We start from the raw sequence: 121,793 nt of genomic DNA, 5'->3' as shown, positions 1-121,793 counted from the left end.
TAAATGCAAGTATCCCCGTCAAAGCAACTATTTCCAAATGGATTCAGATCGACCCTACCTATGGTTTTTATGAAAATTGTGTTGAATCCATTTGGCACCTTTTCCTATCTTGCGATTGAGTCAAACATATTTGGGCGGCTGGCCCTCTGGGACTAAGGATTGAATTCCTCTCTTTCGCTTCTTTCAGTGATTTGTGCTCTAGTCTTTTCACTTCTGCTTTAAATAAAAAGTCCAGATCTTGGTTTTTTTCGGTGTTTATCATCACTTGTTATTATATTTGAGTTGCAAGAAACAATGTTATTATGAAGGCTCTGCATCCGGATGCCATGTGGGTTCTAAAACAAGTGGAACGTTGGATTGTGGAACTCCATCTTTCACCAATCCCCACTTTGCCCTCCCCCTCCCCTATTTCATCCCAATGTGTAACCCAGACTACCATTATACAACAATCTATTGTTTGTTACCCCTTTATACCTTTTCTCAAATATCCTATTTTGATCTGTACAGGTTTCCAGGACCCAGGATTAAGTCTTGTGGGCTGGTCGAATATCTTTTTGTTAAATGAACGGATTATAGCATTAGCTACAGGTTTCACTAATGTTTCTTTACCTATGGAGATTGACCTTTACAGCATCAAAGTGGGGTTTGCAAAAGCTTTTGAACTTGGGGTTGGAGATTAACGAAATATGGTGCTCTAATCACATGGTCACTGATGTTCTTCCATCTCCAACTCACTCCCCCTGGACGTGGTACCTAATTAAAGACTTACTATATATCCACTACTTGGGTCCTAACATTTCTTATAAATATATAGTGAATCAATTCTGGTTAACAGTAGAGCTAAATCTGGCCAAATATGGTCAGTCCAGGAACCATGTATCCTTCACTTCTGCTTAATATATTTTCTTTTTCTTTTTCTCATCAAAAAAAAAAAAAAAAAAAAAAAGGTCTGGCCCCTTTGATTGCTAGTAGTTTCTATGCCAGACACTAGAGCGGGCGACTTTACTGTCCCAGCCCTTGCAGAATCAAAAAACCCATCCATGTTGCTACCCCAAAGGGTTAGCTCAGTTGTCCGTAGACCAACTCCTCAAATAAGAGGTCATGAGTTCAAATCACCTTGGGGCCTGTCCCCATCCTCTATCCCCCCCCTCCCCGACCCCCTTAAGCTATCCAATTCCACACAAAAAAAATTGCCAAAAAAGTTTCATGCTTACCATACATGGTGCTGGAAGTAACTTCATCATCTATTTCGAGGCATGTAAATGGATCGAATTCAGCTCGAATAAGGATCAGATGTGATCGGATCCACATATCCCTTGACCGAATACTGATATCTCTAAACGAATTCAGATGCAGATCGAATTCGAATTTTTGACCATCCATTTACATCTCTGCCTTGTCTAACCGGGACCTTCCTCCCCATAGCGGATACAATTTACTCTCCAACCATCTCTTTGATCATGATTCTCTTAGAACCTGTTGACCTTCAAAAACCCTCAAGATCATTATTTACTAAATTTTTTATTATTAAGTATTCGATTTTATTTTCCAAACAGATTTTTATATGAGTATTCGGATTTTTTTCTGGAAATCTCTAAACGAATACAGATGCGGATCAAATTCGAATTTTCGGTTATCCATTTACATCCCTATCTATTTCCATGTTTGAATCACAAGAATGACATGCCCATATGTATGAAATCTGGATGTGTATGACACACTATCAAAGCCCGACAAGCATAGTCAACTCAGATTCCAGAAGCATGGTCCAGAGTTCTGGCCTAGCAGCTCAAAACTTCAGATTGCATTCCAAGGGTTAAACGATAATTAGGGTAATACGTTTCTCAGGCTTCACACACATACACACGAGAGAGAGAGAGAGAGGGTCTTGGAAATACACCATTTCTTACTACATCGAACTAACCACAAATATTGAAGGCCAAAATACCTTCTCTTGCAATACAGCCAAAAAAACCCAAAGCCAACATGGAAAAGAATACAATAATGTAGGTAAAAATCAAATTTCTATCGTTATTACTACTATTCATCTTCCATCTCTAACACACTGATCCGCTGGCGTCTTCTGTCAAATACTGCTCGGAAGGATTCACGTTCTGCACGAAGTTGCTCTTGGAAGACACACCGCCTTTGCTCTCCACTCGTCTCAGTTGAACTGACAATCTCCTCTTCAGGTAATGGGTTAGACTTCTGCAAAGACATTCCAGACCAAGTTTTGTTAACCAGACACCTACTGTATGATTAATCTTTTCATAAACTCTTTTTGGTTTCAACTCAAGTTGTCTGAAATCTGAGAATGAACAATAGAAGTCAGCTTACTAACCAAGTTGTAGCCCGAACCAGGCCCAATTACTAAAGACAAGGCATTCGGCCTTTTGGCTGCACCAATTGAGAAACCAGTCTTGCCAGCCTGAAACAGAAAAAGATCAGATGAAACAACTCAATGACATTTAATGCTTAGCAATCTATAATATGAAGTATATAACAAGCATAGGTTGAATAAATTAACACATCAGAGGTCCTTGTTCATTAAACAAAACAAAGACCATCCATGTGCTCAACAAATTTAGTGCAAATTATTCAAGGGAAAATGCAAATCCAGAGCCCCAATTTTATGGCAGAATAATTAAAATTAGCAGGGAAAGTAGAAATGACTATAAGGGCCACGATTACCCCCAAAAAAGAATAAAAGGGCAACGAAATGGACAGTTTCCAGGGCTTGAATAAAGTGGAGAGAGACAAGTTGAACACCTATGTGAAAACTAAGCCACCCCAAAAAGGGTTAGGTGTAGGGCACATTTGACAGGCAAGTGACTCAAGTAAATTTAGATATGATAATCAATGATGGGTTTGGTCAGAGTCAAGTTTCACGAATTAGGAAATATGAACCCATTGTTTTGTTATGACCACCATGTCTATTATCTCAAAAGATTTTTCTAGCCTTCTCAAATGGACTAGGTGGACTTCTTCAGGTACTCTGAAATTAGAGAAGAATTAAAAATCTGGGACCTTGCAATGGTAAAAGATTGGGCTGCTAGCATTGAAGACTCTGGGTCAAGTCTGAATGCAGCTATTTGGTGTAGAAAAATGCCGACGATTAGGATCGACTCTAGTCGACCCTCCCTGTGGCCCTGAAGAAGTGGGACTTGTACAGACTCAATTTTTTAAATTAAAAACCTTTTCCCCCCTTCACAATAGCATCCATGCCACCTATACCCTTTCCTTCCAAATTCCCACCTTGAAACGCAACATATACATACCTTATAAATAAGAGTTAGGTTAGTAGGGTGCTGCCAAAACCTCTACACATCAACCTCAATACAACTCATAATGAAACACAGTGGGGTGGAGAACAGTTTCGTACAATGATTTAAGCCGCATAGGGTTTCAATGTCTCAAAAGACATGAGGTTCAGGCTAGTTTGGTTATTTAGGGGTTGGGTTGGGTTAGGGTTAAAACAGGATTCCACAAAGTATGCCCTGAACTCATCCTCTAGCAATCCCTACTCTTCAGGTCAAGAAAGGATTTTGATACCTCACAGCATATAATTCCATTTTGTTTTCCTAGCTGAAGACCTATTTTCTATTGTCCTAAATCTCTGTAAATTTTTAGTTCATTTCCATCCAAAGAAACTTTGACAATTTCTATGAAACCTTGTACACAAACAGTAGCCAACACAGACAAAGCTAGTTAATTGTTTTGGCTGCCATGACGACATACGTATGCATGTATCTATGTTTTTGAATACAGATATTTTGTAAAACACTAACAAATATAGATATTTAGAACTTAGAAGCACTACTAACTGATTAGGATCCAAAAAAGCTGGCCCATCTTTATTTGTTTCCTCTTTCTAGGAACGTGTATTGTATTACTATTCAAAGATGTAGGACAAAGATACACAATTTGTATTCTATAGCCATTATGCCTATTCAAATTTCCTCCACCTACTCTCTCAATACAAAAAAGAATCCTGATCAACCAACATTTTATCGCAATGGTGCATATTTAATTGGTTTTCCCCCCCCCCCCACCAAAATATATATATTTATATGCTTAAGGTATAAGACCATTATCAGGTAAGAGCAGGGCATGGTATTTAAAAACATCCTTGCCCTGATTACCTAGTAAAATTGAACTCTACACACACTTCACAGGGTGGGGGTCATAATAATATTTTTGGTGAAACCCACACCATGACATCCCTAAACAAGCAAGCTACTAATAACTCCGGAAGTGGAAAAAGTTATCTGATTATACCACTTGAGGTTCCCCTCCCATTCTTGACAGCCTCATCTGAGGGGGAACAAAACCCTGAAATAAAGCTAAAACATCCCCAAGAAAAACCAGCCGCAAATTTGCACACCACAGGAAAATGTAACCGATTCATCCAATTCCCCATACATAATCCACGTACTTGGCAGATTCCAAGACCTACAAGCCAAGTGGTCAACTGTCAAAATTTTATCGATGGCTGTGCCATACTAGAATTCCAAATGATTCCCTGAAGAAAAGGATTACCTCAAACAAAGAACTCCAAAAAAGGATGATGCAGAGCTCAGACAGTACCAACATAGAGGAGAAAGAACTAGACCTGGTTCTGGTTCTGGTAAGCCCCACGACCAGCACTAGTGGATGTTCATTTAGAAGATTGGATGAAGATTTGAGTGGGCCCAATGTGATTTACGTGGAGAGGAGATTGTCTAGAAGATTGCATTATCAAGAAAATTGCTGGCTGGAATATTTTTAGTTAGATCCGCTACTACTTTAATTTCTACTTTTGTAATGGGTCTTAGTTGTGGAATATAGCCATTTAGTAGTTAGTATTTTGTTACTCTCTTTTATGTAGTAATCGGTAGATTTCTTTTCTAGAAGGGTTACCAATTTTTGAGTTGCTTGTTAGTCAAGTCTCTCCTACACATAGTAGTTACTAAACCATGCCTCACGACTTCGGCATTAAACATTGTGTTTCTCTCATGAGATGCATGTTGGATATTTGGCATTAGATGTGTGGCCATCAAACCCAGTTTAATGAGAATAAATTAATTGACTGCAATTTTATATTATGTGCCTGTTATAATTATTCTTTTATGCACAACTGCCCAATTATACCGTATATTTGTTCTCAACTATAGGGTTGTTGTATTGTATATTTCCCTGTTGGAACCGCTTCCTCTAAAAGGCCGACCTTGTAGGAAACAATATGTATATCATACAGGATTTCTTACACGGCGGACTATCCAAAGGGGGAGATGGGTGGATAAGTAATTCGACACCTACCTGCTCCCAAGGGGACTCGATACCGTGACCCCTGCCTGCTCTGATACCATAATGGAACCGCTTCCTCTAAAAGGCCGACCATGTAGAAAAGGGAGAAAACAATATGTATATCATACAGGAGCTCTAACACGGCGGACTATCCAAAGGGGTACACGTGTGGATAAATAATTCAACATTCCCCAATGAGGATTGGTATGTAAATATAAATACAAGCACATTAATGTGTTAAACATCAATTCAATAAAATTCCTAAATGGTTCACCGCCAATTGTATTTGGCAACATGAATTTATGTTGCTTCTTTTTCCCATACCTGAGAGGCAGTTACTGTTGCGTTCATGTCTTGTGCATCTGTGGTGTGTCAATGATTGTTGTCTACCCTATTCAGATCGCTTATGGGCCCACCTGATCGAGGAAAAGTTTAGGCAATTGAAGGGCGATACCAATTTCATAATAACTAGAATTTTCTAAAGGACTGTTAGATAGGTAAAGAAGAAGGAATGCAAAGGAGATTACTATTTATTAATTAAGGACAAACTTGGAAGCAAATATAAGGTATGGGACAAGGGGAATAAAAGGTATGGAAAGAGTATATTTTGGCAATGGAGCAATAAATACCAGGAAGAATGAATGATAAGGTTGGAAGATTGGTCTTCTTCCTTGCGTCAGTAACTAATGGCTGAAAAACCAGATTTATTACTAGAGGAAAATCGGTAGTAATAGGAAAGTAAAAACTATTACAGAAATACAAGGAAAAAGAAGAATAATAATGAAGAGGGAGAAATAAAGAGAGAGAGAAAGAGGTGGGTGAAGGGAAGGGAGCACACACTCACCGATTCTTGTCTACAACCAACGAACTAAATTCACAATTCATTATTCTTCAATCTGAGTGTTGCGTAGGTTACAATCTTGTATTTAAAGAAGAAATAAAGACTCCTAATACTAATCTAAAACTGAAATTGTCCTTAACACTAATGAGACTCATAACTGAAATAAAATCCTATACCAACTCTATCTTTAATTAACCTATTAAAACATAGAAATGACTCTACCGCTAATAGATAACTCATTCAAATTAAAAGATCACAAGAGACAATCCCAAAACTAAATTTAAATAAATAAATAAATAGCCTACTAAACCCAAAAACCCACTTGGACCCGGTTCGTCTTCATATGGATCCCCCAACGGGTTTAGCCCGGTCCAAGAAATTGCTCCTGCATCAAATGGGGGTGACACTCTATACGGTTTCACTACCTGTCTAGGAAGAACATCCAAGTGAGAGAGTTGTTAGGGTGTGGCCAGACGAAATTCGGGGCTTGGTAGTTGTTTTGCAAAGTGTTTGCAAAAGTATTGTTTATTATTTTACATTAATTAAATATTATTTGAAAAGTGTTTCAAATGAGAGAGTTGTCAGACTGTGACTGGTCGAAATCCAGGATCCAGTAGTTGTTTTACAAAGTGCTTGCAAAAGTATTTTTTATATTATATTAAATAAATATTATTTGAAAAGCGTTGCAAATATTTTTGGGTTCAGTCCTAGTCTTGTCATTCCCGTATTGATGAACAATGGATTAGGTTAGGGGTGTCAACCGGTCGGGCTCGGTCAATCACGGTCAGCCTAGCCGGGCCTCACCAATATTACTAGCTGCACCGTGTCCGACCGTTTAGGCATTCGGGCTTGCCTTGGGCGGGCATGGTACGGTTTCATTTCGGTCGGTCGGTGTTCGGTTTTTAATCGGGGCAGCCTTATTCGGGCTAAACGGGCCTAAACCGGGTTTAAAACGGGCTAATGAGTCGTTTAACTCTAAATGGTCTCTAAACGGTGTGGGCTTACTAATTGACATCTAACAAAGTAAGATCTAAAAACTAAAACTAAGTCTTATCTCACCTACGTTAAGTGTATCTAACCAATAAATGTCAAAGACCAACAAAGAAACAAACAAAAAAAAAGAAATTTGGAGGGAAGGGAAGGGGAAGTTTATAAGTTAAAGGGTCAATTGGGTCGGGCTATAACAAGGCGGTCTAGGTCGGGTCTGGAATCGGTCGGTCCGGTCGGGCGCCTGACGGGCTAGGAACCCACACCGGAACCGCCCGATTACTAAACGTGTCGGGTTTAAGCCCGACATGTTTTGTAATCGGGCCGGGGCCGGGCTTTAACCGGGCCGGGCCTAGAATTGACACCCCTAGATTAGGTATCATGACAGTGATTTTATTCTAATGCTTGCAAGGTCCATTGAGGATGTTAGTAATGTGGGGGAGAAAGTGCAATGAAAATATCTACCGCGGGGGGGTTTCAGGTTACACCTTTTGTAGTGTCGTCCTTTAGTGCAATTAAGGATAACAAGGCTACCCTTCAAAATCACACCACTTGGCATGATCTTGTCCGTTAGATTGTAATCTCCATACTTAGTTTTTCTATATAAGAGAAGTTGTGGCTGAAACCCTAATTGCACAACACACATAATTATAGAAAGAGTAGAAGAGAGAAAAAGAGAGTCTTCTTCTTCAAGCTTGGGATTCAGCTATTGGAGAGGGTGCACTCGACGGAGATCATGTTCGAGTGTTACATTCCTTTAAAGGAAAACACCATCAATGTTTTCTAAGTAACCATGATTCCCCATTATTGGTTTTAATGGATGTGTTCATCAAGATCCTTGGCTGTAAAATTTTGTGATGTATGCTACGTCAATTTGCTTCCGCCACGCCCTTCAATGCAAGCTATTGTTGTGATTCAGCATCAACCCTAAGAATAAGTGGAAGAGAAGAAAGGGGACACAAGGAGTCGTTGGTGACTACAAAGGTATTTTGAAACTCTAATTTTATGGGTTAGATTTTTACCATTATTACATTGTAGTCCCCATCTACAAAAATAAAGGTGATATCCAAAGCTGCAATAACTATAGAAGCATTAAGCTTATGAGTCACACTATGAAACTTTGGGAGAAGGTTATTGAAGCCCGTTTGAGAAGAGAGACTCATATCTCGGTGAACCAATTTGGCATTATGTCAGGTAGATCCACGAAAAAAACTACCAACTTATTGAAGAGGCTCATGCATAGATATAGAGATAGTAAGAAGGATCTCCATATGGTATTTATTGACCTGGAAAAAGCCTATGACCAAGTTCCTAGAGATTCAATCTGGCATGTCCTAGTGAGGAGAGGGGTGTCGAGTAAATATGTGGATGTAATTAAAGATATGTATGAGGGTGTGGTGACTAGTGTGAGATCTGTGGGAGGTTAGGGGAAGGAATTCCCAATTACGATTTGGTTACATCAAGGATCAGCCTTAAGCCCTATCTATTTGCGCTTATCATGGACAATCTAACCAAGAACATTCAAAACGAGGTCCCATGGTGTATGCTCTTCGCCGATGATATCGTTTTGGTGGATGAGACAAAAGAAGGGATTAACTCTAAGCTAGAGCTTTGGAGGTCAACCTTGGAAACAAGAGGCTTTAAGATTAGTAGAACGAAGACGGAGTATATGATGTGTAATTTTAGTCACACTATGATGGATACTGATATTATGCGAATTGAGGAAAGAGAGATACCACAAAGTGACTATTTTAGATACTTGGGTCAATCATAAATAAAGAAGGTGACATAGAAGATGATGTTTCACAGAGAATTAAAGTGGGATGGATGACGTGGAGAAGTGCATCCGGAGTGCTATGTGACCGACGTATTCCTTTACAGCTTAAAAGAAAGCAGTTAAGAAGTGTCATATTGATAAGTTATGTGTAGCAGAGATGAGGATGTTAAGATGGATGTGTGGAAAAAACAAAGAAGAATAAAATACGGAATGAACGTATTAGAGCAGACTTGGGAGTTGCCCCGATCACTGACAAGCTCCGAGAGAGTCGATTACAGTGGTATGGTCATATTCAACGTAGGCCTAGAGACGCCCCAGTAAGGAGGACTGGAGGAGCGATATGCATAGTTGTCATGGCATCACCATGGCACCGCCATGGTGTCCTGGCGTTGGAGGTCTGTGCATATCGACCTACGCCATGGCGACCTGTCTCTCTTTCCCTCTTCGATTTCTTCTTCTTTAATTTTTTGTTTCTTCCCCAACCTTAGACCCACTCCCTGCTTCCCAAAATCTCCTATTTTAGCCTTGGTTTAGTAACCTGCAACTAAGACATCCGCCAGATCTGATTTCAGATCTCACCATTCGGTTGCCAATAGAATTTTGGGGCTATTTCTCATAGGGATCGGCAAACCTTGGTGCTGCGATTCTGTTCCAGAAATTGCAGGGAGAATCGTCTTCATAAGGAGTTTCCTCTGCTGGAACTACTCCAGTTCACCGCCTCTCTGCCTCTCTATCATGTTATTGCAAGGTTGAAGAAGATATTAAGTCTTTAAAATTGCAAGTAAGGACAACTTATATTATTTATATATAACCCTTTATACTCTCTATTGCTATTATGTTTAACCCATTCAGTTTTCTCTTTAACTCCATTAAATTACAGTTCTGCCACTCCTTACAACTTCAGATTAATTACAATTCTGCCATTGCTCTTATAAATCTTGATTTATCTACTAGTTTGCCATTCAACTTTGGATTTAATTACAATTCTGCCATAGTCGACATGATCGCCATGGCGGGCGACGTGTCAATACATCGATCAAACACCCCTCCACCGACTTGGATCGCCATGACGCTATGACAACTATGGCGATATGATTCCGATTGAAGGAGCTAAAAGAGCTAGGGGCAGGCCTAAAATGACCATAGGAGAAGTGGTGAGAAAGGACATGCATAGTCTAGGTCTTGTAACAAGTATGACCTCGGATAGGAGCCCATTGGAGGGTAAGGATCCATGTAGCAGACCCTATTTAACTGAGATGCTCCTGATGTGCTGGGCTGTGCCTCTTTCCTCTTACTATCTTTCATCTTTCATTTGTCATTTTCCATTTCTCATCTTTTTTCCCATCCCTCTTCCCCCATCTTTTCTTTCCCTTTTTTGGCTAGAACTCAGTTTTCTCTACTTTGTTCTGTTTGGAACTTTGGATCCATGTAGCCGACCCCATTAAGTTGGGATAAGGCTGAGTTTGCTGTTGTTGTTGTTGACTTAGTTCAGTAATTACTCACTCCATAGTCCATATTCTGTAAGCTCTATCTCTCAGTCTCAGTCCCCGCGACAGTAGTTTATGTCCATTTGTGATCTCAAACTTCCATCAAAGATTCCAGCCAATCCAACCGTTGAATGAAATTCAATTTTAACAAGTTGCCCTCTTCTGTTGGGTCTACACTTTTCCAGAGTTACACGTTCATCTGATCTGGAACATGGAAGTTATTCTTGTTTTGAAAAGTTGCTATTTTCTGTTTTTCTTAAAAGTTTCTTTTTTTAGTCCACCTTCTTCACTCTCAACCTACCCATTGGTTTCCTATGATATTTTAGCCACAATTACAGAAGAAACAGGCCAGAATTTGACCAGTTTTTCAGCCCCATCGGTTGGCTGGTTCTTTAGTCATTGATCTTCTCTATTTCTGCCCTATTGTTTTCTAAATCTGGGTCATTGTGATTCTGTCCTATGGGTTAGTTTCACAAATCTATCCTAAAAGGTTAGTAGAGCACATCAATTGGTATCAGAGCTCATGGCCAACAGCAATCCACAATCCTATAGCCCACCTAATGTCCAAGACTCTTTGAATCAGCTTACTGACATGATTAGGCAACTCACCCACCAAGTGGCCGCCATAGAACAAATGAGTAATGGTCCTATGCTGAATTTTCCACACCACCAAGGGCCAATGTTGAAGTAGAAGTCTACTAAAAAAATTTTGGGGAGAGGACCTCAAAGAACCTTCACACCACCCATACTTTTGAGGACCATGTCTGTGCCTACTTCGAGGTGGGGCCTCTTAACCTTTGTACCGACGACTCGCACATAGTACACTTGAAGTTGAAGGAGTACACTAGCAAGCACGATCCATAGGTATTCTATGATTGGCTTTCTTATTTCAATAACTACTTTGATTGGTATGATTTGACAGAGCCAATGAAGCTGAACCAAGCATGGACCAAGCCAGTGGGACCGACCCGAGAATGAGGGAACAATTATGAGAGGAAACTATAGCAAAGAGGGACAGAGAGCCTCTGGCCCTCTACCAACTGGGATGAGAGGAAGGAAGAGTTAAAGAGCAAATACCTTCCATCCGCCTTCAAAGCATGACTCCACGACCAGCTCAACTCGCTACGGCAAGGAGCACTATCAGTGGCAAACTGCATGCAACAGTTTGACACCCTTGTATCACATACTGGAGTTGACAAGGAGGATGAACAGCTGATGTCCTGCTTCAAATTGGGATTGAAGGTGGAAATCCGGAAGGAGATGGGAGTGACGAACATTTATGACCTTCAAGATTGCTTCCAGAAAGCCCTATGAGCAGAGGAGTTGCTGAAGCCTCCTATAAGACAATTTGGCTTTCAACCCACGGAGGATAGCAGAAGGAAAGCCAAGGACGATAGCAGAAGGGCGACACCAATGATGTCTCGGATAGGCCCACAGATCGTGCTACTACCACTGCTACCCTTACCGGACGACCCTTTAGTACTACTGTGGCTACCAATAACAAAGGGAAGGAACCTATGGATTGCAGCTCCAACACTCAGTGTTTCAGTTGTGTGGAGTATACACATGTTGCAAAATTCTGTCCTATTTACAACAGAAGTTCAATGCGGTGGTTTCTAATACCATTGAGGAGGAGGGTGTAACGGAGGTGACCAAGCCATACCCACTTGATGAAGACGTCGATTATGTTTATGAGAGTGGTGAAGATATTCAAGGTGTCAACCTTATATGTCTTGACACTACCACTGACAACGTGGAAGAAAGCGATATTGAAAAGGTCAAGGAGCTTAGTACCACTATAGAGATTGAGGTGTAGGTTGACACAAAAGTTTCGGAGGATTCTATGAAAGCACCGGTTACCGCTGAAACTGAGCCTGATGTGGAATGCATCGAATTTGTGATTCCACACAAGTTCTTTGAGGAGAAAGAACCAAAGGAGGCATTGAGGATATTCAAGGTGTCAACCTTATATGTTTTCACACTATCACTGACAACAAGGAAAAAAACGATATTGAACAGGTCAAGGAGCTTGGAACTACTACAGAGATTGAGGTGTAGATTGACACAAAAGTTCCGGAGGACTCTATGAAAGAACCCTTAACCGCTGAAACTGAGCCTAAGGTGGAACGAATTGAATTGAAGAGGTCAAGGAGCTTGGCACTACTACGAGATTGAGGTGCAGGTTTGACACAAAAAGCTCTGGAGTCGTCTCCAAAAGCACCCTTCACCTCTGAAACTGAGCCTGAGGTGGAACACATCGAAATTAGTGATTCCATCCAAGTTCTTTGAGAAGACTGAAGAGAGAGCCACGCCTTGAGGATTTCATTCCTAGCTATCCTGAGTGGCTAGACTACTGTTTTGGGATGAAACTGAACATACACCACACCAAGCTGATCCCTAGACTTATTAAAACTCTAGGACAAATTTCTTCAAGCTAGGGAGTGTTGATGCAGAACTCAAACAGTACCAGGGTAGGAGGAGAAAGAACCATGCCCAAAACTAGACCTGGTTCTGATTCTAGTAAGCCCCACAACCAGCACTTGTGGATATTCTTCTAGATGATTGAATGAAGATTTGAGTGGGCCCCATGTGATTTGCGTGGAGAGGAGATTATCTAGAAGATTGCATGGCGGAATATTCTATTATATCTATTACTACTTTTTTAGTAGTTGCTATTTTGTTACTCTCTTTTTATGTAGTAATTAATAGATTTCTTTTCAAGAATAGTTACCAATTTTTGAGTTGCTTGTCAGTCAAGTCTCTGTTACACATGGAGGAGAGTTACTAAATACATATTTAAGCTTCAAAATTTATAAATACAAGCAGGGGGAACACTGCCCCACGATTTTGGCATTAAACATCATGTGTGCTCTCATGAGATGCAAGCTAGTGTGGTGATTAGTATTTATGCTTCAAATTTTATAAACACAAGCAGGGGGGACAATGCCCCACAATTTTGGCATTGAACATTGTGTGTGCTCTCATGAGATGCAAACTATTGTGGTGATTAGTATTTATGCTTCAAAATTTATAAATACAAGCAAGGGGAACAATGCCCCACGATTTTGGCATTAAACATTGTGCTCTCATGAGATGCAAGCTATTGTTGTGATTCAGCAGCAAACCCAAGGTGGTGAAGCCTTGGTGCTGAAACCAGATCTTATCCCCTTTCTTCCTTTCCACTTATTCTCAGTTTCAGCAGATTATACAAAGAGCGTGTGGGTGACTACAAAGGTAATCCGAAACTCTAATTTTGTGGGTTGAATTCTACCATCAATACTTCCATTCCTATTGACTTAGTTTAGTTATTACTCACTCCATATTCGGCAAGCTATATTTCTCAGTCTCAGTTTGTGTCCACTTGTGATTTCAAACTTCCATGAGTTCCATCAAAGATTTCGGCCAATCAAACCCAATTTTTGATGAGTTGCCCCCTTCTATTGGGCCAACACTTCTCCTGAATTGCTGGTTCATCAGATCTGGAACTTGGAAGTTATTTTTGTTTTGAAAAGTTGCAATTTTCTGTTTTCCTTGAGTTTTTATTTTCTGTTCATCTTCTTTACTCTCAATCTAACCGTTGATTTCCTATAATATTTTAGCTACAATTACAGCATGAATAGACCAGCCTTCAACCATTTTTTTCAGCCTCATCAGTTAGCTGGTTCTTTAGTTATTGATCTTCTCTATTCTGCCTAATTGTTTTCAAAATCTCGGTTACTGCAATTCTGTCCTATAGGTTAGTTTCCCAAATCTGGCATACCAGGTTAGTGGAACACATCAAAGGTTCTGACGGAAAACCCATATTAATGTACTCCCACACCCACATATCCAAAATACTTAGATAGCAATGTTGGTCATTAATTCAATCTCCCTGCAATTCAAAGCATGATAATCTGAGGCAACCATAATATGCCCTCTTCTCTCCATTCATAGCATTCTTGAACTGCTGCTCACCTTGTTTTGCATAATCAAATAGAAGTCCAGCAACCATCTGCCAAGAGGTGCCTCTCCACACCAAATACCATTAATGTAGTTCTAGATTGGAAGGGATCCAACTAGAAGCCAATAACCAGGATCTGCTATAACAGGGTAGTTCGGCTAGGTCAAGATAGGTGATTTTGGTCAAATTAGGGTTAGGGTTTGGTTGGGTCTAGGGTTTGATGGTAGGGTTAGGTCAAGTTGATGTAGAGGAGTTCTTCCAGTGAAGGTTATGTTAAGTTTTAATGGTTGGATGTACGCTGGAATGAATCGGCATCAAGGTTAGAGTCAGGGTTTTTTGAGAGAAGGAAAAGAGGGATTTTTAGGGTTTTGAATGGTCAAAAGGGGCTGCAACCTGGATCAAATTTCCCAATGGGTGAGGGGAGAATTCGATCCAAAATTTGGGGCTGTTTCTATGGCTGGATTGTTCTGGGCAGAATTTAGGTCTTGGAAAAATTGAAAAACATAGGGGGAATCTAGGGTTTGGGTGTATGGAAGATTAAAAGAAGAAAGGTTAGGGTTTGGGATGATTCACACTTACAATTGTTGAAGAATTACTTGGACAGCAGCTTGTTTGAATGAAGATCCTTGACGAAAAACCAGAACTTGAACAAAGAGAGCTTAAATGAACCACCCAGGCTTCACACCGCAAGGGGTCGATTGGATCAAACACCAATCCCACCAACGAACCACCCAGGCTTCCCACCACAAGGTGCCAATTGGCTCAAACACCAATCCCACCAGCCTTGATCGAACACAAATCTTCAATGGAGAAGAAGAGCTGCAAAAGCTTTTCAATAATATCAAAATTCGTGTCCAATACTTGCATCCCTTACAACCTTATATAAAATACTAAAAAATAGACTCCTACACTAAAAAGGAAAGGCCTAATCTAGCTCAACTTACAAGACAATTAAATAGTCACAATACCACTTAAGTTGTCACATGATCACTTAAGTAGTGATTACATGACCACTAAAAAAGAAATCTACTAACTAATCCCGTATGTAAGCTTATAAAAGTGGCCTATTACATAGAAAATCCATGGGATCAAAGGTTTAACATGTATAGAACCCAACCCTAGACTTATTCTAATAAAACAAGCCTATTTCGGAGATGAATCTACATCAACCATACAAGCATTATACCATCTTCCTCTCTTGGTATCTCACACCAAATCCAAACTTCAGATCCAATCATCCAGTTAGGTTATTCCTTTCCATACTCCACATCTTTTGGACTGATTAAATGATCCTCTCTCCGACCCTTCTTCAAACTATAATTCGCCTAAATTACTCTTCATCAAAAGCTGTTCACCTCCGCTTTTAGAGGTAAATAAAGCCCAAAAACCTAAACTCCACCTATGATGCATTAGATAGGTACACGACAAGCAAAACACCACATAACAAAGAGAAGAGTGTAAATGCAACACATGGCATGCTGTTAAGAAGATACCTCAACTTAAGAAAAGCATATACAAATTAGTCAATGCGTGCAGTCAACAAAAGACCAAGTACTAGTTGAAGTGCTATTACCCCTAGTTGATCAACAAGTCAAAACTACCAACTGGTACATATCTGAGTACATGAATCAACAATACATACTGAGAACTTAAATAAGTGAGCTCATCATATTTCATGGAAACTTAAAAATTTCAACCACATTCAAAATTCACAACCCCCCCCCCCCCCAAAAAAAAAAAAAAGTGATGCCAGAACCAAGATTTAAGAACTTGTGTCAAGGGGGAGCATGACAAATACAACACATACCTGGTCACCCCAATGAACAGATTTGTCTCCCTTGCCATATGCTTGAATTAAGCCCGAAAGAGCACTAAAATTTCCTTTAGCACCTTCAGTTTTTTCAATTTCCTCCTCATCCACATCATGTGACCATTTACTCCTTCGCAGTTCTTTTACTTCAGCCAAATCATCACCTTCAGTATCCCATCTCTCTTCATCCTTTGAATAACCTAAGGAAGATCATTGGTAGTATAAAAGATAAGGCAGAATGTTTTTGAAACAAATATTCAAGGATATCAGATCTAATGGAATGGCAGAAAATGGGTATACCAGTAAAATAGTATAAGGAAACATAAGAACAAAATAAAGGGAGCATAATAGCATGTGATGAATAAGTCCATGATGCTGGACTTCCTCTGTCAGTATTCTCCTCATAATTTATCTTTTACCCCTTGGGGGGGGAGGGGGTTGGGGACATTAATCAGCACAAACACAAGCTCTAAAGTTGAGTTCTACTTAAATGTCAATAAAATGTTTTTAATGAATAGTCCACGCCAGTAGGCCCAGCAGAATACAAACTTTGTTCTGTAGCATCAGCTCCAAGCAAAAAAAAGTTAATTCTCAGGGATTCCCCGAAAAAGGGAAAATCTCATGAGACTTATCTGTTTATTTCTCTTGATATTTATCAAGAAAAATGATAAAAGAAAATAAGTATATACCAAATTATTCAAAAGGGAGCGGAAATGTTTCCCTGGAAGTGCTCTTCACATTCTTGGGGTTCCTTGCAATGGATCTTTCCAAAGTCGGGAACACCAAGAACATTCCAAACAGCCACTGAAGGTTTATTATTTTTCCTAGATGTCAAAAAAGCACCATGAGACATTCAAACCAAATCTACATATTGCTACTTAGATCACAGGGAACCACGTGAAATACTAAAAAATGAATTTCACTTATTTACAATTTATTAAAGATACATGAAAACCCAGATTCTATAAAAATGTACCATCAAGAGCAGTGTCTACTCCATGTGGTTGTAGCATCTTCTCAGATTTTCCATCTTGCAACCCGGATAGACCTTCCTCGCAAGCCAATTCTTCCATATCCATGTCCACCTGACAGGTAAAGCATAGGGAATAAAATTATTGTGCTTCTATGCAAGACCATTACTGATTGTCCACTCTAGATCATTCAATATACACTGCAAACAAATGCAAATTTCACACTTCGCGAGTACCTTTCCCATTATACCTACTTTTCATTGACTCTTTTTCAGAACAACCTTTATATGCTCAAATATGAGAAACTATTCTAACCTATGACACATTAGTATCATATATAGGTTCAACTCCATTTCAGCAGATAACTATGCTTCAAATAAGCATCAATACCCAAAATAACTGGTATCTTCAAACAAGCTCCACATGCCAGTAACTATATATATATATTATGCGGTAAGTACCCATTGTCAGTAAATTTGATATGGCTAGTAGCAAGTGGACTGTAGGTCAAAGTGGCATGAAGGACTGACTGCGTATTAAAAGAATGAAGGAACTTGGAATTCTTTCAGTCATTCATGTATTGGCATGCATCATCACATAGTTGTCCTCTAGGCCAGGATTTTCAAGACTTCGTTTTGCCACTTGGCCAAGTCCAATTGGGCTGAAATGACAAGTAGGCAGTGGACCTTGGAGACTACCTATCAGCAAAATCTTTTCTTCACCCGAATGCCATGTGGTAGATTTTGGGCCAACAAGATAAGTCTCCGGTCAGGCTGACCAGGAAACAAGTTAAAAGGAAACACAAAGTAAGTGATTCCACATTTCTTGCCCATATTGGTAGGACAATAAAATGTGTGGTTCCAGCCACATCTATACCTCCACCTTGACCTCTTCCACTATACCAACTCCTAAAGGTTAATCCAATGAGAACTCTGATCCCTATTATGGTTGATGGTGGATGTATCTAAATGCTGCTTCCACATCAGTTTCAAAACCTTAAGCTGATGCAATCTGGGGTTCCAAAACCCAACTCAGATCGCTTATGGGCCCGAATAATCAAACTCAATCAACCCTACAACTACTGGCAATTTCGTAATTTTACGAAAAAGAGAGGAGAAGAGAAAGTGGAATGTAACGTATAAGAAAAAAAGTAAACTAGGAATAGACAATAAAATAAGGGTACATGGTGATATTCTTACAAAGGGTGGTTAACTAACAAGGAATAAAGAGGGTTAAAGCCAATAAATCATGGGTGTGGGTCATATCGTCTTCAACCTTGAAACTTCAACCAGGGACAGAAAACCCAGTTTCAATCTTGTGAAAATCTCTATCAAGTCACTAATCCCATTTTTTTTTGCCTTTTCATTGGGATTGGTTCTTGTTTGTATATCCTTATTTTATATTCCATCGAACTCCCATTTTGTAGCTGCTGCACAGCTCCTTATTTATGTGGGAGCCATAAATGTTTTAATCATATTTGCTGTGATGTTCATGAATGGTTCAGAATATTACAATGATTTCCATCTTTGGACTGTTGGAGTTGGTGTCACTTCACTGGTTTGTACAAGTATTTTTGTTTCACTAATTACTACTATCCTAGACACATCATGGTACAGGGTTATTTGGACTACAAGATCAAACCAGATTATAGAACAGGACTTGATAAGTAATGGTCAACAAATTGGGATTCATTTATCAACAAATTTTTTTCTTCCATTTGAACTCATTTCTATAATTCTTTTAGTTGCTTTAATAGGTGCAATTGCTATGGCGCGTCAGATTCAGTGAAAAAAAATACTTAGAATTAGAAATCCAAATAAATCAAAATTAATAAGAAATAAGCTGTCTTATTTCATCTATATTTACTTCAATTCTATTTTTAAATTTTTCACGTATAAAATAACAATGAAAATGTTTTTAGTTCGATGTATTTACTAACACCTACCTTTGTTCTTGTTATATCCTTTCTAGTCACTAGTCAATTGAATCGCTCTGAAACTCAATGGAGGAATCGCAAATCACAGTCCTCTTGAATGCACTCACTAATAATCCCAGCCGATCATCGATATGAGGATTAAACTATTCTGCAACATACCCTGGCGGTAGAACAGGGTAAGAGGATTTCCATGTTGATAACTCTCTGTAAGAACTAAGAAGGGGCTCAAGGCTTGAAGTTTTGATTGATCATGGAAATGCAACCTCCATTCATGATCTCAAGCCAAACTGATTAAGGATGGTGAGTCATGAGATCAGTCGGTTCGGTTATGTATTACCAGTAGCAGCAAAGAGGGCAAACAGTACCAGAATGGAACGGATAAACAGTATAATAAAAGAAAAAAGGATAAGGAATCAAGGAGAAGAATAAGAAAGAAAAGGCAGATCGCACCTCTGAGAGAGCACACTCACAGTTATTGTCAACAACCAACGACACTCATTCTTCATTCAATATCTCAAAACGGTTTTTTCTTTGGTTACAACCTTGATTTTAAAGGAAATAAAAGACTCCTAATTGTAATATAAACTGAAATCAAATCCTAAATCAACTCTACCACTAATTAGCCTATTAAAACTAGAACAGGAGATACAAGATAAATCCAAATAATAAAAACCTAAATAAATAAACTAAAATATCCTAATGGACCCAAAACCAATTCGACCCGGTTCCTCTCCATCTAGGCTCCCCAATGGGTTTGGGCCGGTCCAAGGAATTGCTCCTGCATCATAAGCCCCTTCAGGGCAGGTTAGGCCAGCAAGTGATAGAGTTCATATTCCAGGCCAAGGCCAGGCAGGAATAGTTGAGCTCGGGCCTAAATTTTCAGGCTTGGGGCTGGACCGACCAATCAGGCCAATTTCAAGGCCATCTGGAATTCCTTCAAATAACCTTATCAAATACACAAACAAAAAATAATTTAAGAAAACAAAAGACTGGATGGTGACCGTTGGTACAAATCCACCATGTTTCGAAACAAACTTGTCATTCCTTTAGTTGTTTTCCACTTTTAAATCTAATTAACTCTACATCATATATATCCTAATCAAGTCACTTTACTACTTAAGGCTTAGCCATAATCCAATGGATGATCTTTCTAGGTGCCCTACCCCAAAGCCATGAAGGACGATGTGACCTTCACCTTTGAAAAAAGTCATCTATTTCTCTAGCAATAATGCAAATTGACTTCCAAATTATAGTTGTTAAACGTCCTTGTCTGTTGACTCTGTTCCCAATAACTCCTTCCCAAATGTCCAATCTGGAGAACAAGATTGCAATATTAATTCCCCAGCCCCAAGAAGGAAAGCCCAGGAGGGGGACATTTTCAACTCAATCAATCCCAATCATTTGCTCACCACATAGATTCAGCTGTAAGTTATTAAATAAGAAAGAAGGAAATAGTGTTATAGTACTATGACTTATCAACGAAAACCAGGCATACTTCTATCTTTCTCATGTAGGATTATGGCAGCAAGTACTTTCCAAACCTTCTTTTTTTTGGAGGGGGTCCTTTTCTTTTTTATCGTAAACTGCTGAGCTTCAAAAGAGAGGGTGTGTGCAAGATTATGTTCTCCAAACAATTTCAGTATCAAAAAACAATTCAATGCTAGCAATCATAATATTTAAATATCTATCAAGAATCAAGACTTCCCATGATGTTTCATCTAAATCAACCCCATATAAGAAAGTAGACAACATCATTACATCTATGAAATTACCTCCTGGATCTCACACTTGTTCAGATTATCTCCATGGAACAGCGACTGCCATGTCAGGAAAATATTAAGTTATGATCTATGCATAGGACATTCCCCTATCTTACATTCTGAAAATATATAGAACATAAATTTCTTGCCAAACCTGAATGTCTACCCGCAAGTATAATGGTGGAGCTTCTTCCCACTGATCTGCCATTTTTTGTATGTCATCTGATGTGAAACCATGCACATTCCTTGCACCACAACCCTGTGCTTACAACACAAATATTAAATTACTGGAAAAAAGTACAAATAAATTCCACGACTACTTCACAAAATTATCAAGAAAATGAGATGATGAGGATAAGGTTTAAATTGCAAACAAGAAAAAGAGGCTAATGAACATTGGGGAGACCTAAAAGCTTTAAAAAAAATAAGCAAAAGCAATACAAGTTGATCATCATCATCACCACCACCACCACTATGTTGTGTATGGAAAATGATTGCCAATTAAGGAGTTAGTTAATGTGATAAAACCATTTCTTAATAAGCTCAATCATGACTTAAGACTAATGCTTCACAAGGAAGACCATGCCAATGAATCAGAGACCAATAATCATAAATTTAATGGTTTATATGTTTTGGTGCTCACAATCTATTTGTGTGTGAAAAATCTAATTGCTCTTCCAAGTGCTATAATGAGTAACCAGGTTCCAAGCATTGAAGATGTGTGTCCTTGAGCCAAGAGCATCAAACTGGAGATATCTAGCTGCTCAACAGACTTTGTCATGAAGTAGTGGAGCATAAACTTGAAGATCAAGTCAAGCCATCCACGAAGATTCAAGCAACTTGAGCCAAGATTGGAAAATCTTAATTAGTTTGCTTGAATGTGTTCCGAGAATATGTTTTTATTATGTGATTTTTTAGATGATCCTAAGATGTAATCCCAAGTGCTCAAAGCTCATTTAATCACTTTATGACCTAAATTGGAATACCTAATATATGTGGTTATTAGTGTAGACTGACTAAGTCATAATGGAAGTAATGGCTGAAACTCATCACGAATCTTGACTTAGCCCTCTGGTAATTTGATTGGACCTTATATTGGTTCACTTGGCATGGTTTATAAATCAACTAGAAGATTTGTCCAAGTGATATGTGCTTATAATGGTTAAAGGCCCAAAATGGCACTGGTGGTTGATTAAGCGGCTGACTGGATGCAAGGTTGAACGGTCGACTGGAACAGGCACAGTTGTTTAAAGAGTACACCATTATACAGACGGTCGATATGACGGCCCGATCAGACCATCGACCAGTGGAGTACGAGAGGTGTTCAAATTCAGTCTATAGATAACGGCTGACAAGCTCCGGTTAACAGTCGACCGGTGTATGAAAAATTAGTCTGTTAGAGACTAGAGAGAATAACGGCTAGAAAAGTGACTATTGGATTCCTCCTCTATAAATAGGGGAAAGCTGAGTTTGTGAAAAAGATTTTTGGAACAGATGAGGGGAAATTTTGCTAGGCAAAAACTAGAATATTCCATAGTCCAAGTGAGCTGCAACTTGCAAATCTTTTGAGTAATTGATCAAGAGCTATTGAGCCTCGTAGGGAAACTCATATGAACATTTGAACATGAGATTCTGAGCATCAGAGATCAGATTGATTGACCTACAACCTGCCTATCTACCTGTAAAAGAGGTATTTTGTTTTTTGCTGGTAAGCCATTTGCTCATCGCTTTTTAGTGATTGTGGTTGTGGTTTGATCATGGTGGTTGATTGTTGTGAGGTGTTTCTCCTACGTGGCAAGGGGAGAGTGGTCCTCCTACCTTGATCAGGAGAGTGGTTTAAGAGTACTCTCTCTCAATTTGATTAGGCATTGTTTTTGTTTACCAACATTTGATTGGAGTTTTGAGATAATTAGAATATAATTTTTAAAATTGGGATAAGATTCCACGTTACCTAATTCACCCTCACTTGGGTTGCCTATACGATCCAAAACAATGATTAATCGGTCATTCCTGGCGCAGAGTATGAGGCTGACGGTTGCCCAACCAACCTGACCGAAAATGACTTTTATAATAATATGGCCTTACACCACTACAGAGTACCTCTCTCTCTCTCTCTCTCTGAATCAACTGCAGCAGCAAGGAAGCGGCACATGCAAGGCACCAGAATCTCCAACAGGGTCCTGTGTACACTGTACAGAAAGGGGACAAACTGGATCACATCTTACTGCTGCCACATGCAAGGTACCATAATATCCAAAAGGGTCCCATGTAGCCATGTACACCGTACACTGTACAGAGAGACCCACTGTACAGTAAAGTCTCTCTCTCTCTCCCCCTCCCTCAGAAGGTAAGATGTCTACTCTTTTTTTCACTCTATCATCACCAAAAAGAGTGTTTCTGGTATATGATTTCACCCTCTCTGAATTGTTTTTCTGTTTTATAATTAATGGGGTTTGATTCAGTTTAAGTTCTCCCTTCTCTAATGATTTCTGTTTTTCTTCCACTTGGGTCAGTAATTGTGTTATGAGCATAATCGATTATGGTTTCTGTTTGTCTTTTATTTGGGTCTGCAATTGTGTTGTGATCGTAGTCAATTACAGCTAGTGTCTTGGCTTGGAGACAGTGATGACTGATGACCAAATGCAGAAGATTGCCAAGCCCGTGTTACATGCCCGTTTATGGCCCGGTAACCGACCAATCGAATGTTACCATGTCCATTCCTAGCTTAGGAAGGCCCATTCCATTTACATAATCGGTCGGCAACAGTGCGAGTCTTAAAATTGGAGGTGCCCGATTAGGCCCAGCCGAAACTGACCGGTTGACACCCCTAGTTCTTGGGATTATCAGTGCCCATAATTCTAAAAAGATTTATTTAAGCATAAAAATAACCAAATATCCATTCCTAGAATATAAAAAAATTTAAAAATTCATTCTTAAGCAGACAAAAAAAATCCTATGAACCAAAATAATTAAAAGAAAATCCCCATTACAAAGCATACCAATAAATCCAAAATTCCAAAATCAACATCACCAACATCCAATATATGATTAAATAAAGGTTTGAAACAGGTCTTGGCGGTTCCAGTTGTAGCCGGTTCCAAACTGGTTTTTCAGTCCGGGAACCACTGGGAGACCTGTCCCAGAACCAACCCATCCTGTTTACTAATTGGTTCCAAAATTTAGATCCAGAACCGGACCAATAACTTAATGGGTGGGTCAGTTTTGGTTCTTAGTGAGTCGGTTCCTGTCTGATTCCTGGTTGTTCGTAAATTGACACCCTTAGCTTTTGAGCCTAATGACAGAACTTTGCAGAGCATTACAATGCCTATTCCCATCTTGTGCAATAAGGAAAATATCAAGACCAGATAACTAGAAAAGGAGACAAGACACGCACCATAGGGTCCTTGTATGGAGCATCTAGCAGGAACACTTCATAGCCTGACCTCTGATACAGAGATAAGGAACAGTGAGTACTGAAGAAATCAACAAGATACACAAAGTATTGCGTCCCAATAACTATCATGTTGAATTAAAAATGCAACTTAAGTAGTAGCATAAAAACATGATTTTGCATAAAGTACTTGAAAAAAAATCAACTAGTTCTGTGCTTGTTAGGATTTCAAACGTGAATGTTGAAGCATAAGCATAATAAACCAATGGTAAAAGTTGAGAATAGAACGGAGCAATTAATTATACAATTGGAGACCATCTTTAATATTGCCATAGCAAGGTGGTGGTTGCATATTGAGCATTTTCTCCCACACTGGTCCAAAACATCAGCATATATTATATCTTTAGGGGATGGGTCACAGCAGTATCCAATATGCACCACCTTTCGATGAAGGCATGAAGCAACTTTGGTGAAGGTGTAGTCTCCTTAGCCAACAGATTTCATTGAATTTTAATCTTGAAATTCGTTCAAGCGAGATTGGATGATTTTGAAATACAGTTATTGAAATGTCCTAACATGCTTTCCCAAGTGCAACAGCCTGGAGACTGACTCTGTGCAGTACTGCAGTTCCATAAAAAATTTTAAAGGAACATTTTACGTTTTCAGCCTTTCCAGAGGCATGTTTTCACTCATAAAGAGGGCTCTTGTTCAGAACCCAGATTGATCTTAAGGAGATCATCAACAATCGACTGAACACCTTCTTCCAGGAACTCCACAACTGGCCATATCTTTGAAAAAGTATTCATCAGTCTACTTTAACTGTTGCCACATTGATTGACATAAGGTCAGTCATCAAGACGGACTAGGGGTGTCAAAAAAACCCGGACAGCCCAAACCCGCCCTAAGCCAGAACAGGGCTGGGTCAGGCCTGGGTTGAGGCCTCGACCCTGGCAAGGCCAGCCCGAACCTGTATTATATACTATACATTTAAAAAATACACAAAGAGTGGGCCTTAGTGCAATGGTTAAATTTCCTCTATTGTGACCAATTGGTCACGGATTCGAGTCTAGAAACAGCATGTCTCCAAAAAATTGTTTTTTTTTCCCATAGCTTGGGCTTTGTTAAGTGGGCTGTGAGCAAGGATCAAGAACTCGGGTTTTGACCAGGTTTCGACCTGGCTGAAACTGAGTTTTGGTCGAAACCAACCGAAACCAGGTACTTTCTCCCATACGTGGGGAAACCTTGGTTGGAGGGGTTTCTGTCGAAACCAAGTCGAGATATGCCTTTCTCGGTCGAGATGAGGTATTACTATTATATAGGCCAGGTTCAAGGTGTTTCAACCATGTTTTGACCGAAACAAGGTCAAAACTGTCAAAATTGGCCGAAACCCTGCACTTTTAAAAATCCACCTCCAACTCGTCTCGGAAACCTGCGAAACCGAGATATCTCGATGGTTTCGACAGGTTTCGACCTAGTTCTTGATCTATGGCTGTGAGTGGGCTTTGTTAGTTCCACAAGCTCAATGGGCAGAGATATTCAGGGCCAGGGCCGGGCCAGGCTTGGGAAAACCCTGCCAGGGTCGGGCTGAGTTGAGGGTATGCTTGACCCTGGCAGGGCCGGGCTGGGCTTGGGTTTAGGTTAAGGCTCCTAGGATTGGGCTAGGGTTTAGTGCAAGCCTGGCCCAGCCCGGCCCGTTGACACCCCTAAGATGGACATTAGATCCCATAATGAATACCACAAGAATTACCTAAACCAAAATTTTGGGGAGCATCTCAAATTCAAAGTTTCATTTCGAAGCAGTGATTAGTCCACTATAGGCCTTCTGCGGCTCAAGTCTCCTACAAGACTTTCTTTTCAACTCCCTTATCAAAAGCTCAAGGAAATTGTTTACACTTGAATATCCAATGGCTAATCCAACTCATACAAAACTCTTAAAATAGAAAAATTCATAGAGAGATCTCAATCGAAAATCTCTTCTTTAGATGCCCTGACCAGCAAATAATTTGGCTAATTTATTTTGGGAGTGGAGCCTCGGCAAGTTTCTCTCAGAGTGTTACCATCACCATATTCCCTGTTAAAGATTATACCACTAATGGTTGTGTCGCTAGGGGTATTTGTGTAATGCTAGTGCTTTTTATGTTTCAAGGGCATATGGATCCTAGCTTTTACATAGTAAGAAGTTTTAACTAACTGAGCATTGTTAAGTAATATAAGAGTATCTTATGTTGGTCGACTAGGGTAACACAACATCCTAATCAGTCAGCCCTGTTTTCTCCTCTACTATCTCTTCTTCTTCCTTCTCTCCTTCTTTCTTCTTTCCTTCATTAGTTTCCGCAAGTAAAGGTTGCTGTTACTCTGATTTTGTCGAATGGTATAAGAGCAATAACCAGTGACTGCAACACAGCTGCCCACCATTTTGAGAGTCTTTCAAGCGCTCCTCTTTGGGGTGTGTAGTAATCACTGCTTCCCTTGTTTGTGATGTTAATCCTTGTTAAATAATATATGACAAGAAGGATCTTTTCTGCTACTGAAGAATGATCATCTGATGTGTTAATTTCCTCTTTGCTTGATCTGTGTGGGGCATTGTTGCTGTGATCAGCATGGATGTTGGTGCTGTCACCTACATGACTCCAATAACTTAATTAGTAGTATGATATTAGTGAAGATTGGATTTTCTGTGAGTTATATTAAAGGTATCCTATTATTGATTTGAGTCCAAGTTGTTCTACAATCATCACCTACCTATGGTACCCCATTTTTTGGCTTTTCTGTCCAATTTTTGGACTTCTCTATAGTCTATACAGCATCTTTTGGCCATCAAATTGGGCTGCAAGTTGGGTGATTCATTCACCATACTAAGGAATTACCACGACCAAACTTTGGTAATGATCAGATCTGTTGTTTGGGATTTCTTGGAGTTCCTATATTCTATGAACCTAAGTTTCTATTTCAGAAACAGGATCCTTAGACTCATACCCAACCGTTGGATTTCCTTCGTATTTTGAGGTTAGATTCTACCGCTCAGAAAGGTCACTCGACCAGGGTTTTGTTCAAATGAGAGCTTTGGATTTTGATTTATGGAGTTTCTTTTAATCTGCTCTGATTTTTTCGGTTTTTCTTCCCTGTGATTCTGATCTGTTGATGACTCCACCTTATATTTCGCCCTGTGGTTCTTATTATGCCCTTCTCTTTGTTCTGTGATTTGGATGTTTTTTGCTCTGAGACTGCAATGTCTGGAGTTTTTATCTGTCTGCAGTCTGGATCTCTTCCTCAGATCTCGAGTTTTGTTTGATCTTTCTTCCTGCAGCTGAAGATTTCTCTCTTCCTCCATCCCTTTCTTCCTCTCTTCTTATTCTTCTTTTCCTATTCTTCTTCCCCTTCTTTTCTATTGCACTGTTGTCAGTTCCAGCAGGTAAGATCCTCCTGCGTGGGCTCCATTGATGAGTTCTGACTTTTGTTTTATGTTTATTTTACACTCCTTGTTGGCTCTTAATCTCCCCTTCATTGCTTCCTAACTCCTCAGCTGTTTCAAGTCATGCAATAGGAGTTGTTCTTCCTTTTCTTCTTCTAAACTTCAGTCTTCAATATAAGACCAATTAGCCATCAGATGTGGATGGAATTTGGAACTGTTTTTCCCTTCCCCTTCTACTCCTTTCGATCCTAGTTCGAGTCCCATCGGATTGGTAACTTTCTATTTTCTGATTTTCTCTTAGTTTCTATTTCTTTCATGCTTATTTTTCTTAATCTAACCAGTATATTTCTTTGCTATTTTAACCATATACTCAACCCCATTAAGACCTCTATTATATATTAGTTTAAGCCCCATCAAATTAATGGTTTGCTAGTTCTAATGCTTTTCAGTTTCTGTCCTATTTCTCAGTCTTAGTTCACTGCGATTCTATTTTCTCAAAGGTGTGCTAGTGTTTGTTATTTCAGCCTAGCTTACCTCAACACTGGTTGGACCAATATGATCCAGTTTGGATACCTAAGCCAAGGGAAACCATGCCTAAGAGTTGTAAGCTGGCTGTAGTGGTGGTTGAGTCCAAGTGAGTTTTAATATTTTCTTTTGCAGAGAGTCCACATATGAGTCAATCTGGGCTTGTTCATGGCTATAAATTAGTGTAATCACCCCCCCCCAATGGATATAGTTGAATGAATGGGAGATCTTTTCTGAGTTTCGCATGCTGCTACTGCTGGTCGCAATATCTTCTTCTCTCATCTATTTTGGTTAATTGTGTCTTCCAGATCCAGGTGTGTTCACTCCTATTTCTCCTCATTTATTCTACTTCCCATTTTATTCTTGCTACTGTTCTGTCTTTCCACTGCTAATGGCAATACTGCTGGACTGAATACAAGGGCCTGTCAGCTCACCATATAAAGTCTGTGTAGTCCGAGATTTTGGGTATGAGTCCCTTCACCTTACATGACCCTAATCTTTGAAATTTTATCCCCTAAAGCCATCCCAGCTATGAAATATAAATCTGAAATAACACCCCTGCAACTTCTGCCAGATCCAACTTGCAGAATTTGTCGTTATTTTAATACTTGATTTTCAGGTCTGTCTTTTTTTTTGGCTAAAAGTCAGAAAAAGAATATATTAATAATACGAAGGATGTACAGTATTAACGTCCAGGCATTCCCAGACAGATAAAATGCAGTAAAAGTCTCGTCACTCCACCTTCGGCATTGCCATCAGCAGAGCACAAGACCCAACAGCATAAACCTTGAAACAAAAGACAGACAACAAAGAGAAGTAGTATTGTTAACAGCTGTTTTCAAATTCAGGTCTGTCATTGACTACTTCTAAGAGGGATGGGAGTGTTGTCTGAAATCTCAGGTTGATCAGAGCTCATCTGAGTGAGATTTCTCACCCGCAATTGGTTTGGGTTACCATGAGTGATGTTCTGTTTTTATCGTGATGTAGAAGAACTCATCTGAGTGTGATCTCTCACCAGCGATTGGTTGGATTACCGTAAGTGTCGTTCTGTTCTTATCATGAGGTAGGAGAAGACTCTTTTTCTTATTAGCAAACATGGGTAGAACTCAAGCTAATTACCCAAAAGCCCCTGTTTTCAGAATTTGTTTCTATTTTTTACCCCCATTCTAGTTGCATTTCGAGGAATGTCCTTTTCCTTCAAAAAAAATGTATCCATTGGTCCCAGGGTCTTTCCTTTCTTCCTATAGAGCCCCATATTGTTCTGAAAATTAAAGAATTGTCATTGATCTCTTTATATGAAAATTTTCACTTGATGTGGGCCCATAGAGACCTACTTAGGGTTTTGGAACCCTAGGCCACCCCCATAAGGTTAAGGTGAAATCTATTAACTAGGGTTTGGGGTAAAAAAATTTATAGACGAAATCAAAACGTGAAAAAAAGGTGTAGTTGGAGCAGAATTAAAATATCAGGTAAGGAGAAGTTCTAAAAACTTTGAATAAAATGTCTCAGCTACAGGCCATGCTACCATGTTTTGGGGTTGCAAAAGCTTGCCTTGAGATCAGGGTAAAATGAGAAGGGTTTAAGGCTTTTAGGATTGTAATTGAAAATGAGACAGTTCCATTGACAGAATTAAGAAGGCAAACAGAGCAAGGAAGTTGGGAGAAGTTCCAGAACACAGAGAAATAACATGAAAGAAACACTATACCAAGGTCCACCATACTAGGTTACAAGAAATATAGAAATAACATGAAAAATTATGTATGACTAAGGAACTACCCATTAGATCAGGCTGGATCCCTTCAAATGTTCAAGGTTCTTGGGAGAACCACATCCACAAGCAGAAAACATGATCTTTCCCATAATAAAATATAAATAAAGATTTTTTACAGTGAATTACCAAAAATACATTTAAATCATCCACAGATTTTCTCTTTTTGGCTTCTCTTCCCTGATGGACTTCACTCATACGAGGAAGGATACTCCACTCATGCCATTTTCCTGCCTCATGTATTGATCATGCCTTCAAAAGGCATAAAAAGGAATATACAGGGACAAGCTAATAACAACAGACTCCATGCAATTACAAGCCAACCCTTAGATGCTTTTTTATGCCTTGCAAAGGCATGACCAGGAACTAGCACAAGCAGAGAGAATCCCCTCATGTACTACTTAATGTAGCCTAGGTAGGACAAAGCCCACTAGGAACCAGGGTTATGTAATAGGGCTGCCTAATGGACAGATTTAGGTAATTAGGTCAAAAAGACAAAAACTAGGGTTAAGACTAGGAGTTGGAGTTAGGGTTTATGTAGTAATGATATGCAGGTTTTTAGGAAGCTAATGGTATAGGTTTAGTTAGGTTTAAATAAGAAATTAAAATTCCAGAAATTCTAGGTTAGGGTTTTAGGTTTTAGATTCTAGGCTAAAACTAGGGTTTTAGGATGGGATTTCAGGGCTGGACTTCAGGTCGAATTTTACTGACAGTGAGAGGGTGATTTGACTGAAGTTTGATGGGATTTTGATGGCTGGTTAGGTCTAGACAGGTTTTAGGGTTTTAGGTCTTAATGGTGATGGAGGGAATTAGGGTTTTTAATGGACAGTTGAGGCTGCAACTGAAATCGAGTGGAAGGGCTGCTGTGATGAATCTGTGGTTAGATTTTGGAGGACAACTGATGGAGGATAATGGCTGGACAGACTTATGATAGCTAGGGTTTATGGGAATCGATTGGGAGGGTGTAGGTCTAGGTTAGAAGATAAAAAGAAGGAGGGTTATTTGCAGAATTCTGTAATAACTTACTTGTAATGGAAGAACTTCAATGGCAGCAACCTTGAAGAGCTTGATTGAAGAAGAAGAAGGACCTCCCGATCTACAAGATGCAAGGAGTCGCCAGAGTCCACCAGCCCTAACCCTTGATATGACTCACAAGGGGTCTTGATATGACACACAAGACAGTTCTCTGAAGAGAGAAAGCAGCAACAGCAATGGCTAACAGCAGGTAACAATTTTTTTTTAACTTTAAACTTGGTGGGGGAGCCTCTCCCACAATTCTCATTAAATAAGAGGCCAAAAGGCCAATTCCTAAATCTATTACAATTTAAATCTCCAACTTAAATCGTGGAGAGGTGGACCACTTTTAAAACAAATAAAAAACTTAAAAGAAAAGACTCTTCTACCCCTAATGACTTAAAAGCAACTTAAACTACTTAAAATAAAGAAGATTCCCTAGTAGCCAATAGGATATAAGAACCTCTTAGCCAATAGGATCACTTCACTTAAAATAAAGGAGATTCCCTAGTAGCCAATAGGATATAAGGACCTCTTAGCCAATAGGATCACTTCACTTAAATTAGACCAATTGAACCAATTGGATGCAACCAATTTAACCCGGTTCAATTAAAAACACAAAATAAAAACTAGGTATGGAAATAAACTAAACTAAACTAAGGCTCCTACTGAAACCCTAGGTTTAGGGTGGCTTCTTCAATTCAAGGAGGCTAGGATCTGCATCACTACTCTTACATTTTCAAACTTGTATAAATTAGATCTTAGGGCAAGGGTTCCCCATGCTGCCAGCCGTGGGGGAAAATCTCTCATGCCAGCATGCCACACCAATAGACATGCGGGAATTGGTTTCATCAATAGGAGGCCAACAAGGTCAGGGACGAGAAAGAAAATGTCAGGAGGAAGAGTGTTAGTTATGTAAGAGGGCATGGGAAAGAATCCCCACACTGTCAGCAAGGGATCTTATTCCCTAAATCTATTTTTAAACTTGTGTAAACTAAACTCAGGACCACCTAAACATGGTTTCAACCTATTTATGCAGCACAGACAATAAATAAAAGAGATATATATAAAGTCTAAACCAGATGAAACCTAAGACACAACAACAAATCAGAATTACAAAATACCCTTGTAACAAAAGTTTAAAAAAAAATAAAATAAACAAACCAAGTGATTAAAAGACTAAACCAAAGCTCCACTCTTCATGCCACCCCTCAAAGAAAAAGATAGCCACATCTTTCCAATGGTATAGTTGGTTGGACCCAATGAAGGCTCCACGTAAGCCAATAGGAAGTCTAGGGAGATTACTATGAATTAGGTCGTTCAATGATGAATGATCCACATCATTGGTGCTGAGGAGAGCATAGGGAAGCACAATGGCCAACAGGTTGTGCTTAGCATTCAATAGAATAGAGACAAAAATGAAGAAAGGCATTAGTAATGAAAGAATGAATAAAGAAGAGAATGAAACCACCATGGAGGGACTTAACAAGCCTCGAAAAGGTTTTGACGTTGAATACTATCCAAGATGTTTTAAATGGGTACAAAGGTAGAATTGTCTTATTGTCTTATAGGGGTAATTTGGTCTTGTGTTCATTCTGGAATGTTCTCCATATTATCAATAAAGAGGACCTGTGTCACATAAGACACAAGTCATATTTTTCCCAAATTCATCACAAGAGAACCACAATTTCTATTCTGGATTCCATGAACAACTACACTACCAGAAATTTACAAGGTGCTGGTCATCCAGCCCTTTAATATGCTGGCTACTATACTTTGATCATGTGATTAAACTGGCACAAACATGATTGGCTAGATTAATCAAGGCTGAAAGCATATCAACAAGAAAAAAAGATTATTGATGACTGGATCCCACTCAAGACTCAACTTAGACCAAAAATAAAACTACAAAAACTCTCTCATGCAGAACATGAGGAACAAAATACCAAATCCACAACTAGACCATCCACTCCAACAATTTAAGATCCAGCACTTCAGACTGATGTAACAGGCTTGTCCAATATGTCAAACTAAGCGGGTACCATGGACAGCTATGCCTCTTTGGTGCTTTGGCTATAATTTCCAAGGAGGAGCATATTGGTCTAACCAACAGATAAGTCATTTTGGATTGGATTGTGGTTCTTCTCAAAAGCTAGTCAATGGCGAACATGGAATGAACATTCATAAGAGCATTGAGTCCTGCATCACTGGTTCTACAATACCTTTAACACTGAAATTCTTTTTCTTTTTTTTTTGGTAAATAACACTGATATTCTTTCATTGGAGTGGGAAAAAAAATCTTTAGTATGTTGACACTTGAGACTAAGTTTTGGTCTTCAAGTTCACAGTTAGCAGAGTTCAAAATCAATCAAGGAATTCACAAAATGGAGGAACGCTTCAAGATTATTCCACTAATTAGATATTTTGATAGGCTCATTATTATGGACTTAGCACTAAAAGAAGTTGTGGTCATCAGAACTATTATAGAATGTATTAGATGCTGTTGTGAATACCACAGGGTTCCAAGCTTCACCACAATTTCATGAAACTTCATGAAATATTTCAGTTTCGCAAAGGCTCGAAACGAAACCATATATGACACCAAAAGATGTACATATTTAGACCAAAATTTCAAGGTTTCGGTCATATTTTGGTCCAAAATTTCGTTTTGCCGAACTTTCGTCCGAAACATTCTTTGGCTATAGAATAAACACAGTTTCAAATGAAATAGGTTGAAATTTTGAACGATTTCTTTTATTTTGATAGGTTTCCCCAATGATGCTTGGAAAACCCATTTTTTGTGCTTCCTTGGCCAAATCACTGTTGTACAAGGTTGGAGCAAGTACTTGGGCAGTAGAGGAGCGCATTGGAAGCAACAATTTGCTGCATTGTTGGAAGATTTGGGCAAGATTCAAAGTTAGAGGTATATCACTTTTGCCAAAAACTAATTTTTACAAAAAAGAAATAGGATAAATAATTGGTGGTCGGCATTCAATATTTTATATGTTACATTCGGTAGCAGCATTCTAGTGGTTTAGATCCTACCCGGAAGTCAATTTGGTACTAGGAGTCTAGGACTCTAGGATGGGCATAGGAGTGACTTGTTGCTTGTACTGTAGACTCCGATATATTTGACTCTTTGTAACAAACCATGTATGATGATATATGAAATGGTTTATAATTTGATGTTTATTCATTCCTAATGCATATTTAAGTTGTTTTACTTGAATTATGTGAGTTCTAGTACTAAGCATTGTGTAGAATAAGCCATATTAAAGAATGTATACAGCGTACACTACCAACCTAGGGTCCGAAATAGGGTTTCCTAAAAGTTTCAATTGGCCATTTGGCCATCGAAACTTGCAGAAAAAAAAAAAAAGCATTTTAACTGAAATTCGGTTTGGGTTGGAAATATTTCGGTTTCAAGCCTGGTTCCGAAACCTGAAACCTTGGAATACCAATGATCTAGCTTTTCTCATTAACTCTTTCAAAGTTTCACTAACACAATTTGTAGCTGCATAAATCTCTTTGATATGGAAAAGCTAGGTGGCAGGGCTATCATGTAAAACCACAACATCACCATAATCTACACCTTCTTTGGAAATAACCACATGAATAACAGAACAAAAAATTCAAAATCTTAATGGGTAATTTTGCTCTTCTTTCAGAGTGAATTGTATGCCCCACACTTTGTGCATTTGTCTTCCTAGGGAGGTTGGGTGTTCTTGCATGAATAGGGAATATAAACACACCCCCCCCCCCACACCAAAAAAAAAAGGTAACTATTTCTTCACCATGATCAGGACACTCTAATAAGTTAAAAACCTAACAAAGAAAGCAAGAAAGAAAAATCTAGCTGATCCGTGATGCTTTAACAAAAATAGCTGTTTACAAATTTGTCATACAAGAATTGAATCAAAGAACTAATTGAAAAGACACAAATATCTGTTTCTAGCATTGTTCAGAAAAGCCACACAGATGCTCAACAGTGCATTAAAAGGAAACCAGGGGGGGGAAGGATAGAAGAAAAACTAATGTAATCTCAATATACAGTTGATACCAGAATTCCCTTTTTTTTTTTTAAATAACCAAGAACAGAAACAACCAATGACTATCCATAAAATACAACTTTAGGATTTCGTTTGCCGACTAAGCACCAAGTCATTCTAAAGATGAACCAGCAAAAATTCAACCATGCGCATAGCAGTAAAAAGAAATTTACAGTTTTATTCAACTCCAAACTGCACAAATGTGGATCTGCCCGTCTTCTATTGCAATGGGGTGGTAGGTGAAAATGTAGGAGGAAAAGGATAAAAGATAAAAAGTACAGTAACCAACAATTTGCAGGTCATCATTACATGTACAAGGTCCGTGCAATCCTGGTTAGCGAAAAACAGCCAGTAAATCCAACAGATGAACATGGTGTGTGTCCACTATTCAGTCTAAATATGGATGATGAGGTGTACCAAAAACATAACACATTTTTCAAGCAGACAAGATAAGTAGCAGAAATACTCACAGAGGATGTAAAAAGAAAGAAATAGGGGTATACCTTTGCAGTTGCCCAAAACTGAGCAAAATCAGCTACCCGCAGATTGCGGTCATCCACTAAGACGAGGCACACATACCAGCAACAAATGGATCAATTTCCGAACAAAACTGCAACTGTAGTTAGTGAAAATGAAGGCAGTGTACCAGGCACTGCACTCCACTGCTGTCTATAACCACACTAAAATATTGAATTTTCTTAATGATGGAAATGGGCTAGCATCTACAGACAACTGAGCCTGATTATTTCTTTGGGTAGCAATATTCTATTTAATATCCTAAAAGTGGTAGTCGAAGCAGGACTATCCAAAATAAGTCTTTAGGTGAGACAAGTAGCTCTTAGATAGACTCACAGATAGACTCACAGCAAGCATCATGTGGGAACGCTCAAAAAATAACAAGTAGAGGTCCCTCAGTAGTCAGTACTTTTAGTTGACATCTAAGACTATGACAAGTAAAAACAGTTTCAACATAAAGCACAAGTGTAATTGCATATCAAAACAAATGGAAAATAACAACAAAGTAAGTAAAGTAGACAAAAGGCTAAAATATTGGCAAGGAAAAGTATGACAGGGTGAGAAATAATGGTCAATCTGCTTCCAATAGTCCAGTTTCTCAATAAAAGGCTCATACCAATTATAAAGGAGAAATTCCCCTCCTCAAGGGTCTTCTTGAATGCTTTCAACATGCTTGACCGATAAGCCTGCCCAGATATATAAATTTAATATTTTAAAAATAAAAATAACAAAATATTTACAAGACGTATAGAATGCTTCAATCAAGACACAATGACCATCACATAGCTCAGAAGATATCGCATAAAATTCCAAATTCAGTGACATTGATAATGAGTTATAGAAGGAGTTCTCCTCTTTGAATCAAGCCTGGTTTCCGCCTCTGTTTTGCGCTAGAGGTAGAAAACAACTTCTCCAACCCCCCCCCTTTCACGATTCTTTGTTCCTTTATTTTAATATTTTATTTTTGCTTCCATAGTATCCTCTACTCTCTTTAACTCTATTTTGTCCTTTAGCCATAAATAGCTTTTGTCTTATCCTCTTTTACCTCTTAAAAGATAAGTAACTCCCTTCCCACGATTCCCTTTGTTGCTTTATTTATTCCCCACTTTTAATTACCCTTCCTATCTTCCTTTATTCCCCTATGTCCCTAGCCTTAACTTTGGTTCCAAGTTTATCCCTAGACAATAAATAACAATCCCTATCATATCCCCTTCTCTCTACTTGCCTAGTTAACCCTTGAAAATTCTGGTTATTTACAATTGTACCATTGCACCTTGGATTTGAGTTGTCTATTATTCAAGTGGGCCCACAAGCGATCCAATTTGGGTCTTCCAAATCACGGATCTGCATTACTTCTACACTTATTCATTTGGGGTCATATCATCTCCCAGAAAGGACGGTAATTCAAATCAAGATTTTTCTGTTACCCTATCTCAAATCACAAAAATCAAATAGAGGCCAAAGATATCGGTCGCTAGTGATGCTTTCAGCCACTGGACTCTCGCCATCTAGGGTGCAGCACTTCATCGCTTTGCCTAGTAGCACGACGCTTGTATTGCTCTTCCACAACTCTGTTTTCACGGTTTAGGCTGCTCCTATTTAGCTCGCTGCTACTACGGGAATTTTCCTCTGGCTACTAAGATGTTACAGTTCGCAAGGTTGTCTCTTGCCTGCCCATGGATTCAGCAGCAGTTTGAATGTACCCTGCCCTCTGCCAATACAAGATTAAATGGAATAAAAGTTTGTTTTGATTAAGCGGATTTGGCTGCTTATGATTTCAACATCGGCTGAAGGAATCTTCTTGTTATCATTTTCCTCTTTCTATCAAATCCCTTTATTCGTTTCTGATTTCTGGTATTTTTGTTCTCTTTCGATTCTCTCCTATACATTTCTTGGTCATTCTGCTGCTGCTTCTCTAATCCCTTCCCTTATGCGGTTATGCCCTATTCTCATTTTCTTTAATCTGCCACTGTTTGATATGAATCATCGACCTTTCCATTTTTTCTGCTACCATTCTTATCAGATACGAATTTGTTCTCCCTATTTGCACCTGATCTATCCTTAACTCGAAATCATGTTTTTTAGAATTTTCAGAATTCCTATTTATTTTCTGCTCCTTCAAAAAGAAGACGTACCCAGTGCACAAAGCTCCCCGCCACTGCGGGGTCTGGGGAGGGTCATAATGTACACAGCCTTACCCCCGCTTAGTGTGAAGTCTGTTTCTCGACTCGAACTCGCAACCACTAGGTCGCAATGGAGTAAACTTACGCCCGCTTCAGCTCCTTACTCATCCTTAAATCAGGATCTTAGTTCTTCGACTAAGCCAATTACTCACAGGCTTGATTTGGATCTCATATGGATCCTTGCCTGCAATACATTGCATGAAACTTGCTGAATAGTCTCTGTTCTTGTTTAACAAGCTCATTCACCCAAAAGAAAAGGAACCAGGACAGCAACTGAATTCAAGGACCAAAATGTATTGAGTTAATAACATGATTCTGGGGAAAAGGAGAGCTATCATTCAGCAAGCCCAAAAAATTTAAAAGAAAAGAAACCAAACACAGCAAATATGAGTCCATACTGATTTTCACAGGACCGATTGAAGAACAAAGCTTACAAGGTTTGAAAAGTATGACAAGAATCACCTCTTCCATTTCAGGTTCATAGCAGTACTCCATCACCTTCTTTGTAATTCGTTTCTTGCCTTTGGCCGAACTAGAAGAGTTAGCACTCTCACTCTCCTCAACCTCAATAACAGAGCGCAATAAGACAAGTGATTAACAGCATCAAGAATTATAAGAAAGAAAAGAAAAGGAAAGCAAACATTCATAATGGAAAGCCACAAAATGAAACTTATCACCCCAGATGCACAACTTTGCTGGCATCAGCCAAAAACAAGGAACTGATGGCTCACTTTTTCAACTTCAGTCATGAAGTAGTCATCCATCGAATGAATCCGGGGTGCATCACCGCCATTTTCAACCTCAAGATCACGCAACATCTTTGCCAAATAGCTTTTACCACTACCTGAAATTGTGATAGATTCAGTTCAGCCTCCACACTTGTGGTCATGGTGAATTGACTAACCTTACTCCTTTTTCAGTGTTTATAAAACCATAGTATCAAAAATAAATACTAATTTCAATCGTTCACTTTTTATTGCTTAGAGGATATTAAATTATTAATAGATACAGAGGATTAGAAAAAAGGGGGGTTAGAAGGTGCATCTATGGGAAAGACATCCAAATTAATAACAGTCAGCCAATACATCTAGTGGGTTCTTGATTGCATTAACTTCCGTATCGATTTGGTGAAGGATTCTAAATCTTGTTTGATGTAACAGTGATGCAGGACGAGCAAAAAATTAGTAAATTGGGAGCTTTAAACATCACGATGCCTGGTGAAGTATCATCACCTGGCATATGGCATGGTGGATTTAAGTCATAAAGGACCTGCACCTATCTCGTTAGCAAAATTTCAGCAGCAAATGAGTAAGACAAGTGGCTTAAAGTTTAACCAAAGTTCAAGAAAGTACAAAATTGACACAGGAGGGAATGAAAATAAAACTACAAACTAGCATCTTAATAATTTTGACCGACTTCCTCTGCCAGATTAGGGCAGAAGTTTTACCATTGAGATGGGTGCAGGGTCCTCTATCACATGAACCTCCCCACCCCCCAAACATAATGGCATGTGGATGGTCATGGAAACATTAAAACTTCACTATGCCATAATGATATGTATGATTTTTTCCTCTGGCTACATTTGTGAAAGGAAATTTTTTAAAAGTATAATATTATACCTGAGGATTAGGAATTATATGGAAAAACTATAGAACAGCAAGCAAGTAAACCAATTAGCCTTTAAGGAAATCCAAGTCCCACTAGGATAATTGCAAATTTTTTTCACTTGAATCCAGCTGTGGAGATCTTGGAATCTACCAAAATGACTCAAAGAATCTGCCAAAGATGTTACATAAGTGATACAGTTGCATTACCATGGCTAGACCAGAATGACCCACTTTGGATACCCAAACCAAGAGGCAACTGGCCCAACCCAACTTTTTGGTCCAAAGGGACTTGGTGGATAGATATTTATTTTCTTTATTGGGACAAATATTGTAATCTTTTATTTTAGGAGATAGCTATTTAGTTGTTTGTTTCCTTTTTAGAATTAGTTTCTATTTTTTAGGAGATCTATTTTGCTACTTATATGCATGTACCCTACTACTGGGATTTTAGAATTGAATGAAATGATTGGAATTAGTGGAGTTACTGTTGCTTAGAGCCAAGTGTTGGCCGTCTTATTCCTTGCTTCCATATCGATCCTCTTACCTCTCGGTAAGTGCTAAGTTTCCCGTTCCCTTCCTGATTTTATCTTTCTTCTGTTTTTTTCATTTATTTCTTTCTCCTCGTTATTCTTTCCTACTCCTCCGCCTTTGCTGGTACTTACTGTAACTGTCCCGCCTACCCTGTCCTGGGCGATACTGACAGACCTAAAGTTTGGAGTTGATCGTGTTCACAAACCCTTAGGCGACCTAGGCTACCAAATCTTGGAATGAAATACCACCTGGTTTCTGAGATTTAGTCAGAACTTCAAACTTTGTTCTGCAACTTCCGCCCTCCTCAGTTCAGCAGTTAAAACCAATTTTCGAGTTGATTCATTTGAGTGTTTATCGGTTGATTCCAGTAGTCCCTCGAATTGACAATCCATGCCTGAAATTTGAAGTTGATTGGAGGTATGTTGAGGAGTTCTCCGCTTAAAAAGAGGATTCTGTTCTCCGCCTTGGTTGTTGTATCATGAGGAAGAAGAAGTTTTCTATTTGTTATTTACAACTTGAGCCAAGCTGCTGTTATTACAAAAATACCCACTCTTCTTTATTTATCTTAAGTTGTCCTTGATTTTATTCAGTTCCAGAATTACCACTCTATCTATAAACCCACTTCCATCTAAGTCCCTATTTGTTTCTTGTTGGTCTTTAAACTTCCATAATTACAGAACTGACATTCAACCAGTAACTTGGGATTTTGAGTATTTGGGTGGCCTCATAGTGATCCCAAACGAGGTTTTTGGACCAGGGATTGCACCAATAAGGAATCTACTTTTAAAATCAGGACATGCACCGGGAAGAAAATATAGCAACTCCAAAAAAACTCAGCAACCAAAAATTATACAGGAATTTCTCTACACTCAAAACACCGTGTCTCTTCCTTGGTAAACCCATAATAGACCTAAAAATGATCATGGGTGTGCAGAACTGCATGGGGCAATTTTCTTTTTGAGTCACTATGTGGGTTATTTCGATCATACATTTTTTTTCTTCTATTAAATTTATTAAAGGACAAACCTGATCACTATTCCAGAGCCATTTGAACACTTATCCAAACACCTTCTGGACAAGACCAAGATATTGCGATTCCTGACCTGTTTTGGGAAATTAGAAGCTACTAGTCAATTTAATAATTTACTAACAGGGCATTTTGCTGTAACAGAAATCGAGTAGGAGCCAGTTGCTAATTGTATTTGTTTGGGTAACAGGTCAACCATTCCTCAAGTGGCTGGAATTGTCATTATAGTCACAAGGAGCAAAATAACACTTTGAACACATGCAAGCCATCTACTGGGTTTGCAAACACCTTTGGCAGACATGCACCTTCTCCACATGAAACCAGGCTAATTTAACCATTCTTCCAGCCAACTGACCAAGCTAAGAAGGTTGGAATAACCATTTTACTGTGGGGCCGAGTTCATGTCAAATGGGCCTAACGTTAATGGGTTAATGTCGTAATGGACGGTGGGCCTGATTAATAAGGCTACAGTTGGGAAGTCTATTGGCCACATGAAATTTAAGTCTTAAGTTAGATTTAGAACCACTTATAGAATTGGTGTATTTGACTTGAGTCTAGGATTAAGTGATTGAGTGCAAGTAAATTTTCTAGGATTAAGAGTATTTCTGCATCTCACAAGAAGGCCACGTCCCTTTCGGCATGAATATTACGTATAAATGGAGGCTACTCTAGGCCCATAGTGTGGCAGACAGCATAGCTAATGCAAGAGCAGACAGGCAATTCTCGACTTCTCGTACAGCCCTAATCCTTTGTAAATTTTTCCTTTCAAATAAAATTGCTATTTATCAAAAGATAAAGGTTTCTAGTGGTAGGGATTTTGTTTTATGAATAAAGATGTTGTGTTATAGTTTTAAATTTTGAACAGAAGCAATTGTTGCTTAAGAAGTAGTAAGAGGCTTTTATGGTGGAATCCAAGGGTCACAGTCTGGAAATTTAGCTTTCTAGTTGCTCTTCCATTTTCAGGCTTGCCACTACTGCTAATGCCTAATTTGCAACTGTTCATCACCTTCTCCAGCATATAGAGGATGTTTGAGGCTTGTTTCAGATTTCTCTTCCATCAGTTACAGATAAGTCACTGTTTCAGGGTTCTAAATTGTATTCTGTTGTTTTTGGCATTCTGGCACAAACCAGACTAATTTGGGGAGCTTTATAATCGAATTTTCAGTTCTGATTTCCCAAGTGATTGTTGCTCAATTACCTTGAGCAAAAACTGTTCATACACTCTGATGGTTTAATTGGTTGTTTGAAGCCTGCAAGTTGTGCCCTAAATTCAGGACCAGAATTGGGAAATGGATTATCACTTATCACAGCCTCCTAAAATAAGTAAAGTCAATTTTTCTACTGCCACATGGTGCATAGGGTCTATAGAACCTCCCTACGAAAGTTCTGCTAAATTAGAACATTCTTGATTTAGACACAACAATTTTCACCCATCCCCTGTTTCAATGTTATTGAGGATTACACCTTCCACTAGGGCCTTTTGAGTTTTAGATCTGAGATATAATATTAACCTTGACATTCACTCGCTCAAAATAATTTCACAAAAATCCTTGCAAAGGAACATAGTTGTCAAGGTGTCTAGCTGCCTTGGTCGCCTTGTGTCCAGACACCCTCCAACGTCTTGGGTCACCTAGACACCGTGACAACCATGCAAAGGAATTAATCACACTTGTTCATTATCACGATAGACCTATTTGAAACAATTTTGCATATTACTTTCCTTACTTCATCAGTTATCACTCTGACAGGAGCCCCAGTTATTACCTGTGGTTAGACTATTTTTGTATTTGCTCACCCGATGTTTCCTGTTTAAAAGTTTGGATTGTTAATTCCTCTTCCCAATACTGGCTGATATTCTTGAATCAAATTCTTCAAAACTGCTCGCTAAAGTAAGCATGGTTTCTGTTATTCACAGATTTAACACCAACCAGTTGTATTCATAGACATTTGTTACCAGCTGACTAATTGCTGTCTAAGGTACTCTGTTTCCTTTCTAATGACCCATTCCAATCACCCTTTAATTTGCAAGAGAAACTGAGTCTCTCTTAACCAGCCCCCAACCCTTTGTTGTCCTATTCTTACCACATATCAGGTTCCATTGAATTCTAATAGCAACTGATCATATTCCTTGAATTTATCCCTAGAAACCTTATTTCTAAACTCCTGGTTTTTCACTTCTCTACTAGTACACCAACCTATTGCAAGAACCCAATAAATCAACTGCTACTCAAGTTTCCTGACAATGAAAAATATCAAATACGATAACTTAATTTGGGTAACTACTTGTTAGTGGATTCCCAAAAAACCCTACCAGAGTGAATGAAATCAGTTGAAAACACTTAAAATCAAAAGTCAAAAGTTACCTGGAAGGCCTCGAAGGATGATCACAAAATGATCGGGACGAGTAGCTCTATGTGGATGCCTAAATAAGTGAGAAGCATCAATAACCTTCACCCTATCTGGCGATGGATGCTTCACTGGAAAAGGTTTCCCTTCGTCTGAATATTGTTTAGATGATGTCTGGTGGATGATTTGTGATCCCTGTGAAAGTAAAAACGACATTCTATCTTAACAGACTTCAATTTCATTACATCATCACACCAACACAATCAGATTGGCAATGAGTTCAAAATTCAAGTAGACAATCAGAAACCACCCTCTTCAATGATTTCATGTGCGTGAAGTTTAGTAAATTTACAACCATGTAAATCCCAGGATCATAGCAGCTTCACTTCTATTGGATGAACCATGAAGAAGCCACCAGCCACCCATATACAATTCTATAATGCAATAAAATGAAAATACTGGTCACCAAATACCAAAAACAAGGGCCATAACATCCATTATGGATGAATTTTGTCCTCAATGCTATATTATAATTTTGTGGATTTTTCTGTTTAAGTTTTTTCTTGGAAGTAATTATTATGATTTTTATTTAAGTGTATGAGAAGTTTCCAAGTCCATGCTAATAAACTACACCATAGACTTAAAATGTGAGGGCTGGCCTTGGTGCAACGGTAAGGTTGCTTCATTGGGACCAAGGGGTCACAAGGTTCGAGTCTGCAAACAACCTCTCTGCGAAAACAGGGGTAAGACTGTGTAGTACATTATGACCCTCCCCAGCCCCGCAGTGGCGGGAGCCTCGTGCACCGGGTAAGCCCATAGACTTAAAATGTGCCACCATAGAGAAATCTAGAGATCTGTTCAATTATAATAATTTCATTACAACGTCATGTATAATTAGACATAACTTCATATGAGTAGTAAACTTACTTCTGTAACAAAACCAGTTGAACCATGCATATGTTGCTTACTGTGGAAATAGGCCTGTAGAGATGGCTGCATTTCATGAGCCGGTTGATGTGCCAAGGGCAAGCTGATCGAAGAATTAGAAGGTATTGCACGCAGTAAAGAAGATGATCCAGTAGGTGAAGTTGAAGGCTGGGAATGTACAGGAGGTGGCCTTGGTGGATCCACTGGAGGAGGTGGTGGAGGCACGGGAGGAAGAGGAGGTTGCTGTCCAAATGTCTGAGAATCCTGCACCAGCATACTGTTCTCAGCGGATATGGGTAAGTAATATCCTCGATTGTTCATTGTGGATGCAGAGAAATTTTCAGTCCCAACTGGCACACGAACATCTGCCAATGGTGGAGGTTTAACTTCAAAGGACTGTCGAGCATCAACCTTCTGGCCATAGGAATGATGATCATGCATGCTTCCAACTGGACGCCGCAATGGATATGGCTGGGGGAGCTGAGCATTCCCTGTCGAGAGATTAGAATCCTGTTCATGGTGCAACATGTTTGAACCGGAAGACATCTGCCAGTCAGATGTGTGATTATAATGGGGTCCCTTTGCAGGCATAAAATCTTCTGACCGAAGATGTTGATCATGTGTATGGTATCTTTCATTAGAACCCACAGGAAAGGGGTATAGCATATCGTCAGAACTATAACGATACACCTCTTCACGGTTAAGGGTTGACGGCTCCTGATTTTGTCTGCCAAGGTCATAGTAGTTAGGAGTGACAGGCGGGACATTACTTGGTCCATAATTCTGCAAGAAACGATTTGCAGAATTTTCCATTTGACCATAATGAGACTGCATCCGTTGTTCATTTTGCATACCATTGAATGCATCCTTCCCACCACTTTCCACGTTTTGGGACAAATCATGGTCAATTTCTGAAATAAAACCATTTCCTTTACTTCGCAACTGTTGTGGCCTGGTGCCTGAGCCATGTTCCTCGCTCGACAGCTCTTTCTTTTCATCGTTATCACGGATGAAATGTCCCGATATATCATATGCACGCTCAGGATGCATAACTAAACCCTTTCTATCAGCAGAAACAAACCCAGAATCGTAAGGATTGTTTGTCCTTGCGTCATTTGGGAACTTAGAATGAATGTCAAAATTAGCATGTGGAACATCAACGCCACTACGGCTACTCTCACGAAGTGAGCTTTCGTATAAATATCCACTTGGTCTGCTAGCAAAATCGGAGCCCGTTTCAAACGACGAATCAAACCCGCTTAACGACGTTGGAACATTGGGTGTAATACCATGATCACGAATTAAACTCAATCTCCGTTCATCCTCTGCCGATGTTCTGGTCAAATTTGAGTAGTAATCATGGCGGTATGGCGGAAGAATTTGCGTAGAAGAACCGTTACCCATCCCATCGACCCTCATCCTCTTATGAATTCTATCCTTCTCAAGGAACTCTCCTCCCATATATACATTGTCACTGTGATCAAAACGCCCATGCTGAAAATCATCTCTAAGATTACCGCCATTGATAGCAGAATCTGTTATCTGTGACGATCGTATAAACGGCCGAACGGAATATCTCTCCAAATCCTGATTCCTATACCAAGATTGAGGACTACCGTATCCATCACTTGGGTTCACGCCAACCGGCCCCGTCGAATTAAGCCGACTGTCCATATGTGACAGAGAACGGTGCATGGGTGGAACCATCCGATTATCCAAGAACGGATCAATAAATGGCCTATGAAACGATTGATCGTTTTCTAACGGGAACCGACGGAAATCATCGCCTCCAAAGCCGTTCCGATCGAATGCAGGAGGTCGGGAACAAAAAGGGTAATGAGAAATAGAACAGGTAGGGCAGATGTTACCTAGCATAGGTCTGAAGCGCCAAGATTGTTCCATCTTTAAGTTGATTCTTAATACCGAAATTCCACCAGAGCTACGCCGACAGAGAAGAAAAGCTCAAAAGATAGATATACTAGGGTTTTATATGGTTCGAAGGTTTTGCACGACAGAGCTACACGCGAAGACGTTCATCTGTTGGATCTTCCCTGTGCTACAGCCCTGTAGTCAATAGAATAATCCATGGATTTGAGATTTAGGGTACACGAAGACGTTCATCTGTTGGATCTTCCCTGTGCTCCAGCCCTGTAGTCAATAGAATAATCTATGGATTTGAGATTTAGGGTTTTGTACCTTACGATCGTTGTAATGTTAATCGTATAGAGTGCATTCATTCAATGTGACTGGGACGTAAAGCTTTCATCTCAACAACCGCATGAAGCCACTGTTGAATGGAATTGCAACCCCTCTCTCGAGTCTCGGCTGAATGAATCCAATAAGAGTTCACCGATTTCGGTGTGGTTATGGTTTCTGTTCACCTTGTAATATATTCAAGGGAAGCAGTTTTCTGTCCTATTTCTCTCCTCCTTAAAATAATGGGGCAGATGTATCTTTTCATATGAGGAGGAAAGAGATAAACTCATGGGAGTGCTGGCGTAAGCCACATTCCCGAACAGAGATCTTTTTCCCTATATTCAATACTACGAATAAATTTTAGGGAAAAAGATCTCTACTTTGTGGTGTTTCCTGCGCCTCTCATAGGGCACCGTGAGATGACACTTGTGCCCCCTGGGTAGATACCTAGGTGTGCTCACCCATTGGGCCAGACGCTTGTGTACAGACCATGCGACCAAGTGGAGATCTCTTGCCCAAATTTTTATGAATTTTGGATTGGTATCGGACTCTGTCCAGTCTTTAAGCTCAGTTTGGTGTCCTAATGGTTTCAGTGCGGTCTAATTTGATTTTAGTGTCACAAAACCAATTCAAAACATGAACCAATAAGCTCATATCGGTTTTGGTTTGATCTCGTCGATTCTGACTACACCCCTAGAACGGTTGTTAATTCACTAACCCTAGCTTTCGAACACCAATAAGCCACTTCCACGTCCATATTAATAAGGGTTTTACTTTTATATATATATATATTATTTTTATTTTTATTTTTTGGGGGGGTGGGAATCGAGAAATAGGAAAAAACTTTGTTAGAAGAAGTCAGCAAAAGAGCAACTCCTGCCAGCAAAAGAATAAAATATTTAAAAAAAAAAAAGAAATCGAAGGGTACGGCCACTGAATTCGAGACAACTGGAATTTGAAAACACCTTTGACTAAAAAATGAACAAAGCTACTAGAAGTAAGAGGAACGTACAAGAGAGATAAACTAAAAAGGTAGAAGAAAACGAAAGAATATCATCTACAGCATGAATTGCCCAATCCAAGGAATCAATTGAGAGTTGTAAAACATAGACAATCGGCTTACATTTTGAACAGTGTACCAAGTGTTGGATATGAAAATGAAGAGCCAAACAAATCCCATCACAAATAACTTCTTCCTCTATTGCTGAAGTTGAGAAAGTAGAGCTAGATGTAACTTGCGTAATAGGAAGAAAAAAAAAGATCCAATGGGCATAAATAAATCACACCCTTACCACCACAGCCAAGGGCAAAGACCAAGCCCCCCCCCCCCCCCAAAAAAAGTCAAAGGGTAGGGCCACTGAATTCGAGACAACTTGAACTTGAAAGCACCTTTGGCTAAAAAATGAACAAACCTACTAGAAGTAAGAGGAACATACAAGAAAGGTAAACTATAAAAGTAGAAGAAAACGAAAGAATATCATCTACAACAATGTGAATCGCCCAATCAAAGGAATCATTTGAGAATCGTAAAACATAGACAATCGGCTTACATTTTGAACAGTGTAACAAGTGTTGGACATGAAAATGAAGAGCCAGACAAATCCCATCACAAACAACTTCAGCCTCTATTGCTGAAGCTGAGAAAGTAGAGCTAGATGTAACTTGCGTAGTAGAAAAAAAAAAAAAAAGATCCAGTGGGAGGTGGGAGTAAATAGATCACACCCTTACCACCACAACCAAGGGCAAAGATCAAGCCCCACAAAATACACAATATCATGAGATGGAGGCAAACCCCCGGTCGATAAGTTTGGCACAACAGACCATTCACCATTGAGAGGGGAAGAAGTTAAGAAAACAATGCCCAAAATGGTGATTTGCAAAAGAAAACGAAAAACAGAGTAGACAAACAACACACAACACCAGGGATTTACGTGGTTCACCCCCAAGATGGGAAACTACGCCACGGTCGAGTAATAAAACAGATTTCACTATCTTTTGAAAATGTTACAAAACCTCTCATGTAACCCTCCCAGAGATAAGAACATTATATAGAGAAGCTCTAACCGGTAACATATGTCCCAAAATATATTGATATGAAGGTCTCAACGAGCCCAACATCCCCTCTTCGATCCGTGAAGAGCTAAGGTGGGAATATCCACTACACAACAACATACAATCAAGAAACATGAAACAAGTCATGAAGATTACATAAACAAATACCAAAGGGCCAACATCTTACCCGACTCAACTTCCAAAGGCATAGAAGGCTACCAAAGTCACTCAATTCGAGGAAGGTTCACACTTTGACATCAATGGTCTCCCAAGTAGTAGTGCTCATCGAGGACTATAAAAGAAGCGGTCCCTCCACATCTTCACCGAATGGGTGATCCCACGTCGAAGATCTGATAATATTGCATAAAATGGCTTCACAACTTCAAGTTTTCCAAAATTCGCCATGCTAAAGACGCTTGTAGACACCTCATTTTCTCACCCCAAAGTAGGCCATGCAATGATGAAATTGAAATGTCCTGAAATAACATGGGACCTATTATTTATAGCTCGATAGATTCCCCAAGTCGCCAACAGCAATCGAAATCCATATATGATCTATGATTTTTCTATAATGTTTAAAAACGTGTTTTAAAAACCATGGAAATGGCTTTTTGTCATGCATAGAAAAGACCTAATCCAAAACCCCAAAGATCGAATTGAGACCCTTTTCAGTTCAGGTTTGGACTTAAACTGAGCCCAGCCCCGAGTGTCAGTCTAAGTTAGCTGAGTGAGCTGACTAAGGCCAGCACCAGAAAAGTTGAGGCTGGCACTATCATGTCTTTGGCCCACGCTTGTCAATCTCTATTGTGTGTTGAACAAAACCCTTACTAACCCTGATTATGGGTATTTCCAAATTTGTGGACTCTTTGAGTTTGTGTTTGCATGGGCTACATCTCGCCTTTGACGACCTTAAAACTCACATAGACTATTCTAGATACCCTAAAGGATGTGATGGAACTTTCCATAAGTGTTGGATTTCATCACAAACCTTGCTTGATGAAGTTTGAATCCATATTTAGCTCAAAATCAATCAATCCCCTTGGAGCCAAGGAGTTCTCGAAAAATTGGGACAGTGAATGCTTGCCATAGATGTGAGTAACATCATAGGCTATAAATAAGAGATCATTCATAAATTTTTTTAAGGACCTTAGCACCTTGGAGTAAGTCTAACAAGCACAAGAGCCAAATCTTAAAGAGAGTTTTTTCTACCAATTGGGACCCTCCCTTCACCACCCCCGTGGGGATGGTCTACAGGGTTCATAACTACTCCTCTTACTACAGGACGCTTGCCTAGCCAACACTTAGATCCGGCTCTACCCAAACATTTCTGGTTTACCCCAACATTACCCACCTGTCCGAATGTTGCTGAGCAGTTTTTGGATATCAAACGGACCTCCCCATAAGGTAATTTTAATGTGGTCGATTTACCCTCTTTTGCAATCAGTTTCGCTACAACACCCACTACTCTAGCTAATTGTCCACCCTTTCCGAGTGTGATTTCTATGTTATGTATGGCCATGCCTAAGGGCATATCGGTTGAAGTAGATTCTTCTTTTTGATCAATCAAAACCCCTTCCCAAACTGTACAAGCTTCTTCCAAAGCATACGGCTTTCTGGATGTATATGATGATATCTAGACAGATGGATCATATATGAATCGTATGATGAAGTACCACATGAGTGGATATATAGGAATCCAAATAAAGTTTTACAGCAGTCCCAAGTTAAACCTCGTTAATCCTGAGCTTGGTCTGCACTAACCCTCTCGACTCTTTCACAAAATTTGAAGACATACGAGTCTTCTTTATCCTTGCTTTGATTTCATTCAATTTCGTTAAATGTAATAAAATATCCCTTTTTTATTGAGGATACATCACTGCTGCCCTATTGCCCTCAATAGGGCAACAACAATGTACCATTTTTCAGAGCATGTCCTTATTAGTTTCTTTTAGATCTTTTTATGTCATTGCTTAGATTTAGATCTTATATTTCAACATGATTTTTCTAGGTTTCTATAAAACCTTTTGCTATTCTTCCTTTAATTTCTTTGTTCAACTGACAGGCTTTTCATTGCATGTTTTTCATTTCAAACCATTGTTTTTATCATTTGATTTGATTGTCTATGTTTTTCAAGGTAGTTCTATCAATGCTTTGTTGAAATATTGTGGTGCTTTCATAGTTTTATTCATTGGTTTTCAATGTAGGGTTTTTCACTCTTTCGTTTTTCATATTTTCTTTTCCCTAGGTCATTCCTATGCCTAGGGGGATTTTCGTCTTTCTGCATATGCATGAATTTCTTAGGTTTAATTTCCATTATTGCGATGTTATTTCTCTCTTTATCATACTTCTCATGTCCAATATGTGTCCTATGACTATTTCTCATGTTTTAGAAGCCTACATGTCATGTTTATATGTATAGTGGTGTTTTTGTAGTTTCCAACATGCTTCTAACTTTAGTATAGGTTTGATGTTTTGCTAGCTTTTAGGGTTTTGTCTATAATTGCTTTACTTTCAGCATACTAATCGTGCAATGCAGTTGGATTGAGGTGAGTCTCCTATTTCCTTCATTTTTAGTTTATGATGTACATTAGCTTAAGGGGGGGCGGGACTTGGTGCAACGGTAAGGTTTCTCCGCTTGTGACCAAGTGGCCACTGGTTTGAGTCTGGAAACAACCTCTCTACGAAAAGTAGGGGCAAGGCTACGTACACTATGACCCTCCCCAAATTACGTAGTGGCGGGAGCCTCGTGCATTGGGTACGCACGCCCTTTGTATATTAGCTTAAGGCTTGTTTGATGTACTTATGGTATAACCGGTGGAATGAGGTGCTTTACAGCTTCCTTAGATCACAACCTGACACAAACCCGACCCTTTGTTGGATCAGTTTTAAGTGGCATCAATGGTTTTTTCTTGTGCGTTCATACATATGTGGGTCCTAGACCTTTCATCTACGTGGTGACTCTTTGTCAATAAGACACCCTTAAACCCCGCTTCGGTTCATAATGACAAATCTCACAATATAGATTCAACTGTGGAAAAACTTTCTTAAACTTCACCAAACCAAAATTAGGTATGCTGGTTTGTATGGTCCTTTGTTTGTTGGACACTATTGTGATGTAGATTGTTTGTACTAACTTGCATCACATACCTGCATACACTATAGCAAGCTACGATGTGTAGTTATAGGACCTAAGGTAAAGACCTGTGGCTCCCCATGGTGAAACCATACACCATAATCTCATACCTTTGGGTATATTAAAGGGATGTCAAATGCATCCCCATACCGCTTGATCACATCATTGTGTAAAGAGGGTGAGATGTATATAAGATGCTCATTCTAAGGGGAAACATGTTTTAAGTTAAACCAATCCCTCACATCATGTAAGGATATAGATCCTGACACATAGGATACAACACGACTAATTGTAATTGATTAATGGACCATTCGTAAGGTATTGGCCCAATTCCATCTATCCATTCAGTTTTACACAAAAGGACTCATAATGAATTAGAACTTGGATAATGTGATTTGGTCTACTACGTGTCAGTCGTAACCCAAGGAAAATGACTGGTTTTAATCAGGATAACAAATTGTCTTCCTTATCTAGGAATGGAATTGGCTCAATACCTTCACTATGGGCTAACTTTATTTGGATATTGTGTGGGCATTTTTCTGATAACATCGTCAAGGGCTAAGTAACCTATGACAAGGTATAGTGAGGACTCCTTCATCTAGGAAATCATAATGCGTTGTAAGAAAGACCTCCCACCTACTATGGGGGCTAGGTCTGACTTCAGACTCGTTCAAAGTACTGCTCTGGCTCCAGTTAAGCCAATCCCACTCCATCTTCTGAAACCAACCATGAGTATCAACGATAATCCTCTTGATCTGGAGCAAACTTGTTCCGACATTGCTGATTTGAAGCATATAGTGGAATGACTGATAATCTAAATAATATGCTGCAAACGGCTCCGAAACAGAGCCAAACTCATAACTTACGGGGTACAAAGCCATATGTAGTCATACCTGAGGAAACATGATCGTCAATTCTAATAATATACCTCCCTTTAGTACTAAGTCATATGAGATTGGAATCGTTAGAGAGAATGTGGAAAGACTTTAACATACTATTAAGATTGGTAAGGGCATGGAAGAGCAAATCATACTTTGAATGATTATGCTTCTTCCCAAAGACTACCCTCTAGAGGGACTCAAATGGAAATTTGAGAGATTCTAATAGAATCGGAGATCCAATGGCTCGTCTGAGGGCGTACATAGGGTAGTTAAGAAGTTAAGGGTTTACTGATGACCAACTACGTTAAGCATTCCAATTTACCTTGATAGGGCTGTCACTCTGTTGGCTTATGTCATTAATTGCCTTTGATCCATGGTATACCTTCATCAAATATGTTATAAGACTTGGATAATGGTTATCACATGAAGAAACATGATCTACACTTCATGGGGTTTTCTTATGATGAATCATGATCCTGGCTTTTGATTAATGATTTGTATTCATCAAACATGATACGAGTCATGGATCATGGATCTAGATTGAAGGAATATAATCTAGACCATTGATCATAGATCTTTTATAATGGATCTTAATTGAAATGTTATTTAGACCATTAATCATTAATAATATCTTATGATAGATCATGATCCAAATCTTTGATAAATGTCGTATCTTCATCAAACATGGTATGGGACTTAGATCATGTATCTCGATTGAAGGAATATGATCTATGGTCTTTGATCTTTTTTTATTTTTTTGGTAAGAATCTATGGTCTTTGATCAAATATCTATCTTCACTGGACATGATCAAATATCTATCTTCACTAGACATGATATGAGACGTGGTTCATGGACTTTACCTAAAAGAAAAAACGACAAAGACCCTTGATTTGAGAACTTTAAAGATGGATCATAATCTAAGCCTTTGATCAACGAGTTATAACAAAAAGTTGACAGCTTGAATGGTTCATAAAAGACATACACGAACCAATTTTCTTTGAAACACATTCGTTGGGGATTAAAACCTTTTGCAAATCAATCGTACAATGGGGTGTTTTGAACCTTAAATTCATTTAAAATACAACATTGTTATACCATAGTCATGACAAATCATCCTTATATTGAATCACACATGGGCTGGTAATTTTAAAGATGACAATGACTTAGCAAACTTATGAAGTTTTGTGATACATTTATGTAATTACGTTTTGATTCGCAAAACAAAAGCCCACCCAAGGTTCAAGAAACTGAAATATTTCGGATTTCACTGAAACCGAGTCGAAAATCCTAAGGTTTCGGCGGATGGTTTCGTTTGACCATTTTGGTGGTCAAATGACCATATTTTGGCCTAAAACTTTTGAGAGACCTTAATTAAGTATTTTTTAACACAATGAAACCTATAAATTGTTAAAAGACACATCAAAATGTGAGTTTGGTTTCGTACCCTAGGTTGGTAATGTATTTCGTATATTTTGGATTTCACTAAAACCTAGTCGAAAATCCTAAGGTTTCGGTGGATGGTTTCGTTTGACCACCTTGATGGTCAACTGATCATATTTTGGTCTAAAACTTCAGAGGTACCTTAATTAAGCATCTTTGAACACAATGAAACCTTTAGATTGTTAAACGACACACTCAAAATGTTAGTTTGGTTTGGTAACTTAGGTTGGTAGTGTTTGTCGTAACTTGCCTATGTATTTCACAAGAATAACAACTGTTACACATAATTTAGTACTATAACATAGAAAAATAAATGAAAACAATTAAAATATATAATTGCAAGAAATAAATGGAGAATAATTATTTAATATTATTAAGGGAGATAGATTTGTACACTAGCATTATTGGCATAAGATATGCTTGAGAGGGAAACATCCCTTTGATGGGTGTCAGAGTGTACAATAGGGGCCCACATGTATTAATAATGAGAGAGGAGAGAGAATGTGTGAGAAGGCATACATACAAGGTGTTGCTATACATCAATTTTTTATAACTAATTCTTCAGTTATTAAATTAAAAAATGTTACAATAGGTCAACATTACAAGTATGTAGTTAGTCAACCCACATCAAAGGTGAAAATCAAAAGAGCCCTAGCCTTCCTCCTAGTCTTCTATTCTGACAATACCACTGTTGAAAAATCGGGTTTCGACTAGGGCGACTCGTCAAAGTCGAGTCAATTTTTTTAAAAAACATAGTCAATGATCATGTAGACTGAACCGGGGGTAAAAAACATCAAGAATATGTCGCAACTAATCTGAGTCAAATGAGATTCGGTCTTTTCATTCGAGTCACAACAAATTCGATGAGTCCGGTCATTTAAAAAAAAACCCATTAAACTATCTACTTGAGTAAAATAGTCAAAACCATTGAGTCCTCTCATTCGATAGTTCGTTGAGGGAAAATGAAATCCTAAGTCCCTTTGCTACTTGTTGATGGCTGACAACCATGAATCTTTGCATTTTGATTATCAAATTATTCCTAAATTATTCTGTTAGAATCTATACTAACAGAATAATACATATCTATTTTTAATCAATCACATTGGACCTCATGAATGACGCCCACCCTTTTTGGGGTGAGGGGGAGGATTCCATCTTTGTTTTCTCGTTGACGAACCACTATACACTTATAAACCAAAAAACAAAAAAAAAAAAACTTGATGAACAATGAATTTGTAACGTATACAATAAAAGCTTCAAGAAATTTATACCAAACCTTTCAACGAAGAACAATAAATTAATTGATATGTTTTTTTTTGTTTTTAATGTTTCATAAAGTAAACTCGCAAGAATCCCAAGCAAGCCCCACAGGGACACCCTTTTTAGCTGACTTCGAAGCATCGAAAAAGCAAATGGCAGAACTCTAGCAGATGATGCAGCGCATGCTTTCCATGCCTCGTGCAACAGCAACAATTCAAGTCCAAGGCGTTCAATCGGCCCCATGGCTTCATCTACTAGTGGTACCATGCCACCTAGCACGTTGCCCCACAATGATCATAATCTTTTTTTCTATATATTTGTTATTGATTCACATATTTATTGTATTTAAAAATTAAAAAATAAGAAAAATATGACTCGCCTTGACTATGTTTGATTGGCTTGAGTCACTAGGTTTTCTGAAAGCCAAATGGAGTAAAAAAACTTGGTTTTCCAACTATGTTTAATACCACATATAGTTCCGAATGGGCTCGAGAGATGAGGAAGATTGCTACTGTCGACAAAATCATTCCTTCGACTTGATCGCAAAAGAATGTCATGTCATGGCATGACAGAATAAATGCTCCTAATCTATCACAACAACCTGATAGGTTTTATCATCAATATACTCTAGATACCCTAACCTCGGATATATATCGTCATGTTGGGAAGATGATGCAAACTTGCTTTTACTCTAGTTGCTTGGTGAGCATCAACCACTAAGTATTAATCTTTTTTTTTTTTTTTCAAAAAAGAAAAAATGTTTGTGTGGGGGAGGCGCACCTTGCACCTCTCTGTCTCTATCCTCCCCTACGTGCAATGACACAAATGCCCAGAGTAGAGACACAGTGGCATAACTCCTCCCCCGAAGAGAACAATTGTCATTTCAAAAACTATTGTAAGAAAATAAAAGTTTTAGTGATAAAATTTAAAAATTATTTTTTAAATTAAAATTAAATACAACTCGTATTTAACATATAAAAAATTGAAGCCTAACAATTACATATTTACCTTATTATTTGTAATTTACTTCATTGAAAAAAAAGGTACACCGCTTCAAATTCACCAAAGATCTTTATCCTCTCTGGTTCCCTGCCCGGTACAATTGATACGGTTCCTCTCATGGGGGCGGAAATGACCACCTTATCCCTTGCCCACCAGGTGGGGTCCACCCCCTCTTATTAGAGGCACTAGGAAACTGTACCGGGAGAGAATCTGAGAGAATAATTTTTCAATTCACCAATGTTTGTTATAGTCTTTTTTTGGTAAATATGTTTATTGTAGTTGACTTATCAAAAAAAGCTTTTACAACATGTTGTCCCACTAAGATTTGCAAGTTGAATGATCCAAAAATATAGGTCAAGTTATGTCACAATGGATTGAAATCTTGCATGCATGCAGGGTCAACTAGGTTTTTAGTTCGGTCGAAACCGAAATATTTTGGTAAATTTTCATTTCCAGCCGGGTCGACACCGAAATGTTTTGGTAAATTCGTTTTGGGTACACCGTTTTCTTGAACAACGGACACCTACCGAAGAGGGAATGCTCTGTACAAAGCCTTCACACTTCTCAGCTCGTGCTACTCGCCTCCATCGATTCTGCAACATTCCTTCGAGCCCTCGCTTAGTTCTTCCAAGGTTATCAGCTTACCTGGAATTTGCGTTATTCATGGTTTGATGTATGCGGTTCTATCGGTTGTTATTGATAAATTTTCATGTTATATCCACTTCAATTTATCTTGTTTAGTTAGTTCAATCGACTGCAGTTGCAGAAAATTCTTCTAGTATCTGTTACATCGAGTTAATTGATTTAGAGTGCTTTTTGTTGGTGCAAAGCTTGTATTTTACCCGTTTCTCTTTTGCAAGTTGTTTTGTATTTTCTGATTCCAAGTGTATTAAGAGTATTTAAGATTTTCGTTTACTTGGTTGATTAATTCTTTTCTCTGATCTTATTTTCGAGTTTAATATTGTTTTTTCTTGCTTTGTTTGTACAGATTCTTTTGGTTCATTGCTGATTTGTCAGTGCACTTCAGTCAAATGTTATGTTTATGGTTGTTATATTCATATTACCACAAAGTTTCACTAATATTGGCTTGGATGAGTGTCTTTTTATGGCTCAAATTCATTGTTAGTGAAATGATAAGGTCTTGCTCTTGTGCTTTAGCTTTTGGCAACATGTGTTATACAAGAATTTTTTTTTGGGTCCAAATAATTTGTTGTTGCATCTTTTGGGGGTGGGGGAGGGGGGGAGGGGGTTCATAGGTCCATTGCAGTGATTTCACTGCATTTAGTTTTCCTACTCTGCAAACCTTATATCTGGAGTTCACCCTTCTCCATTGCTTATTCTCTAGGCATTTCATTTGTTCATTTCTCTTCCTGTTCAAGTATTCATTATAGAATACCTTATTAATCAGCTCATAAAGCAATGATAGATGCAGTCTTAGAATTGTTTTTTTTTTTTTCAATTCTGGAAACAGCCTCTCTGTGAAAACAGGGGTAAGGCTGCGTACATTATGACCCTCCCCAGACCCCGCAGTGGTGGAAGCCTTGTGCACTGGGTACGCCCTTTTAATTTTGAAAATTAAATGCTCACTTGACAGCACTGAGTTTCAAAATGTTTGAGGTCGAAGCATGTGAATTTCAGAATTACTCATTCGGCAAGTGTGTTTGTATGTTAAATAGTGACATCTCTGTATGTTGGATGTGCTTGATCTTTGAGGTGTCAGACATACTTGATTTCTTTTATGTCAGTGAAAACATTAATGAATTATCAATTATTAAGAGAAAATTGGATTTGCAGGAGATTAAGTAAATATCTGAAATGGAAACAGTACTTCATAAAAAGCATCATTTTCAAGACTAAAATAGTTATAGCAGAAGGTGTTAAGTTGAAGGTGTATCACTGCCTATTGTGTGGCACAGTTTCTTAAATCTAGTTTTCACTCATGCTCCTTTTATTGTGCTTACTGCTAGACTAGGATTATTTCAATCCGACACTTTGATTCTCTAATCACAGGAATATTTTCTTTCCCTTTCTTGTTGAGTAGAAGAGTATCTGCATTTCAAATATTTCTCAGTTTCTTTGTAGTTGCTCTTGTATATTCTGAAGATTATTATTATCTCCTTTGCTTTGTTTCACAATGACCTTTTTCTCCTTCTGATATTAGCTTGATTATTGTTTTGCTAGATTTGATAACATCCGAACCATGGCCTCACATGTTGTTGGATATCCTCGCATCGGACCAAAAAGAGAGCTTAAGTTTGCATTGGAATCTTTTTGGGATGGAAAGAATGGTGCCGAAGAATTGCAAAAAGTTGCGAAGCAACTCAGAATTTCCGTATGGAAACAAATGGAGAATGCTGGAATTAAGTTTATTCCTAGCAATACATTCTCATACTATGATCAGGTTTTAGATACCACAGCTATGCTTGGGGCAGTCCCACCAAGATATGGATGGACTGGAGGTGAGATTGGCTTTGATGTCTATTTTTCTATGGCTAGAGGGAACGCCAATGCTCCTGCCATGGAAATGACCAAATGGTTTGACACTAACTAGTAAGTGCGCTATTTGATTTTTATATCTGTAGACTGGCACCATGTTCTTGCTTGATAAAGTTTGCCCTCCACCCTTGTAATATACTTTTAAATCTCATTAATAAGAAATGTATCAAATTAGCTGTTTCCACAAAGTATTAAGACTCAAATGTTGGGGCTTATTTTTTGATACAGCCACTACATAGTGCCTGAACTGGGTCCTGAGTTCAGGTTTTCCTACGCTTCTCATAAGGCAGTGATTGAATACAAGGAGGCAAAGGAGGTATATTATGTAACCATAATATGATTTTTTTTTTTTAATTGTTTGGAGACAATATGTGGCAATTCCCATAAGATCAAATTCTATATTCATGTGGCTGTTTTGCAGCTTGGAATCGAGACAATTCCTGTTTTTCTTGGTCCAATTTCATATTTGTTGTTGTCGAAACCTGCAAAGGGTGTAGAAAAATCTTTTCGTCTTCTTTCATTGGTTGGAAAGATCATTCCCGTCTACCGGTAAGCTGTCAAAAGTGACAGATAACTTGATTCTTGTTTTAAGTATGGCCACCTAAAGCATTCTCCTTGTCATGATAGGGAGGTTTTGGCTGAGCTGAAGGCAAATGGGGCTACCTGGGTGCAATTTGATGAGCCAACCTTTGTACTTGATTTAGACAATCATCAACTAAAAGCATTTACTGATGCATATGAACAGCTGGAGGAGTTTTTATCTGGGTTTCATGTTCTGGTCGAGACCTACTTTGCTGATATACCTGCCAGTGCATACAAGTGTGTTTGACATACTGCCACTATAAATTTTCATTTTTTAGGACTATAGTCCTGTTTATATTGAATTTTATTTTTGTTTCTATCCACTTTCCTATAATTTGGTTGTAGGACCATCACCTCATTAAATGGTGTCTCTGCTATTGGGTTAGATCTAGTTCGAGGAGAAAAAACCCTAGATCTTATCAAAGGTTCAGGTTTTCCTTCTGACAAGTATCTCTTTGCTGGGATTGTCGATGGCCGAAATATTTGGGCCAATGATCTTGAAGCATCTCTAAAGACACTTAAAGCTCTTGAAAGCATCATTGGCAAAGGTACATTGTTCTGGAGTAGTTATTGGGTATTTTTCATTTTTCTTTTTTTAACATTTATGGAATTTGGGAGTTAAACCAAAGTCAAGAAAATTTATTTCACTACCTAGTCCCTGCAACCCATTACAAGGAATGCATATTTGGTATTATTAATCAATAGAACTGAATATGTTTAATGGACTAGAATCTTGTATGGCTTTGAATAGAGCTGATTGGAGAGATAGAATCCATGTAGCCGACCCCATTTAATTGGGATAAGGCTGTGTTGTTGTTTTTATATGAATTAATAATTGCAGTTTGGATCTTAAATCTCCTATGTTTTCATATGTGCTCCTCAATTGCTTTATGCTCATGTTCTCATGTGTCACTTCTATCAATCTTATTTCACTTTGCTAGCCTACAAATCTAGTTTCCTCCTTTTCTATTCATTTGGTTCATAAACTTTGTAAAAATTGTCTACTACAGAAAAACTTGTATTGTCTACTTCTTGTTCCCTTTTGCACACTGCGGTTGATCTAGCAAATGAAACAAAGCTGGATGAAGAGACCAAATCTTGGCTAGCCTTTGCTGCACAGAAAATACTTGAGGTGAATGCCTTGGCTAAGGCATTGACTGGGAAGAAGGATGACGTATGGATAAACTCGGAGATAAAATTCGTGCTTGCAATTATAGACAGTTTAGCCTTTTTTTTTAATCGAGTTTTTAAATTTAATCTTACAGACATTCTTTTCTACAAATGCTATTGCACAAGCTTCGAGGAAATCATCTCCTAGAGTGAATAATGAAGCAGTTAAGAAAGCAGTAAGTATTGGAGTTGCCATCTACCTTCACCTGTTTTTTTCCTCCTTTTATCAATAGGTATTCTTTTATGAATTGGTACTCATGACATCACACAACACAGGCAGCTGCAGTGAGGGGCTCTGATCATCGCCGTGTGACACCGGTGACTGCTAGGCTTGATGCACAACAAAAGGAACTGAATCTCCCAGTTCTTCCTACCACAACTCTTGGATCATACCCCCAAACCATGGATCTTAGGAGGGTTAGGCGGGAATACAAAGCTAACAAGTGAGTCTTACTGATTAACATAACATTTCAACTAATATATGCTATCACTCTGAACTGATATACCATCTTCCTAACTTATTATTTATTCCTAATTGGATTATTTTGCCAATCCATGTTCCAGTTGTTATTTTAGGGTTTAGTTGTACATCTCCATCATTGTTTTGCTTTGCTGAACTCATTTAGAGAAGACTCTTTGTATTGTTACTCAGCTTATTTATCTTAATGTACTAAGAGCACTAGTGCATTTTATGGAGGTCCACAACACATATCATTAGTAATTCAACAAGGAGGGATGATGTAGCTTATCCAGACCACCCACCTCGTGAGGGATAGGTTTGCTGGGTGTTTCACCTAGCAATGAGGTCTAGGTAACCCATGAATCTACCATGTTGCATCATGGTTGGTAGCCTAAATGTGTTCAATGTGTTAGCTATGTCTCCTGATCATGTGTTAACAATTTCAGCCCAGTAGCACTTTACTACTGGTAACGGAAAGCCTCCGTTTGGGCTTTGCATTTCTATCTATTTTCTCCAAAATATAAAATTTAATGGCTGGAGTTTCATTATAAAAAAAAATAAATTATGAAATGGTGGCTAGATAGCTGACATTGCCGGGGAACTAAACATGGCTATCATAAAAGAAGAGAAAAAAAATATTTCCCAACTGTTGTGTCATCACAGAATATCTGAGGGAGAGTATGTGAAGGCCATTAAGGAGGAGATTGCTAAAGTTGTCAAGCTACAAGAGGAGCTGGATATCGATGTTCTTGTACATGGAGAGCCTGAGGTAATTTATCTGGAGTTCTGGAAGAAAATTGAATCTAGAATTTGATTAAGATTACTCCATCTGATGAGAAGTAGCATCATCTTGCCCAATTCCAGGGTACACGGCATTCCTACCTTTGGGTGGATTTACTACTTATTTTATTATTATTTTTTCTTTTGCAATCTTGCAGAGAAATGACATGGTAGAATACTTTGGTGAACAACTAAAGGGATTTGCTTTTACCATTAATGGCTGGGTACAGTCATATGGTTCACGCTGTGTAAAACCACCAATTATTTATGGTGATGTCAGTCGACCTAAGCCAATGACAGTTTTTTGGTCCACAGCTGCTCAGAGCATGACCTCTCGTCCGATGAAGGGTATGCTTACTGGGCCTGTGACAATTCTCAATTGGTCTTTTGTGAGGAATGACCAGCCCAGGTTAGTTTGCTAGTAATATGCAATTGTAATTGTACATGGCTTATATCTTATTTATCTCATTCTGCTATTTTATTATTAGGTTTGAAACTTGCTATCAAATTGCCTTGGCAATAAAAGACGAGGTTGAAGATTTGGAAGCAGCTGGAATTCAAGTGAGATTTCCTTGGGGAAAGAAAAAAGGGTGGGGGGAGGATGGGGGAAAGTAACTGGAAAGTGTTGAATTTTAGTTAGCTTCGGTTGTTGGTACATGTAATAAATGAATATTCCTGTAAACTGATTTTTGATAGTTCTAATGTGTGCCAGGTGATCCAAATTGATGAAGCGGCATTACGTGAAGGTCTACCCCTGCGCAAGTCAGAGCAGGGTTTCTACTTGGATTGGGCTGTCCATTCTTTCAGGATCACCAACTGTGGTGTAAAGGACACGACACAGGTTTGGTCTTAAAAGCTATTGATTTATTTCTTGTTACTTGCAACTTAATGGTGCATATAACAGCTCAATCTGAATTTACAACAATTGTTTCAAATGTGATGAGCAGATCCACACACACATGTGCTATTCAAATTTTAATGATATCATCCATTCTATCATCGACATGGACGCTGATGTGATCTCAATTGAAAATTCAAGATCCAATGAAAAGGTCCTTTCAGTTTTCCATGAAGGAGTAAAATATGGTGCAGGAATTGGGCCTGGGATTTATGATATTCACTCCCCGAGGATTCCTACTGTGGAAGAGATTGCTGACCGTATCAATAAGATGTTGGCTGTCCTTAAGATGAATGTTCTTTGGGTGAATCCAGATTGTGGCTTGAAGACCAGAAAATATACTGAAGTTAAACCAGCCTTGACCAACATGGTTGCTGCAGTGAAACTGCTCCGAACCCAGCTGGCAAGTGTGAATTGAGATCAAATTCTTTTGGTAATTTGGTAGTGTTTCAGTCAACTTTGCCTTTCTTCTAATTTATTTCATTAAGACATGCGCAATGAGAATGATCATTTCTTATTTTCTGTATGAATATTGAGTAAAGTGTTTACTTCACTGAAAGGGGTCTTCTTTGGATGGTTGAGTCTGCTGTGTACTAATAGTTCATCAAACAAGCGGATTGATAACTGGCAGAATGGTTTAGCATCAAACAACAGAAATCCAGTGCCTGTCAGCGGCCCCAAAGTTTTCTTTCAGATCAGTGCGGGGTTTCAAGGATAAGATTAGGATCAGTCAAATCATCCGATTTGGATCGGAATTGGCCGAGTCCACTACCAATTCCATTTGATCCGATCAATCTATGCTGGATTTCTATGGTTCAGGCCGGTTCCAGCCGATTCCAACTAATTTTGAGTTTAGTAACCTTGGTTCAGTGGGATATACGCTCCAAACACCAAACAGTAACACCCAAACCACAAATAAAAAAATAAAATAGACAGCTTTGTGTTCGCGTGACTAATTTTACAAGTATTAATTCATTGAAGGTGCAGTCTTTGTTCCACAAGAAATATCCACAAACTTGGGACAAGGAATCTCCAAACCCTTATCAAATTATGACATGTATCTCAAATTGGGTCCAGGAATTGGAATTTTTGCATTGAAGGGAAGAAGCTACTTACCTTATCTTGCAAAACTACACAAAACTTGCTTACTAGTGGTCATCCTCTTGTAATTTTTAAGAATATTTTTGTGTCAGCATTTTTGGATTATGGGTATGCAGGATTCTCAGAAGAAGCAGAAGCAAGAGGGTTACAACAAGGAATCTGTGGAGCAAAGCCACTGGATAGCAACACCATAGAATTATGAACAGATCAGCAAAGTCTGGTGGACTGGCTTCCAAAGAAAAATGATACATTATGGCCTTGGGAATGTTATGTATTTTGTTAGATATGAATTCTCTTCTTGAACTAACAAGCTTAGAGGTCCATATACTGAGACCTCATGGATGTTCTGACCTTTTAACTCCTGAAGTGATAGAGAGTGGTGATGGAAGATTCCTCTTGGTATTTTCAAGAATATATTCTTCAGATATTTTGTGAATCACCAGAAGCCCCAAAGCTGAATAGAGAACTTGAAACTCCTCATTTATGGGATATAAATCTATAGGGGCGCTGTTCTCTGTGCAGCAGTGCAGGCTGCGCTCAGGCACATGGGGTGGGTGCAATGATCACCCTGCCCCCCTGCACAGGCTGTCCATGTGCCTGGGCACAGCCTGCACTGCGGCACAGAGAATATTCTCCCAAATCTATAATATTCCCGACAAATGTATCTTTGAAAAGGCAATATGGGATGCAGTTGAGCACATTGACAGCTCAAGTAAACTGGCTGGTGATGGGTCTTCTTCCTCAAACAGCCAGAGTTCCGAGTCTTTTTTTCAGAAAAGTTATTTGATTAGTCCCATAACAAAAATTCGGAAGTCAGAGACGGAGGAGAGGGCTTCATTGCTGAAGTCAAATATGAACTCTTTCATGTTATTGTTATGTGTGAGCTTATTAACAACTAAACCTATAATGGGAGAGACATCGGTTATTTAGTCTAACATGGTTAGTCTCTGCGTCTATATAATGTTAGCTATACTCATTAGTTGCTAACCCTAACAATTGTGTGGACAAGGAAGCAGGCAAGACCAACTGGGGAGAAAACCCACATTGGAGAATTCTTCATCAAACGCTATGGATTCAAATATATTATCGTATGGTGATCATTGATTTAATGAGTATTATACAAAATTATTTTTTCAGGTGTGACTATAAGGGAACTCCACTTGTTCCAGACCGTCAAGGACGTTTTCATTTTCAATCCAAGTACTCGACGAAGTAGTTTTTATGCATTACCATACATGTGCATAGCTGGCAATATGTGCACTTTAAGCCTAATTTGGTATGATTTCTATTTAAAAAATTATTTGGTTTGATTTTTGCACATTATTTCATAGAAAGAAATTCTTGAATAGAAATTTTATGGGATGATTTCTATTTCATTTGATTTTCAATCTTGCTCTTTAATGAGCACATGGTTAATTTAATGGTAAAGTAGTAATTTCATGTTAAAAAGAAAATACCACCATTGTTCTTCATCAAATGGTCTCACTGCCACCCCATCACGCCACCACAACCACTGCCACCCTTTTTGTTCTTGAAATATTTCATATTTATACAACCAAAGCAATTTCAATTTCTTGACCAAAAATCTATTTATCAACTATTTCATGAAATCAATCGAAATTAAAATAGAAACCATACCAAATCTGGCCACAGCGTATAGGATTGGACCCCACCCAAATCCAAATCGGATGCTTTCCAACAAGTCACACGTGTAAGGTTTTCCGTCTAAAACATCTTTCTCTCACAAGTCCACAAGAGACTTGAATCACCTGACTATGACTTGGGGGTGGGGGCCAACTATCTGAAAAAACTAGTGCACTGGCAAGCTTAAGAAGATATAAAATTAGAAATCTTAACAGCAAGATGATAAGGGAAATTCGTTTCCTTTTCGGTTTGAATAAAAAGAAGAGGAAAAAATGCAACTCTTACCGTCTCCATCGTCATTATCATCATCATCATCCAGTGTTCCTCTCCAAAGCCCTAAATTCCCTCCTGTCTTCTCTCACTCCCCGGCATTTCTCAGAAACTGCAGCTTTGCTCCAAGCTTCTCTTGCCTCTCTTCAGTCTCGCTGAAAAAGCTCTCCGTGGAATGCCGCCGTTCAGAGTATTTCGAACAACAACAGAGGTTCAGTGGACCTGCTGACGATTCCTCTCCTCAGTCTGCAGGAGGTGAAATAATCCTTTCTCAGTGTCCACTTCTCTATCTAGTTATAAGTTCTCATTCTTTCATTCTTTCGTTCTTTATCTCCCTTCCCAACATTCTTGTTCTTTTCTTTTGGTTTTAGGGTTTCAGTCCTTTGTGGGTATGTGAACCTTTTCTACATCTGTTTGTCTGCTTGCAGCTTTGCCTTCGAGGGTTTTCGTTGGCCATTCTATATACAAAGGGAAGGCAGCTCTAACAGTAGAGCCCAAAGCTCCGGAGTTTGCTCCTTTAGATGTATGTTAAACGTTCTGTTGGGGTCATTGTACTGAGTTCTATTGTCTAACTACTTAGAAAACTGCAGCTATCATTCAATGCCTGAGAGTTATTTTTTGCTGTTTGGTTGTGTTTCGTCTGCAGTCGGGAGCGTTTAAGCTAACAAGGGAGGGATTCGTGCTCCTTCAGTTTGCTCCTGCAGCTGGTGTTCGACAGTATGATTGGAATAGAAAGCAGGTGATCTCCCTGACGTTGGATTCTTGAATGGTGCTTAATGGTAGCATATCATGAAAACTTGTTGTATTGTGAAACTGGCCCGGAGGTGCTACCTTCATGCTATTGAAATGGGGAGAAATGTGAGTGATGCGGGAGAGGGAGGAGATAAGATTAGGAGAGAAAATATGCTATAGGGGAGAAAGGATATAAAATAGGGAAAATAGCTTTAGGCTTATTTGGCTTAATTGAGGAAGCTATGACTTCCTTCTCCAAAGAGAAATTATAGAAATTCTTTCATCATTCAAAGTCATACTTATCATTGCATCTTACGCCTATTTAATATACTTAAACAAGTTACTACAGATTACAACTCCTACGACCCACTTTCACACTAAATTACAACCCCTATTACCCACGTTCACACTATTTATAAGTTACATAACCACTTAACCCAGTAATAATATCTCCTACAAAAGCTCCTTCTATAGCTGACCACATGACTTACATAATCTTGCCCTAAAGTTTGATCATTTCAGCATCTTCCCAGGTTGCGTCCATTGCTTGTGGCTTAGGATGCAGAGTTTCCCAGGTTGCATCTTCCCAGGTTTCGGTTTTGGACAAGGTTTCAGTCAGTCCCGAAAACCAAGATTTGGGCCGAAACTTTTTTTTTTTTTTGAAATTTCGAACTTGGGTTTTGGGGGCCATATAACCTAATTAGGTCATGAAACTTGTAGGACAACTTATTTAGGCCCTTTCAACATATTAGAACCCTTAGGTTTTTAAAAATCACACTCAAAATGGTAGTTTGACTTCGGATCTAGGTTGGTAGACTACACTATATATATACACTGATATGGCGTATTCCACACAATCTTTAGTATTAGAATACATGTAATTCAATTAAATCAACTTACATAAGCAATAGGAATGGGATTTTTTGTATTAGGTAGAGCACAAAACCAGCTTCCCAACTAGTCTGAGGCAGCTTAAATCTGATTTATATTAACATAATTATTTCCGGTCAAACCCTATTTGGTGCGTGCAAATGTTATTTAAGTCGCTTTGAATGAAAATAAAATTTTATATATCAAAACAAAAAATTATTTTGGTTTTTAGTGATGTTCTATTATGATAAGATCTATGGAATTTTTAGATTTCAGAAAAAACCTAACATTTAAAAATTGAAAATCCTCCCTACGACCGAAAATTCAGCTTTTGTTCTTGAACTAAGGGTTGGTTTTTTTTATCCTGTTGGAATTTGAGTTTTTAATTATTTTTTATTGGATTCAAATAGGGGGTATTTGCTTAGTTATAAATAATATCTTAAGTAAATGGAATAATATTTGGCAAAAATTAGGGCTGTTTCTGGAAATTTTAAGAAGTCGGGGTGAAACATGTGAGACTGGTTGAAATTTCGACCCAATTCGTCAAAACATGTATACAAAGCATGGAATATACCGTTTTGACTGAAATTTCAGCGGAATGCCAAAATTTCGGCCGAAACTTGGTAAACCTTAAGTTTCATAGCCATTTTCGTTTTGGTGGCTTAAAAAACCGAGAAAAATACCGAGATCTCGGCGAAACATTGAACTATGTCACCATGTGCTATTGGGAGGTTGCCTTGAACAGGGTGGCGGTTACTAATCAACTTCTTCAATAAGGAGACAGGAAAACCCGGATAAATGTCGGAGTCTCCATGCCTGGATTTGATACCAAATTATGTGTGTGCGGGGGAGGGAGGAGATGAGATTAGAAGGAGAGAAAATAGGGTAGGGTATAAAGGGGATAAAAATAGCTTTATGAATGAAGCTTGGTGTCTTTGGCTTAATTGAGGAGGCCATGACCTCCTGATGTAGGATAAAACCTAGAGACTAAGTTTTCCTGCAAGGAAAACAATCATGGCCTAAGGTAGGTTCCAAATACACCTATAGGTTGTCTAGTTAGGCTGGCAGCAACATCAATAGAATGCATACATGAGATAGACAGCAAGAGAAATAAGCATTGAACAATATAAATCCTAGGCTAAATACATTAGACTATACAATATTCCAATTGAGTACCATAAGGGTCAAATTCAGGCAGCACTTAGTCAAATACTACATGCATGAACTTTCAAGAATCCCAAAAATTGTAAGACTAAGCATAGCAAGAATTTCAGCCAACATTCATGTTAAGGCAGCAACACTGCCAATACAGAGAAACTACAGCATAAAAAATAGGTGAAAGGGAATTAAAGATCAGGTTAGGAGATAAATACCATTCAGATTTTAGGGCTGCAGTTAGTGAACAGCTTCCATAAAGTCATAATTCTGCCCATTAACTTCACTGTACAGCAGAAACAAAGGAAACAGTACCATGTGGGGGGTGGGGGAAAGAAGAAAACAGTATTATAGAGGGGAGGGAACAGAATTCGTGAGGAGGAAAAGAGGAGGGAGAAAGAAGAAGCAAAGAGAGGGAGAAGAGAAATAGAAGAGAACAAGTTGCAGAGAAGAACTTGAGATAGAGAGGAAGGAGAAGAGAAATTGAGAGAGAGAGAGAAACTTACGCAGCAAAGAGATGCAGTTCCAGCTTTTCCATTTCAATATAATCCAGTAGTGTTTTTACATCTCCAGAAAATAAAGCATATAAAGGGGAAACAAGGAAACCGTGGGGCTGAGAGTAGGGGTGTCAATGGGTCGGGTTGGGCCGGGCCTGCCTAAACCCTGACCCTGACCCTAGAGGCCTTAACCTAAACCCTGACCCTGACCCAACCCTGGCAGGGCCAAGAAACCCTCAACCCTGACCCGACCCTGCCAGGGTCGGGTTGGCCCTGATTGACCCTGATTGACCCTGTCCCTGACTTTAATCTTCTACTAAAGCATAAAAATTCTTCAATCAAATGAAATATTCTAGCAAATGAATCAAAAGACAGCAAAATAAAACGCTAATTAAACTTATAATTAAACCGATAACTATCAAATTCACACAACAGTTTCATCTAAACAAAAAAAACAAACAAATCCACACAACAAAAACTCATAAAATTGCTCACCGTGAAACCAGAATGAAGAATAAGGAGAAGATGAAGATGGAGACGATTGGGATTAGTGGCGGCCACCTCAAACACTCCACTTGTTGGGTACTCATGGGCTCCAAATGCATACTCCATACCATGTACTGCAAGTCTGCAAACCAGACTGAAATCAACACTCCATTCATGTTCACTAAGAAAGTCATTCCCATCCAATTCCTTACCCCAAACCAGATAACCTCTTCAATTTTCACTGAAAATCACCCCATCCATTTGACTTTAAAAAAAAAAAAAAAAAAACCACTGTCGATTCCAACGAAAATGCCCACCACCCCTTTTTTCCCTCTGAAACTTTGATTAACCCCTTCTAGGGTTCGAGCCAGTGAAAAGGAACACAAATAAAAAAGAGAAATAGCAAAGAGAAGAGAGCGAGAGACAGAACCAAGAGAGAGATATGGAAGAAGAAGAACAATCGCACATACCTGGTTGGTCCAAACTCGCCTTGCAATTCTGCTCGTCAGCCTTCTCCAAACTCCAAAGTCCAAACGAAAACGATTGAGGCTAATCCAAAGTCTTCAAGAGTGACATTGCAGTCCGCAGGAAAAGAGATGGGGTTTCTTCGAAAGGGAAAGAGGAGAGATGGGGATGAATTAAAAGAATTGCTTTTAGGGTTTTCAGTTTTGACGCTTTTGAGTGTTTTTTATTATATATAATATAATTAAATATTGTATATATAAAAGTATATATCTATATATATATTATATATATGCTTATAAAACAATACATGGTCGGGTAGGGCCGGGCCGGGCTCAACCCGAGGCCTAAACCCGATCCCGACCCGACCCTGACAGGGTCAAGTTATTTCTAAACCCTAACCCGCCCTTCGGGCTGAAAAATCAGGGTCGGGTTAGGGCCGGGCTCAGGGCGGGTTCGGGCGGGTTCGGGCCGAGCGGGCTTTTTTGACACCCCTAGCTGAGAGGATGGTTACAGCAGGTAATTATAACTACCTCTAAAGACAATAAAATAAAATAAAAAGAGGGGGGGGGACTAACTCGTGGTAAGGGGGAAGGGGAATAATTACAACATATAAAAAAAAAGAAAGAAAACATCCTTCTTCCATACACTCATAAACAGAAATAGAAATAGAAATAAATAGATATAGAAATAATAAATAAAATTAAAACATCAAAATCACTAGATAATAATAAAACTGCTGCAAGTGGGTCCACAGCCTGTGCTCTAGCAATATGGTAGCCGCGAAACTCGTCATCAATCCATAGAGCAGCAGTGGATGGCTGAGATCTACGATGCCTCCTCTGGTAAATGCGAAACCCTCGTTTGGATGGTATGATGTCCTCATCACCTCCTCCGACTAGAAATTATAGGAATTCTTTCATCATTCAAAGTCATACTTATGATTCATCTTACGCCTATTTAATAGGCTTAAACAAATTACAATGGATTACAACTCCTACTACCCACGTTCACACTATTTATAAGTTACATAACTACTTAACCCACTAATAATGGCTCCTAAAATAATTCCTTACACTCCTACAATAACTGCTTCTATAACTAACCATATGACTTACATAATCTTGCTCTAACTCCACCTCATGCACGGAACAGTGAGATCCAATTCATTAGGATTATGGATTACATGTTGCTGCATGCTGATGATGCCTCTAGTTCATGATTTGCTTTGGTTTAATTTCTTGTTTAGAAGTTTCCCTCTTTCACCCCTGCTGATTAATCATATGCTTCCACTGGCTTCTACCATTAGAAGGTTTATTCTTTATCTCTCTCTCTTTCTCTTTTATGAGCATTTTTGGTTACACTTGATTTACCTCATATTATAGATTTCCTACTCTGTGGTACTTTGTCCAGGGTTATAGGTATCGGTGGCTGTATTACCACTAATACTGATACTGATATGATACGGATCGGGCCTGTATTGGGCATATATTAGAAAACAATTCATTTTCTGGCTGCTACTCCTAATCCGTATTGGTATCGGGTACCTCCAATACTGAAACTTGATCCATGACTTTGTCATTGTTTATTTGATTTTTTCTGTATTTCATTTACAGGCGAATCTTTTCCCTTTTTCTTTCCCATTAATGGTGATGATGAAGTTAATCTTTCTTTGTTTAGTACAAGCATTGTACACCATCACTTTGTGACATCCCAGCAGCCAAGCCTTGAACCTCATGGTAGCAAACATAATCAACATCCCATTCCATCCCATTATAAGTTTATAACTAGAAGGATGATAATTTGTTAAACCTTTCATTACTTCACAGAAGCTTGTTAGAGCATTCAATTGAGTTTGTATTATAAGATGATGGATGTTATTATGTTAATGCTTTGAAGTGCCTTTGTACAGTCGTCGATTTATGTTTTGTTTGTACCTTGTTTAGGTATTCTCACTATCAGTGACTGAAATTGGAACACTGATAAACCTTGGAGCAAAAGATTCGTGTGAATTTTTCCATGATCCGTTTAAAGGGAAAAGGTATTATTGTTTATTTGTATGATGATTTTGATACAGGACACTAAATGTTGCTACTGTCGGTTTGATACCGAAAACAATTTGGAAAAATACCGATTTATTATTTTTAGTCCATGTTATCAGATATTACATTGCAGTTTAGGATTAAGTTGTTAGCTGGAAATTAATTCTAGGAAATTATTCCTTATCTGCATCACAATATTTCTCTAGATGACATATGTAAGGACTTATTTTATGATCTTCTCAATCGATTGGATTGCAAATCAAGTCATAATCATCAGTAGGATCCTGCTCCAATTCTATGGTTTTGGATATGTATTCTTCATTTTGTCATCCTTTGCATTCTATCAATTTATTCAAAGATTTTAAAACTGTTTCCATCCTAGTCTGCTTTAAGCTAAGTTAATCAGCTTAAGTAGGTAATCCGTTGTAGGTATATCCCAGAAGGAGTTTGCTAACCTAATTATTATTAGGAGTTTTTTTTTTTTTTTTCACAACATTATTAAATAGGAGGGGAAGGGTAGACTTCCTGCGAAACTGGAAATTCTCAAGATTTTGACTGGTAAAGTTTATCTCCTTTCTCCTCGACCCATGTTCATCTCTTTAATTATTTCTTTTGACATATTTGGCCCAAACTTGGTAAGATTGTTCACATCGCATAATCTTTGCCTTTATAAAAGAGAAAGTCTTTAATGGTCCAGAAAAATCCAGATCTGGTATTGGTCCGAATTCTGGAACAATCAGCCCTCTTATACTGATCGCCAAACCATTGATTAAGTAATATGAAACTCAACTCAACTCAATCCCAACTAAATGGGGTCCGCTACATGGATCCTTTCCCTCTAATCAGCTCTATTCAAAGCCATACTTGTTACAAGGCCTAAGCTATGCAAGTTTTTCCTCACCATTGTTCCTAGAGTCATTTTAGGCCTACCCCTGGTTCTTTTAGCTCCTTCAATCTGAATCAAATCACTCCTCCGTACTGGAGCATCTAAAGGCCTCCGTTGCACTTGTCCATGTCACCTCAAACAAATTTCTTGAAGCTTGTTATGAAAAAATGGTTTCATAATGCTCTCTTATCTGAGTGTAGCTTTTTGTATATGAAGGAGATGCATCATTAGGCTTGCAAACAATGTGCCAAACTCTTCATCCTTACGGTAGCAGGTTTGAGTTGCAACTTATTTCATCATTTCTTGTCGGTATTGTTCAGATTGTTAACTGCCTGGCATAATGACATCCAAGAGAAGTGTTGCTCTTGCAAGCAATTTGTATGGAATCATGTCTGTAGTGATTGTATGAAGAAGTTAATACAATTGAAATCTGAAGCTTGGGTTGCTTCACTGGCACATTTGAGTCATTTTCCTCTGTTCAAATATGTAATTTGAAGTTCTACATGTGGTCATGCATCGGCTTGGATGGTTTCACATAAAACCAATTATGACAGTTCATAAAGCATGCACTTCTGTTTTTAGACATGATTTTTATATACTACGAATGCCTGCTGGCTAACATCTGGCTTGCTTCCGCATCCTGCTTCTAAGTCTGACTAATGTCTAGTACAGGTCAGTGACTGGAAATCTCAGAATTCATTTTTGGTATTTTATTTTATGGGGAGGTGTTCTCTGTCCGGGAGCGTGGTTCCTGTGCATGCGCACGCGGAGGGGCAATGGGAGAGCGCACAGGGGCATCAAGTGGGGCGGCATTTGCACATTTCATGGTGGGTGGGGCGGTCATGTCGCCCCCCATGTGTCTGGGCGCAGGGCGTACACTCTCGGACAGTCCTTTTTCCCTTATTTTATTATCTTAGAAGTGATGTAAGTCTGTTTAGTTTTTGCAGAATTGGCTGCCTGGCTGGTTTGGTGCTGTGATGAGTATTAAAACAGTTGACTTCAAGTCTGAGCTTTTCATATTGTTTAACTAGAAAAGATTTCATTGACCGATGAGATATTTATTTGTGTGAATTCTCTTAAGAAATTCTGTGGCTCCAACATTTGCAAGTATTGCTGTTGCATTGTGTAGAACTCTGATTTTAACTATAAGCTGTTGTTTGTAGAACTCTGATATTAATTATAAGCTGTTGTTTGTAGGATATTCTTTGGTTTTGATGTGGTTCTTGTGCTATCCTGAAAATTTGTTGTGCTTTGTAGTGACGAAGGGAAGGTTAGGAAGGTTTTGAAGGCCGAGCCCCTTCCAGATGGATCTGGCCATTTCTTTAATCTCAGTAATAATCTCAATTCTGAACTCCCTGCCAGTTGGATTAAACAGCTTGATGTGGATGTATTGCATTTGGTTTGTTTGCTCTTTGATCAGAATATGAATGATTTGTAGATCTGCTAAGATTATCATAGGCTTTGCAGATTGAGGCCTTCCTCAGATGCCAATTATTAGTGCACTTGAACATATAGATGAACATGGTTCGAAATTTCAGTCGAAATACCGAAATTACAACGAAATGTTTTGATTTCAATAAAGGTAGAAACATACAAATCAGAAAGAATTCCATATTTTGAGCAAAATTTTGGTCGCAATATTGAAAGGGCTGATATGTTTCTATCGTTTTGGTGTATGTTACAATCATTTGTAATAAATACCTAATTTCAATTGAAATCTTGAAATTTCGATATAGTGAAGGGTGGTTCAACCAAAACCTCTGGGCAGCCTTGGAAATCTGTTTTTTGGGCCAAAAAGTTTCAATCTTTGGTTGTATCAAGGCATTGTGGAGTAGTACAATGCATCTACATCAATCATTTGCTGGATTTGGCCAAAAACCTCAACCTTTTTTAATCTCAACTTGGCGGCGGATATGAGGAGGCCATCAACAGGTCACATTCCAGTGCCCGCACTCACACACCAACTCCAACTGCTAGTGATGATGATGGTGGTGCTGATGATGGGAGTGATCCATTAGCCAGAGGTTTAGAAGAACAGTATGAGCCTATCTGATCCACAGGTTAGAATTAGTTTGACCATGCCACCTAGATTTTGACCATAGTGCATGTGCCCATCGTAGATGCTACTCAAGAGGCCTGTGTTGTCAGTTCAGACCAGATGAGCATAAGGATAGCATAGATATAGATATTACGAGCTTGTCTGGTACACTTGGAGGCCTGAGTCTGGAGGAGAGTAGTGGATATGGTGGGCATGGACAAATAGGATAATTGCGTGCACCCTCATTCCCCACTGCGTATGATGGTCAGTCACAGGGTGGGTTGTCTTTTATGGAGAACATCTTGTCATACCCATCCCCTCAACCATTTCAGCCCTGTCTACCAAGTGGCCACCGTGGGTCCTCATTTACATCATCTTTGCGACCCGGTTATCTATATCCTAGGTTGGGTTACCAAGAGGATGTTGATGATGACACTTATAGGGGTTGTTGTGTTGGACTTCGAGCGTTTATTCAGACACACCATGACATGGCCTCATTTGTGATACTGTCGGAGGAACAGTTCCGTTGGCGGCAACAGTCTTCTAGTGGTTTTGAGCCTCCTTAGAACCATGTGGTACTGACATAGGCGTAGGAGTGCCAAAAGTCATACTTATACAGCTGCACTTATTGTCTATGATGACACTTAAAGTCTTATCCATTTATGGATGGAGCTTCAATAGCAGCTAGGTGCTTCATTAGTCTCCTCCCTAAGGCGTTGGTGGTGGGCAGCCCAGTTACCTTGTCTTTCCCATTAAGAACTTTTCATACCGGCGGAGTGTTTACAGGAGGTACTGCAGAATACGTACAAGCTCCCACTATTGGCATATTATTAAATATGTCTCTTCATTCTTAATACATATGTCAATTGTTTTTATTGAATGTTGTGTATTCTAGTATTACATTATGTGTAGAGTAGATTATATAAGAGAAAGGATACAGTAGGCTACAACGTACAATAGCAACTGAGGTCTGAAGTCAAATTACCATTTTTGATAACAATCTAATGGTTTGGATGTGTAATCATGCTTAAATATGCTTTCCCTGAAGTTTCAGGGCAAAATTCAATTGTTTGACCACCAAAATGGGCATTTCAGTTTTTGGCCGAAATGTGCAAAATTTTGACCGAAATTTTGACATTTGGCGGAATGTTTCGGTTTCGACCTGGTTGAAATCGAAATCTCGAATCTGTGGACGGATGCTTGCTTTTCCTGGCATAAACACAACACTTTTGAGTGTGAGAGCCATAAATATGGCTATTATCATTCAATGTTTCTAACAATGCGATTTTCTGAAGTTATTTTGTTTCACATGCATCCAACAAGATATCAGCCTGTCAGATCTCCTAGATCTCAAGGCCAAGAGTTTACTAAATCAATGCTGCTAACTATCCTAAGCAAGGATGTGGCGATTTGAATCTGTTGGGAACTTGGGATTCACTTGACTGGATATTTCTCATAGTGAGACCTATTTGTTGTCTCCTTTTCCCTTTGTTGTGGGAAATGTCATGTGCAAAGTGCAACATATGGAGCATTGCTAACTTTAAATGAAATTTCAGGTCGTAGTTTACCACATAAAAAAATTGTTGCTACTATCTAATCTAGTGATTCTGTATAGAACATATGAATGGGCAAACGATCTTGCATATTTGATTTATTAGCTGGTGATGAACTTCTTCTTTCCATCACCATACGATAAGATCCAAAAAGTTGTCACTTATACTAGCTTACTACATGTTTCAATTGTTTTTTTTTTTTAAATTAGGTATAATATCTGATATTGCCTACAGAAATCAAATTTCCAAAACATTTGATTTCCTGTTCTGACTCACATTTCTGATAATTTACTGCAGGTGTTCAAAACAGGATCTCAAATGTGGATGAGAACATTTACATCCCTATTACCAAAGCAGAGTTAACTGTCCTTGTTTCAGCTTTCAATGTACTGTGACTGCCTTTCCATCCCTTGTGAAGTTTGTATTTTCATTTGAAAATATGATAGATTAGCTGGTAATAGAGGATGACAGAGTGGGAGGGAGTTCATTAACAAACCAGAAGGATAACTGTGTGAACTTAGATAGCAGCTGGTTGATCTAGACCATCTAATCATGGTCCAACACTTGGACAGGTTATAATCAAGAATGCTTAGTTGATGTGAAAATCCATATAAGGAAAACAACACCAACACCAAGAATAAAGCACAGTGGATCTGAAAATCCAATAAATGGTAATAATAAGAATTAGAATGATATCTCTTTGGCCAACTGGAATTCACACTCTGTTATCCATTTATTTTGACAATTTTTTTAACCCACCATGTCAGTATGTCACTACAATGACTCTACCCCGTCTCAATATGTTTCACTGCGTTTTGCACTTAAACATGGATTTTTCATTTGGTTTTGAACTGCACTTGAAGTTATATCCATATAACTGACCATTAAAACACTGCTTTCTATTTTGAATGTCCTTGTTGATGCATGCATTGCCAACTTTCTTGTCTAACTAGTTTTGGACTTGATGGTGGATATGTGCAGTTTATACTTCCATACCTTCTTGGTTGGCACGCTTTTGTGAACTCCATTAAGCCAGATGATCCTGCCCGTATCAACAATGCCAATCCTCGGTATGGGGCTGATCTTGAGTGGAGCAGATAGGTCTGATTTTCTGTTTGGATGACAGGGAAAGAGTGAAGGCCTCATGAATCTTCAATGTAGAGGACAGCTCTTGTTTTGATTTTCTTACTTTAACTGATATGTATACAACACATTGTAGAGATTTTTGGTTGAGGACTTTAGTTAGTTCAGTGGTTTGATTGAGTGAATGTGATGATCATGCTACATAATGTTTGTTCAAATTATGCTTGGTTATGTTGAGTATTTCCATGCTTTAAATTTTTATCAAGTGACACAGAAATGTCACTTTGAATGTCTCTGCTTTACAAGAGATCCTCTCCTTTGTGGCCATCAGTTTTACCAATGAGCAGAGTTGTGCATTATCTTTATTAGGAAAAAACTATTATGGGATTGGCCACAATGTTCTACCACAACAACATCTTCACAAGGCAAGGTAGATGTAATATCTGATGGAGCCTGAGTGCAAGGTCTCTGCATCAAGATGGAGCAATTTATTCAGTATTGCACGGTATTGGAATCTGAAGCTTCACTCACTCTGGGAGCCCTCAAGCAAGCACTAGCCTCAACCTTCAAGACATTGAAGAAGATGCGACAAGATGCAGGTTGTGAGTTCACTGACGAAGAAGATAGAGAGTGGCTGAGGAATCTGTTACCGTAATTGCTGTATATGAATTATTAATTTTCTCGTGTCCTGGTCTGTCTGTCATACACATATCTAGTTGGCGCGTTGCCAAAGTAGACAAGGTTTAGGTTCACTCGCTTCCTCTCACTCCAGAAACATATAAGTAGTGGTGATCAGAGTCGAAGTCTAGGAAGCATTGTCCGTGAGTCTTGTTCAAAGCTGTTTGGAGCCCTTGGGTCCTGAGCTTTTGGAGCTGTGGTTTGTACTTCAGATTGCGGTTAAATAAAACATCATAATTCTGCTTGAAAAGAGAATTGTTTGGATCTTGTTTTGCTGCAAACATGATTATTGGCATCAGCATTTTGGTTTAGAACTCTTTTGAGTGTTGCTTCCCATCTACACTGAGAGTTTGAGAGGCCAATACAACGGCCACCAAGTGGTTTCTGAGGGATGCTTACCCAACAAACACAGAAAAAAGGTGTTCCAACTTCCATGGAAGAGAGTATCGATAAGCTAATTCTTGCAACAGGATGAAAGATTGAAAGGAAGGACTTCTCTTCCTTTATTGGATCCTGTGTCATAACTCATAATAGCTAAATTCAATTCCTCTTTATGGAACATTAACAGGATTTGGATGGGAAGCAGGTGGGGATTCAACATTGTGGAAGGACCAGTTTAGATGTTGCCAATTCCCTGGTAGTAAGATTGCTAAAAACTCCAAATTTTTAGAGCTTTGAAATTTGATGCTCTACTGCTCTACTGCTCTACTGCTCTACTGCTCTAAACCAACTCCCAAGCTTAGATGAAATGGTCTTTTTTTACTTTGTTTAGGAGCCTTATTAAATAATCACAAAAATAACCATGAAGAGATTCACACTATTATCCAATTCAGAACTAGCTGAACACCGTTCTCCGTTATAGCAATCTCTGAAATTTTATAATTTACAACATCATTAGTTCTCCCTCAGTAAGCCTAGGAATGATTTCCCTTCCCCTGGTTCTCAATTTCTAGACGCCAGGAATTACCATTCCAAGGGTTCCTTGCAAAGGTCCAAAAATTTGCTCCATTAGCTCCTTCAGTTTAGCCCAAAAAAGATTAGAGTTTATAAGTACATTCCGCCAAACTAATTAGCACAAAAGAATACTCTGATTCTTTCCTTCCCTGGTAGTACTCCAATGTCCTTTATAAAATACCAAACCATCTTGCCAGGTGCAATGCAAAGTTAATTCCTTGAAGCATTTTGAAAAGTTCACTCTTAAAATTTGTCATAATCTTCTAATATAGGTACGTCATCACAAAAATTTAGCATAACATTAGTTCCAAATTATAAAGTCCATATTCAAATGACCTGAATCAGACAAACAACACAGACAACACTGAAGATAGACAATCAAAATCCTATTAGTTCCTTGCAAGAATGACAAGCTAATCAAATTCTTATAATTACTAGGCTGATATCTACCTGAGCAATTAAAAATTGACTTTATGTCATCATGTTTGGCCCCAGAACTGATAAAAAAAAACTTGTTAAGGTTTGTTCAGGTCATAGGAGTTGTATATCACCCTTTCCCACATTAGTACATGGTAAGCAGGGAGCAACTTGACACATGACTAAAGAGTGTCCAACTTGAACAACTCACTTAACTTGACCCAGCAGAGAGATGTCCACCCAGGGTATAAAAGATCGGTATCAGATTGGCTGATTTGGAGCCAGTACGTACTGGATTTCTAGGGTTAGGACATATTTTGATCAATTCCTGTTCAATCCAAATCCATTCCAATCTTTATCCGGACCAATATTGAGATTGACATCTGCGATGGTGAATCTGACAATTTACTGCTTTACAAATATTACACATTGGCTTTTAATAATATGCCATATGAAGCCAGATCTGAGGCAAATAACCTCTCAACAACTCAACCTAGCAACTACTTGGGTGTAGCTACAAAAATTCTATTCTGCCATAACTGTCTTATTTCCATTAGAAGAAACTCTTCTGATGATGAATATATCATGGCTTGGAAGATCAATCATAAGAATATAGAGCCCAGTAGAAAGATGATGTTGCATAAAAGCCAACGTATTGAATGAAGTATTAACTGCATAGCAGCCAAGATAGTTATCACATAATTCCTGGAACTGTATTCGCAATAATGCAAGAAGGTATTGAGCATAAGTTGATCTACAGAACAAATAAGGATAACAGCATTGCACAAAATCCAATATAACCAATACAGTATTACCAGCAACTACAGATTTACTTATAGAAACTCATGAAATATAATATCAAGAGCAAGAAAAGAAAGGTATGTTAAATCTCATAAGTGAGTAAAAATCCAGCTAAATCCATATGAAGGACCAATCTGAGTACCTGTCTTTCAATAGGCATTATAACTCAGTTACAAAATGACATAGTTGCAAAATGTCCAATTGGTACAAACTCAAACACTTTGGACGTGTCAAAACTGCTTTCTTTTGTTTCTAAAGAGCATTTCTCTTTTGGAGTAAGCATAGATGATAGAACAAAAACATACCCCAGCCACTGATACTGAAGCCCAAGGAAATGGAGGATCCTTGAAGCAAACAAGAGAGGCCTCAAGTTCTTGTGATGCATAGTAAACAAGTGAGTGGAGTGAATACAAATCATGGTCAGACGACCTCAAGTAATATAAAGCCATTTCATAATCCATATGAGACAATGCAGAAACAGCTTTATCTAATTTGTACTTAAACAAATTCCACCTCTGCACAAACTCAACATGTCTATTCTGTTTAAGCATATTTCTGTCTCCACCAAATGCAGATATTGAGTCAAGCACATCAATTGCACTTGTAATACTGTAATTCAAAGATGTCAGAAGAACATTTCTCCGAGCTGCATCCTTCTGCACAAATGACAAAGATGAAATCTCCGAAAATGGCCCAAATGGAGTCTGGCCAACACTCCAGGTATAATCCATCAGAGTACTGTTATGTCTAGGGCTCCACAACAGATGGGTTGGTGACACTCCCCACATACTCTGAAGAATTGAACCAACGAGGGGTCTCTCAAGTTCCCTTGTCTGTGTGATGACATGACGGCCATTACAGCTATAATCACTCACAGTCTGACCACTCCTTGTTCTTACTGCAATAACCATATCTCTAAAAGCAACTGACTGGTGGTACCGATCAAGCAATACCATCCTATTGAGGTCCAAATCAAACACATATACCGGAAGAATCCTACCGAAATCCTCCTCAGGAACCCCTGCCGCTTTCCTCAACTGATCAGCGGAATCAGATAGTATCTGATGCAAACGCTTCGAGTCCAAATACTCGCTGACAATCAATGTATAATTTTCAAACAAGAATCTCGAAGTGTACGAATTCATCGAGCGTGAAATTGCAAATGAACAGATCGAACATTCCGAGAACACGACCTCATAAGTCCTAAACCTCAACGATTGATCCCCTAGCAACAAACCCCCGTCACTAACCTCATCCATGAACGTTCTCTCAATCGATTTCCAGTCTAATCCATGCATGTCCTTACCTTCAGAGCCATGAACATGAATAAACTGCACTATGAGCGAATTCTCAAATGGAATCGGAATTCTCAAAGAAGGAACCAACAGAACCTGATAGGCACTCCAAACCAAAGACGCCAAATCCGCAAGCAATGATTTCTGAGACTTGGGACGACCATGCATCGTCGCCAACGGATGAAATTCCCCACCTGGAAGGACACCATCACCAGACAAAGCAGGGCCGTAATCAACCGGTCCAGCAGCCAAATCAATCCACAAGTACCGATCTTTCCCAGTCCAAATATTGCCCAAGCATTTGGTAAAAGCAGGGGAAGAATCCCCAAAGCCATAGGTATAAGCGTAGGGTTTGGATTGAGAATTCAAATTGAGCAAGTAAATGTGAACCCCTTCGACGGGCTTCTCCTTCTCGAAATCCTGCTTAACAATTCGATCTACGACGGAGTAAGGAACGGAGTGAAGAGAACTTCGGAGGCTGGATGGAGATTTTTCGATCTCAGAGCGAATAGATTCAAAGATCTGGGAAGCAAGGGAGGGAGAGGGAGAAGCATCGAAATGGAGGGAGTGTTTGATGGAGAGTTGATGAGGGTCGGGGGAACCGATGACATGGAACTGATCGGAGAAGTGAGTGGCGGAAATGAAAGAGGAAAGGAGAGACGGAGACTTGGTGGAGAAAGAGCCGACGAGCTTGACATTGACGGAGACAGAGACTTCGAGGGAGAGGAGAGAGGAGAGGAGAGAAGAGACGGTAGCGAAGGATTGGTGGGAGAGGGATTTCTTGAGGGAAGAAGAGAGAGAAAGGAAGGAGTCATTGGAGGCTTGTGGGTCGAGACGGGATTGTTGGGTGAGGAAGGAATCCAGCCCTAAGATGGGAACAGTGACAGATGAGAAGGTGATGGTGGGGAAGAAGATGGTGAGAAGCAGAAAAATTGTGACCCTGGTGATGGTTGTTCTAAGAGAGGGCATGTTTTTTTTTCGGGTTTCCTGTTTTTCTGGGGTTTTAGGGTTGAAGTTGGCCGGTGTGAAAGAACTTGTTTCTGCCGAGAAGAAAGATGAACATCATCAGCTCAACTCAACTCAACTCAACTCAACTCAACTCAACTCCCTGAAAGTCGATAAACAGATATGGAGAGAGATTGGATCAGACGATCGGTCCCTGTTCTTGACAGAGAGAAAACGGACAGGGAGAACACACGCACAGGCACGGGCACGGACACGGAGGAGGACTTGACATAGTTACCTCTAGCGTGGAAGCTGGATTTGGGCAAAACTGTTATATACAGAGTACTGCAAATTTTCTTGGACTTATGAGTGGTGAAATGTTGAGGCCACAAAGGATGTGGTAATTGTGGTATGTTACCACTGTAAAAAATAGAAAGAGGGTTGGGTATGAACACAGAAGGATAAGAGAGTCTTTTCCAGAGCGGAGGAGAGAAAATGATACATGTTGGGCACCTTGACGGCCTGCAGATTGGGTATGCTAGTGGTATATCGTATGTTGGATCCAGATCCTCTACCGTCGAGCTGCCCGGCAGGACCGTGCTACCCAGACACGGTGCTACGTGCAATGACCGCCTTACCCCCACTCGGGCAAGGCATTTGGGCAAGGGTAAGGCGGACATTGCACGCAACACCGTGTCTGGGTAGCACAGTCCTACCGGGCAGTAGAGGATCCAAATTGTCGTATATTAACACTCTATGTGTGTCTTTCTCTCTTTTTTTATCCCTTTGAATGGTAAGTGAGTCATTTGAAAGGGGGAAAGAGAGATACACACATAAGGTGTTAACACACTGTATACCACTAGCAGACCCATCTCTCTCTCGAGATAATAACACAAGTGATCGAACTAGTATAGACTAAAATAGCGTAACATAATGAATACTTTGGATGATAACCCAATCACATGAGGTTATGTTTTTTGTATAATGGAAAATAAAAGTAGGAAGAAAGAACTCTGTCCTGGAGTGTGACCTATGCCAGCACTCCCATGTCTCTCTCTCTTGCTTCCTCATATGAAAAGACATCTCTGCCCCTTTGTTTTGAAGAGAAGAGAGACCGACTCTACGCCAACATTTTCGCACAGAAAACTACTTCCCATAAAAGTATTAAAATAAAACAAAAACGTCATTTACACTTCCATTCACAACACAACCCTTATCCACATGTGGTTATGTTGTCATTAAAAAAACAATAATAATACAAGGTGAGAAAGAAAGCCATTTGGTCGCGTAACGCAGCGTATATCTATGCTCAGACATAGCCGCATGCGAAATGACCGATGTATCCCCTGGAAAGGCGGAAAGGACCAGAGGTGCGCTACTCATTGCAAACTAGTATATCCCAGTTGTTCTATAGAAAACAATGGTATTATCACAAATGGAAATAAGGGAAAATTGATTCAATTCTTTAGAATGTGTCAAAAATTAAAGCAGTTTGATCTTTATAGCATAGTATTGTAAAAATAAATTCGCTTTTGTGTCAGGGTTTAAGGAAGGCAAAAATTAACAATGAAATGAAATAAATAAATAATTACCCCTTCAATTGAATTTAGTTTGAGACCAAGGAGATGTTCCCAATTCTACAGGTCTTTTCCGCAGTGAGGACTTTTCTACATTTTTACTGGATACTCCAAAACTCTATCAAGGGTTCTCAGGGTTTTCTGTATGGTTTTGGAGGGTCGACCATTTATAGGGGATGAAAATTTCATAAAAGGACCAAAATAGCCCTCCACCTGTGGCACCAAGTGGCCATCGCCTCATAGTGACACTGCGGCACCACAACCATATTGTAATATTTTCTCAAAATTTTTTTTTGGCCAAAGTTTTCATACATGGCCGTGCAAGCATGCATGGTCGTGTACGGTCGTGTTCCCTTTCACAAAGAGTTGGAAAAGTCATAAACCCCCCACCCATATGTAATGTCTCAAAACTCCCACCCTCTCACATGCACGCCTTACGCAACAGTGTATGAAAACTTCTCCTTTTTTTTTTTTTTTTTTTTTTTTTTGTGACATTTTTACCCTAAAATTAAAGAAAAAATCATATCCTTTGATCCGTAGGATTTTTAGAAACTAGGTATCTTTTGAAAGCTTTGTCACGAGCACTATCTAATAGTTTGAAAATTGGGCACTGATCTAGTTAGAAATATGTTTGAAAAATCGCTTCAAGTGTGGCGTCCACTTAGCAATAATTTGCAAATTTTTTTTTTAATAATTGTCATTTTCACCTATCCTCTAGCACTGGGTTTTTAATAATAAAAACCACACCAATGGCATTTTAGTCATTTTCCTTAAATATTTGCATTTTTGATAAGAGAAACTCTTGAACGTGGCCCAAAATATCCATTTCATTAGGGCTGATGTTCTCTGTGCCGTAGCGCAACCTGCGCCCAGACACATGGGCCTGCCATTCAGGGGGGAATGACCGGGAGCAGCGAATGACCGTCCTACCCCCCCATGAAAGGCAAAAATCCCACCATTACTGGTACTTTCACGCACATTTTCATTGGTCCTTGTGCTGACACAGGAGCCATACTCCCGGACAGAGAACTATTCCCCATTAGAAAATACCTAGATTGGTATATTCCCAAGTGGACTAAAAAATGTTACCCTCACAAATTCTGTTTATCATTGTCTACAGTCTATACCCTCTATTTTATAGGTGAAATAATTTGAACCCTTGAGACTCTTTCAAGCTAGCTCCTCTGCAGTGAAATAAATCCCTGGAAATTAATTCCGAAATCTAAAAAGATACCCCAAAATTGCAGTTTGCAAATCAGATTTCTCAACCATTCAGAATCAGGCTTTGTTTAGTGGCCCCTTGATCAAATAATTTCATATGCACTATTACAGCTACTGGCACTTGGGTAACCAAGATCTTCAGTAAGAGTTAACTGTCCATTTCATGAAAACTGCAGTAGTTCAGCATACAAGAAAGGAACAACTAAAGAAATACAAATATGCTCTAATTCAATCTGATATATCCATTTACAGTATTATCCTAGTCGGTTACCATATACAAAACGAAAAAAAAAATAAGATAAAAACTCTAGCTTTTCACTACCATATCAGTAACTAGATAAACATTCGTCTAAAACCAATGTGTATGGTCAATAAATATATCAGAAGACTTGAGCTTTGCAAGCTGAACATGCAGTCAGTCATTGGCGACCAGAGTGCACTTCTAGCTCCCAATACTTAGAAGAGACGCCGTCCTCATTTGAAGCAATTGGATGAGTAGCATTGCTGAAGTCCCTAAAGTATGCTGATCCAGGTTCTACACCACAGCTGCCAGTTACCATTCGAGACCCATCAACGGCCATGGCAGAGCACCCAATTCCGGAGCCTGATTCATCAGGAATACAACATTCCAAAGAATTCATTTGCACACCAGTATCAGTCTCCCAAACCTTCACGTAGAAATCTTCTGGCCCTCCACTGATTATTTTATATGGATCAATTTGTAGATGTGATACGGGACCCACATGCCCATCCAACTCTGCCATAGGTTCTGGTTTCTCTTGGGTTTTCCTAATATCCCACAGCATCACTCTGCACAACACAAAAACATGGATAATTCTGATGAACCAATCATAGATTCCCAATTTCATTTTCATTTGCATGTTACGGCCCAACATTATGTGATTGATACAAAAGTTATGTCCATCAAAATATCTAATTATTTGGATAATTGAAGGAACTACATTGAATGATAGAAGGTGGAAATGGGATAAGTTACAAATAATTCAGTAAAAATACTTGGGGATTCATATGGGCACAGATATCAAGCACTAACCAACAGTATCTTCTCTATGCAGAGCACAAATATACAAGATCTGAAAAGATATTTAGTTCTTAGAATGGTGAAAGCTCCACTGTCTGAAAAACCATTTGGCCACAAATAGTATTCCTCCACCCCCTTCTTTTGAAGAAGAGAATTGCAAAAGGAAAAAGGATTTTAAAAAAAAAGAAGAAACTCTTACTTGTCAATTCCACCAGTGCAGATGAGGGATTTAGAGGGCAGCATCTCAAAAGAGTAGAGTTTTGGCTGATGAATTGCTGCTGTGACAACTCTTCGCGTTGTTCTCAGGTCAATTGCTGTAACCGCAGTACCAGCAGCAATATAACATAGTGATTCATGGCATTTTATACCCACAGGTGCTCCAAGCACACTATTCATTCCCACACAGGATGAGGAGCGACCAGCAGATGACAAAGTCGTATCCCACATACGCACCTACATAGGAAATAGCCCAATAAAGAAGCAAACAAGAAGAATCGTATACAAATTTTTTTTTGGCTGAATACAAATGTTTAAGACAGCCATCAAGTACAGGGTAGAAGAATTCAAAAAAGGTCCCAAGAGTATGAGAATTCATCTAGGTTGATTAATTCTTATTTGAGTCCTCCTAGGCTTCACTATGCATGGTGAAATTAATGCTCCACTATCAGCCATGTGGCAGATAGTGAAGCATAACACTTTACTAGGCCTAGTGTAGTTTTTCCATGGGTTCTCCCAGGCTTTACTGTGCATTGTGAAGCATTAAGCGTAGATAAAAAACAATTTTGTTTCTACAACATCATAATTAAAAATACTATGAACCAATACCAACTGCATGGATAGCTCCAAGAACTTCAGAATCAAAAGGAAAAAAAAAATTTTAAGCCGGGGGGCGGGGTAGATCACTAGTCATACTTCTATAAGAATGAAAAAAAGCAAGACATGCTTCAACTGTTTGTACTGTCCAGGTGAAGGTGCTATGGCAATTTGCAAAACCAGAATAAAGAATAATATGGTTATTATATCAACATGTGCAACTTTCAGAATAGCCTCAAATGGAAAATTTCGAACATGATGGCCTCTGGGTTTCTTTTTTTTCACTCATGAAAAATGTTATAGATATTGTCAGTTTCTGCAGGACAAAATTTTCACTTAATTAAAATTCTATACCACAATGCAAGGAAAAATCAGATTTATTCACTCCCTTCAAACAGAAGATACCAAACCACTCAATCAAACTAAAATGTTAGTCCAACTAATTATGGTGAGATTAACAAATTCTATTTTGCACACATTTCATACCAAAAAAAACAAGGGTTTTACTGATAACTGTAGCACACCTTTGCATCTTTTGAAATGCTCACCAGGAGAGAGGTTTTGTGCCTGTGGAAGGAAAAGACTGATGCCTTAAAACACTAGATTGAAACACAAGAAATCAATATAAGAAGTATGTATGAAGTAGCAGAGAGCAATACCAGTTTCACATTTATTTGTATCTCCACTAAATGTAAATTTTGACATGAAACATGTACAACATAATATTTGGGTTTTCAGAATAGCAATGGTAAAAAGAATAATGACACAACCTATAAGTCTCATTCCCCCTTTAACAAACAAACCTTCTGGTACACATTCTGGCTAACGAACGTAGAATAGGCATATCTTAAGAATATTTGATTCAAGGATGGAATAAACAGCAGACTAAAGAATTTAAGCTTCAACTTCCTTAGCTGCAAAAAATAAAAAAACTGAAGCCAGTAAACTCCTATAAGGAGAAAATCTCATACCCAGCAACTGACAACAGTGAGACAGGTTTCTCATGCCCATGAAAGGTAGTTCTTAAAGCACGTTGACCACGTTTGCCACTTGAGGTCAGGGACCAAAGACGAACAGTACCATCTTCACCTCCACTTGCAAGTACTTTTCCACTACAGTCACCTAGCAATTTATCTGAAAGAGTCGTAACTGGGCCGTTATGACCTCTTAAACAGTGCTGGCAACAGTCCTACAATTAAAAATGCATGCACAATGAATTACTGGAGATGGGATAATGAAAAAACAATTGCCACCGTCAACAGCATTCAGCATTATATTTGTCTTGACAAGAAACAGCACATAATAATAATTTTCAAACAAAATAAATGACATGGATATCATAAAATAAAAGGTTCTATATAAGAAAATCTCCTTTAGACCATCTCCAGGGCCAATGCCATCCCTGTGCACCAGCTTGTCTAGGAGATGACCAAGACCTTACTGATATTGCCTGTCCTAGTACCAGGAGACAAAAGTGCAGCCCAAGTTACAACAATACCAGACGAAAACCCATGTTTTGAAATATTGATAAATTTGGGTTCCCTACAGGGAAACAAGGTGGGAGTAACTCAGGTCAACTGAATTGAACAATGTCATACCTCCAACTTTAATTCTTAAATTATTTGTTTAGAGACAAAAAATGACAATGAAATCTCAAACAAAAGGTTCTGTTCATTCAAAACTTCCTATATAATATCCAGGGTAGCTCGACTGTAAACTATGGATTGGTTGAAAATTGAAATCATTCAGGTTGAAAGAAATGCCGCTAATACCTAAAGCAGTGAACCTAATACCTAAGTATCAAAGGAAGAGGGGGAAAAGGGGGGGGGGGGGGGGAAGACGCACCAGAACATATTACACGCCAAGTGATGCAGATCAAAGCATGAAGACCAGGACAAAAACAGATTTCAAAAACAAAGTTACTGTTCACGTGCACAGTGTAGTGGGCCCCAACTTAGATCATGTGTGCCTCTGTTCTATAAGCCTTGGACAGCAAGACACTCCAGAATCGATGGGACAGCTTCTAGAAGATTGAAGACCAAGTTAGCTTCCTTTTTTTTGACAAGGATCTAGTTTCTATTTTTGAGAATATTATTAGAAGATCCTTGGTGGGGACCACATGAGAATCCAAGCTTTTACAAGAAAGAGGATCGGCTGCTAGAAGACTTGAAGACCTGATTTTATTTTGGACTTAGTTACTAAATCTATTAGTTTCTATTTTAGTTATTCTTGCACGTGGCTGAACTATAAAGCCTAGTAGTTTTTAATTTTAGTTAGGTTTTAGTAGTTTATATTTCCTACTTTATATTTTCAGTTAGTTTCTATTTTAGGAAGTTTCTATTTTCTACTTTCTATTTTGTAAGCTTGCCTTAGCTATTAATAGGCCCCCTATTGTAAGGAAGGATCAGAATTGGAGAACAGAATTTTCAGGCCTTGTTGCCATCGGTTATGGGAGAAATTCCATGTTTCAACAGCTTGGATAGCTGTAGGTGAGAGACCCAGGCTGAGAGAGCCATTCCCCTACACCCCCCCCTTCCCCCTTCTCTTCTTTATCTTCTTCTCCTTTTCCTGTTCAACATACACTGCTGTGCTGTTTCTGTGACTGCAATAAACTATTATGAAGAAACCCTTTGAAGACCAAATTCAATTCCCAATCATCTTCAAGGTTTGCTGCTATTGCACACCATTAATAGATCCTTATTGTGTTGATCCTGGCTGCAATCGATCTCCCGCTGGTTTCCCTGGTTCGAGGTCGACTTTTACATTACCAAGCAGCTAGAAAGAAATTTAATTGCTAAGACTATGCTATTGGAAGATCAATTAATGAAAATAACCAATGACCATATGCAGCCAAAGGTCTCTCCGCTGAACTAGAATGTGGGTAGTTAAGCATGCCTTAGTTGATATTAACCAGTTCTAGGCAAGGTTCGAAAACTCGTCTCGTTTCGGTTAGGTCAAAACCACCGAAACACCGACCTATTTTTTCCATGAGTTGCGCTTGGCCATTTTGGGGGGCAAACGACCGAAATATTGAAACGAAATGACTGAAATTTCGATAAAGCAGTGCATTTTTTAGACCGAAATGAGTGAAATACCAAAATATGACTGAGATAACCGAAATTTTGATGGAAATGAGCGAAATTTCGGCGGAACAGTGCTTATTTCGTTTCGCATCCTGTTTCGTCTCGGACATGTCGAAACTACCGACATATTCGAAGTTATTGAACTATGGTTCTAGGCCCAAACATAACTCAGTTCTTGACATATTGGTGAATTTCAGTATTACCTCCTTGGAATCAAAGTGGAGTAACTATGCAATTGGTAAAATATTAACCATTCCTTGCCTCCAATTAGTTTAGAACAATCAATTATAGCTATGGCATGTTTGAAGAACAAATCAGAGCGGAAAGGCTGAGATTAAATGGTATAACCATGATGAATTTCAACATATTTAAGGTTTATCACTGTCATTGTATTAAAAGAAGAAATTATAGCAATCTATACCTTCCACCATAGACGAATGAAGTGATCACAGCTTAAGGTTATCAAAACTTTATCTTTAATTTGTGCCTCACTTCGAAAAAGAGATGTTTCGTTGAGGGAAAATAATCTGGAAAACAGCAACGTTTGTAAAAAGTAAGTAATGAATAAGCAAAGTGATGCAGTTCAGAAGAACATGAAGGCCAGCAGCAAACCAGGCCATTGGATTGGAATAATATATTAAAATTTGAGTGTCCAACGGGTTATATGGGCCATGAGTTTATTATTTTGGGTTTACTTTTGTAATGAGCCAAATTCTATAAGCCCAAATATTAGGAATTTAAGGCCTATACATTAGTTTCTATTTTAGTAAGTTGCATTCTTTATTTTAGTAGTTTTTCTTAAAGGCTGGACAGATGTCCTACCATTCCAGATCGTAGTTTCTATTTTGTTAAAGTTCTAGAATAGTTTTAATTTTGAAGAAGACTCAAGTTGTAAGGGATTCTCCATACAATACAACAACAACAACAACAACTCAGCCTTATCCCAACTAAATAGGATTCTCCCTACAATACATAGGGGTTTCCTATTTCACTTAAGGGATAAAGTTCTCTGCACTGGGGGTGCAGGGTGCGCCCAGACACATGGGGGGTGGGCAAAATGACCGCACCCCCCCCTGAATGACCCAAACCTTGCCCCTGTCCCACCCCATGTGTCTGGGTGCAGTCCCAGACAGAGAACGTGCGCCTTTTCACTTAATTCCATGAAGTTATGAATAAAAAGGAGGGGATGATACCCACCACCAACAATTTGAGAAACAAATTAGCCTTGATCATGTTTGAGTTCTCTCAGAACTGCTCTATTGTGAGACACAATAAGGAAACTTTAGTGGGATGCCAAGGCTGGAATTGGTGGTATGCTTTCTCCACAGTTACGTGAGAAACCTAAAATATCCTTTCTTCTCTTCTTTTTTCTTTTTCTACCATTAAAAGGTTAGATTCTGTTCTTCAGTCTTGCACATGCTACTTTTCTTATTTTGTTTGCTTTCTTAAGTACTATTCTGTCCACAAACTGTTGGCTGAGTTCCTTCTTAAGTTTTGGACAGATTTTTGGTGCTATAGATGATTCTATGATATCCCATCGATCCCTCAAACTGTTGGTAGTTCACTACCTTCTAAAAGGCCTGAGGCAGCACCTCATTGGTTTGGTTTCTAATTCTATCCTACTTTAGATTTTCTATACCTACTTACCAATATGTTCCTCAGTTTCTACTTTCATTCCCTTATATTATAAATGTTATGCTAGAGCGTTCCCTGATAAAATAAACGACGCACTACACTATGACACGAGTGTAGTGAAAAGTGAGCAAGGGTTACCTAGGGCGTCCCCTCTAAGCGACATGCTGTGTTGGCGTCCAGATGCGGTGAAAAGTAGGCAAGGGTTCTCGCACAATGGACAAGTGCAGGTAAAGACGCTAGTCCAAAAGCGTAAGATTAGATAAGCATCTTCGAACACTGGATCTTTAATAGGTAAGACTGTAAGAGTCTAGAATTGATAGACATTATGAGGAGAAGAAGGATTAACATAGCCTGTATTCAAGAGACTAGATGGAAGGGTTAAAAAGCCAAGGAATTGGATGACTTTAAACTTTGGTATACAGGGGAATAAAAGTAATAGAAGTGGAGTTGGCATAGTAGTGGATAAAGATTTAAAGAATGATGTGATGGATGTTAAAAGATTCAGAGATAGATTATATCCATTAAGCTTGTGTTGGAGAAAAAGGTTGTCAATATAATTAGCGCTTACGCGCCTCAAGTAGGATTGAATGAAAGGAGTAAGTTATAAGTTTGGGAACACATAAATGGATTTGTAACGTTTTAGTGAAGGAGAAAATATTATTATAGGGGATGATCTGAATGGACATGTTGGGAAAGATCGTAGAGGATATGAAGGTGTACACTGAGGATATGGTTTTGGAAAGAGGAATGAGGAGCGGTCTCAGTTTTAGATTTTGTCATGGCTTATGATTTATCCATTATAAACACTTACTTTGAAAAGAGAGAGGAGCATTTAGTTACCTTTAAAAGTGGACATCATAATAATCAAATAGATTTCTTCCTAACTAGAAGGTCCGATAGATTGTTATGTAAGGACTGTAAGGTTATTCCAAGGGAGAGCCTAACCACACAACATAAATTAGTGGTCATCGATATGTGCCTCACTACACAGAATCATAAGAAACGTAAGCTTATTTTACCTAGGATAAGGTGGTGGAGCTTAAAATGAGATACTTTGAAATCATTTACTAATGAAGTGATCAAACAAGGAAAGTAGGACTTTGAGGGAGACACTAATATGATGTGGAATGAGATATCTACTTGTATTAAGAAGGTTGCTAAAGATGTCCTAGGCGAATCCAAAGGAAAACATCATTCCTCTTATCCTCTAGAGAGAATTGGTGGTGGGATGATAAGGTTCAAGCAACCATTAAGACTAAGAAAGCTAGTTTTGAGACATGGCAAAAGACTAAGGATGTAGAAGATCTACAAAGGTATAAATTTGCCAGAAAAAGAAGCTAAGAAGATTGTGGAAAAAGCAAGGGGCAAACAAATATGAAGATCTTTATAACAATCTGAGCGCAAAGGAAGGAAGTGAAAAAAACTATCTATAAGATAGCTAAAGTGAGGGAAAGGAAGAGCAGAGATCTTGACCATGTTAGATGTATTAAAAGTGAAGATGGTAAAGTACTGATAAGGGATGAGAACATTAAGAAGAGATGGGAAGGTTAATTTTGCAGCCTACTAAATGAAGACACTTTGATTAATAATGTTCCCAAGGATTAAAGTATCGGTATCACGTATCGTATTAGTGGGGTGATTTTAAGAGACGTATCGTATTATATCAGAGATACGCAGGATATACTAAAGATATGCATGAAAATGGTCAAGAGATGTATGGAAATACACTTTTGGAGCAAAAAATAGTATAAATAAGAAATAGATAACATATATCATGCATAAACACAAAAATAGAGAACGTATAATGAGACAAGTGCATTCAATTGAAATTATTATAAAGGAATAAAAGGATGGGGTTTCTTACATGTAGTAATAGTATTGTATAATGAGACAAGTTCTCTTATGATTTAACCAAAAATATAAAGTGCTTTGAAAACCTACCTTTTCTGAGAACTTCTCCTTCAATCTCTGACTTGAATGATCGAAAGAAAGGTTTGTTGGTTGAATCTGATTCGTTTCTTATGCTTCAATGTAAACCCCAAGTCAAAAAAGTGGGAAACAAAGAGGTTGAGAGCAAGGAATGAGACTCTTAGGTGGTCACTTCTGTCTTCAGAATTCATTTTTTAGTTTTGGAATGTGAACACGGGCTCTTAATGGCCTGTGTCGCATGTATCGCACTACATCGGCCGATACGTTAGCGATGCGTACCGATACTTTAATTTTTTTACAAACCCCTTAACTTGATGCATTGATGAGTATCAGTATGTATCGGTAGTATTGCATCGTACTGGCCGATACAATGCGATACTTATCGATACATGATATTTTTCCAAAAAAAAGAAGAAGAAGATACGTATCTCATTGTACCGTATCGATACCCGGCGATACCAATACGAATCGACCCATACGATACAGTGCAATACTTTAAACTAAGGGTGTCAAAACTAAACCGAACCGAACCGTTTAAACCGAAACCAACAGACCGTTTAGTTAAATGGTCTGGTTATGGTTTTAGAAATGACACCGTTTATTTAATCGGTTTGGTTCGGTTTAGGCCGATTAATCCAACAGTTTCAAACCGTGTAATCCGAATTAAAACCGATTATAACCAAACCGTCTAACCCTTTTAAAACTTTAACAAATTTTTTTTTTTAAATAAATAAAAAGTCAAAACAACTAGTAACTTCTAAGCAGTCATGTTTCTTCATTAATGATTTCCTTTTTCTAGAAAAAAACTAATAACTTAGTAAGTAATAAGTAATAACTATTAATTAATAACCAGTATTAATAAATAGAGTAGAAAATGTGTATAGAACCATCTAATCAAAATCATGTAAAATCGTATAGAACCATTTAACCAAAACTGTTTAAAAACCGTTTACCAAACGGTCCAGGTTTTGATTATAAGACCATTTAGTTAAACGGTTTGGTTACGGTTTCTACCTTTAAGCAGTCAAAACCGAACGAAACCGAACCGTTTAACCGAAACTGGACCTTTTAACACCCTTACTTTAAACCATGAGTGTTCCGGAAGACTGCATTACTGTTCACGCTCAAAATTGCCACCCTCCCCCGACGATGACAACCACTAGATACAGACATACATCGATGCCTCTCCAAAGAAGGATTTGCCCAATGGGGACCCCCCTCAGTCCCAAAATCCCCAAAACAGTCATAAGAGCCTTCTTTAGCCTAAAAAACCCCCCAAAATACTTTTTCAGCACCATGGCACTTTGGAGGCTGCGGATGGCCTCCGCGGCGTCCGGACGATATAGCACCACGGCGCCACAGACATATAGTGCCACTGAACGGCGTCCTTTTCAGCGGCGCTGCCAGTACGGAATCCGTACTTGGCGACGCCACGGTATGCGGGGTCCCTCTATAAGTAGAGGGCCCCCTCCCCTTGTTGGAAGAGAGCCTCTAGCCTTAAGAAATGAGCTATTATGCCCATTTTCCGACTTTGGAGTGAGCCCTCTTTTAGCCCGCCTCGATGTTCAATATTTGTGTTATTGTTACTCTGCCCGCACTCTAAGTGGCCCGAATCTACCTTTTTACCCTGTTTTTTCGAAGTTTTCCATCGATCCCTTTTCGATATCCAATCAGACCCTTTGTGATGCCATTACTCTATCCATAGTATGAGTGACGTAAAGCCACCTTACTTAGCCGTTACTCTATCCGTAGCCCGAGTGACCCAAAACCACTTTACGTAGCCGTTACTCTGTCCGTCGAAAGCCGTTTGTCCATCTCCACCTGAGCCGGGAGATACCCCATACTTTGCATTTGCATCGGGAACACTTTTTCTCGCTTTTTGCCCTTTCAGATTCGACTTCAGGTATATATTTCCTCATTATCTTTTCGTTTTAGCATAATGTAGACCAGTATAGTAGCTTGTTTTTAGTGTAAATAGTAGTGTATGGGTGCGAGAATAACGTGTTTAGTTTTTGATGTATTTGATGCATGATAATCAATCATATGTTGGCATTGCATGTTGGTATAGGATATGTCATTATGCTAACACCTTTGATGCAGATTCATCACCAAATAGGGCTTGTTTCATTGGGAATAAGTCTAGGGTTGGGTTACATACATGTTGGGCCTTTGATCCCATGGGTTTCTAATGTAATAGGCCACTTTTCTGGGCCTAAAATATGGGTATATAGGTTGCATACGGGATTAGCCCAATACTTAGTTTATTTTCTTGTTTTTAGATTGAACCGGTTTAGAATTGGTTGCACCCAATTGGTTCAATTGGTCTAATTTAAGTGAAGTGTTCTTATTGGTTAATAAGTCCTTAAATCCTATTGGCTAGTATGGAATCTTCTTTTAAATTAGTTGTTTTAAGTTAGATGTCTTTTAACTTAAGTTAGTAGGGTTAAATAGGTCTTTTACTATTTTAAGTTATTAGTTTTAGTTTAAATTCCTTCCCTTCCACGATTTTGTGAAGGAGAAGTCATTAAGTTGTAGTAGGATTTGGCATAAAGCCATATTATAAATAAAATAAATCGTGGAGGGCTCCCCCACATTGAATTTGAATTAAAAAAGACTGTTACTGCTGGCCGATTGCTGCTGCTGCTGCTGTTCCTGCTCCTTTGTGAGTGATACCCTTGTGGATTTCAAGGTGGATAGGGTGGGTGGATTCCTGCGACTCCTTGCATCGAGACGATCGGGAGGTTCCTTCAATTATCAAGCTGCTGCCGGTGGATTCCTGTGGTAAGTTTGAAGTTTAATTCTGTTTTTTTATTCCTTCTCCTTCCCCATTCAATCCCTTTATTTTTAATTTGAATTCCCATAAATCCTAGTTAGTCTTAATTCTGTCCAGACCTGTTCCCTCATCAGAATCCTCTCATTCTTTGACCACAGCTTCTCCTCAACCCCCCCTATACTCGATCTAAGCTGCTGCCCCTTCCCATCACTCAAACCCTAAATTCCCTCATTCACATAAAACCCAAAAACACACTAAATTTTGTAAAACCCAATTCAGCCATCAGAAAACCTTCATATTACAGTCGAACATCCCCCTCCCTGTTTAGAAAACTCGACCTCAGCCCCAGCCCTTAGATCCCACTCAAAACCCTAAATTTGACCTAATTTCTAAAACCTAAAACCCGGAACCCTAACCCTAGAGTTTCAGAATTTTAATTTCTGTTTAAACCTATTCAAAACCTATTCCATTAGTTTCCTTTTGACCTGCACATCATTACTAAATAAAACCCTAACTCAAATCCCTAATCCTAACCCTAATTCTGCCCTAGTTTACCTATTCTGCCCATTCGAACCAGCAGCCCATTGAGATCCTCTTGCTTGGCCTCTAATAGGATCCTTCTCCTATTTAGAGCTACATTAACCTTCCTCTCTCTTACATAGACTCAGACTAGACCAAATGGAACCATGAGTAGTCCTTTCCACTCACCATGGATGGGGCTACCCCTTTGGGTCCTAGTCCTGAATCCTAGGTGGCGAATCCTTCTATTTTATCATGTTCATTACGACCCCAAACCCCCTGTCGCCAAGGGATCCCCAAAAAGGATCCGCCCGCAAGGCGGATGGAACCCCTTTCCGAGGTCGCGGTACCCACAATTACCCATCAAGACACATGTCATAGATAAATACGAAAAATTAGCGTGTCTGAAGTAAAAGAAGCTTTAAGGAGGATGAAAGTAAACAAGGCACAAGGCCCAATGAGGTCCCAATAGAAGTATAGAAGAGCGTAGGAATCTGTGGTTTATCTTGGCTAATTAAGTTGTTTAATAAGATTATGAACACAAGGAAAATGCCAGATGAATGGAGGAGAAGCATCGTGGTTTCAATTTACAAAAAGAAAGGTGATATTCAGAGCTGCAATAACTATAGAGACATTAAACTAATGAGTCATACTATGAAATTATGGGAGAGGGTTATTGAAACCCCCCTGAGATGAGAAACTACTATTACGGAGAACCAAATTGGTTTTATGCCAAGAAGATCCACAATAGAAGGTATTTACTTAGGAGACTCATGGAAAGATTTAGATATTGCAAAAAGGATCTCCAAATGATCTTTATTGACCTAGAAAAAGCTTATGGCAGAGTCCCCAGAGAGTTAATCTAGAAAGTGTTAGAGAAGAGCAGTGTTTCAAGTAAATATGTGGACATAATTAAAGATGTGTATGATGGTGCAGTGACAAGTGTAAGAAAGGTGGGGGGCCAAGGTAGTGAATTCCCAATTACAATTGGGTTACATCAAGGATCAGCTTTAAGCCTTTATTTGTTTGCGCTTATCATGGATGATTTAATCAGAGACATTCAAGATGAGGTTCCTTAGTGTATGCTTTTTGCTGATGAGATTGTTTTGGTGGATGAGAGAAAAGCAGGGATTAATGCCAAGTTGGAGTTATGATTATTTGAGGTACTTGGGCTCAGTCATAAACAAAGAAGTTGATATAGAGGATGATGTTTCACAGAGAATTAAATTAGGATGTATGATGTGAAGAGGTGTGTCCAGAGTATTGTGTGATCGATGTATTCCTTTAAAACTTAAAGGAAAATTTTATAGGACAGTCATATGACTGGCATGATGTATGGTGCGGAATGTTGGGCAATTAAGAAGTATCATATGGATAAACTCAGCGTATTAGAGATAACAATGTTGAGATGGATGAGTGGTAAAACTAGGAAGGATAAAATAAGGAATTATTATGATCGTATTAGAGCTGATTTGGGAGCAGCTCCGATACATAATAAGCTACGAGAAAGTTGTTTGAGGTGGCATGGCCATGTTCAATGGAGGCCTTTAGATGCTCCTGTATGGAGGAGTGATTTGATTAAGATTGAAGGAACTAAAAGAGCCAGGGCAGACCTAAAATGACCTTAGGAGAAGTAGTGAGAAAAGACATGCATAACTTAGACCTTAAATCAAGTATGACCTCAAATAGAGCTGATTGGAGGGCAAGGATCCATGCAGCTGACCCCATTTAGTTGGGATAAGGCTGAGTTGTTGTTGTTGTTTCCATTTTCATTCCCTTATATTATATTTTATTTACACTTGCTATTTCTTCACTTTTGTTGCTGTTTTATGTTGTTACTAACTCTTAAGTTTTTAATTTTAGTCACTTTTTATGATGCAGAATTATCACCAAACTGAGCTTCTTTTATTAGGAATAAGTCTAGTGTTGGGATAAATATATGTTGGGCCTTTAGGATTTTCTATGTAATAGCCCACTTTAATGAGCCTAAATTAGGGGTATATAGGTTGCATACGGGATTAGCCCAATACTTAGTTTATTTTTATGTTTTTAATTAAACCGGTTCAAATTGGTTGCATCCAATTGGTTCAATTTAAGTGATCATGTGACTTGGTTAAGTGGTCATGTGATGTAAGTTGGGCGGGATTAGGACTCTATAAGTCCAGCCATGTATTGAGTCTATTTTCGTATTTCAGTTTCCTAGACAGTTTAAGTTACCTAATAGGTTAGGGATAGGGTTTGGCCTTTCCTTTTTAGTGTCTAAGTCTATTTTTGAGTCTTCTATATAAGTTTGTAAGGGAGGCCAGCATTGAATACGAATTTTGATTAATGAAAAAAGCTTTTGCTTGTTGGCTGCCATTGTTGCTACTCCTGTGCTCCTTGTGAGTGTGCATCCTTGTGGTTCTATCAAGGTGGAAAGGGTTTGGTGGAATCCGATCGACTCCCGGTGCCGTGATGGCCGAGAGGATCCCAATTCGAAGGTGGTTCTATCCTTCACATCTGTTCAAGCTGCTGCCAGTGGAATCTCCAGTAAGTTTGACACCCAATTTCTTCTTCTCACCCTCTAATCCTTTCCCCCAATCGATCCCCTTTATTTTTTGTTTGAATCCCATAAACCCTAACTCCATTAAACCCTAGATTTTGCTGCCCAGCCATATTTAACCATTAGAATTACTTCAAATTCAAACCACAGCCTCTCCTTAACACCCCCTACACTCGACCCAAGCTGCTGCCCCTATTTGTCTTTCAAAACCCTAAATTTGACCTAATTTCTAAAACCCAAAACCTGAAACCCTAACCCTAATTTCTGGAATTTTGAATTCTCATCTAAACCTAACCAAATCTAGTTTTCTAAACTCCCCAAAACCTGCCTAATTTAATCGTATAAACTATATTCCCATTATCCTACCCTAAGCCTAGGAATTGACCTAAATCCTAGTGTTGTCCATTCGAACCAGCAGCCCCTTTTGTTATTTGATCCTGTTGTTTGGTTCCTAGTAGGTTTCCTACCTATCTAGGACTACATTATTTTATTTTCATAACCTCTTGATTTCTCCCCATCTAACCATCAGATGCACATCAAATTTTGGTAACCCATTCCTCACACCTAATAGGCCTCGTGATCAGAGTTGCAAACAGATCTGATCATCTTTGACCAGATTATTGATGTTTCTCTTTTAGAGGGTTATTGAGAGACCTACAAGTCTAGATCTTTGTAGGCTATTGGTTATGAGCTTTGGGTAATTTGATAGCCACTACAAAGATAGTTGGCTCTAGCACAAAAAGGATATACAGGGATCCATTGAAGCTAGGAGTGTGAATTTTGAACCGAAACCGAATTGAACTGTTTAAACTGGAACCGATAAACCGAATAGTAATCAGTTCAGTTTTGGTTTTAAATTCTCAACCAATTATTAATCGGTTTGTTTTGGGTTTGGACCAATAAACCATCGGTTCTAAACCATCTAAAACCAATATATTTTTAAACCTACTAAACTGAATAAAACCGTAATGTCTCAAAAGTTTCAAGACTTTACTGAGGGTTTTCTGTTTTTGTTGAGATGAAAGGGAGAGAGACAGAGGGAGTGCGATCACTGGCAACGAATCCCACAAGGTTGGCAATGCAGCTTGTTCACTAAAGATACCAAATTCAACGTGTTGTCTTCTCCCCAGAGAGTAAAAGCAAAACCAATGGAGATGGAAAAAAATAGATCAACAATCGCACCTCGGAGCTTGTCGGCGATATGGAGATAGAAGCAGAGACATTTTTGCAAGCGCTACAGCCGGAAGATGTAGATAAGGAGAGGTAGGAGAGAGATCTGCAATGCCAGCCTTCGCTTCAGAAATCAGACATCAGAAGAGAGAATGTATCGTCAGTTACAAAAGAATAAAGACGACAGTGTCTGTCATCCGCCATTCATGAGTACTATCCAACAGCAATGCCCAATCTCTCTGCGGTAGAGTCTCTGCTCCCAGCCATCTCTCTCTTACCATCCCACAATCACCAAGCCCCAATTTCAGAAACACTATTCCTCGAATCCTTCCCTTCGATCTTCATTGTAAAGGGTTAAAGCCTGAAGGATTCCTGCATTGTAAAGTAGCGTTTTACATGTCTGCAACTTTCAGAGCTTCATTATTCTTAGTGCTGCTTCAGGTACAAGTAGAATCAACTTTCCTGTTTCATGTTTGATGAAGTTGTAGTAAATAATTTCTTTTGTTTTATTAGATATAATATCGGGTTTGTTAGAAACATCTTTGGTTAGGGTTTTGATTGATCAGTTCTTATATGCCGGTCTGACTTTGCGCTCACGATCTTTGGATAATTATGGATATAATGACATCGAGGGGGGAAAAAAAAACTGAACTCACCATGACTTATTGCAACCACTAGGGCTCCATTGCAGGAATCCTGTTCTGGAATTCTCCTCTAAGGCCATCATGAAGTTAATTTGCAGCATGGCACTCTACATGCCTTTGTTGACCTTTGTTTCAAATGGTCAATCCACCTAAACTAACTTTTCCTCATCTTGTCACCCATTAGTGATGCTGTTAAGTTCCCACAAGTGCAATTATTTTGGATTTCATCCTTCCCAGTCTTGCCACTCATCCATCTCAACATGACAAATTTAGCTACACAAATTTAAGTTTATGTTGTTACTTTAACATTCAGCTCGACAAATATAACTGCTTTTATGCCATCTTGTTAAATATTTTAGCATTTAACCATAAGAGGGGTGCCAGAGGGGGGGAACCGTTCAATATGACAGATGTCAGGCATAAGAAAACAGCTTGAAATGTGTTGGCAGCAGGTAATTCTAAATTTCATATAAACTCCTAGTAAAAAGAGCACAAAACTGTGATGCATCACTGAATCAACATATTTTCTGGATCAAGAAAACTCATGGGCAATACTCACCTCATACAAGTAATTCTTGCATTATGATCTGAAAGGGTAACTGGCGGAGCACTTGGAGAGGTATCAACCTTTACTACCTTTGAACCCTAGTAGTCAGGATCCAGAAGAAGAAAACAGAATAAGAATAAACTAATCTTTCATACACATGATAGTTCTCACTTCTCAGCTGAAATCTTTGAACCCTAGTAGTCAAGACCCAGAAGAAGAACATAGAATAAAAATAAACTAATCTTTCATACATGTGATGGTTCTCACTTCTCAGCTAAAATCTTTTGGGATACATTTAGCATCAGAACAAAAACCAGAAAATGACAACAATAATCGAGACTTTTAGATGCACCCATAAAACAGTTTTCTTAATCCCCTTTGCCCCTTTCCAGTTTTTGGTGCGTGCGGTGCACTGCCCCTGCGCCCAGACACAGGGGTGGGCGAAATGACTGCCGCGCCCAGCTAGCATTTTCTGTCCCTTATTATTATTTTTTTTTTTTTTGGGGGGGGGGGGGGGGGGAAGAACAGCGTGACACCAGAGCCTCCTTGAAAGGGAGAAATTCCCTCTCAACAATTAGAAGTAAGAACCTTGCCTTCCTAATAACATTAATATATCTCCTAGGCCAACAAGTGTAATCCTGGAGCCAACTGATCGTGGAAACCGAATCCCCTTAAAAAATAGCATCTAAGCTGCAAATGAGTTAGCGTCACCTATAGGACAAGAGAAAACAAGCCGTATAGGTCCTTCAGCATTCCTAAGACGCCACAATGCCTGTTGACCCAAGATTTCCCAAAGAACTGCCATCCATGTTCAAATTCATGAGATGAGGAAGGGCTGGTTCCCAGAAGTGATGGATATTGGGGGGGGGGGGGTTATGAGTGCAGATGTGGTCACCATAGACTGTCTCAGGAAATAATCAATGGAGATACTTTAAATGCCTCCAGCATGACAGCCCATCTAGCAGTCCTCAAGACAATAGCATGAAGACCTCTGAACATCTGATTATTGCTTTCCTCCCAAATGGTCCAAACACTAGCCCATAAAACTAATCGCCACACCAATTTGCCCTCTTACCAAGCCCAGGGACAAGCCAAAAATCCATCAGACAGCAAATTCCCTATGGGGGAGCCCAGTTCTACCCTACGGAAACACTAGCTGGCACTAAATGGCTTTAGAAAAGACAGTGGATAAACAAATGACTTACATATTCCCATCTAACAAGCAAATAAGGCAAACATGTGGAAAGATAAAACTCCTAGCAATCTGTCACAAATGTTTAACTTTTCATGGCTCACCTCTCAAGCCAATGCCTTATATTTAGGACAAGTTGGAAGCTTCCAGATCAGTTTGTAAGGGTATACCATATTGTTTTGAGGGTTTTTTATGGAAGCCATAAAGAAGGATCTCGAAAGAAAAAGGAGCCATCACTAGAAAGGTCCAAATGTACACATCAGGTCAGTAAATAGGGTATTAGACGTCAACTAACGAATTGAAAAGATCAGATACATCATTACATCCTGGATTTAAGATTCTTTCCATGTTCTTCTAAACCCAAAGTCCCACTCAAGGCCCTCAGGGCACTGATTCACACAATCAGGAATGCATCTCCCTTAACACTAAGGAGATTGTAAACCACAGGGAATCAAAATTGAAAAGGCTTATTCCCTCAGCATAGATCCTCTCACAATTGATTGTGAGCATCATTACCTACCTGATATCTAATGTGACTCAAGATCAACCTTGGGAGGAGTTTCCAAATACTCTTCCAAGGACAGACTATAGTGACCATAAGAGGCATTTCATAATCCCTCCCCCAAATATTGAGAGACCATATATTGATTTAATCATCAAGTCCCAACTTTTTTTTTCCTCTCTAGGAGATTTCAATAGCCATTTAGAGAGAAGGGCATAATTTCTAAAAGGCACATTACCCAGGCTAAGGCCACCCCTCCTGGATGGTTTTTGTTAACAGATCTGAATTAGAGAATATTGCTTGTATGATCAATGTGATCAACAAGCCTTGTATTTATAATAAAAGAGATTACAACATAATGTCTAAAATACCCCTAGCTTGGCTAACTAAACTAGGAGATACATAAAGTCATAAACATAATATTACAACTGCAAAAAGACCAGAATACCCCCATGGTATTCTGATGTACATTATTCAACACACCCCCTCAAGTTGGAGCAAATATGTCAATCATGCCCAACTTGACTAAGTTTGGATGAAATAGCTTTCCAGACAATCCCTTGGTGAAAATATCAGTAACCTGATCAATAGACTTCACAAAGGGAACACAAATCACCCCCTCTTCTAATTTTTCCTTGATGAAATGCCTATCCACTTCAACATGCTTGGTGCGATCATACTGTACCGGGTTATGTGCAATGATGATTGCAGCCTTGTTGTCACAGTACAACATCATAGGAAGATGAATAGGAATACCAAAGTCATGTAGCAAGCCTTTCAGCTAAAGCAACTCACAAATTCCTTGTGCCATAGCACGAAATTCTGCTTCAGTTCTAGAACGAGCCACCACATTCTGCTTCTTGCTACGCTAAGTGACAAGATTGCCACCAATAAAAGAACAATACCCAAAGATAGACTTACGATCTATAGAAGCAGCCCAATCAGCATCAGTATACACCTCTACCCGTAGGTGACCATGAGGGGACATGAGAATCCCTTTTCCAGGAGCTAACTTCAAATAGTGAAGAATGCGAAGAACAGCCTCCATATGAGAAGAGTAGGGATCATGTATAAATTGACTCACAGTACTCACAACAACAGCAATGTCAGGATGTGTGTGTGAGAGATAAATCAGCTCCCCCACTAGTCTTGGGTACCGACCTTTATCAACAGGTTCACCCTCCTTTTCTTTGGGACGAGTATTCGCATCCATAGTAGTATATGAAGGGTGACATCCTAACAAGCCAGTTTCAGCCAATAAATCCAGGACATACTTCCTTTGAGAGAGAAACATGCCTTTAGAGGACTTGACAACCTCAATCCCAAGAAAGTACCGTAACTTTCCTAGATCTTTAATCGCAAACTCCTGCCCAAGAAAGGTCTTCAAATGGCTGATCTCATCACCATCATTGCCAGTAACAACAATGTCATCAACGTAGACTATAAGAATAGTGAGTTTTCCACAAACCCTCTTTATAAAGAGAATATGATCAGCATTACTTTGCTTATAGCCTACAGAAACCATGGCCTTGTGAAACTTGTCAAACCACGCTCGAGGCGACTGCTTCAGCCCATAAAGTGCACGCTTCAATTTACACACTTTGCCTTTATTATTATCACAAGAAAACCCTGGTGGAATATCCATATACACCTTCTCACCAAGTTCTCCATTAAGGAAGGCATTCTTCACATTGAGTTGTTGTAGGTCCCATCCAAGATTGACTGCACAAGATAGCAACACTCGAATTGTATTCAGCTTTGCAACGGGAGCAAAGGTCTCCTGATAATCAATTTCATATGTCTGAGTGAAGCTCTTTGCAATCAGGTGTGCCTTATATCGATCCACAATCCCATCAACCTTCTGTTTGACACTTTGACCACGAACACCCATTTACATCCCACTGGTCTTTTCCCTGGAGGAAGAGCTCCAAGATTCCAAGTATTATTTTTTTTCAATGCTCTCATTTCTTCCAACATTGTTGCCTTCCACTTTCCATCTGCATAAGCTTCCTGCCAATTTTTAGGAATGGTAACAGAAGAAAGAGAGGACACAAATGCATGAAAGGATGGAGAAAGAGAACTATAAGAAACAAAGCGAGGAATGGGATGCAGAGTGCAAGTCCTAGTACCTTTGCGATGAGCAATAGGTAGGTCGGAGGAAGAAGTCTTACCAGGAGAAGTAGGATCTAGATCCTGAGTCAGTAATTGGATAGGCATTGGTGCAATAGTGGATTTACGTTGCTCTTGTCTGGAACATCCTTTTTTATAGGTGATGATGTTGGAGTTGTCAATTCTCTTCTGAAATTCACTAATAGTTCTCTTGACTGGAGTCAGCTCCTCCTGAATAGGAACATCACCACCATTATTTTCCATGATCTCCCCTGTAATGGATTCCCTAGAGATGAAGGGACAGCAGCCAAAGGAGGCTGGGCAGCAACTAAAGTGGGCCGGACAGCATCTCCAGTGGGCTGGGCAGCATCTAAAGTGGGCTGGAACTCAAGAGAAGGAACCATATTTTCACTAGAACACTCCCCCTGAAGAGGTGGGGAAGAAAAATAAGGAGTTCGTTCATGAAAAATGACATCCATACTGACTAGAGTACAACGGGAAGGAGGATGGTAACACTTATAACCTTTATGGGTTGGAGAATAACAAAAAAAAAATACACCGTAACCCACGGGGTTCAAGTTTGCCAGGAGATTTGGTATCCCTAGCATAACACACACAGCCAAACACCTTGGGGGAAACCACAAAGTAAGAATTCCCAAGTAAAATCTCAACCGGACTACGGGAGTCAAGAACACGAGAAGGCCACCGATTAATGAGATAGGCTGCAGTGAGAACAACATCCCCCCAATATTGGGAAGGAACATTGCGAGCAAACATCAATGCTTTGGCCACTTCTAATAAGTGGCGGTTCTTCCTTTTAGCCACACCGTTTTGGGCTGGGGTATCAACACAACTAGTCTGGTGAATAATCCCATGATCAACAAATTATTTTTGAAATTGATTTTCTATATACTCGGTTCCATTATTACTTCTCAAAATTTTGAGAGTAGCCTGGAACCGAGTTTGGACTATCTTATGAAAATGTTGAAAACATGAAAAACCTGATTTTTTTGTGTGCATAAGATAAACCCATGTGTTTCTAGAGTGAGTGAGTGACAGTCAATAAAGGAAACAAACCACCGATTACCAGAAATAGAAGTCTTACGACTAGGGCCCCAAACATCAGAATGCACCAAATGGAAAGGTGAAGAACTCATTTTATTTGAAATAGAATAAGTTGAACGTGTCTGTTTGACCAGAACACAAGCCTTACAAAAAAAAATCATCTTTATTACATCCTTTAACCAAAGTGGGAAATAAATGTGCTAAAATTCCTAATGGAGGGTGACCTAATCTAGAGTGCCATTGGTAAAGTGCAGAAGAGACCAAAGAGTTCTGATGTAGCGGAGAAGGTAATGGTGGTGGAGTAAGACGACCATCATCAAGCAGGTACAATCCACCGTGCACTTTACCCAATCCAATCGTCTCCCCAGAGACCAGATCTTGAAAAACACAATAGGAAGGAAAAAATGTTACTTTGCAATTAAGATCACGAGTAATACTACTAATGGAAAGAAGGTTAGTAGTAAAATTAGGAATGTGCAAAACAGAAGACAAAGTAAGAGAAGAAGTGTAGTTGATGATTCCTTTTCCAGAGATGGAAGAAAGGGAACCATCAATCACCTTGACCTTCTCTTTCCCAAAAAGTGGGAGAATAGCGATGGAAGAGGCTAGAGGAACCGGTCATGTGATCTGTAGCTCCAGAATCTATGATCCAAGCATGGGAAGCTATGGAAGTACAATGACCACCAAATGGAATACCTGACCGGGCGAAGTGTGAACCTAAAGGAGTAGAGGAATTAGCAAGAGCTGATGTAGTAGAAGCAGCAGCATCAGCAGAAGACTGTAGCACACGTAGGAATGCCTATAGATCATCCTGGGATAGACCAATGTCAATAGCAGGGGCTGTGGCAACAGTCTCAGTATGATGAGCCTTGTTCTTTGTCTTTTTCTTGGCAGCCCGCTTGGCCTCAAAGTCCGCTGGTTTCCCGTGAAGTTTCCAACATTTCTCTTTGGTGTGGTAAGGCTTGTGACAGTGCTCACAAGTAACAGTCCTTGGAGTAGAATCACCAAGAGAAACATGTCCAACAGGTGCAGAAGTAGCCTGGGCAGCAGTCTAGAGGGCTGATCTGTCAGTAATAGGAGGTTGGAGCATAGCAGCTCGACGGTTCTCTTCAGAGGAGACTACTGCTCATACCAGCCAAACACGAATCTGGTCATACTCCATATTCAAACCAGCCAAAAAATCATAAACTCGGATTTTGACCAGATGCTTCTTATATGCAGTAATATCGGCAGCAATAGTAGGGTGGTAATCCGAGAAGTGGTTCAATTGCTGCCAAAGACTGCGCAAGGTAGCATAGTACTTGGAGACAGACAACTCCCCTTAAGTAGTGTGATTAGCCTTCTTCTGGAGTTCATACACTTGTACATCATTACCAAGCTGGCCATATGTTTCCTTGCAAGCGGACCAAATTTGTTGGGCTGTATCAAGAAGAAGGAAACCACTTGCAGTCAGCATGGAGCCAATCAAATAAGACATGAGTATACCATTATTCGAGATCCACCTACTCGAAGAGGACCAGTTGGCTAGCGTGCCATCAATATGTCCAACCCCGAGAATGGCAAAGTACGCCAACAAGACCGATCATATGAAAAAATCGATCAATGAAGGAGGGATAGAAGCCTTTGTAATAATTCCCCTGCAGTTCTAGCACTTCAAAAGGTGAATCGAGCCCTTTTTGTAGAGAGGATCAATCCAAAAAAAAAAAATTTTGAAGGCAGCAAATATCGCAGAGAGGGAGCAGTCTTCTATCGAGCAGAATTTTTTAGGTGTATATCATGAATGAGGTAATGGAGGGCAGCATCTAGATCTTTAGATCACCTCATTAGTGCTGCCCCTTTTTGGAGAATGAAGAACAAAGGAGAGAGAGGAGGAAGGAAGAAATCGAGAATGAAAGAGAGAGGAAGGGGAAGTCCAGAATGAAAGAGAAGGGAGATCCTTAATTCGAAACCTGCTCTGATGCCATGTTAACAGATCTGAATTAGAGAATATTGCTTGTATGATCAACGTGATCAACAAGCCTTATATTTATAATAAAAGAGATTACAGCATAATGTCTAAAATACCCCTAGCTTGGCTAACTAAACTAGGAGATACATAAACACAATATTACAACTGTAAAAAGACCAAAATACCCCCATGGTATTCTGGTGTACATTATTCAACAGTTTTACACATAAATTCCAATTTTTCTTTTGGCAAGACTATATGGGTGGCCATATGGCATACCTAGTTGTGCCATGTGGAAGGCTGATGTGGCAATTCCAACCATTGGATTTCTATGGAATGGTTTTGGTTTTAGCCACTAGACAATTTTTAGCTTCAAATTAAATCATTTACCCTTCCATGTATGTGTCTGAACTACTCTGTAATCCCATGCAGCCTCTTCATAGACCTGGGATTTTAGTGATTTTCTTTGCCAAGTTCCCAACTCCATTTGGGTTCAAACTCGACATGAGAGCAAGGGACCTAAGGGTCGACCTGCCCACAAAGTTTTAGCACCATCAGACCTGCCACATCGCAGAACAAGGTGGCTGCCCATACAAAAGTATGTGTCTGGCCACCCATAAACCATGCTCCTGTTAAAATATGTTAAATTTCTATCAAAAAGGAGCTCATAGATTGTTATTACAGTAGAGACAGTCAAAAAAGCAAGCACAAACCTGCTATCCCACTCAACTATATCTAAATTAAGAACATAACCATATGTTTAATGCCAAGAAACAAGTTAGCAGCAGATTCTTTGGTCAAAGTCCATGAACTTGTAATTAGATCTAAACTCAATCAGCATTGTATCTGAGGGTATTAACCAGCAACAAGCACATTCTTTCTCAGAAACAACATAGAATTTATATCAGACCTCCATTTTCCACTCAGAATCGTAGATTAATTCATATACACAGAAATAGAAGAAACATCCTTGGGAGGATTATGTCTAACCCAAAAAGCATCAACTGAAGTCTACCATAGGAGATCTAATATGAAATGTTTTTACCGAAACAACATTGAGCACAATGAAGGGGGGGGGGATATTTACTTATTGATCTGCACTTATTTAATAAGGGAGGGCTCTAACAAAATCTTCTTCAAAGGCATAAAGCTATAAAAGAAGACCTTAAGGCTCTGGTTGGACTAATAGGAACACCTGGAAGCTCCAAGCTAGTGTTTCAAGCCATAGTTATGAGCTCTAGAAGCCTCATGTGTCCTTGATATCCTTCCTTTGAAGAGAATAGCCCTTAGAAAGGATGAGACTGTATTGGTGTAAACTATGGCTCGCAAGAAGAGACCACAGTCAGTTATTTCTTATCCAACAAGAAGCTCTTGTTTTTTTACTCCACCAGGTGGTAAGCCCATCATCCCAATATGAGGAATGAATGATAATGTGAGATTTACATATCCAGCTAAATACTTTGGATCACACTAGCATAAATTGCAAAATCAACTTATCAAAATGACCAAAAAGTACTCTTCAATCTCTCACCCAACATTTTCATACATACATCTAAAGGTTGCTCTACATGATCTTCCAGAATGTATACATAAATCATTGCAAGAGCAGTGGGTTTCATACCTGGGCCAAAAAAATATCACCTTTATCCAACAGTATATGGCTGAATGGTTTTGTTGATGAAGACAAATGAAGAATCCAGGGGTCAACAAATTTAAATTGTTGAACTGCAGTACGCCTAGACAAATATGCTTCCCTAACTCATAAAGTTAATGGAGAGCTTGAAGATATTTGTTGTGGCCAATGCTCCCTGTATTCAATAGGAAAAACAGATACAGGTATTGTAAATTTGACGCTTTTTTTATTTAATGGCAAAAAAATTTCTGCACTACCAACCAGCTGACTATTGGGGAACCAACTGATGGCTAATGTCTAAAATCACCTCAGACAGGTACCTGCGTCCATGTCCAGGTTTGGGCTGGCCCTGCGTCTGCACGAGCCTGACCGGCATAGTGCAACCTAGGCCCAAGTCCCTTAGAAGCCGTGACCTCCCAAACCAATTCCAGCCCAAATCAGTGGGTGCATTTCTATTGAAACAATACCATGTCTGTCAAAATTGAAGAACTTGAAGATTCTATCAGCTGTCGACTGCTTGAAGTCATGAGATACAAGGTGTGGACAAGCTGGAATCCTTGAAGGATTCGTCAAGCACAAAAACATTTTTTGGAAACAGGTACTACAGTGAACCTGAGATCGAGTCTTTCTATTACGATTCAATAGGGACAGTTCCCCTCCGGCGAGGATGAAGTGACCATATTCTCCGGCGATGCCTCCCCCCCTCCGGCAGCTCCGCCAGCTGCTCTCCCGGCATGCCCTGCACTCCCCTCCTCCTCCGCAAGCTCTCCTCCACCTCTCAAACTTACACCTGATCCCCATCCCATTGACACCCTCCCCTCAACTACACCCACTGCTTCTAACTCGCCCCAGACATATACGCCTATCCTTGCCAAGGACAACCCGAACCACTCTACCTGGAGTTCCCTCCTCTCCAACACCTCCTCCACTACCATTGACCGAATTTCCTTGCACTTTGTCCCTCCCTCCATCGTCGATGACTCCAAGATTGGATTCTGTCCTAAGGGCCTGCTCGATGATGAAATATCCAAATGGCAAAGCTGTCTCATGGGGCATTTCCTTGGCGCCCGCCCACCTTTCCATGTAGTTAAAGCCTCTCTGCTCAAGCAATGGCGCGCGGCAGGGTCTGTCTTCACCTACCTTCTCTCCAGCGGCATCTTCATCTTCAGGTTCTCCGATGACGTCGATAAGTCAAGAGCCTTGGAGGGTGGTCCTTGGCTGATTGGCAAGAAGCCGATCTTCCTCCGGCAATGGGACCACCGCTCCTCTCTCAGCAGAATCGATCTCAAGTCAATCCCCATCTGGGTAAACTTGCCAGGTCTTCCTCTCCACTATTGGTGTGCCTCTGGTCTCAGTATCGTTGGATCAACAATTGGAAACCCTCTCTTCTCTGACGAGCGAACCAAGAAGATGGACCGACTCTCCTTCGCTCGTATCTGTGTTGAAGTTACTGCAGATGTGCCTCCTCCTGAGTTCGTTACAATACAGGAAGAAGACGGTCACTCTTTCATCCAGAAGGTGTCCTACGAATGGTTGCCTCTCTACTGTTCAGTCTGCAAGACTTTCGGTCATCCGTCGAAACAGTGCCTGCCTCATGCCACCCCTGCTCCTTCGCCTCCTTCGAGCATCGGTGCTGTCCCTTTGGCTGCTGCAGACGAAAAAGGCTGCAACCCCTGCGCCTCCAACGACCACCGTTGCAACTCTGTTGATGTCACTGCTGCAGCTTTGATCACTGTTGACGTGAAGGATGCTGCTGGAGACGATGCAGTGGAAAGCTTGAAAGCAGCCTCAAGGGAAGACGATGCTGTCGCCATGCCCCTGGCCTCGATCCAAGCCCTGGCGAAGCCTGCTCTGTCGGCTGCAGGTCCCTTGCTTCCTTCTCGTGGCCGGAAAAAAGACAGGAACCGGCGCCGGAGAAGATCACTGGATTCAGACGAGGTTCCTACCCAAGGCGAGTCCCCCGATGCCCACCTACCCTCTGAGGTTGACCACAACAGATTCGCAGTCCTTCAGTCTCTCGATCCTGGCGACGATGGTGACCCTGCAGCCTCAACTGCTCCTTTTGAGCCCTGCTTGCACTGCGAGCCCGATCTGCTGACTCCCCCTGCTCCCCCTCTTCTACCTTCGCCCTGCTTTCTTCCTCCTTTTGGCAAACCACTTTCGCCTTCACCCCCTGTCACCCCAAGCCTCTCACCTTTTAACACCAACACCCCTTTTGTTCCATCTACGAAATACCTTTTCACTAAACCCTCTCCACATGTCCTCACCCCCTCCCCCTCCCTTTAAACCTGCACATTCCCCCTTTTAACCCTACTAAAGCTTTGCCCATCTCTCACCCGACCCATCTACCCGCCAACCCACCCCAACCCTTTCAACTCAACCCGTCATCTCAACCCACCCTCACCAACCCATTCTCCCAACCCCTTTTCCCCCTACCGTTACGCCCAACCCCTGGCCGAACCAATTCAAACCTGGCCTTGGCCCTTCGGCTGATCCTCTACCCACCTTGCTTCCTCCCTCCCCCACTTCCCCCTTGTTTGTTTCCCCCCCTTCATGAGTATCGGTTACGGCCCCATAGTGTTCCCCCGGGTTCTCGAGTTAGTTCCACAACTGGTTGGTTGCCTCGCCCCCCTCCTTGCTCATGATCCCTTGGACCATTTGGAATGTCCGTGGCCTCAACTCCCCCGCTAAACAAGCGGAGATACGTGCCCGCATCATATCCTCAAAGTCCAACCTCTGCTGCCTCCTTGAGACAAAGGTTCTTGAACCCAATTGCTCTCGCATTGCCCATTCGCTAGCCCTTTCTTGGTCCTTCATCTCCAACTACTCCCACTCTCCCAACGGTCGTATCTGGGTGCTTTGGGATCCCTCCAAATTCCACATCTTGGTCTCTGACGCCTCCCCCCAACATCTTCATCTCAGCATCTCTGATCACCTTCACAGTCATCTCTTCTTTTTCACCATGGTCTACGCTTTCAATCATCCCTTGGATCGTCTCCCCCTTTGGGATGATATCCGTGCCATATCTCTATCCGTTGGTTCCGCCCAGTGGGGCATGGGTGGCGACTTCAATGTCGTCAGATATAGTCATGAAAAGATGGGTGGTTCCCCCATTGACCACCAAGCGGTTGATGCCTTTAATTCTTGTCTTGAGGATGCAGGTCTTAACGATCTTAGAGGGTCGGGTGCGGATCTTACTTGGCACAACAAGCGCTCTGGGCTCGACAGAGTAGCTTGTAAGCTTGACCGTGTCCTCGTCAATGACACATGGCTCTCTTCCCTTCCTTCTTCCCATGCTATCTTTGACCTTCCAGGCCTCTCGGACCACTCCCCCATCTCCCTCTTTGTTCTCCCCTATCTCTCCTTTGGTCCCAAGCCCTTCAAATTCTTCGACATGTGGTCCTCCCATGACGAGTTCCTTCCTCTTGTTCAGTCCATTTGGGAAATCCCAGTTTAGTCCTTCTCCTCCCCTCTTCTTGCCTTCTCTAAGAAGCTTAAAAATGTCAAAACAGCTCTCAAAACTTGGAACTCTACCACCTTTGGAAATATCTCCTCCGTTGTCTCCTCCTGTCGGGACACTCTCTCCTCCATCCAGTACCGTCTCCAGTCTGACCCTCTCAATTCCTCCCTTGCAAAGGAAGAATCCCTTGCTGCCTCTGAGTTAGCCTCCTCTCTCTCTCTCGAAGAGAGCTTCCTTAAGCAAAAGTCCCAGATTAAATGGCTCGAGCTCGGCGACTCGAACTCTGCTTTCTTTCACCGTTCCCTCAAAGCTAGGGTCAACTCCAACTCCATTCTCTCCCTTACCTCCGTCGATGGCTCGGTTCTCTCCTCTATCAATGCCATCAAATCTGAAGCTGTGACCTACTTCACGGGAATCTTTTACCCTCCCCCCTCCACCCATTCCCCCATCCTGGATGGCCTCATCAATAAATTCGTCCCTCCCAACCTCTTCAGCTATCTCTGCTCCATCCCTTCTGACTCCGAGATTGTCTCAGCTATTCGCTCCCATAAGGCTAGTAAAGCTCCAGGCCCTGACGGGTTCAGTATAGGGTTATTCTCTACTTGTTGGGACATCATCGGCTCGGACCTTACCTGCACCATCAAGAGTTTCTTCTTTAACCCCCACCAGATCCACAACATCAACCATACCTTTCTCTGTCTCGTTCCTAAATCCTCTGGAGCCTCCTCTATGACGGACTTCAGACCCATCTCCCTCTGCAACCTCCTCTACAAGTTCATTGCCAAAATCCTAGCCAATCGCCTTCAACTTGTCATCGACTCCCTTGTTAGCCCCAACCAGTCCGCCTTTATCTCTGGAAGAAGTATCTCGGACAACATCATCCTCTGTCAGGAAATTGTTCGAGGCTTCCACCGAAAATCCATTTCGCCTTCAGCCCTCCTAAAGATCGACATCCATAAGGGCTTTGACTCCATTCGTTGGGACTTTATATCCCAAGTCCTCCTCAAGATGTCCTTCCCCCCCCCCACCTTTGTCAATTGGATCCTCTTCTGCATTTCAACTCCCCGGTTCTCCGTTCTCCTCAATGGCAGCCCAGCTGGATACTTCTCCTCCTCCGTTGGCATCCGATAGGGCTGCCCCCTCTCCCCCTTCCTTTTTTGTCTCTCCCTTGAGGTCCTTTCTCACAGTATCCAATCCAAAACTGACCTCCTCCTCATCTCCCCCATCCCTAAATGCAAGCCCACCAACCTAACCCATCTTGCCTTCGTTGATGACCTCATGATATTCTCCAAGGCCAATCCCCTTTCCCTAGAGTCCATAATGTCCTCCCTTCACCTTTTTCAGGGGCTTTCTGGTCTCCGCATTAACCACCATAAATCCCAAATCTTCCTTGCTGGAGTTCCCGACACCACCATTGCGACCCTCTCCGCCATCACTGGCTTTACCCTTGGCACCTTACCTTTTCGCTACCTTGGCCTGCCCCTTATTCCAGCCAGACTTTCAGCCCATCATTGTAACCCTATACTTGACCTCCTCCGCAAGAAACTTCAGCTCTGGAAAGCCAAACTTCTATCCTATACAGGTCGCCTTGAGCTCATCAGATCGGTTCTCCAGTCTTGCTACATCTACTGGAGTGGTGTTTTTGGTCTTCCCAAGGCCACCATCAAGGCTGCTGAATCTATTATGTGTGCTTTCCTCTGGAAAGGTGTGGACTCAGCCAGATTCCTCCATCCCAAGAGCTGGTCTACTATTTGCTTGCTCAAATCTGAAGGAGGCCTTGGGCTCAAAAGGATGAAAGATGTCAATTTGGCAGGCTCTATCAAGTTGTTATGGAAGCTCGTCACCAACAAATCCAGTATTTGGACCTTTTGGGTGTATGCTGGACCCCTTCATAGAGACTCTATTTGGACTGTCAGATTTGCCCCCGACTCTTCCTGAATTTGGCGTAGAGTGCTGCAAGTGAGGCATATAGTTAGGGGAGCTATTTATTGCAGGATAGATGATGGGTCCCAGACTTACCTTTGGCTCGACAACTGGCATCCTTCAGGTGTCCTTGCCTCCATTGTCAGCCCCCACACCATATTTGCTTCCTGCTTGGACAGGTTTACTCTAGTGGCTTCCATTATCACCAGTGGTTTGTGGTCCCCGCCCCTCGCTGATCTGTGGAGCTCCCTCCCCCCTATCCCCCTGGTCACCGAGGAAGAGGTGATACCATCTTGTGGCTCCCCTCCACCTCAGGTACTTTCAGCTCCTACTCGGCTTGGGACTTGGTTAGACAAAGAGGGACCCCATGTCCTTGGCATAAAGTGGTTTGGTTTAAAAGGCACATTCCTCGGCAGAGCTTCACCGCTTGGCGTGCCTTAGGTAACTGCCTCCCCACCCAAGCTTTTCTCATCCATCGCCACATGCAAGTCTCCACCAGCTGTTGCCTTTGTTGGAATGGACACGAAGATACAGACCATCTGTTCTTCTCTTGCCCCTTTGCTGCCTCCATTTGGAATCGGGTCCTTCGTCACTGCTGGTCCGCTAGGAGAACGCCCCTTACTCTTCCCCGTGAATGGGTCTAGATTGATATGACTTTTGGGGGTAATTCGATCTGTGACAGGATTGGCAAGCTTGCCTTTTGTGCTACTATTTCCCACATTTGGATGAAACGTAACCTTAGAAGATGGACATCCAACTCCCGCTCTTTTGACAAGATTTGGAAGGCCATCTTCTTTGATGTTTCATCTAAAGCTTATTCCCTCACCCTGAGTAGTGTCTTGGATACTCCAAGGAACAGGCTGATTATTGTCTCCTGGGGTCTCCCTACCACCATTCTTCGCCCTAGCTAATCTTTAGCTTCGGCGTGTTGGCCCTCGGGCTTGTGTATTCCCCCCCCCTTTTTTCTTCGTAATTTAAATTTTCATTCATCCAAAAAAAAAAACCATGAAATGAACTTGACTTGATCTACCGGAGCTCAATCCATGAACAAAAATTATAGATCAATATGCTAGAGTCTATATGGATTGAACAATAAACAAATACAACACCTCGACTTATTCCCTTCCTCCATGAAACTAAAACTTCTGAATTGCAAACGAAATTCGTCGTAAACGTCTTAGCAGTAGCTTCAAGACATTCAATTTTGAAGCGATTGAAGCGATTGAATGAAAGAAACTTTTTTGAATCGAGAACTAACCATAATGCGTACAATTAAGATAATAAGATCCGTACAGAAGAAAGGAATTAATTAAAACATTTATAATTTTTTGGGGATGGAAATACCTGAACCAATGTTGCCATATTGAATCGGAATAGGCAGCTCTTTTGAAGAATTTACAGGTCATGGCCATGTTAAAAAGGTCTTGCAAGTTCAAATAGCTGGCGGAGAGAACCAAAGCGTCGAGATCAAGATCCGTAATGTTTCTCGAACTCTACTCAGTCAAACATAACGGTTCCATCTTCGCTACGCGAATAGGTCAAACACCCTATACAAGATAACAATGAAGAGACCATTAACCACGTCAAATTGAACTTAAAAAGAAACTGAGATATAGAGGAATTAGAGAAGAAGAAGCAGAGGAGAGAATTAATCAATGGGAGGATTCACCATTCAAGATTCCATAGCTGCAAACCTACAGTACATGTCCTGGGAGAAAGAGAAATCCGGGCATTGTCTATTTCTATTCGAGACATAGTAGACTCGAGTGATCGGACGAAAAGTTATCCTCTCCAATTCCCTATAGCTCGACAGTGCGGCAGTGCTAGTGTGGATGTCCGACATGTGGCAGCGCAGACATCCAACGGTTCCAACTCAGTGACTATGTTGAGCTCAGACCGTTGGATGTTCGAACTGCAATGTATCGGACATCCACACTAGCACTGCTGCACTGCCGAGCTATAGGGAATTGGAGAGGATTATAATCTGTGAGCTGGGACCCGTACTTTTTTTTAAGAAATGTTCTCTGTGGGGGGAGGGTACCCCATTTGCAGAGACACATGGGGTGAAATGACCGCCCCGCCCCCATAAAAAGTGGTAATGACTAGTGACCATCTTGTTGATGCCATCAATCGCAATCGCATTGGCCCATAAGTGTAAGGACCATGCTCCACCCTAGTTTTACTTCAGCCACAATGAATGAAAATCCATTCTATGCATGTGGAAAGGTATTTGAAGGATATTTTGAGAAACATATTAAAACCCTACAAGCGTTTGTGGACTCTATGATAGTGTAGTAAATCTTCACCGCGTGATGAAGGAAAACTAAAGTGTGTTTATCTTCCCATGGATTAACATGCCCCTCCTTAATAGAGTCATTTTTGACGATTTGGGATTCTCAATGAATTATATTACCATTTTTTTTATATAGTGATATTACCAAATCACACATCAATCCCAAAAGGTTAACTGACTTCTAGGGCCATGGAGTGGCTGATATAACACATACCACACTTACACACCCGATCTAGGATTAAACCAATACACCCAACGTACACAGTGCAACATTTTTTTTTATAGTTATATCATACAAACCACACACCAATCCCAAAAGGTTAACCGACTTTTAGGACAATGGAATCTCGGATATACACATCACACACCACAGCCACACACACAGACAATGTGGGACTAAACCCACGCACCTAGCGCACCTATCGCACAAACCACACACCAATCCCTAAAGGTTAACCGACTTTTAGGATCGTGATATCATTTTTTTTATAGTGATATCACACAAACCACACACCAATCCCAAAAGGTTAACCGACTTTTAAGATCGTGGAATGGCGGATATACACAACACATATCACACTCACACACGATGTGAGACTAAACCCACACACCCAGCACATAATGCGCAACATTTTTTTTATAGTGTTATTACACAAACCACACACAAATCCCAAAAAGGTTAACCGACTTTTAGGACCGTGAATGACAGATGTACACAACACACACAACACACACACACACACACACACACACACACACACGATGTGGGACTAAACCCACGCACCCAACGCACACAGCGCCACTTTGTCTTTGATAGTGATATCACACAAACCACACACCAATCCCAAAAGGTTAACCAACTTTTAGGACCGTGGAATGGTGGATATACACAACACACAACGTACTCACACACACGATGTGGGACTAAACCCACACACCCATTAGTGCATCATTTTTTTTTATAGTGATAAACACAAATCACACACCAATCCCAAAAGGTTAACCAACTTTTAAGACCATGGAATGGTGGATAAACTCCACACCAATCCTAAAATATTAATCGACTTTTAAAACCGTGGAATGACAGATATACACAACACACTACACTCAATTCAAGTAGAAATTATATTACAACTTGATTAGCTCTATTTGGACTGAAACTTGACATTTAAGCAACAAACCTTGGAACCTATTTGTCCACAATATTTAACTTTGTCAAACCTCTCACGTGGCAAAATTACTTGTGTAGTCCCAAGAAACATTCATGTGTGAAATGTATAATGTTTGATCCCTCGTGGAAGAGCTCTAAGAACTGAGTGACAAGCCTTGAACACCACTAGAAGATGTTTTCCTCATATCAATCAATGTTGCCTTATGGATTGTAGTAAGGTACTAAGGTGACAGATTAGTTTCATAGGGGAACCAAGACTAGGCTTCTGTTATGTGCCTAATGGGACCCGATCTAGTGCATGGACGCTAGATTTGGCTAGCCTAGTATGGAATAGGTTAAAGGGCTTGATTTAACGTGTTCCATTAGCTTTTAAGCTTTTGATGTATCGATCAAGTATCTAACATTTGGTATAAAAAATCAGTCACTACGTTACATATTCGAATAATGGAAAAGGCTACCTAGGAGAAGGACTACCTAGAGTAGAATAAAAGTCGTAAAAAAAAAAAAGGCTACCTGCCTCCATACAAAAACCCTGGAGCAGAGTGGAACCGTTTGGAAAGGATTACCTACCACCAGAATGAGAACTGCCTAGAGTGAGAGCCGCCAAGGACGACGACTGGGAAGCGTGGTAGTCTGGTATGTGCCTAATGGGGTCTGATCTAGTGTACGACCACTAGATTTGGTCAACCTAATATGTAATAGGTTAAAGGGCTTGATTTTACGCATTCCATCAACTCTAGAGCTTTTGGCGTATCAGTCAAGTACCTAACAACTTCATGAATGTTGAGAAGGGGGACAAAGACTTCAATTGATAGTGAACAACCATAGGAAGTAATGGTTGCTAGAGAAAATACTTCTAGTGGGAATTCATTAGGAAAAACGTTCTTTTGTTTATGTCAAAATGAAGGAAAGAAGGAATAGCAAGGTGGCTAGCTAGCCCACTTCACTTTCTTTTTTTTTTTGACAAAGTGGAACATAAGTAAGAAGGGATGATGTTTTCTGTCCCGGAACGCTAGCATAGGTCTATCTCCTCCCCAATAAGGGTCAGAAATGTTTCATAGGGGGAGGAGAGAAACACACCTATGTCTGAAAATTTTAACTAATAAATGTTTTCCTGTTTTAAAATATTTACAAACCCAAATTGTTAAAGCGAAGTGCTTTTTTTTTTTTGTTGGTAATGAAGAACTTTATTCACTAAAAGAGGACCAACGCTCAGCGTCTTGAGTACATAGCTCAGTCAGCCAAGGAGAAGAGATAGGCCACGAAGTCCTACACATAACGGACTTGGCTCTCCGGGTCAGGGAGTCAGCAGTGCTGCTAATCTCCCTGGGAACAAAGTTGAAGGAACAATTTACAAAGTAAGGGGCTAGCTGCTTAATATCCAAAACAAGGTTCAAAACCTCAGCCTTAGGAAGATTAGGAGCTTTGATGTAGTCTATGATCTCCTTGCAGTCGGACTCCACTATTAGGTGATCCAGGCAGTCAGCAATCCCTTGAAGTAGACCCTCTCTAATTGTGAGCGCTTCCCCTGGATAGCGGAGATATAAGAAACCGGCTATGAGATAGCTACCATGGGAAGACCCCTACAGTCCCTAATAAGAAACCCAATACCTCCTTTGTTGTTGGAGAAGGTGGCATCAGTGTTCAGTTTGTAGTAAGGGGGGGTAGGGGACGCCAAGGCTCGATAGGAGATAGCTGAGAAGAGGCTCGAGGAGGGCATAGGTGAGGCACAGAGACTGAGCACAACTCCTGATAGTCACGTCGGGCCTTTGCTATAACTGCTTCCAGACTCCAGTTGTGGCTGTTGAAGAGAAGATCGTTCTGAGCAGTCCAAAGGTTCCAGCAAATGAAAAAAGCTAAGCCGAGGATATCTTTGGTCCCAGCTTTATCATTCGGATTAGTTGAACCCCAACTTTGAATACACTTGAACAATCTTGGTTCAAAAGTAGGAGGGAAGTACGCCAAAGGAGATCTATACCACACCGCTCTAGCAAAATTGTAGTCCACCATTATATGGTCAACGATTTCAGGGGCAGAGCAGCAGCGGCTACACAGGGGATCAATAGGAATCCGACGCCTCGCAAGCTCTTCACCTGTGGGAATTCCATTAGAACACGTCCGCCACAGGAAATTTTTAATTTTGGGAAGGGAAGAGGCTGTCCAAATGAGGTTCCAAACTTTGGTTGGGATGAACTGGGAGGAGGAGGAGCTGGAGGACATAGAAGCTGCATCCAATCTTGAGTAATCTGCTAAGGAGACCAGATGATGGTAAGCTGACTTAACCAAGTAGATATTGGACCTGGCTAGGCCCCAGACCTGGAAATCCGATCTATCAAATAGGCTCAGTTTAATAGCAGAGATTGCCGCGCTGTCTTCTGGGTGGAAATATTGGGCTAAAAGCTCTAACCTCCAAGTACGATTCTGGTGGTCAATGATATCAGACACCTTTTGAATAGCAGGATCCTTGTAGATTTGGTGAGTGATCTTCATGTTAGGAGAAGTTGGGAGCCAATTATCCTCCCAGTTGGCAATGTCTCGACCATTTCCAACTATCCAGAGCAATCCAGATTCAAGAACTTTCCGCCCCTCGATGATGCTTCTCCAGGCCCATGAGGGGTTGGAGCCCAATTTGGCTTGAAGGAATTCAGAGT

The 121,793-nt window shown here is 39.8% G+C and overlaps 5 protein-coding genes across 6 annotated transcripts; 2 read left to right on the top strand and 3 right to left on the bottom strand.

Moving 5' to 3' along the window:
* Positions 1–2,026: 2,026 nt before the first annotated feature.
* LOC122670984 lies at positions 2,027–46,190 on the bottom strand. The gene is made up of 13 exons (XM_043868049.1): positions 44,092–46,190; positions 43,182–43,359; positions 38,385–38,497; positions 38,116–38,217; positions 36,087–36,156; positions 35,458–35,513; positions 24,190–24,240; positions 20,950–21,054; positions 20,808–20,852; positions 17,105–17,213; positions 16,126–16,328; positions 2,342–2,428; positions 2,027–2,208 (listed from the first exon to the last, which is right to left on the bottom strand). Exons 1-13 carry the CDS (start codon positions 45,991–45,993, stop codon positions 2,041–2,043), a joined length of 3,189 nt encoding a protein of 1,062 aa, XP_043723984.1. The 5' UTR covers positions 45,994–46,190; the 3' UTR covers positions 2,027–2,040.
* An 11,931-nt stretch (positions 46,191–58,121) lies between these two features.
* On the top strand, positions 58,122–62,869 carry LOC122671348 (5-methyltetrahydropteroyltriglutamate--homocysteine methyltransferase 2-like). The gene is made up of 13 exons (XM_043868507.1): positions 58,122–58,606; positions 58,781–58,868; positions 58,974–59,101; positions 59,180–59,371; positions 59,480–59,682; positions 60,145–60,308; positions 60,400–60,480; positions 60,581–60,747; positions 61,428–61,533; positions 61,703–61,953; positions 62,033–62,105; positions 62,257–62,385; positions 62,492–62,869. Exons 1-13 carry the CDS (start codon positions 58,257–58,259, stop codon positions 62,858–62,860), a joined length of 2,301 nt encoding a protein of 766 aa, XP_043724442.1. The 5' UTR covers positions 58,122–58,256; the 3' UTR covers positions 62,861–62,869.
* Positions 62,870–65,440: 2,571 nt separating this feature from the next.
* LOC122671352 (single-stranded DNA-binding protein WHY1, chloroplastic-like) lies at positions 65,441–77,528 on the top strand. 2 transcript variants are annotated; one of them, XM_043868512.1, is made up of 7 exons: positions 65,441–65,712; positions 65,886–65,980; positions 66,104–66,196; positions 71,606–71,700; positions 73,845–73,918; positions 76,476–76,564; positions 77,160–77,528. In XM_043868512.1, the coding sequence occupies exons 1-7, from the start codon at positions 65,460–65,462 to the stop codon at positions 77,277–77,279; spliced, it is 819 nt and encodes a 272-aa protein (XP_043724447.1). In that variant the 5' UTR covers positions 65,441–65,459; the 3' UTR covers positions 77,280–77,528. The 2 variants fall into 2 exon arrangements, with proteins under 2 accessions (XP_043724447.1, XP_043724448.1); XM_043868513.1 differs by lacking the exon at positions 76,476–76,564.
* Positions 77,529–80,121: 2,593 nt separating this feature from the next.
* Positions 80,122–82,408, bottom strand: LOC122671349. The gene has a single exon (XM_043868509.1). The coding sequence runs from the start codon at positions 82,373–82,375 to the stop codon at positions 80,342–80,344; it is 2,034 nt and encodes a 677-aa protein (XP_043724444.1). The 5' UTR covers positions 82,376–82,408; the 3' UTR covers positions 80,122–80,341.
* Positions 82,409–85,444: 3,036 nt separating this feature from the next.
* LOC122671351 (F-box/WD repeat-containing protein pof1-like) lies at positions 85,445–110,415 on the bottom strand. Its single transcript, XM_043868511.1, has 7 exons — positions 110,284–110,415; positions 101,859–101,944; positions 90,509–90,614; positions 87,976–88,193; positions 87,529–87,571; positions 86,391–86,644; positions 85,445–85,959 (listed from the first exon to the last, which is right to left on the bottom strand). Exons 2-7 carry the CDS (start codon positions 101,861–101,863, stop codon positions 85,569–85,571), a joined length of 1,017 nt encoding a protein of 338 aa, XP_043724446.1. The 5' UTR covers positions 101,864–101,944; positions 110,284–110,415; the 3' UTR covers positions 85,445–85,568.
* Positions 110,416–121,793: the final 11,378 nt, after the last annotated feature.

Source organism: Telopea speciosissima, chromosome 8 (genome assembly GCF_018873765.1).
Source record: "Telopea speciosissima isolate NSW1024214 ecotype Mountain lineage chromosome 8, Tspe_v1, whole genome shotgun sequence".
Classification (NCBI taxonomy): domain Eukaryota; kingdom Viridiplantae; phylum Streptophyta; class Magnoliopsida; order Proteales; family Proteaceae; genus Telopea; species Telopea speciosissima.
This window is presented reverse-complemented; position numbering and strand designations above follow the sequence as displayed.

Bases quoted from the DNA above. Each gene is read 5' to 3' on its own strand.
- LOC122670984 (XM_043868049.1), bottom strand. From the start codon at position 45,993: ATGGAACAATCTTGGCGCTTCAGACCTATGCTAGGTAACATCTGCCCT. The intron at 38,498-43,181 runs GTAACTTTTGAC...TCACAATTTCAG, and splicing joins CATCCTTCGAGGCCTTCCAG to GTAGTGGTAAAAGCTATTTG. The intron at 16,329-17,104 runs GTACATTTTTAT...GATCTTCCTTAG, and splicing joins AGTAGACACTGCTCTTGATG to GTTATTCAAAGGATGAAGAG.
- LOC122671348 (XM_043868507.1), top strand. From the start codon at position 58,257: ATGGCCTCACATGTTGTTGGATATCCTCGCATCGGACCAAAAAGAGAG. The intron at 60,748-61,427 runs GTGAGTCTTACT...GTGTCATCACAG, and splicing joins CGGGAATACAAAGCTAACAA to AATATCTGAGGGAGAGTATG. The intron at 61,954-62,032 runs GTTAGTTTGCTA...TTTTATTATTAG, and splicing joins GTGAGGAATGACCAGCCCAG to GTTTGAAACTTGCTATCAAA.
- LOC122671352 (XM_043868512.1), top strand. From the start codon at position 65,460: ATGCAACTCTTACCGTCTCCATCGTCATTATCATCATCATCATCCAGT. The intron at 65,981-66,103 runs GTATGTTAAACG...TTTCGTCTGCAG, and splicing joins CGGAGTTTGCTCCTTTAGAT to TCGGGAGCGTTTAAGCTAAC. The intron at 71,701-73,844 runs GTATTATTGTTT...TGTGCTTTGTAG, and splicing joins GATCCGTTTAAAGGGAAAAG to TGACGAAGGGAAGGTTAGGA.
- LOC122671349 (XM_043868509.1), bottom strand. From the start codon at position 82,375: ATGCCCTCTCTTAGAACAACCATCACCAGGGTCACAATTTTTCTGCTT.
- LOC122671351 (XM_043868511.1), bottom strand. The intron at 87,572-87,975 runs GTATGAGATTTT...TTCCTTCCACAG, and splicing joins TCACTGTTGTCAGTTGCTGG to GCACAAAACCTCTCTCCTGG. The intron at 85,960-86,390 runs GTAAGAGTTTCT...TGTGTTGTGCAG, and splicing joins TGCACTGGTGGAATTGACAA to AGTGATGCTGTGGGATATTA.